The following is a 110,974-nucleotide window of genomic DNA, read 5'->3' as shown; positions in this document are numbered from 1 at the left end:
CCCCCTGCACCCCCCACGCTACGCCACTGGAAGACAGGAGTGCCTGGCGTGCTCTGGTCCATTGGGTCACAAAGAGTCGGACACGACTAAACGACTAAACAACAACATTCCCTTCCCAGAGCTACAATTCTCAGTGGGTTTAACAATCGATACCTCTTCCCAGGGATCTCTGGGAAATGTAGTTCTGGGAGGGGAACAGGGGCCTCTCTCCTAACAACTCTCGGCAAACCCAGACTCTCAGCTCCCCAGATTCTTTGGAGGAATCCCAGTACATCCTGGTGCTTTAAATGTTTGGTGCCGATACAGCTTAATACATTCAACATGGGAAAATTCAGTAAACTAACGAGCCTGCTTTATCAGATGCATTAAGTCTCTCGGGCGGCATAGCCTAGTGGTTAGAGCACACGCATGCAAAACACCCCAGGCTCGACCCCCAATATCTCCAAGCAGGGCTGGGATACAAGCCTGTCTGAAACCTTGGAGAGCCACTGCAAGTCAATATTAATCAGGGATAGTCAAGGCGGTGGAGTCATCAAGCTGCTCTAACTCCCATCATTAGGACATCAGGCAGCTCACCTAAAATCAGAATCACAGGAAATGCCTGCATTCACCTTTCAGAGTTGCAATTATTATTATTTCAGGTGCCAGCCGGCATGAGTTATCTGGGCTTCAATCCCACTAGTTGTGTTTTTTTTTAGCAAGATAAAAGCCCCACATAACCACGCTGAATGGCAGCCTTGATTCATCCGCATCTTGCAAAGAATAGCTAATTGTACGAGTTTATTTTCATGTGGTAATTAAACTCCCACAGCAGATGCTCCCGTTCAGGCTTCAGGTTATTTCTCCAGTGTGTTTGTGCCACCTTAAAATATGCATGATTTGATGAATCTGGGCATTAAACAATTTCGTCTAATTAATGAGAGAATCAGACGCGCAGCTGTTTCCAAGGCCCTCCTGTGCAAAAGGAACCAGGTGCAAACTGCGAAGGGAAAGGTCGCTGGGTTGCAATGTGGACTCAGCTTTTTCCTGCCTCTGCCTGCGCCTCTCTCCCTTCTGCTAAAACTGCAGAATTCTAGTGGGAAGTTCTGGTGATTTGGTACAGATGATTAAACACACCCACCCATACATATGTCACAGAGGTGGAGTTTGAAACCTAAGAGCCTTCTGGAACAGGCCAATGGCCTATCTATTCGAGCATCCTGTTCTCACAAGGACCAACCGGCTGCTTGTAGGAAACCCACCACGAATGCACTATTATTGTATCAACGAGTTGTTGCAGAATCCATACACCAAAAAGTCTCTGAAAGGGCCCTATTTGTCAAATGCCATGCAGACATTGCCACCAGGGTTTTTTTCTACCTGCCTGGGCCTGTAACCACAGCAAGCACCCAGAGATTTGGGCAGGCTACGCTACTGCAGATCCTGATGTCGTGCAGCCCCGAGATGAGTTCACCAATTCAGTGAGGACTAGAGACCTGGATCTTCTTGCTAAAACCCAGTCCTATGATCTCGGGCAGAGATGTTATGTATTCCCAAGTGCCCACATTTACTAAGGACCCTGGATTAGAAGACATACAGGTATATAAACACACACACAGTGTGAGAGCCAGTGTGGTGCAGTGGTTAGTGTGTTGGACTAGGACGTAGGAGACTAGGGTTCAAATCCCCCACTCAGCTACAAAGCTCACTGGGTGACCTTGGACCAGTCACTGCATCTCAGCCGAACCTGCCTTCCAGGGTTGTTGTGAGGATAAAATGGGGAGGAGAACCTTATCGCATTTATAAATTTTAAATTTATTGTTGTACTTTGTTTTAACTGTTTGTTTTCCTTCTGGGACTGTACCCCCAAGTGTGTTTTATAAGCTGGTCTACGACCATAATAAATTATCTATCTATCTATTATCTATCTATCTATCTATCTATCTATCTATCATCTATCTATCTATCTATCATCTATCATCTATCTATCTATCATCTATCTATCTATCTATCTATCTATCTATCTATCTATCTATCTATCTATCTCTATCATCTATCATCTATCTATTTATCTATTTACATCCCTGATACAGTGGTACCTTGGGTTAAGTACTTAATTTGTTCCGGAGGTCCGTTCTTAACCTGAAACTGTTCTTAACCAGAAGCACCATTTAGCTAATGGGGCCTCCTGCTGCTGCTGTGCTGCCAGAGCATGATTTCTGTTCTCACCCTGAAGCAAAGTTCTTAACCCGAGGTACTATTTCTGGGTTAGCGGAGTCTGTAACCTGAAGCGTATGTAAGGTAAAAAGGTAAAGGTAAATGTACCCCTGCCCGAAGGCCAGTCGTGACCGACTCTAGGGTTGTGCGCTCATCTCACTCTAGAGGCCGGGAGCCGGCGCCGTCCGAGGACACTTCCGGGTCACGTGGCCAGCGTGACGAAGCTGCTCTGGCGAGCCAGCACACAGAAACACCGTTTACCTTCCCGCTATAAAGCGGTACCTATTTATCTACTTGCACTTAAAAGGGGGCTTTCGAACTGCTAGGTGGGCAGGAGCTGGGACCGAAGGACGGGAGCTCACCCCGCTGCAGGGATTCGAACCGCCGACCATACGATTGGCAAGTCCTAGGCACTGAGGTTTTACCCACAGCGCCACCCGCGAGGTACCACTGTGTATATATTTGTGGCAGCACAAATGAGGCAAGATGCATTTTGGAGGTGCTCCTCCCCATCCCTCTGTGTGTGTGTGGCGTATGTTATTCTGCAAAAGACCCCATATGCCGACAGAGCTTTGAAGAAGCCCTTCTTTTCCCTGCCACCGAAGCCACCGCTTTTTCTGGCATGCCATCTTCTGCTTCCTAAACTGGCTTGACAGCTCAGATTGTGCTGATGTTAACGGGGCCCTCTGTCAACTTCATGCTTCCCTGCTCGGGGCTCTCTGTATTTTATTGAGACAGAAAACATCCCTCTCCTTTAGGCCTTCTCAAAATAGCAGCAGCAGCAGTCTAGGGAGGCAACGATTTGTGAAGCAAAGTGCTCTTGTTTTCTTTCTTTATTTAGGGGCGGGGGGGGAAGGTTTATGTTGTTTTTGTTCTCTCCTAGTTGAGTTGAAAACCACCCTTCCTCCAGTCTAGTCCTCCAAGGTATGGCCCACGGATCTCCTGCGCCTTTAAGATCAGCTTGATAAACATAAACCTTCTGCAGGTGGAGGGTAAACGAGGACCTGCTCCTGCTAACATCTGCAGACCAAGGGCGCCTCCAGAATGTCTGTGATCTGCAGGAGTGATTCAGCCGCAGACCTGAATGTCAGCTTTGCCTGCTTAAAGTCCATTAAGGCCTAGGGTGCCCTTAGACAACCACCTTGGCACCCTCCAAGGCCTACTAGCTTTTTATTTTAAATTTTCACACAAGCAGAGAATTGTACAGTTGGAAGGAATCACCAGGGTCATCTATTCTAACCCCCTGTAATGCAGGAATATTTTGTCCAACCCAGGTTTCAAACCCATGACCCTGCGATTAAGAGTCCCACGCTTTGCCAACTGAGCTATCCCAACAATATCTGAGCTTCGCCAGTTTTCCTCTTGTGCGATGGGCATTTTGTGTGGTGCCAACAATACTTCCTTAATTTCCCAAATGTGCCCCTGGGCCCAAGGCGGTTGGAATTCCCTGATCTAATCCAATGTTTTGCTCAATGTAGGATCACAGGATAGAAAGTAACTACAGACTCCCTGATCGGTGGCTGTCCAGCTTCTAGGAACATTGGAAGCTGCCTTAAACTGAGTCACACCATTGGTCCATCTAGTTCAGTATTCTCTACACTGAGTGGCAGCAGCAGCAGGGTTTCATGCAGGGTTCTCTCCCAGCGGCCGGGGATTAAACCTGGGACCTTCTGCATGCAAAGCAGGTGTTCTACTGTGGAGTTATGGCTGTTCCTCTAAGAATAAAACAAGATTCCAGTCCTCATGGTTTGGATTTAAACAAGAACAGAAGATGCACCTTCTTCTTTCGTTCGAACAGATCTGCAGACTGCCCAGTCCTGACCTAAAGGAGATCTGTTAGGGGCAGGGATGGTTCGTGGGGAGAGGTCCCACTGCGCACCTGAGGATCTCCCTTCAGCTATGGGACTGTGCTTACCTTTGTGCTTTACAGACACAAAAAAGTGGGGGGTGGGGCGGGGCGCGCCTCTCTCACCCTGACCTTGCCACTGTGATCCACGCGATGGTCACCTCCAGACTTTGTAACTCACTCTACGTGGGGCTGCCTTTGAGACTGACCCAGAAACTCCAGCAGGTGCAGAATGCCGCGGCGAGACTTCTTACAGGGTCCTCGCCATGGGATCACATTCACCCGGTGCTATACCAGCTGCACTGGCTCCCGGTGGAGTACAGGATCAGGTTTAAGGTGCTGGTTGTAACCTTTAAAGCCCTTCATGGCCTAGGACCCTCATACCTACGGGACCGCCTCTCCTGGAATGTCCCACAGAGGACCTTACGGTCTTCAAACAAAAACACCTTGGAGGTCCCGGGCCACAGGGAGGTTAGGCTGGCCTCAACCAGAGCCAGGGCTTTTTCGGCTGTGGCCCCGATGTGGTGGAACGCTCTGTCACAAGAGACTAGGGCCCTGCGGGACTTGACATCTTTCCGCAGGGCCTGCAAGACAGAGCTGTTCCACCAGGCCTTTGGTGGCACAGTCTGACCCCCTCCTTCTGTGATCCTCATAGAACTCTAGCCCAATGGTTGCCATTAATTTGATTCTGAATTGATTTTAGAATGTATTTTAATTAATTGATTGTGATTTTCTGTAAATTGTGTTACTTTTATTGTTGTTAGCCGCTCTGAGCCCGGCTCTGGCTGGGGAGGGCGGAATATAAATAAAAAATTATTATTATTATTATTATTATTAAACTACGGAACTCATCCCCACAGGAGGCAATGATGGCTACTAAGTTAGCAGGCTTTAAAAGAGGATTAGACAAATTCGTGGAGTTGCTGGGAATTGCAACTGGGGAGAGTGCTGTTTTGGGCTTCCCATCGTGGCACCTGGTGGGCTATTGCGAGAAGAGGACCCTGTGCTAATTGGGTCACAGGCCTGATCCAGCTGCAGGTCTCTTGTGATGCTCTGTCCTGTTACCTCACCCCCCCTCTGTGTTTCGTATTGTTAGTCTGCCACCTTCGGGTAATCCCTGGAATCGCTGCACAGCAATAACTGCATGGCAATCTCCTACCTGCAGATGCTGGGATTCATCCCAGGACCTTCTGCATACAAAAGGCTGCACACTTCCTCTCCCTTAGAAATAAAAGAGGGTTCCAGTCTTCATAGGATTATAGTATTGGAGGGGCCACAAAGGTCGTCTAACCCCTTCAATGCAGGAATATTTTGCCCAACGGTGGGCCTCAAAATCAGGACCCTGAAATTCAGAGTCTCGTGCTCTACCGACTGAGCGGTTCTGCATTAAAAGCTGGTTTAAACAGGAACACAGGAAGCTACTTTAAACAGAGTTACATTATCATGACATCCGTCTAGCTCAATACTGTCTACACTATCTGGCAGCACCTCTCTCCAGGCAGCCCGGGATTAAGGCAGTTTGGAGACCTTGGGAGGACCCAATTTAATAGCATCATAGTAAGACTTCGTCCTCATGTTATGTTTACCCATTCAACAGAAGTAGAACCTCGCTGAAATTTTAGCATTGATGAAAATATCATTGATAAATTTATATCTTTCAGTAAGTTTACAAAAGTAAACAGAGCATTTAGAGGGGAATAATAGCTTTGTAAAATAGTCTAGCTAGTATAGTATACTCTAGAATAGTATAGTTAAAGTTATGGTTTTCCCAGTAGTGATGTATGGAAGTGAGAGCTGGACCATCAAGAAGGCTGATCGCCAAAGAATTGATGCTTTTGAATTCTGGTGCTGGAGGAGACTCTTGAGAGTCCCATGGACTGCAAGAAGATCCAACCTCTCCATTCTGAAGGAAATCAGCCCTGAGTGCTCACTGGAAGGACAGATCCTGAAGCTGAGGCTCCAATACTTTGGCCACCTCATGAGAAGAGAAGACTCCCTGGAAAAGACCCTGATGTTAGGAAAGATGGAGGGCACAAGGAGAAGGGGACGACAGAGGACGAGATGGTTGGATAGTGTTCTCGAAGCCACCAGCAGGAGTTTGACCAAACTGCGGGATGCAGTGGAAGACAGGAGTGCCTGGCGTGCTCTGGTCCAGGGGGTCACGAAGAGTCGGACACGACTAAACAACAACAATAAAAAATAATAATTTGGCAAGAGATTATAACGAGTCCCTGGGATACAGCCCACTCGGCCCGTATGTAAATCCCGCAGAGTCTCCAGACTGGGGGCATCCCACCCCCAGCCTGATGATGCCGGTGGGGTTGAACCGGGCATCTTCTGCGTGCAAAGCAGATCCTAGTAAGGGCAGAGGATATTCAAAAGCCCAACAGGATATTATGGGTTGCCTGGCCATTCTTGCAAAGCAAGTGCAATTGCCGAGCACGCAAGAGCCGCTGCATCCCTAACGTCCCAGCAGCAAGATGCATGAAAATGAAGCGGTGGGCGTGGCACGGTGGGCGTGGCTTGTGCGGGGAGGACGGCAACGTCATAGGCGCGCGCCGCTTCCCTGCTGCTTTTGAGTTGGGAGAGGAAAAACAAGGGGGGAAGAGTCGCCTCCAGCCGGGCCACGTGGTTTTCTACCTGCAGAAGGTGTGTGTGCTCAGGGAGGGAGAAGGGGGGGGCTCCTGTTTCTCCCCCCCCTTCAATGGTATGGGAAGGGGGGCTTTTGCTGAATATAGAACACTGGAGATGTTCTATATTTAGGAGCCACCTTTTGTGATTTAAAACTGTTGTCAATATTGTGTAATCCGCCCTGGGACCTTATGGTGAAGGGCGGGTTATTGCAATTATTAAAAGTCTCAGGTTCAATATCTGACTTTTTAAAAAAAAACACGGATCAGGTCGGACGTGGCTGGGACAGACTTTCTCGAGCTGAGACTCTTAAGGCAACCGCTGCCAGTCAGAGCAGGCGTGAGGAAGCTGCGGTGCTCCAGATGTTGCTGGACTCCAGCTCCCATCAGCCTCAGCCAGCATGGTCAGTGGCCGAGGGGGAAAGGAATTGTAGCTCAGTAAGATCTGGGGGGGCGCGGGTGGTGCTGTGGGTTAAACCACAGAGCCTAGGACTTGCCGATCAGAGGGTCGGCGGTTTGAATCCCTGCGATGGGGTGAGCTCCCGTTGCTCGGTCCCTGCTCCTGCCAACCTAGCAGTTCGAAAGCACGTGAAAGTGCAAGTAGATAAATAGGTACTGCTCCGGCGGGAAGTTAAACGGCGTTTCCGTGCGCCGCTCTGGTTCGCCAGAAGCGGCTTAGTCATGCTGGCCACATGACCCGGAAGCTGTATGCCGGCTCCTTCGGCCAATAAAGCGAGATGAGTGTCGCCTAATGGTCAGGGGTCCCTTTACCTTTTAAGATCTGGAGGGTTGTGAGTTCCTCATTGCTTCTGGTGAACTATTTGTATCAGGCCACTTCCTGCTAGAGGTTGTGTGTAGGGCTGCCTCCCTTTTTTCTTTTTTACTGAGCTGATTCTGAGCTTGTTGACAAACACATCTAGCAGGTGCCACTTCCCCACTCAGCATGCTTGAGCTCTGTGGAGGAAAGGTGGGATATAAATGTAATAAACAACAAACAAACAAACAAACAAACAAACAAACAAACAAACAGCTCTCAGTACTCCTGTGCTCAGTGGGACTTACTCCCAAATAAGTCTGTTTAGAATTGTGGCCTTCAGGTGACATCTGGAGTTGCATCGTTGATCATGGCGTGTTTATATCTCTCTCTTTAGCCCTGCTGTGTTGTACAGATGAAACGAAAATCCAAATTGCACCAAGGAGAAAGGAGAGATGATCTGGGCTTTGCCTCTCTGCCAATCTGCAGATACCGGAAGAAATTAGTTGAGGCCGTTCGAGATAACTCATTTATTGTAGTGACGGGCGAAACAGGCAGTGGTAAAACCACCCAGCTTCCAAAATACTTATATGAAGAAGGTAACCATATATTTTTCTATGTGGTAAAAGCAGTGACTATATTTCTTTTCCTTTATTGCATTTTGGAATACAGTGGTGCTCCGCAAGACGAATGCCTCACAAGACGAAAAACTCGCTAAGCCGCTAATAGCCGCTAAACCGCTAAGCTGCTAATAGCCGTGCTTCGCAAGACGAAAAAACCGCAAGACGAAGAGACTCGCGGAACGGATTAATTTCGTCTTGCAAGGCACCACTGTACGAATTCCATTAGCCCCAGGCAGCATGGCTGTGCCTCCTGGAACCAATGGGAGTTATAGAGCAAAATATGGATTACACATGTCTCTCTGTCAAGAGGGTTCTGTGTCCTTTATCCCAAATAAAATCATGAACTTCTGGTTTTTTTTTAAAAAGGGGTTGTTAATCAGTCTCTTTCCTCTTCCTGTGCAACTTCATAAGTCCTTCTGCTCCCTTTTGTAGGTTTTGCCAAGCACGGGGCGATTGGCGTGACACAACCGCGGCGAGTGGCTGCCACGTCCGTGGCTCAGAGGGTGGCGGAGGAGATGGACTGCCCTTTAGGGAGCATTGTGGGGTATCAGGTTCGCTTTGATGAATGTGTCTCGGAGGTACGAGTCAGAATCAGTCTTATCAAACTTTTATCTTGTATCCCCCGCCACCTCTGAGTCAAAGGGGGAGGGGAGCTCAAGGCAGAGGGATCAGGAAGCTGTTGTGAAGCTGTCGTAGTGTCTGTCCACTTCTTCAGATTCTGAGCTGCAAGTGTGTCCCTCTGCACCCAGTCATGTCCTTGGAGGCCTCCCTGCCTCAGGCTCTTCTTCAAGCCTTCTGTGTCTTCCACCCTCTAGTTTTCTCCCTCTTCTGATCTTTCTTCTGTGTCCCACCACCAATCTTCTGGGTCCAAGCCTTCTTCCTCTGTGGCTTCGCTAGGGGATCCCTATGCTTCGGCATCCAGCCAGGCCCTGACAACTGTGTACATTTGTTGCTCCGCCCACTTTTGCCTCTGGCCCCGCCTTCTACTGGCATGCGGTGCCCCCAGAAGCGATGCGGCCCTCGAGTTGAGAAAGGTTCTCCACATGTGCTCTAACCAAATGCCTGATCTTGAAACCGCACAGGATACTTCCATCCGATACATGACGGACGGCTGCTTCTTGCGGCAGATACTGGCAGATCCACATCTCACCAAATACAGCATCGTCATTCTTGACGAAGCTCACGAGCGGAGTCTGAGCACGGTGGGTAACTAAGCCAGAATGGGCTTATAAAGAGATGCTCGCTTGGTTGCCTAGAAATCGCCTTCAGGAGACTAGGCAGGGGAAGCAAGTGTACAGTTTGGGACACTGTGTACAGTTCTGGATGCTGCACCTCCAAAAAAGGACATTGTAGAGTTGGGAAAGGGCCTGAAAATGGCACCCAAAATGATCCAAGGGAGGGAGCAACCCCCCTAGGGAGAAAGGTGAAAGCATTTGGGGTTTTTTAGATTGGGGAAAAGGCAAGCATGATAGGCGTTTGTAAAATTATGCATGGAGAGTGTGGCTAGAGAAAAGTTTTTCTCCCTAACAGTAGCAGTAGTAGTAGTAGTAGTAGTAGTCGTAATAATAATAATAATAATAATAATTTATTATTTATACTCCGCCCATCTGGCTGGGCTTCCCCAGCCACTCTGGGTGGCTTCCAACAAAATATTAAAATACAGTAATGCATCAAACATTAAACGCTTCCCTAAAGAGGGCTGCCTTCAGATGTCTTCTAAAAGTCTGGTAGTTGTTGTTCTCTTTGACATCTGGTGGGAGGATTTCCACAGGGCAGGCGCCACCACCGAGAAGGCCCTCAGCCTGGTTCCCTGTAGAACTCGTGGACATCCAATGCAGATGAAAGATTCAGGATAGAGGAAAATAAATTGCTTCTTCATGTAGTGCTGTTAAACTGTGGAACTCGCTTCCCCAGGAGACAGTGATGTCCACCAACTTGGATGGTTTTAAAAGCCGACTGGACAAATTCACGGAGGCAAAAGCTATCGGTGGCTACTAGCCACAATAGCTATGTTCTGCCTTTACGGCTGGAGGCAGCAGTGCTTCCAAATGCCACTTACTGGAGCCCACATGAGGGTAGAGAGTGCTGTTGTGCTCGATTCCTGCTTGAGGGTTCCCTGTGAACAAATGGTTGGCCACTGTGAGAACAGGATGCTGGACTAGATGGGGCCATTGGCCTGATGCAGCAGGCTGTGGGTTTTTTGTGTGTCTGGGTGGAAGAAGGCTTGGAAGACCCTCTTATTTCATCCCTGGGAATTTAATGATGACTAGATGCTTGGCTCCCCTCCCGCTTCCAGGATATCCTGTTTGGCCTGCTGAAGCAAATGTTTCAAGGGAAGAAGCCGCAGGAGAGAAAAAGGCCCTTGAAAGTGGTGGTGATGTCGGCCACACTGGACACGGACAAGTTCTCTGAATTCTTCAATCACTGCCCGGTGGTGGACATTCCTGGAAGGAACTATCCGGTGGAGGAGAGGTTCTGTGGTCTGGTGGGCCCGAGGGATGCTGACGGCTCTGCGTATGTTACAGAGGTAACGTATTTTTCGCTTTATAGGACACACCTGACCATAGGACGCACCTTGTTTTAGAGGGGGAGAACAAGAAAAAAAAGTTCTCCCCCTCTCTGCTCAGCGCTCCTTCAGCGAAGTGGCAGGAGAAACGGAGCCCCTTCCATTTCTCCTCCCGCTTTGCTGACGGGGCGCTGCGCAGCTCTCCCTCTCTGCTGAAGCCAGGAGAGTCTTGCTCTCCCGGCTTCAGCAAAAGGAACCCGAAGCCTTTGGAGCGCAGCGCGAGGTCCTGCTGCGCTCCAAAGGCTTCAGGCAGCTATCCCTGAAGCCTGGAGGGAGCGCTCCCTCTGCGCTTTGGAGGCTTCGCGTTGCTATCGCTGAAGCCAAGGAGCCTGCATTCATTCGCTCCATAGGACACACACACATTTCCCCTTAATTTTTGGAGGGGGAAAAGTGCGTCCTATAGAGCGAAAAATACGGTGCTTGCTGGTAGTATTGGGAAGGTTTGTGGCTCAGCAGTAAGCAGCGCCGGCCTCGCTTGCGGAAAGGTCCCAAGTTCAACCCCAGCCTCTCCAGGTAGGGGCTGGGGACATCCTGCTTTCTGAAAGCCTGGAGGGCCACTGGCAGGCAGTGTAGACAACCTTGGGCAAAATGGAGCTGTTTTCTGACCTGGTATGGCTGTTTCCTGTGTTCAGTTCTGGTGAGGAAAGCACCTTTCCAATGCCTTAACAACCTCTGGCTGCTCCCACCTTGCCTGTTAATCTTTTCTGGAAGTGGATTAAAATCACATCTAATCATCATTTTCTTCATTATGGGCCTCTGGACTGCCAGCCAAGGTGGCGTCGAGAAAGGTCGTTCTTGGCTGAGCTCTGCAGGCTCTTTTAATGGTTTAACTGGGGTTTGTTTGTTTTTCTTTCTGTGTGATAGTGGTGGTATTGGTTCAGCCGCTATCTAATTTATCAGGGGGCAAGGCCCTTTTTAGTGTTGTTTTATTTTCTGGGGACTCAAGAATTGTAAATCAGTTTCAAAGGGAACTCAACAGCCATTCTCAGTGTTTACCTATACAAGTTTTAATCTTTATTCTAAGGATTTTTAAAACCTTCTTTTTAACCTTTTAAACTTTTCAGTGTTTTACCACTGCATTATGGTCCTCCACGGGGTCACCAAGGAAAATGGCTAGACCTACAAAGGCATATCGCCATCTCCTGCACTGGCTTGGTATATCTAAAACACTCTGATACCACTTTTAAAAGTTATGGTTTCTCCTAAAGGATTCTGGGAGCTGTAGTTTGCTAAGGGTGCTGGGAGTTGTTAGGAGGCTCTTTATGCCCCTCACAGAGCTACAATTCCCAGAGTTCTCTGTGAAGAGGGATTGGTTGTTAAACCACTATGGGAACTTAATAAATAATGATAATAAATAAAATTGTAGCACTATGCGGGGAATAGGGGTTTCCTAACAACTTTCAACTTTCCAATACTTTGGCCACATCATGAGAAGAGAAGACTCCCTGGAAAAGACCCTGATGTTGGGAAAGATGGAGGGCACAAGGAGAAGGGGACGACAGAGGACGAGATGGTTGGACAGTGTTCTCGAATCTACCAGCATGAGTTTGACCAAACTGCGGGAGGCAGTGGAAGACAGGAGTGCCTGGCGTGCTCTGGTCCAGGGGGTCACGAAGAGTCGGACACGACTAAACAACTAAACAACAACAACAACAACAACAACTTTCAGCACCCTTAACAAATTACAGCTCCCAAAATTATTTGGGGAAAGCTATGACTCTTGGGACGCAGGTGGCGCTGCGAGTTAAACCACTGAGCCTTGGGCTTGCCGATCAGAAGGTCGGCGGTTCAAATCCCCGCTACGGGGTGAGCTCCCGTTGCTTGGTCCCTGCTCCTGCCAACCTAGCAGTTTGAAAGCACGTCAAAGTGCAAGTAGATAAATAGGTACCGCTCGGGCGGGAAAGTAAACGGCGCTTCCGTGCGCTGCTCTGGTTCGCCAGAAGTGGCTTAGTCATGCTGGCCACATGACCCAGAAGCTGTATGCCAGCTCCCTTGGCCAGTAAAGCGAGATGAGCACCGCAACCCCAGCGTCGTCCGCGACTGGACCTGATGGTCAGGGATCCCTATACCTTTTTAAAGAGCTGTAGATGTGTGAATGTGCCCTTGGTGAATGCAAGATGCCTCCCAGGACTTCTGAAGTGTCAATGAATGGATTATTTCTCCTTCTCTTCTAAGTTATGATGGGGTGTGGCTGAAAAATAGAACTTGGGGGTGGGGCTATGCAGATCAAGGGGTGGAGCTTATACAGCTAGGAACACGTTTTGAATTCTCAGCAGCTCCTGTTGGGTCTGTGGGCTCCCCCAGGCTGCTGGAGAGCATTTCTGAGCCTGTGAAGGAAGCATGGGTTGCCCATAGCCTGAAGCCTCAGGTGGCAAAGTGTAGCTTTCCCCACATTGGTTTTTACAGCAGAGGAAGTCTGTGAGTACATGTGTGTGTGAAGGGAAACGCTTTGCATGAAAAGGGGGATCTATTTTCAGCCAGTCCTAATCTTATTAATGTTGCTTGTTTCAGACTGTAAAAGTCACCTTGGATATCCACTTGAGCGGCTCAGCCGGAGACATCCTGGTTTTTCTAACAGGTGAGCATTTCCCATGCAGAATAACCGCTTTTGATGGTGAAATCACGATATCAGGCTCTCGTCAGACGATGAGTGCATTGGGTTCTCTTGAGTGACCTGGGTTTTGCACTCTGCAGCAGAATATTATAATTTTATTATTTATATTATTGCGTTGTAGCTGACTTAAGTTTTTCTCGGAGTAGACTCATGGAAGCAGATTTTCCTCCATTAGTCAATCAATTTCAATGGGTCTCCTCTTGAGTTTGATTAGTGTGGAATACAGCCCATTATTGATTAGCATGCACAGCTTAATGCTGAAAAGGACTAAAAATAAGCAGCTTGCAACATGCAAAAAAACCCCCAAACAAACCCCATTACACAGGCATTCAGATATAAACATCCATATTTAAAATACACAATAAAATTATCCTGTAAAGAACAGCACAGGAATTAAAACAGGTGACTCCAGGTGAGGGGATCAAGGGGAGTGTCTGCTTAAACAAGTGCATCTTCAGAAGCCAGTGGGGTGTCAATGCATATGGAGCCCCTTGCTTTTCAGCAGTGAGTGTATATAATAATAATAATAATAATAATAATAATAATAATAATAATAATAATAATTTATTTATTCCCACCCATCTGGCTGGGTTTCCCCAGCCACTCTGGGCAGCTCCCAATCAAATATTAAAAACACAATACAGAATTAAACATTAAAAACTTCCCTAAACAGGGCTGCCTTCAGATGTCTTTTAAAAGTTGGATACAGTGGTACCTCGGGTTACAGACGCTTCAGGTTACAGACTCCGTTAACCCAGAAATAGTACCTCGGGTTAAGAACTTTGCTTCAGGATGAGAACAGAAATTGTGATCTGGTGGTGCGGCGGCAGCAGCGGGAGGCTCCATTAGCTAAAGTGGTTCTTCAGGTTAAGAACAGTTTCAGGTTAAGAACGGACCTCTGGAACGAATTAAGTACTTAACCCAAGGTACCACTGTAGTTGCTTATTTCCTTGACATCTGATAGGGCGTTCCACAGAGCGGGCACCACTACCGAGAAGGCCCTCTGCCTGGTTCCCTGTAGCTCCAAACGCAGAGCAGAACCTGGCTAAAGCTGGACAATTTTTTAGAAAACAGGCTTGCAATTTGGGAGCCTTCCCTCTGCCCCCTCCCATAAAAGACCTCCTTGTTTCTCTTTTTGTTTTTAGGCCAATCCGAGATTGAGAAAACCTGCGAGTTGCTTTTCCAAAAGGCAGAGTCCATCGATTACCAATTCGATGTAAGGGATCGCTCTGTTGAAGGCTTGCTGATATTGCCATTATATGGCTCCATGCCAACAGGTGAGTCTGAGTTCTGCTTTGTGAGAACCTCAACTTTCATTACAAACCAGCCAGCCAAAAAACCAAGTCGCTAGTCTTTAGGACTCAGAGCTGTCCAGGCAGTGCCTTGCTGAAACCCAGGTTGACTGGGCAAAAAGGCACAGCCTCATTTCTCCTCCCCATGACCCCATTTGAAGAACTAGGTCTATTTCAAGGTCTCTACAACTCTTCCCCCCCAGATCAACAAAGGAGAATATTCCTCCCTCCTCCTCCAGGAATCCGAAAGTGTGTGGTGGCCACAAATATTGCTGCAACTTCTCTGACAATTGATGGAATCAGGTTAGCTGTTCGGGGTATTTTTTGACCAGGAGAATGAGTCAGAGGCCTGAGAACAGAGGGATGGGTGACTTGGATATGTATGACAGGCCAAAACTAATTCCGCCCCCTTACGAGCTCACATGATTCTTCCTTCACCATTTTTTTCACATAACAACCCTGTGAGGTAGGTTATGCTGAGAGACCATGACTGGCCCAAGTTCTCTCAGTGAAGTTCATGCCTAAGTGGGGATTCAGACCCCTAGCCCAGGACTCTTAACCACACTGGCTGTCGCATTTTACGAAAGCATGGGTTATAAATTTAAAAGTAAAGGTAAAGGGATCCCTGACCATTAGGTCCAGTTGTGACCGACTCTGGGGTTGCGGCGCTCATCTCGCTTTATTGGCCGAGGGAGCCGGCGTACAGCTTCCGAGGTCATGTGGCCAGCATGACTAAGCCACTTCTGGCGAACCAGAACAGCGCACGGAAATGCCGTTTACCTTCCTGCCGGAGTGGTACCTATTTATCTACTTGCACTTTGATGTACTTTCGAACTGCTAGGTTGGCAGGAGCAGGGACTGAGCAACAGGAGCTCACGCCATCACGGGGATTCGAACCGCCGACCTTCTGATCGGCAAGTCCTAGGCTCTGTGGTTTAACCCACAGCGCCACCCGCGTCCCTGGTTATAAATTTGCAAGTAAATAAATACAGAGTTCCCAGGGAAGAGGGATTGATTGTTAAACCACCCTGGGATGGGGTCTCCTAACAACTCTTGACGCCCTCAACAAACTACAGCTCCCAGGATTCTTTGGGGGAAGAAGCCATGGCAGTTTAAAGTGGCAGGATAGCTCTTTAGATGTATATGGTACAGATAGGTCCCTACTGCACAGAATTAAGAGTCGCTTCTGTTTCTCGGATCGCCTCTGACTCCACCCACTAGTGACATGTGGCTCCACCCCAAAAAGCAGGCCAACGAGGGAATGTGGGCTTCAGGCCACAAAAGGTGCCCCACTGCTGGTTTAAGGGTCCGATGTGAAATTAGGCCTCCTGTGATGGTTGAATGTATGGATCACATTTGAGCTTCTCTTTAAGGTACGTGGTGGACAGCGGGTTTGTGAAGCAGTTAAACCACAACCCGAGAGTGGGCTTGGACACGTTGGAGGTTGTCCCCATTTCCAAGTAAGTTTGAGGTACTGGGGGGGTTTGTCCCCCCCCATTTTAGAGGAAACAGCATTTCTTATAAAACCTGTCATTTCTCCACAGGCTGCTACAGCTAATAATAATTTATTTGTTATAATTCTGCTCTTCAGCCAAAAGGAAGGCTCCCAGAGCCATCTTTTTAAAGATAGCCCCTGCAGGCTTACAATCTAAAAAGGCACGGCACGAAAGGAAAATGGGTGGGGAGGGCGGAGGAAATAAGCAAATTCAGGTTCAGGTTTTTAGTTGGTAGTAACTATTATTACCAACATATTATTATATATTTGTATGTGTTATATATTTTGGAAAGTTGTGGGTCTGCTAACTATGCATTTAGACACACCTCTTAAGGTACCATGATCAAAATTTTCGTGCGGCGGTAAAACTGCCAGCACGTTTGCAAAGCTAAGCAGGGGGCCCGGTGGATGGGAACCTTTCGAAACTGTGCTGATCTTAACCCCTGATTTTACAACTGCCTTGATTTTTTAAAATGAGTTTTTTAGACTTCTCAAGCAATGCTGGATATGTTGCTGCTAGTTACTAATTTAACATCACACATATAACTCTGTTCATTTGACTTGCATTCCATTTTATCCTGGCTTTGTAGAATTTCGGAAGGGATCTCTGAGGTCATGCAATCCAACCCTCTGGTCAGTGGCAGGAATCTTGCAACTGCTGAGCCCCTGCCAGACACCTGCTCATCCTTTGCTTAAAACCCTCGGCCAAGGAGGGGACCCTGTTTTACACCAGGGGTCAGCAAACTTTTTCAGCAGGGGGCCGGTCCACTGTCCCTTAGACCTTGTGGGGGGCTGGACTATATATTTGGGGGGGAATGAACGAATTCCTAAGCCCATAAATAACCCAGAGACGCATTCTAAATAAAAGCACACATTCTACTCATGTAAAAACATGCTAATTCCTGGACTGTCCGTGGGCCGGATTTAGAAGGCAATTGGACAGGATCTGGCCCCCGGGCCTTAGTTTGCCTACCCATGTTTTACACGGAAAGGGAACCCTCTTGTTTTCTCTCTTTCCAAATTCTGTTCTTTGAAGTAGTGTGGGGCTGTGCGTAAAAGGTAAAGGGACCCCTGATCATTAAGTCCAGTCGTAGCCGACTCTGGGGTTGCGGCGCTCATCTCGCTTTATTGGCCAAGGGAGCCAGCGTACAGCTTCCGGGTCATGTGGCTAGCATGACTAAGCCGCTTCTGGCAAACCAGAGCAGCGCATGGAAACGCCGTTTACCTTCCCACTGGAGAGGTACCTATTTATCTACTTGCACTTTGACGTGCTTTTGAACTGCTAGGTTGGCAGGAGCAGGGACTGAGCAACGGGAGCTCACCCCGTCGTGGTTATTCGAACCGCCAACCTTCTGATCGGCAAGTCCTAGGCTCAGTGGTTTAACCCACAGCGCCACCCGCGTCCCTCGGCTGTGCGTTAACTGCAGTCAAAACAATAATTTTCTGTTGCTGCCAAGAGGCCCCCTCTGCTGAGCTTAACACTTGTGGGGAAGGACGTGGTCTTTCACATATTTGAAGCCTATTTAGTTATTTAGTTAGCCGCCAATATGCTGATAATCGTTCGTTAATGATCCTCTTTTCAGGAGCGAAGCATTGCAGCGAGCTGGCCGAGCCGGACGGACATCTTCTGGGAAGTGCTACCGGGTGTACAGCAAGGAATTCTGGGAGCAGTGTATGCCTGACCACATGGTTCCAGAGATCAGGCGGACCAGCTTGACCTCTGTCATCCTGACCTTGAAGTGCCTTGCTATCCACGATGTCATCAGGTAGCCCATCCTGCCCAATGAGCTGAACGGGGAGTTGCGGGGTTGGGGAAGGGAAGAGGGTTGGCGATCTTGTTGCTTCACTTCTTTTTAAGGAATCCCGCAACCTTTGGTGACTCGATTCCCCCTATTTTCTGTTTAGGTTTCCTTATTTGGATCGCCCGGAAGAGAGACGTATTCTGGAAGCTCTCAAGGAGCTTTATCAATGCAGCGCTATTGACCGGTAAGTTTAAGCAACTGTACATTTACTTTCCCTGTCATTTTCTTAAATTATGTTTACCTCCCATGCACCTTACAAATCGGTAAAAACAAGAGATTGCCGGCTTTCACTCTCCATTGACACATAGAACTATTTACTGGAACATCTCATATTACAGCCATCAGCTGATATTTTCTTCTTCTTTTTGAAAAAACTACTAAGCTCTTATTCCCTGTGTGGCTTGAAATTAAGAATCAATAAAAATATTTATCTGTTGGGAGCCGCCCAGAGTGGCTGGGGAAACCCAGCCAGATGGGCGGGGTATAAATAATAAATTATTATTATTATTACAACAACAGCAGATTAAAGCAGAGCATATTTTATACAGGGGCCACCTGGATGGTGCAATAACACCTGTGAAGTCTGCCTCTGCCACCCAGGAAGCCTCTGGGCCCCCCCACCCTGCTCAGGTGTCCCTTTAGTTGTGGGGTGGTGAGTGTGGTTACTTTTCTCTTTTGAATAGTTCATAGAGGTGAAGGAGGAAGTTGGAAGAGTGGCTCTCTTTCCCACTTCCTCTTTCAGCTCCAATGCACTTTTCACAGCTCGGTTTCATTTTGCTGAATCTGATGACTGTTACCCAGATCTCTTGGTGAAGCGAATTGTGTGTGTGTTGGGATGCGGGTGGGTTGTGTGTGGGTTGGGATTGGGATCTGGAGGAGTGGGGGGGCGGGTGAGAAATGACCAGAGGGAGTGGTGCACTTGCTCAAAAATGTTGGGAATCATTCTGCATAGAAACAGTAAATATGTTTGTACCTTTAAGAACTGTTTATGGGAGCTTTGGGCAGATTGGTTGCAGCTGGTCATGACTACAGAAGGAGAAAAGCTGCAGTTTGAACTCTGCCTGCAGAAAAAAACACCCACAAGCTTTGCTGTTTGTTGTTTTGTAATAAACAACAATTATGGTGCTGGAGAAGACTCTTGAGAGTCCCATGGACTGCAAGAAGATCAAACCTATCCATTCTGAAGGAAATCAGCCCTGAGTGCTCACTGGAAGGACAGATCATGAAGCTGAGGCTCCAATACTTTGGCCACCTCATGAGAAGAGAAGACTCCCTGGAGAAGACCCTGATGCTGGGAAAGATGGAGGGCACAAGGAGAAGGGGGCGACAGAGGATGAGATGGTTGGATAGTGTTTTTGAGGTTACCAGCATGAGTTTGACCAAACTGCGGGAGGTAGTGGAGAACAGAGGTGCCTGGCGTGCTCTGGTCCATGAGGTCACGAAGAGTCGGACACGACTAAACGACTAAACAGCAACAACAACAATAAACCTTTATTTAATTTGGTTTTACACCAGTCTCATGGTGTCACAGTCTCTGTCATCTGCCACCAGTGGAAAATCCCCCTCTTAACAAAAAATACAAATGTGCTCTCAGGTGTAAAAAGATAGGAGGCCCTGATAGACAGTATGTGTCTGCTAGGTTGTGTCTGCTAGAAGTGGGCGGAGCTTTGACTTCTCTGATGTCATTTTGCTACTTTATGCAGTGGGTCACGTGACGGCTCTGATGTCACTTTGTGAAATGGGATCACACGCCTTGGGCTTAATGTTTGGCTAACGGAAGGATAACCAGATTTGCAGATTAACCCTCATTCCTTTTTCCCCTGCCACCCCTCTTCTCTCTCTTCCCAAAATTTAGGAGAGGCTACGTGACCAAACTGGGGGAGTTCATGGTGCGGTTCCCCCTGCCTCCGAACCTGACTTGTGCTGTCATAAAGGCTGCCTCTCTAGGCTGCGAAGACTTGATGCTTCCAATCGCAGCCATGCTGTCAGTGGAAAAAGTGTTCATTCGACCAGGTAGGACGGGAGAAGGGGTGGCCGCTGTTGGCAGCTGTGGAGCCAGAGAACACACATTTCCTCCCCTGAAGACTGTCCTTTTAGGGTAGGATCATTCCTTGCGGAGGCCTTAGCCGAGGTTGTTATACTCTGGATCATGATGATAATGATAAGTTTGTGCATCTAGGTAGCCCACATTTTTGTGCATCAAGAAAACGTGACTTCTATCTAGCCTTGCAAATTAAAAAATTTAAAAAGGCACCCTCCTAATAGCGAACTTCTGTGTTGAGTGCCAACAGCAGTTGAGAGCAAGAGGGTTTCTCAAGAGAACATATAGCACCGGTCCTGAAAGACCTACATTGGATCCCAATATGTTTCTGAACACAAGTGTTGGTGCTGGCCTCTGAAGCCCTAAACGACCTCGGCTCAGTATACCTGAAGGAGCGTCTCCTCCCCCCCATCGTCCAGCCCGGACACTGAGGTCCAGCTCCGAGGGCCTTCTGGCGGTTCCCTCACTGCGAGAAGTGAAACCACAGTGAACCAAGCAGAGGGCCTTCTCAGTGGTGGCGCCTGCCCTGTGGAATGCCCTCCCATCAGATGTCAAGGAAATAAACAACTATCTGACTTTTAGAAGACACCTGAAGGCAGCCCCGCTTAGGGAAGTTTTTAATGTTTGATGTTTGATTGCTTTAGTATTATTATTATTATTAATTATCATCATCATCATCATTAATATTCTGTTGGGAGCCACTCAGATGGCTGGGGTATAAATAAATTATTATTTAACTAATAATAGTGTGCTCAGGGAAATTCTTGGGATTATGGAAGTCCAAAAGGCTTTTATTAAAACAAAAGACAAGGAGCCCACACCCCACCCCAAAATCCTAGCCCAATCTGAGCATGTTTAGTAGGCATGGAATGTTAAGTATCAGATGGAGAAAGAAAACAGAAAAGGGCTGTGTCTGTGAGAGTGGAAGGTCCTACTTGAGTCAACAACACCTGATAGCTCAAGGTGGCACCCGTGTTTCCCTCCTTATTTAGTCCCCACAACAACCCTGCGAGGTAGGTTAGACTGAGAAGCCCTGAGGGAAATATCTGTTTTCTGTGCTATGGCAGAGGCCTGTAACGGCTGTGGAAACGGAAAAAAAAAAAATAGGCAAAGGGCTGGGCTGGGGAGTGATGCTTGAATAGGAATGATTGTTCTTAGAGGACAAAGGTCCTTTGATGGACCTCCCCACATTCGCTGGTGGTGCCGGGTAATCTCTGTAACACATTAACTTTGGGTTTCTTTGGCTCAGCAGTCAAAAGCAGTGCATGCTAGCGGTGCCTTTGAAAGGGATCTGCTGCGGGTGGGGGGCTGCTTAATCATTTATCTGTGCCCGCTTTAAAAAACCAAACTTGAAAACCTGCCCTGTGCCTTCACAGCTAGCCCCTTTCCCTAGCCACAAGCTGGGCTGTAGCAACTGAACAGTGACTGGGAAAACAGTCTGCCTATGCCCAGAGGCACAGTTTTCCCCACTGCTAATTCTCGTGACAGGTTCTGCTAAGCTTTTGTCTCGGACCTTTTTCAGATGTCTAGTGATAATAATAATAATTAAAAAGTCTTCCTGGGTTACTCAACCATTGTTTCCTGTTGCACCTGATCCAGGAAATGATGATAGAAGCCCGCAAGTACCCAAAAAGCATTAGATTGCACTGGAAAATTTGGAATAAAAGGAATTGATGCCCAACTTCATCCAACTTCTCAAATTCTCAAAGCTTTATTGGCCTATAAACAAGATTACAATAAGGTTCTGTACAATGAAATCACTCAGCAAAATCTGCATCTAACACTCGTGTAACACTCAGGAATCCTCACTGCGTGCTGCAGAAACCTGGCTACTATCTCCATCTTATTCCCATCCTGGATAAACATAAGAAAGACTACCTTACATTTGTCACCGTATTTCCTTAGGTGATCCTGAGGCTCAGAAAGAAGCTGAGCTCCGACACCAAGAGCTGTCTTTGCAAGCGGGAGGATGCAACGACTTTGCGACTCTCCTGAATGTCTTCGAACAGTGCAAAGCAAGGTACCCAGTGCTGTAAACAAAAAATTGCCCTTTCCCCTATTGGTATGAGAAAATAACAGAGGCCAACCAGAAAATATTGAGAAGCAAAGCAGCTAGTAAGCCTGATCTTTATTGATCTGTTGCAACAGGGCACTCCCCTCACCCGCAGGAGCGGAGGAGGAACCCAGAAAAATGGTGTGCAAGGCCTTATAAAGACTTTTGAAATTTCCACCCTGTAGATCAAGACCACCCCCAGAAACATCATACATACATCACAGAAGGGGTGTAACCTAAGACCACCCCTCAGATACATCACACCTACATCACAGAAAAGGCAGTCTAAAACAGAAATTTGAACGTTGTTTTTCTCCTGTCGTTGTTCATCTCCTGTCTGGCAGGTTACTTGACTGGATTGCCTGGGGAGCCTGGCCAGTCTTTTGTAGTGATAAATACTTAGTTTCTGGGCCAGGTCACAGGCTCACACCCTATTCAAACACAGACATACCCTTAAAACAGGATTTGTGAGGAAAGAGACAATGGGGAGGTTTCCCACTTTGACCTTGCAGAGAAAACATTTGTTCAATTTAGGAATCAAAATGGTTCCAGGTCGGTCTTCCTGTGCTGATCTATGTACGTGCGGTTATGAACATTACCATATATCTAAGACCTCAAAATTCCTATCACACCTTCCAGGTGTTGTCAGACTACAACTCCCATCAGCCCCTGTTGGTGCGACTATTGGGTCCAGGACGATGGGTGTTGTAGTCCAGCAATATCCGGAAGAATTTTCCTCTTGTGCCAGAATAGCAGATGGCCAGAGGGTTGTAAGTAGGGTTGAGTTCAAGGTTTCGAGGGGTACATATTAGGGGTGTGGGGCCTTTGCCCAACCTGGGGGCCACATTCCCTTCTGGGCAACATTGCAGGGGCCAGATGTCAACAGTGAGCAGGGCCAGAAGGAAAAGAGGGTGAAGGAACACATGTTAATTTCCTCGCACACGTTACTACATCTTCTGTCCAGGAAAACATCCTGGCACCTGGTAGGGAAGAGACTGCTAGTCAGTGTAGACAGTACTGAGCTAGATAAACTTTGTATAAGGCGGCTTCCTTTCTTATTAAACCAGCCTTTAATTCGGAACCTTGAGGACTGGAATCTTGCTTTGCAGAAAGCAGCTCCCCACGTTCCATTTAAAACAACAGCTTTTGCTGATCTCGCTTATTTCCCTCTGGCTTAGCAAGTCCCCTTCGGCTTGGTGCCGGGATAACTGGGTCCACTGGAGAGCACTGAAGATGGCGTTCAGTGTGGAAGGGCAGCTCTGGGAGATCACCAGCAAGCTGAAGCAGGTGGGTCTACATTGGGGGGTGGGGGTCTTGGGACGTGGCGGGGGGGGGGGCAGTGTTCCGCAGGGGACCTTGGGAGGTTTTCCCAAGGAGCTGTGCACAGTTAGCACTGTGGAAGTCGCTCCCACAGTAGGCAGCGATGGCCCCCAACTTGAATGGCTTTAAGAGGGTTAGACAAATTCATGGAGGCTCTCAGCGGCTGCTGTCAAGATTCCTGCTTGCAGATTTCCCCTTGGCACAGTGAGAAGAGTGTGTTGGACCAGATGGGCGTTTGGCCTGATCCTGCACGACTGTTACGCTTCTTAAAGCATTAATAAATGAAAATCTGCCCTTATTCCCTTATGGGGGACACAAGAGCCCATATAGAGTCCTTACATAGGTTCCCTATTGGTAGGAGAAGATAACAGAGGCCAACCAGAGAATATTGAGAAGCAAAGCAGCTAGTAAGCTTGATCTTTATTGATCTGTTGCAACAGGGTACTCCCTCACACGCAGGAGAGGAGAAGGACCCAGAACCCAGGTGTACCTACCCTTATATAGACATTTTAAATTGCCCGCCCTGGAGTCCAAGACCACCCCCAGAAACATCATACCTACATCACAGAAAGGGTGGTCTGCAACAGAAATCTGAGTGTGTTCTTTACCTCCTGTCTGGCAGGGTACTTGTTAATGCTTACTTGATTGGATACCCTGGGGAGCCTGGCCAGTCTTTGGTAATGATAAATACCGTATTTTTCGCTCTATTACACGCACCAGACCATAACACGCATGTAGTTTTTAGAGGAGGAAAACAAGAAAAAAAATTATAAACGAAACAGTGGATGTATGATTTTTGTGCTTCATGCTGTGGCCACAGACATGTGATCTGATGGTGAGTTTGGGGTAGCCCAATTCAAAAATCCTGAGGATCCATGTGGATCCGTGCTTTGTAACCACGTTTTAAGTGGGGAGGGAAGGAAAAGCACTCAAGGGACAAGGAGCACGCGTGGGGTGTGTGAAGAAGGATGCTTCTAATAATGCAGGCGAGGGGTTTAAGGGGAGAAAGAGCTCGCGTGGGGTGTGTGGAGAAGGAGCTGCTCATGGAGAAGGAGCTTTTCCGCGAGCTGAGCGGGGAGGAGGGACGGAAAGAGCACTGTTGCTTTAAAGGAGCCAACCGGACAGCAGCCGCTTACAGCAGTGTAAGCAGCTCCTCTCCTCTCCCGCTTTGCTCCTTCTCTTCTCTCCCTCTTTGCTGCTTTACACAGCTAATGGCGAATCCCCTGCAATCCAAGTCCTGCTCATGTGCTCAAACCTATCCAGTCTATTCTGCGTAATTTCCCCCTCTCCCTCATCCCGTGCCCTCCTGTCCCCAGCGCGCTCAAGCAGCCAGCGGATTAGGGGAGACGCTGGGAGACATGCATTTCCCCCTCTCCCTCATCCCGTGCCCTCCTGTCCCCAGCGCGCTCAAGCAGCCAGCGAATCAGGGGAGACGCTGGGAGACATGCATTTCCCCCTCTCCCTCATCCCGTGCCCTCCTGTCTCCAGCGCACTGAAGGAGCCAGCGGATCAGCTGAGACGCTGGGGACACGTAATTTCCCCCTCTCCCTCATCCCATGCCCTCCTGTCCCCGGCGCGCAGCCTCATTGCTCCGTTTAGAGAGCGCGCAGACCTTTGCTAGCTGAGGCTGCAGCAGCTGTTGCTGGCTACGCAACGCTTTTAAAAGCACCTGCTGGCTTTGAATTGCCTGCCTCCTTCCGGCTCGCTATGGCTCCCGTCTATCCCTCCTCCCGTGTAAGTGGCTGCTGCCTGCTTTGCTGCCATGCCTCTCCTTCCCTCCCTCCTCCCCGGCTCCTCCATAGGTCGCAAGCGGCTCCCGCTTCGCTTAACTGACGGCAGCCATGGCTCCGGTCCAGTGCATTCGCCCCATAACACGCACAGGCATTTTCCCTTACTTTCTAGGAGCAAAAAAGTGCGTGTTATGGAGCGAAAATTACGGTACTTAGTTCCTGAGCCAGGTCACAGACTCACCCTATTCATACACAGACATACCCTTAAGACAGGATTTGTGAATGAAAAGACAATGGGGAGGCTTTTCCATTTTCCTTGACCTTGCAGAGAAATCATTTGGTCAGTTTGGGAGTCAAAATGGTTTCAGGGCTGTTTTCCTGTGCTGCTTCAGACCTGTGGTTTATATATTTATGTACGTGTTTGCTTGGTATATTTATGAACGTTTATTATATATATATATATAAGACCTTAAATGTTTTTATTTCAAAGCTCATGTTTGGCACCCTTCCCTGACTTAATAAACTCCTGATTGTCTTCGGTTTTGCCTGCTAAAACAGTCATTCCAAAACACAAATTTAGTGTTTCATACACCAGAGATTTCACAGCTGTCGTTTAGGTTCCCCGCTCCTTACTTTCAAGAGCTGCTAATGCAAGCCTCATTGAACTTAGACCTTTTTATTTTATTTTACTATCTCTTGTTCTCTTTACTTACTGTCAAAATTGGCCCATGGAGGGTGGACTGAGGAATCTGGCTGGCACTAGCTTGCAGCTACCTGGTTTGGGTATACTAAGCCCTGCGCAGCTTGAGGTCAGGATACCTGCAAGATTGTCTCGTCCCCTTATATGCCCAGTCGATGACTGCGCCTCCTGAAAATACCATCCCATCAGGAGATTCACTCCGCACAAAATATGAAGCAGGCCTTTGGTGTTATTTTGGAGTTTCCTCCCCTTTAAATATTAGACAGACGCCATCTCTGTTGTCTTTTTGGTGCCAGCTGAAGACTTTCCTCTTCCAACACGGCTTTTAAGCAGAGATCTTTCCCAGTCTGCATGTGCCTTGGACTTGTTTCGGGGATGTTTTAAAGATGGCTTAGCTTTCTTGTGGGTTTGCCGCCTGGGATGCCTTTGGGTGGAAGGGGGAGGATATAAACTTCTTAAATGAATAAATAAAAATAAATAATTGAGGATTGACCTGGAACAAGCGTAGCAAACATGGCACCCTCCAGCTGCTGATGGACTACAGCTCCCATGAGCCCTGGTGGTTGACCAGGCTGGCTGGGGCTGATGGGAGTTGGAGGACTCCATGTTGGCTCACCATGGAGTAGAATGACCTTCCATTGGATTGAGTAAGGCAGTTTTTGGTTCTCTCTCTCTCTTTAGCTGCCAGACTTTCCAAGAGAGCATTTTGACGGCTCCAGGAATGAGATCCTGAGAAGATGTCTCTGTGCAGGTTATTTTGCCAATATCGCCAGGAGGTAAGGAGTTCAACAATCAATCTCCTTATTACGGTCAATTACCAATATCCAGAAATAAATTATGTACAATTGCAGAAAATAATGGCAAGCAGAACTATAGCCATAAAATTACTAATAACTGTGTAGTACTATAGGACGCCAGGCATGGAAAACGAGATTTTAAGTTTGCTGAAATTAGTTGAATTTTGCACGCAGCTGCACAATGTTTCACTCCCCCTGGGTACATTCTTATCCGAAAGGAGCAAAAATGTAGAAAATGCTCATGATGATCCTGGGAATTTCCGTAAAAGGATTTTCAGTAAAAATCTTACCTGTGTCATGATAAAAAGAATGACACACAAGGACATGAGTTACCATTTCTACTTCTCTAGATTCACAAGGACATTTACATTAATGGGGAAAAGGAGTGGTGCTGTGGTTTAAACCACTGAGCCTCTTGGGCTTGCCGATCAGAAGGTCGGCATTTTGAATCCGTGCAATGGGGTGAATTCCTGTTGCTTTGTCCCAGCTCCTGAAGTTCGAAAGCATACCAGCGTAGGTAGATAAATAGGTGTCGCTGCGGCAGGAAGGTAAACGGCCTTTCTGTGTGCTCTGGCACTTGTCACGGTGTTCCATGCACCAGAAGTGGTTTCGTCATGCTGGCCACACGACTCATAAAAGCTGTCTGTCAGCGGAGATGAGCGCTGCACCCCATAGTCGAACTCGACTGGACTTTAACCGTCTAGGGGTCCTTTACTTTTACCTTACGTTGACGACAGGGAAGTTCTTTTGGAACCTCCCCTCCAGAACTGCTGATGGAAGGACATTTAAACATACCAGAGTAAAGGCTCTGTGATGTTTTTGAGTGGAGACTGTGTAAAGGGAGTTCACTGGCTTATAGGGCTGCGGTGCTCTGTCAATAAGCATGTTATTGGAGGTTAAGACTACAAGCTCATAGAGTCGTAGAATTGTAGATTTGGAAGAGACGATTCTATGGTTATAGAATATGCCGCTGTCCCATACGGGGATCAAACCGGCAACCTTGGCATTATCAGCACCACGCTCTAACCTAGCTGAGCATTGCAGGGGGTTGGACTAGATGATCCTCAGGGTCCCTTCCAACTCTGTGATTCATTTTGTAGTGTAAATAAAACAGATAGGACAATTATAACAGCAGATGGAAAAATAAAAGAGGGGGAAACAAAGCTACATAAAACTTGTAGAATGAGTACAGTTGCACAGAGGTTAAAATGACAAAAGTCCCAAGTCAAAGACTATCGGGCTGGTTTTTGGAAAGTCTGCGTTAACCTCTTCTTGCGTTTTTTGCCCTTAGATCCATAGGCAAGTCGTTCTGTACCATGGACGGCCACGGGAGCACCGTCTACATTCACCCTTCGTCCGCCGTAAGATCCCCCCCTCTGTTAATAATTGCTGGGGAGGGGGGGGGAATGGAATGGTTGAACCTTTCTTTAGATAAAGAAGAAAGCCCAGCCAAGCAGATTCTCTGCATTCCTGGCTTTATTTGATGGTATAGGTAAATAGTCTTTTCAAGAGAAAGGTCCCAGGTTCAGTCCCCAATTGCATCCCTGGGCAGGGCTGGGAATGTTTTCCTGCCTGACACCCCCAGAGAGCCATTGCCAGTCAAGGGAGACAATACTGACCCGGGTGGACCAGTGGTCTGATGTGGCACGAGGCAACTTACACCTTATAACCTGTATTTTAAATTGGTTTTTTCCTTTTTCTTTTCCCCTATTATGTTTTGACTGTAATTTTACTGTTGTTAGCTGCCCTGAGCCTGGCTCTGGCCGGTGAGGCCGCGGTATAAATAAAATTTATTATTATTATTATTTAGCTTTTCACTGAGTCAGACCTGACCGACAGCAAACTCTCCAGGGTTTCAGACAAGGGGTCTCTTGCCCACCTACCTTGGGGCACCAGGGATTGAACCTGGGACCTTCTGCAGGCAAAGCAGGTGTTCTTCCACTGAGCTATGGCAGTGTCGTTCATCATGCAGGCAGGGGTCCTGTGGCCAGACGCACAGGGGTTCCTTGATAGCTAGGTGGATATAACAAGGATTTCCCTTAAGACAGGAAGTCGGGAAACTGCCAGTGCAGTACATGCTTAACTCTGCAGTTTTTACCGGGGTGTACCTTTCTTTAAAGAGCGACGCGGGTGGCGCTCTGATCGGACTTGCCGATCAGAAGGTCGGCGGTTCGAATCCCCGCGACTGGGTGAGCTCCTGTTGCTCAGTCCCTACTCCTGCCAACCTAGCAGTTCGAAAGCACGTCAAAGTGCAAGTAGATAAATAGGTACCGCTCCGGCGGGAAGGTAAACGGCATTTCCGAATGCTGCTCTGGTTTCGCCAGAAGTGGCTTAGTCATGCTGGCCACATGACCTGAGCTGTACGCCGGCTCCCTCGGCCAGTAAAGCGAGATGAGTGCCGCAATCCCAGAGTCGTCTGCGACTGGACCTAATGGTCAGGGGTCCCTTTACCTTTACATTTCTTTAAGAACATGAGATGAGCCTGCAGGATCAGGCCAGTGGCCCATCTGTGCTAGCATCCTGTTCTCACAGTGGTCAACCAGATGCCTTTGGGAAGGCCACAGGCAGGATCTGAGCAAAAGAGCAACTCTCCCCTCCTGTGCTTTCCAGCAGCTGGCATTCAGAAACATTACCAACTCCAGCCATGGCAGCAGAGCAGAGCCATTGTGGTTAGTAGCCATTGATAGCCTTGTCCTCGGTGAATTTGTACAATCCTCTTCTAAAGCCATCCAAATCGGTGTGCTATCCCTGCCCTCCTGCAGGAGTCAATTCCACTGTTTTAGTTTATAACAACAACAACAACAACAATAATAACAACTATTATTATTATTATTATTATTATTATTATTATTATTATTATTATTATTATTATTTTATTACTATTTATATCCTGCCCATCTGGCTGGGTTTCCCCAGCCACTCCGGGAGACTCCCAACAAAATATTAAAATACAGTAGTCCATCAAACATTAAAAGCTTCCCTAAACAGGGCTCCCTTCAGATGTCGTCGAAAAGTCTGCCACTACTGAGAAGGCCCTCTGCCTGGTTCCCTGTAACTTGGCTTCTCCCCAGAAGGCCCTTGGCGCTGGACCTCAGTGTCCAGGTAGAACGATGGGGGTGGAGATGCTCCATCAGGTATGCGAAGAACTGCTTCCTTTTGCCTTCCTGAAACTTTGGGCGTTCAGATGGCCCTGTTTGGGTTCTGTTATTTTGAGAGGGGGAGAAAGACTTCCCCCAGAACTTGCTGCATTCCAGCTCCCATCAGCCCCAGCCAGCTGTGTCAGGGATCAGGAATGATGGGCGATGTAGCTCAGGAAGAACTTGGGGCAGAGCATAGCCATCATAGCTAGTGGCCATCGATGACCATCTCCTTCCTGAAAGGAAGCTCCTCTTGTACGAAGTATTTCTGATAACTTGGAAAGCACACATGTCTCCCACAGCTCCGTGATCAGGAAGCCCAGCTGGAATGGATCCTCTTCCATGATGTCCTCGTGACCTCCAAGGTTTACGTCAGGATGGTGTGTCCGGTCCGCTACGAGTGGGTTCAGGACCTGCTGCCCCGGCTGCACAAGATTGACGCTTACGAGCTGAGCAGCATGGCCCGGGAGGAGGTGACGGAGGAGGAGATGGCCAAATGGAGGAACAAGGAGGACCTCGAGAAGCGGAATGGTAAGCTCAAACAAGGCCTCCTCTGTGGTGGCCCCAGGCGGTGGAGTGGAATGGCATCCTCTCCAAAGTTGCATCTTGTGCAATCGGTATCAGAGTATCTGGCTTGCAAGCAAAAGGCATGAGGTGGGGCCAGGGTGAGGCCTCTGTTTGAAACTGCAGAGAGCAACTGCTAGTCAGTGTAGACGTTACTGAGCTGGATGGACCAGGGTCTGACTCAGGATAGGACCCACGTACCTACGGGACCGCCTCTCCTGGTATGCCCCGTGGAGGACCTTAAGGTCCACAAATGACAACATTTTGGAGGTCCCAAGTCGCAAGGTGCTTAGATTGGTCTCAACTAGGACCAGGGCCTTTTCAGTACTGGCCCCGACTTGGTGGAACGCTCTGTCACAAGAGACTAGGGCCCTGCGGGACTTGGCATCTTTCCGCAGGGCCTGCAAGACAGAGCTGTTCCGCCTGGCCTTTGGTTTGGACTCAGTCTGACCCTTCTGTTTCCCTCCCCTTATGGTTTTGATCTATGGGCTACTTTTGAAATGAGGCTGCATTTTAAATTGCATTTTAACCTGTATTTTAAATTGGTCCCCCCCCCCCTATTATGTTTTTACTGTAATTTTACTGGTTTTAGCCGCCCTGAGCCTGACTCTGGACAGGGAAGGCAGGGTATAAATAAATTTATTAGTATTATTATTATTAGTTTGCTTCTTGTTTTCCTGTGCCTTTCGATGATTGGTTACAATGCACCCCTTTGGCCAGACGCTTGGCTGAGTGGCTCTTCTCCCTCCCCTTGCAATGATGTTCTGTGCTGCTCTTTTGTTTAAATCTTATTGGCTACTTCATGTATTTATTAGATAGATATCCCTTCCTTCCAAAGGAGCCCAGGGCTGGCATTTTGGATTTTGAAACCGGACTGGATAGACAATCTTTCATCTGTTGTGCCTGTAGTTTGTTGCATGGTTCACGGTAACCAAAGCTGGAGAGAAAGTTGTCCCCAGGCAGAAATAACCAATCACCCCTTTTCGTTGGTAGTTTTATTTTATGTTTTTAATTTGGGAAAGGCTGAAGTGCATGGACAGAGCATCTCCCAAAAGGGAATGTGACTCTTGGGCTGAGAAATGTTCTCTAACCCTGTTAGTTCTGCCTTGGCCTTATGATTATCAGCTTGTAGTAACAGAGAGGCGTTTTTTCCCCACCGGAGTTGTGAGATGCCCTCCCTGCTGGTATATGAGTGGCCCTATCATTATTGGCATTCCGCCGGATCCTCAAAACACACCTGTTTAAGTGAGCTGGTGATCTTGTTGTTTTAATTTTTACTTTTTTTTTTAACATATACAGTGAAAAGAATCATTTTTTAATTTAGGATGTTTTAATGCTATTGTGCAGTTTAATTATGGATTGATTTTATAGTGGTAAACAGCACAGAAGCCGTATTGGCACATAATCAGTATATAAATTTATAAATGATAGTAGTAGTAGTAGAAATCCTTCATTTTGCAATATTAATTTCCAGTGTGTGGTTTCCCCCCTTCCCTTTTAGAAAAAGCGACAGACAAGTCTGCAAAGAACATGGAGAAGAGGAACGATAACCAATCCATAAGTGATGCTCGGGCACGGTTCTTAGAAAGGAAGCAGCAGAGAATGCAGGAATTAAATACCTCTTCCAAGGAAACGAGCTAACCTAGAAACGGCGGCTTACTTGAACCGGCAGCACTCCTCCGTCCCTGCCACCCACAATGTACACTTGTTTTACCTGAATTTACACAGCTGGGGGAATGGAGACGGTGGGAAAGTAGGACCCAGGGGAGCCCAAGCTGTCACCTGATACCTCAGGTGGGTGGAGCTACATCACTGTGTATATAAGGACCAGCCACAAAGGGACAGCTCTAGTTAGAGAGTCCCAGCGGGCTGCCGTGGAGGCCGAGAGGATGCCATGTCTGCTCCTAGGTCAGAAACGCTTGCAAACGCCTGCAAGCGTGCTGTGGTGGTTGCCGTGTCATGGGCGAGACCCCTCTGAAGGTGTTGAGGGCAAATCAGTTATCTTTTAAGGAGGCAACTACACTTCAGCCCCCGACTTCTGTTGTCTCTCCTACACCACACACAAACCTTCCTCTCTCATACAGGGACTTCCACACTTCCCTCTCTCATGTGCCCTCCTCCTCTTTGTCTTTTTTGCAAGGATCCCCCCCCCCCCCGCCGCAAAAGCCACTTGACAGTTTTCCATGTCAAAATTGATCAAACTGTTGGCGTTGTTCTGCGATCAGAAGAGAAGGCCACTTGACAAAACCCTGGCGGGGAGCCACCTTTTAAAAACGAGTGCATTAAAAATATTTATGGTTCTTACCTGTGCTGCTTCCAAGCACTCTTCATCTATTGGTATTGGGCTTGGAAAGTGGCCTATGACATTGCAACCTTTTCCTAAAAACGCACACTCACATTGGGTGAACTGTTCAAGCAAGAAGTTATAAAGCTTCAGCCTTTGAAAGAATATATTCATTGTGATATTGTATATACGTGTGTGTGTGTGTGTGTGTGTGTGTGTGTGTGTTTGTGTATTCTTGGTTGTAAAATAACCACCCCTTTTGTTGAGTAAGAAATGTTTTTTGTACCTTTGTTATAAAGATCTGACAGCTAAAATTGAGTTTTTTGAGTGTATGTGTGTGTGCAATGAATCTTCAGGGTTGATATCAATCTTGGATGGATCTGCTATTCCTCCTTTTGGACCTTCAAGTTGAGTTAAAGATACTGGTCCCCATTGTCTTCCATTTTTCTGCAGGGTTACCTATAGCAAGGGCGTGTGTTTGTGCAGCCCACCATCATGGTTAGTCTGTGCCATTCCTTTGTGTGGCCTTTTTAAGAACATAAGGAGAGGCTCTGCTGGATTTCCTTGGGGAAATGACGGGCTATATTCCTTGCTGCACCATCTTCCGAGGGCCAGATGCCAGGGTTCTGCAGGGCCAGAAGCAAAAGTGGGTGGAGCAACAAATGCAAACTTTTGTACAACAGCAGGCCAGTTTCTTCAATCCTCCAAGCAAGGAAGAGCCATTGTCACAGTTCAGACACATTCTAGCCGGGCAAGAATACTCAAGGAGGATGAAAAGCAGGGACTGGTCAGGAGTATGGCTTGGGGAGAGTCCCAAGGGCCAGAAAGAGATGTGGAGGACCACATTTGGCCCCCAGCCCCAAGGTTCTTCTCTATACTATATACTATGCACTAGGATGTGGGTGGCGCTGTGGGTTAAACCAGAGCCTAGGACTTGCCGATCAGAAGGTCGGCGGTTCGAATCCCCACGACGGGGTGAGCTCCCGTTGCTCGGTCCCTGCTCCTGCCCACCTAGCAGTTCGAAAGCACATCAAAGTGCAAGTAGATAAATAGGTACCGCTCCGGCGGGAAGGTAAACGGCGTTTCCGTGCGCTGCTCTGGTTCGCCAGAAGTGTCTTAGTCATGCTGGCCACATGACCTGGAAGCTGTACGCCGGCTCCCTCGGCCTATAAAGTGAGATGAGCGCGGCAACCCCAGAGTTGGCCACGACTGGACCTAATGGTCAGGGGTCCCTTTACCTTTATGCACTAGGCTCCTGCAGGGGGCGGGATGTATGCACGTTGCATTGGATAGGAGGGATTTGCAGAAATCAACACTGACCTCCTTTGCACCTGCAGAGCAGCTTCCATTAGCCCAAAGCTACCATTGGACCCAATCCTAACAAACATACCTGGAGGAGACTGGTTCATAAAGCTTCTGCCCGAATAAATTTATTTTTAAAAAATCCAGGCTGTAATGTTATTTATTTACTGAATTTGTGCCTGCTGCCCAGCTCTGGCATGTTCTCATTGGGTGGGAAACATTAGATGGGGGGAGCCTTGAACCAAAGCGCCCCACACTGCAACCGTTTGTTACAGCACAGGTCCACACTTGTAATGCTTAAACATTTGCAGCGTAATAGTCGTGGTTCAATATATCTATTTAATTACAACCCCTCCCCCCAAAAAAAATCCCTGGTAAGTTCTTTGAAGGGGTTCATACATTTCAGGAGATCTATGCTGGCTTTGGGAGGGGGGCGGGAACAGAGCAATTCCACCTCCCGGTTAATCTATTTTCATCCACAGTTTTCTATTTTTACAATGGCATGCCATTGGATTAAAGTAGATAAGGCTGTCATGGAAGTCTTTTGAGAAATGGCTCTCCTCTCACACTGCTTGTTTAGGAGCAATGTATTGGAAGGTAACAGTAAGCCTCAAAAACATCCCAGGCCCAACCATGGGTGGGCAAAACCTTGGGGATTGCAATAGTCATTTCCTGATTGCCTGGAGTCAAGGAGTATCTCTCTTGGCTAATTGGGTGGCTGACATTTACAAAATGGGACAAATCCTAGGGAGGGGAGAAATTTGTTTGCTTCATATTGGAACACCTACCCACCTGATTTCCATTCCCTGAACCAAATACGTGAACAGGAATGTGTGTTTCCTTCTAGATCCCCTCTTCTTTGAAGTTTGCAATTCATTCCCCCCCCCCCCAAATCATACATATACTAGGGGGAAAGTGCACTATTAAATGCTTCATGTTAGTGAAAAAACTCCCCAAAATGCATTATATCAGGGAAAATTCATTGCAAAGTAATCTATGTAATAGGGTTTCCCCCCGCAAGTTTAAGAAGAATACAGCCCAAAGTTGGGATAGCAATGGGGTGAACTGAAAAATTTGAAAAGCAGAAAGTAAAATTGGTAGAACTTTGAGGTGCAGGTAGGTCAGAGCTTGTATAGGATATATTTACAAAAAGGTCAATTTGCATTTGTTGCTCCACCCATTAGTGCCATATGGCCCCCCGCAAGAAAATGTGGCCCTCGGGCTGAATATTCTCACTTTGTTTCATATTTACTAACATTGTTCATTTTTAAAGATTTTTATTTAATTTTTACAATGTAACCTGCCCAGAGACCTATTCTGATATAGCTGACAGCTGATTTTATTAAGTATTTGCACAGCCTCCCTCAAGTCTCATTCTCCTTTCTCTATGCATTATTAACCTGTGGAACAAGGTTACCAGTCCAAGGTCATCTCACTCTGCGTGCCAAGGCCGGGATTCGAACCCGCGGAAAACCGTAAGCAGCTCTTTTCCGCGCAGGCGCCGTAACCACCTACTCCATGGAGCGTTCTGAGCATCCCCTCTCACCAGGGACTATTTTAATACCCGAGAAAGAGAACGCGGAGGGGAACAAGGTGAACTTCCTCCTCCTCCTCTGCCTAGAAAGTCTACCGAGAGAGAGAAGCACCTTCTTCCTCCCCCCAATCATGTGATCACGGGGCAAGAATCCCAGGTGGTAATGACTGTGGGGCGCGAAAGCGGAAGTGACGTCACCCCTCCGCCCAGGTCGCATGATGTGGCAAAAAAAGGGGGGGGAGAGACGTAGCGCCGAAGTAGGCGGGGCTCAGGAGAGAGCGAGAGGGGAGGGGGGGCGAAAGCTTGGCTAGCTAGAGAAAGACACATCGAGAGAGAGGGAGAAAAAAGTCCCTTCCGGTTTCGCGTATCCTTCCGCGCTTCTCATTGATTCCTTTGCGTGGGCGGCGTTCTGATCCTTCCGCCGCTGCGCTAATTGGCGGCAGGTGAGGAGGAGGATAAGGCGGAGGGAGCCGCCGCCGCCGCCGTGACTGTTCCTGCGCCGCCCGGCCGTTGCTCTCCCTTCCCTTGAGGAGGAAAGTGGTGTGTCCTTCCGCCGAGCGAGCGGCGGCTGTTTCCGGATCGCTCGCGGCGGCCTCCCACCGTCTTCTCCCTCTCTGCTTTCCCCGCCATTGAGAGCCGCCCTTGCCCCCTTCCCGGGTCCTTGGCTCGCCTCTCCGTCGGCTTCTTTTCTCTCACCCCCCCTCCTCCTCCTCCCGTGTTTCTTTTTTCCTGTGGAGAGACTAGGTCCCCCGCCCAAACGCCGGGCTGGAGCCCCAAAACCCCAACAACGCCTCGGGCGCCATGGCTCAAATCCTGCCCATCCGCTTCCAGGAGCACCTGCAGGTGAGTCTCAAGGAAAAAAACCCCGTGGGGGGGGTGCGGAAGGGGGTCGTGTCTGTGGGGAATGGCTGACGCGGGAGGGTTAGGAAGGTCTGGGGTTGGAAGCGGGGCCGAGAGAAAGAGAGAGGAGGGGGCTCTCCGTATGTGACAGTTTTAGGCCTTGGGGGACAGGAGGAGGGGGGGTCGGGGAATGGGGGCGAAGGGAGGTGGGTCCTGGGTTAGGAGCTGGGGCAGGTGGGAAAGGGGTCAGATGGAGGACTTGGGGAAAGGGAGGGAGCTCCTGGGCTTGAGGAGAAGGGGGGGGGGAGAAGAGAGATTTGTGCGTTGGATTATTTAATTTCTATACAGGTTAACATATTAAAAACGCCTCTTAAGTGGTTCGCAGAAACTGGAAGCATCAGCAGGCAACTTGAACAAAATATTACAAAAATGCACAGTTGCATATTTTTAAAAAACGTTACGTTAATGCGGAGTTAACTGATATGTGTAAATCAACATGCTTCCAAATACCAGTTGAGAGAGATAGGGCTGCTGGGAGGTGAGTGTGGGGGAAGTTAAGATTAAAGGACGTTTCTGGAAGGGCTGGCAAGCTAGTTTGTATTATATATGTAATTCAGTGCATTCTGTAATTCTGTGTGATAGTGGAAGGGGGTGGAAGTCGGGGCGAAGCTAGAGTTAAAGGGGGTTCATTGGAGCCATTGGGAGGGGAGGCAAGTGTCTTGTGTGTGTGTGTGATATGAATGAAGTTTGGTCTTTGATATAAGGGTAGGGAGAGGTAGCTGAGGAAATAGGACTAAAGGAAGTTCATTTAAGGTATTTGGGGTGGGTGTAAAGCAGGAGTTGTACTGGCAAGGTGTATTTATGTATGAAGGAGGGAGGGGACATCTATGTGATAGCTGAGAGGGAGGACTGGTAGGAGGAGGCAGGAGAAGCTATGGTTAAACTGGGTTTCCTGAATAATGGCTGGGTGGAGGGGCAGAGGCCAGAGCTGCCTGATTGTCTGAGATAAATATGAAGGGGGGAGTCGTCTGTGATGGTTGAGAGAGGGCTGGTAGAAGTAGGCAGGGGAAACTATGGTTAAAGGGGTTCCTTGGGGGAGGGGAGGCATGTGTGTACATAATACATGTATGAAGGAAGGTTTTAACTCTTCCCTCTCTAGAGTACCCATCTGTGTGATAGCTGAGATGAGTGGAAGGGAGGCCCTAACTCAGATTAAAAAGGGGTATTTGAAGAATTTAAGGGAAAGCAAGTGAGGTGGGTGGGTGTTACACTGAAGGTCAGGATCATCAATGGGGGAAATAATGTGTTTGTGAAAGGACTGCTGGAAGTGGGGAGGAGCTGAGATTAAAGGGGGTATTTGGAAGAGTGGAGGAAATGCGTGTGAGTTTGTGCAATGTATGCACACATGTGTGTTGTAGGGTCTTAGGTCTTGGGGACTCTGATGCTAGGAAGCCACCTGGCAGGCTGCTGGGAGTGGGGAGCTGAGAAGGCAGGTGACTGAGCATTAGAGGAGGGGTGGGAGCAAGAGGGGTGTGTGCCTAACTTTGCACAGGGAAGGAAGGTCATGGGGTTATCTGGAAGTGTGTGTAGGAAGCAATTTGTGTGGTAGTTTCGTCCTGTAAAGAGGGGGTGCTGAGAGTGAGGCAGTGGTAAAATGGCTCGGTTTAAAAGGATAGGGGTGCTCCAGAGAAGGTTAGGGGGAAACAAGTGTCAATATGTAGAGAGTAAGGAAAAGAGGAGGCGGTTTCTGTGATCTTCCAGGAGGAGGAGGGAGTGATGCCATCTGTATGACAGTGTGGGGTAGGAAGTGTTGGGAGTGATTCCTTTGGGAGAGGAGGAAAGCCAGTTCTGCTAAATGAATGGAGTGAGTGAGTGAGTGAGTGAGTGAGTGAGGAGTTGAGGTGGTGAATGAGACCGAGATGGGGGCAGGGGCTTTAGAGGAGCTGGGAGGCAGGATGGGGGCCTGAGGCATTTAGGTGGAGAACTGAAAGTGACTGGGAGTTTAGAGGCTTGCAGGAAGGGAGGAGAGAAGGCGGTCCTCAGATAGTGAAGTAGGAGAGAGGGAACTGAGTGAAGGTGGCTGCGGCTGTTTGTGCAGCATTTGGAGGAATTGTGGGGTGGGACAAAACCTTTTGGAGTAACAGGTGTTTCTCTATGGCATGGCAGGAAGGAAGATGATCCTGGAGTAACTTTGAAAGGGAGGGGAGGCCTGACTGTGAGTGGGATTATAAAGGCATTCTAGGTAATGTGGAGGAGATGGGGCTCCAGAGTAGCAACAGTAAGGTTTAAATAATGGAGAAGTAAAGACGATTGGGATTAAAGTGTTTGTGTGTGGAGAGGGGCAGTCCTGTTTGGAGACTAAGAGGGTGGGGCGGGTGAAACTTAGGGAGGTTCTTCAAAGTGGTTGGCATTAATGTTTGGGCATATAGTGTGGGTGGAAGTAGCCCTGGACTAATTTGAAGGGGTAGATGCACCTGTGTGAGAGGGAGGTGGCTGTTTCTCCATGTGATGGATTTGGCAGGGTTAGAGAAAAGAAAAAGCCAAGAGGAATTATTCTGATGCTTAATTGGGTGTGGTATACTTGCCTTAATGTAGATTAACTTGCTAGGCTAATGCAGGGGCTTGATGAGAGCAAGAACCTGACCTGTAGCGATAGGTCAGGGGGTCGATTGGTTTCTGGTTAATGATTTGTGTGACTGCTGACTGCAGAGTTGTTCTGGAAGAATTATGTGACTAGAACCAGACAGGAGATGATGTGAGTGATTGATGATGTAGACTTCAGGGGGAGAGAGATCTGTATAGTGGGTCAAGATTCGGTAATGTTGCAAATAACTCTGCAGGGGAAGCCCAAAAGGAATGTTGGGTATGCATGGACAGTTGAAGTGAGTGAGCCGATTATTCAACTGGCACATGTTTCTTATGTTTTTCAAGCTCTATCCCGTGTTTCCCTTAGGGATCATGTCACAGCTGATGGTGAGAAACTGTAAGGAGTTTAAAACAGGAGGGAGCGGGAAGAAATGATGTGATGTTGTTCCAGGGAGGTCAATTAGCATCGGTGCTAGCTAGGGCAGTTGGGTTTGGTTGACTTCCGCGGGTGGGTGTTAAGTTAGGCTGAACTTAATGGCAAAGTATTTGGAACTAAAGGAAATTTGTGGTATAATGTGATGGGTAATCCAAGGTCAGAGGTCATAGTGGGACCAGGTGTGCAATATCCAGTCACTTTGAGGTGTGCATAAAAGGTAGAGACCAATGTTGGTGCTCTGCGGCTTGTGGCAGGTAAATAGAAGTGCAGGAGTGGAATCCAGGCGATTGGAGCTGGATCAGGGTCAGATTCATTTGAGGATTCCTTCTCTTTGTCACGAAGGTTGAGAAAGGCAGTACTCATCTTTCTGTGGGTGGAGCTGTAGTAGTGACTGTGCAGGTATCTGCCTACAAAGTGCACCCCAATCACTCCAGGAAATGGCCCTTTGAGTTCCTGAAGCGGAAGGAACAAACACACTGCTACTCTTGAATCACAGCTTTCCTAACTGTTGAAATAGCATTGCCTGTTATGGGAAAGGTTATCCACTTCTACAGCAACATTTCACAGCTTTACTCAAGGAATCTGCTGCCTTCAGTGTCTGTAGTTGGGTGTGTGTGAGCAAGTAAGGGTTGCATTCCCCTGATGTGTAGATACTGTCATCCGACACATTCTTAGGTGTGCAAAGATGGCTCAGTGATGGTGAATTTTCCCCTGTACCTTGGTCGTTCACTTCCCTCCAAGCAGGCACTTCAAATTGCTTGTGCTCAATGCTCAATTATCTTAAAATCAGAACTTCCTGTATTCACACTATTGCTTTATTGGGTTGGTTTCCCTCTGCCTTCTTGCCCGCCATTCAGATGTCAGCCTGACCTAAGATCTGACACATGCAAACTTTGCATTGTGAAGGGGGAGCTTAGCTAAGTGGTTTCTGCTGCAATTCCTACTGTTGCCACTTCACAAGAATAATATAATCCTTATTGTGTGGGCGGCACTGGATCTCTGTCTCCAGTAGTGCCTACTGGGAAGTAGGAGGGGGGTGAGAGGGAGGAAGGTGTTTCTTCCATGCTTTGTTCCTTGTTTGCCTGCAAATACTTTGGTTGAGCAAAATGGGCTGGGGGGGGGGATCACCTTGAAAAAGAAAGAAAATAAGAAAATAAAATTGACAAGTGTCAACCATAGTACAGTGGTACCTTGATTCTCAAACTTAATCCGTTCCGGAAGTCTGTTCCTAAACCAAGGCACACTTTCCCATAGAAAGTACTGTAATTAATGCAAAATGGATTAATCCGTTCCAGACTTTTAAAAACAACCTCTAAAACAGCAGTTTAACATGAATTTTACTATCTAACGAGACCATTGACCCATAAAATGAAAGCAATAATCAATGTACTGTAGTATAAAATAAATAGTATTGTAGATGATAAAAATTAAAATTATTTTTTTCCCTTACCTGCACTGACGATAGTCATTGTTTGAATGGGGGGCTTTTATCCATTTCCGCAGTCACACAATCAGTCAGTAGCTGAACTGGGATCCACAAAGTCACAAAAACAAATTAACTGAAAAAGCCTCAAAACAAAAAACCGCAAAATAAATAGCAAAAACAAAAGCACCAAATATAAGCTCCAAATATTACCTTAGGACACTGCAATTGGAAATGGAAGGCTTGAATTACAATGGGGGGAACCACATTAGCTGTGCAACAGGAAACACAGGGGGACTCAAAACGGAGTACGTTCGGTTTCTGAAAAAAAGTTCGAAAACCAGAACGCCTACTTCCGGTTTTGCGCTGTTCAGGTTCCAAGTTATTTGTGAACTAAGGTGTTCGAAAACCGAGGTACCACTGTACTTGCAACTGGTTTTCAGATGTTGCATGTCTATTGTGAACATGTCTCTGAACTTAGTGGCAGCAAGAACAGATCTCTGATGTGAGTAGCTGTACTGTAAAAAGAAAAAATCCTAATCTTGCTTCCTGTTGAGCATTGGCTTCTAGCCTCTTGTGTCAGGAAGAACCAGGCAAAGAAGCGATCACAAGTCACGCTCCTGCGGGCTTCCTTGCTGCGCAGACTTTTGGCAGCACAACCTGGGCGAGAGCCTTTGCACTGTTCCTCTTTGGAATTTTTGCCAAAAATGCACACCCTGCAGATTTCTGTGACTCTTGCTTATATTGTACTGATAGATTGCTTGATTTGCAATTTGGCATCTTTAGAAAATCAGCGCTTGCAGCATAGGGCAGAATAGACTCTTGGGCATTCTCCCAAGAATATTGATCCTGCTTCTATGCAAGTTTCCCAGTATTTTCTGTCCCGCTGTGATGGGATCCTGAAACATGAGCTGCTGTGCAGCAGAGGAGAGTAATTCTTAATGGGTGGCACAACACCAGAGGCAACCTTCGTCTCACCTCTTTACTGTTCTCCTGTACATAAATGGTTACCATCCACTACTTTGGGGAAAAGATAGAAGCACGACACTTACGGAGAATGTTGCAGCAAGGGCACAACCTGCCTTCCTGCATCATTTTTTATCATGCTAGTCCTTTCTGATGGGGATCCTGCCAGGTTCCTTGCCATTTACTTTGCAGGCATTCCTTCTGTCATAATGAGGGGCTGTTGGTAGTCTTGGGGGCTAGACCACCCTGGTCCCTGGTGAATTTTGGAGCCCTGGTTGAAAACTCCCTTGGTTTGACCTGGAGTTTGTACATAAAAGTTTTGCCTGGAATTTGCCTTAAATGTCACTTGGTTGATGGGCTTTAAGCTGCAGTGCTTTGATGTCATCATGGCTGTGGGAGAAAGCCGCTGGGTATTTCTCTCTTCAGGGCTGCCTCCTTTTAAACCTGGCCGGTCCTGGTTAATGTATGCAAGCAACTGTTTCTGGAAAATGCTTTCTGTGTGGTGCCAAAGTTCTTGCCAAGGAGACTGCATAGGATGATAAGGCAAAATGTAGATGAAGTTGGTGAGAGGCAGTGCTCTTGCTCTGCTCAAAGTTATCGCAGCTGTTTTCTTTTGTTTGGAGGCCCTTCAGAAACCTGAGGTGGGGTTCCCCTTCAGGGGGATTTCCCTGAAATAGGGTGTAACTTTGCTTGAATCCTTTGAATGCTAAAAAGATGATAGAGAAGAAAACTTGGTATATGCACTCATTTTTCCCCAAGACAGCTGACTTCAGCTTGTAATAATTTAATTTGGCGTTGACAAAAAAGTGGAGGGGGGCAATTTTTGCAACCATTTCTTTATGAGCGGTCAAAAGGGTGCAAAATGTTATTGGGGCACCACATACTGTGGAGGCTCCTTTGCTTATACTGCATGCCTCTTGTTATGCTGAGGTTGATGCAGCACAACAAAGTGGTGTGGTTTTATGACTCCATTTACACCCCACTTTTCTTCCAAGGAACTCCTAGATGGGGTGCATGGTGTTTTAGGGTGCATGGTCTTCCCATCCAGGCATTGCATTGCCTAGACTGGACTTGGTTGGCTGAAACAATGCTGCCTTGTCTTCCATCAACCATGCAATGGGGGAAGTGTTCTTCTCCCTCACCTGTTCAGAGTGGGGAGGGGGGCAAAGTGGTTGGTTATGCATGCTGTGATGTCACATTGACTATGTGATCTCTGATAGGCTGGGAGCTAAAACAGAACGTGACATTGAAACAGCAGCAAAGAAGGGGAAACATGGATATTCAGAAACTTCTGAACATCCATGAAAAAGAGATGAGATTCAAGGGCTTTGTGTTGCTTTGCACATTTGGAAGGCATTTCTGATGAAATTAAACTTTATGGCACAGAATGTAGGCTTAGTTCCTAGTAGGTGGAAATGCTAACTTGGAAGGATAATGGGGTTCGAGGAAAAGGAATAGAACCGTCAAGTAACATTTAGTGTCCTCAGGTGGGTGGAAATTTGTGTTAATGATTTTTTAAAAAAATACATGACATGACAACTCAGTGCAAGTTCATTAGTTGAACCTCAAGAAAAACAATGATGGCTCTGAATTCTTAACATGCTAAGACTTCAGTTCTGTTCACACTTACCTGGAAGTAGATCTCAAGTAAGTTGAGCTTCATTTTGAATAGATTTCCATAGAAGTGCACTATAATTTTAGCATGTCCAAAGCTCTGTGCATTAAATACATAGGCATTGCCTAAGTTTAATAATATTGTGTGGGGGGGGATTGCACACCACAGCTTCTAAAACTACCCAGTTTTATAGGGTGTTCATTGTTGTTAATGTGGAATGATTCATTTTTGGAAATAAAACATTTCTACTGAAAAACATAGGTTGGAAATCTTTCTGCCCCACGTCACTGAACAGCACTGGTATCTGGCAGTAACACAGTTTAGCTCAGCTTGGTGTATGATCTCGAACTTATTAGCTTAGTGGAAGCCTTTGAGCACCAGTTTGTTTGCTGAGATTGTACAGCATGTCTTCTGCGGAACACCCATAGGCTGCAGAGGATTCTGGGCCATATTCTAGCTATGCACTTGGTTTGTATTGGCCAGTTTTGTTGAGCCTCACTGTTGCTCTGTATGGCTTGGGTGGGAAAAACTGTGGCCCTCCAGATATGTTGTACTAAAATTCCCATCTGACCTGACCATTGGCCAGTCTGCTCCAGCAAAGGCTGCCGGTTCCCCAACTCTCTTGTACAGGCTGCAAGCACTCCAAACACTTATTTGTTGTTACGCATTGCAGAAGAAAGCTACAGTGGTGCCTCGGGTTACAAACACCTTGGGTTATGATCTTTGCCCCAGGATGAGAATGGAAATCACGCACCTGCGGCTTGGCGGGAGGCCCCATTAGCGAAAGCACGCCTCAGGTTAAGAATGGTTTCGGGTTAAGAACGGACCTCCGGAACAAATTAAGTTTGTAACCTGAGGTACCACTGTAGCTTGTTGTGAATCTTGTCCACCATCATTAATCTTTTCCCAGAAGAATCCTGGGAATATTGGAGTTCTCTGGAAACATAAATGCTGCTTCATGTGGGAGAGCAGAGTTGAGCAGTCCATAAAACCCCCCTGTATTTAAATTCTCCCCTCTATTATTTTGAATTAATTGTTTTTGGATTCCCACAGACAGAGATGCCAGCATTGGTATCTGGGTTATTTCAAGCAAGGTATTGTCAGGTACTGCAGGTAGGGTCTCCTCCATTTGCTGGATATCTCTGCCTCTGTTCGCTGACTGGTGATGCATTATTCAAGATGCAGGCTATGCGTGTCTGTCTCCTTTGAGCCTCAAAGTGACAAATGAAACCTCCATCCCTGCTCACTTTCAGCATGGGCAGTTGGCTTTGGTAACCGTCTGTTTCTCTGGCAATGAAACGGTCTGTGTAAAAGAAAACAGTCTACCTGCTGTGGAAAAACTTCTCCATCTGTATGTATACTTGGTACCTTCCTGTACATCTGCCTCCTTGTGTGGAGGAATAGGTTGTTCATGTTCTGCAGAGTCTGTCCAGAACGGTTGTAGAAGTGGTTTGGAGATTATCATGTCAAACTTTAAGCTGTTTTCACTTTGCAACTAGAAATCTGAGAAGACAAGCCATTTATCTGGTTGCCTCTGACAAATTACCCCCAAAAAACCCACCTACAGATTGATCAGGCAGGAAGCTTTTAATTTGTCTCCAGGGGATACAATAAAATATTATAATGTTCCATCCAAGTCTCAGTCCAGTAGCCTCTTTTTAGCCACATTCATTACATAATTTCTCACACGTCAAGTTATGAGGCAGAAAATTGTCTCTAAATGGGAAGAGGGTTTTGCGCTCACAGACTTCCTGTGTGCCGCAAATGACTGACACTGACATGTGCAAGCAGGTAAACTAGATAAAAATTTAGTAGTTCAGTAGGTGACTGAATACTGTAACCTTAACGGAGTTGGTTTATACAGCAGGGAGCTTTAGGCTTATGATAATACACTGGAGAGTTAATAATGACTCTTGAAACATAAGCAGTTATGGATTAAAGATATAAAAAAACTAGGCTTCTAGAACGTATTTTTGTTTTCAGCATATGCAAACAACTCTGCACATCAGCAGAACAAAACATAACATATCAAGGAAAACAATATCCAGGGTTAATATTTGAGTTAATGATGAGTTAATATTTGAACTTCTATTCTTTGACAGTCTTGCAAGGCTGTTATGAGTAAATAGAAAAATCATGACAATGTCTAAATGTCCAGTCTAATATAAAACACATTACCGCTCTTGATCCATTTCCCACGTCTTGAAGTCCTTTTCTTTGGTGTGAGTCTTTAAGAACACTGTCTACCTTTGCCCTCTCTCAAAGCCTTTGAAAGGCGGCTGCAAGTACCATGTCCCAGCATTGTTGCTTGTTGAAAATCTAGGCTCTTTGAAGCCATGGGAGGGGAAAGCTAAAATACCTGCAGTACTTCATTAAACTGTGTTGTTTTAAATTGTTTAAATATTTAATATTGTCCTTTGGTAATTACTCTGAGGGGACCTTATATGTATTTCATGCTTCAAGAACATGAAATACAACTTACTGTTTATTATTTTTATGCAAACCATATGTCAAATCAAATACACCCAGCACTGGAAGGAAAACTACTAGTTCCTGCCCCCTTTAGATTCCAAATTATAGCCACTTAGAATTTTGTTTACTATCTTGTTACTATTTTTATATTTATATACTGGCATTAAGCAGTATATAAATAACTAATAATGGCTTTGCAGTAGTGTGAATTTATTGTAGCAATATTTTTAAAACAATACTTCTGAAACATAACTGCGATTGTTCTAAAACTTCATGAGTTTTTCTCTGTTTTACAAGCCCTCACCCTTTCCCCATTCATCCCTCAGTAAAAACCAGGTTTCGAAATTAGCGGGCGCCAGTCCCATTTTGCGACTGGCAACCAGCCTTTTGCAACTGGATGGAGATGTCCAGTCACCACTTGCCTGGCTGAGTCATTCAGGGGGTCTTCAGGGTAGTGCAACATCAAAATACCCAGGTCCCAGGAATCACATGGCTCCTGGCATTCCTATCCCAGTTTCTGACCCTGGTAAAAACCTCCCACCCCATGGACTTTTCCAGTTTTCCTCCCCATATTTCTTAAAATATGGGCTTATGTGCAGCAGATTGCAACCTAGCTGTTCCAGAACAGCTTTCTTTAAAATGTGGGTGAAGTCTTGTATGTAGAACTATTTGGGGTCAAAGGCTTTATGGGTCGTAGCCTTTATATTGCAGAGGAGGGCTGTGGGTTGATCTTACCTTAGCTGGCCAAGGCCATTCTTGACAATAATAGAGACAAATCTCTATTCTGTCACTTGGCACAGAAAAGTTCACATTTTATTCACTTGATCTTGTTGTTCATCCCCCGAGTAATTCACAATGACATATGTCTTATTTTATGAGATCCTTTTATCCAAAAAGACGCTCGCAAGAAGAGCTATGGAAAGTGAAAGGTACTAGCAGCAGGATCATCTGCCATCTAAGATTGCTGGCTGTGGTCTTCATGCCACCCACTTGTTGTGTGGTGGAACACATACAGGCATGTTCAGCGCCTTTCTTACCTCTGGAGATCATCTAAACTCTTCCTGACTATTCTCTTACCTTCATATTATGACTCCCTATATTAATGACAGTCTTGTGGCACCTTAAATGACCAACAGATACTGTAGTATAAGCCTCCCTGGTCCACTTCATCAGATGCATCACTTAACATCCTCTGTTGGTGGGAATGAAAATATACACGTATGGGCATAAAGTGCAGAGATGTTATTCATCTGAAGTGTGTTTCAGTACAGGAAAGCTTATTTTACATAAAGTGTGTCCTCTAGAGCCACATTTCCTAACCTGGGATGGCCTTTAGATGCTGTTGGACTACAACAGCCTTTTCCAACTTGCTGCCATCCAGATATTTTGGACTCTGACCCCCTTCAGCCTAGCCAGCATGCTGTGCTGGCTGAGGCGGATGGGAGTACAAAATATCTGGAGGGTAGCAGGTGGACAGAGGCTGGACTTTCAGCTCCCACTTGCCCTGATCATTGGAGGTGGTGGGAGTCCACCAACATCTGGAGATTTCTAGGTTGGGGAAGGGCGGCTTGGAGAATTTGGGCTATGAAGTGAATTAAGTAAACCTTGTTAGCTTCCAAAATGCTGCAGCACTCTTTATATCTGCTCTTCCAATAGCTATCTCTGCAGAAGTTATCGACTACAGTGGACGTTTGGGTTGCGAACGTGATCCGTGCAGGAGGCATGTTTGCAACCCACAGTGTTCGCAACCCACAGCGGCGTGTCAGCGTTGCAACCCCCACCGGCGCGTCTGCATCTGCGCGGGTTGCGATTTGGCGCTTCTGTGCATGCGCAAAGTGCGATTTAGTGCTTCTGCGCATGTGCGGGCGCCAAAACCTGAAAGTAACCCGTTCCGGTACTTCCGGGTTTCAGTGCGTCTGTAACCCGAAAACGCGCAACCTGAAGCGTCTGTAAGGTAAAGGTAAAGGTACCCCTGCCCGTACGGGCCAGTCTTGCCAGACTCTAGGGTTGTGCGCTCATCTCACTCTATAGGCCGGGAGCCAGCGCTGTCCGCAGACACTTCCGGGTCATGTGGCCAGCGTGACAAGCTGCATCTGGCGAGCCAGCGCAGCACACGGAAACGCCGTTTACCTTCCCGCTGGTAAGCGGTCCCTATTTATCTACTTGCACCCGGGGGTGCTTTCGAACTGCTAGGTTGGCAGGCGCTGGGACCAAATGACGGGAGCGCACCCCGCCGCGGGGATTCGAACCGCCGACCATGCAATCGGCAAGTCCTAGGCGCTGAGGTTTTACCCACAGCGCCACCCGCGTCCCTACCCGAAAACGCGCAACCTGAAGCGTCTGTATATGACTGTATATTAATGGTGCAAGTTGTTCACTGGGTCCAGTAATGCTTCTGAAGGCAAATTGCTAGAAGCTACAGGAGAGGAATGTGCTCTTGCGCTTGGGTCCTGTTTGCTGGTTGCAAGCTGGTGGCCCCTGTGAGAACAGGATCCTGGACTGGATGGGCCATTGGCCTGATCCAGCAAGCCATTCTGGTGTTCCTATGGAAGCCACAGAAGTTAACAGGTACACGAAGCCAAAATGCATGTTGAGCCTTCCTAACGAAACAGAAGGTGAAGAGGAAGTGTGAAGTCAGGTGAGACCTGAACGCCGGCCAAAGTGGGGGCAGGCAGAACAGCAGGTGTGCAGAAAGGAGCAGAGGCAGGAGTGAGAATGGGCACAGAGAGGTTCAGAAAGAGACTCTTTGCAAAAGCAAGGAATGTAGGAGCCCTTGTATGGTTCGGAAATCTATACCTTTGCCTGCAGAAGGTGAATTAAGTATTAAAAGAACTACGTTGTCAAAAAAAAGATAGGCAGTGCCATCCTGGGTTAAAATGCATTTGTTGCAGCTTACAGACAGAAGGCAATACAGGAATGCTTACACAATGTACCTTATATGGCGCAGTGTCAAACAAAAAAAATCCCTGCTCCACCTCTCTGACAGAGGCCAAGAGGAGGAGGGTGGGGCATTGACGGGGCCCGTCCTGCAGTTAGGAGGTTCCTGCTTGTTCTGAGAATGGAGTTAAAAAATCTGGATTTTAACTGCTTTGTTCTCATCCAGGAAGAAAGTGCCCCAGGTTCCAAAAGCATGGAACGTAGTAGGTTAGGGGAAACTTTCAGCGTGCAAAAAAAATGTGTCTACTGTGCAGTCTTTGGAAGATAAACATGTTGCAGGAGGACGGGGCCCAGTTTTCTCTCCAGTAACAGAACAATGGCCTGCATCCGGTTGTGTGCTATGAAATCTGGCGAAAAATGCTGAGAATGCAGCATTGCCACTTCCTCCTGGAAGGTGACAGCTCAGAGGCTTTTCTAGCAAAATATGCCAACTTTTCTCCTGGAAGAAACCCAGTGGCTTGCTCTTGTCAGCATCTTTTGTTCCTTAATTGTCATCTGCGGGGGTTAATTGATAGAAATGCCTTCCTTACACATTGGTCTTCATAATTCACTCTTGCCACAGCACTTCTAATGGTGTTTGAGGGAAATGGTCCTGGGCTCTTCATCTTACATTATAGCAGGTATAAAGCTTGGTGCTCCTAGGCTGGTTACATAGTGTTAAGCAAGGTGTTGCTCAAGAGTAAAGGTAAATGGAATGTAATTATCCAAATAGCAGAGTAGGTACAAAATGGCCTCCTGGGAGGTTAGGGAAACCTTTCTTTGGCTTTTAATGCATACTTACAGCAAAACAAGTGTGTGTGTGTGTGTGTGTGTGTGTGTGTGTGTGTGTGTATCACACACATTTGTACAGAACTTGTATCCTTCACCTATAAAATATATATCCACAAGCATTAAGAACAAAAACCTTGATGCATCACTAGAATGAAAAAACATAAAATCTCTTTTGTTACATAGTGAACACTAAACACATTTTGGCCATGCTTCCTGGCATAATAGAACTATGGGATGGATCTACACCATAAATTTAGACCACAGGGTTTCCCCCTAAATAATCCTGGGAACTGTAGTTTGTTCAGGGTGCTGGGAATTATAGCTTTGTAAGGAGAAAATGTAATTTCCGGGATTCTTCGGGAGGGGGAGGAATGTGGTTTAAATGTACATGTATGGTATAGACCATGGTATGGAAGTGATGTCACCACTTGAAAGCCTGACACCCTCGAGTGGTAGTGGAATGCTGTCTTTGTTGTCATCATCTAGCACGGGACTGTCGTCATACAAATACTTCTATTTTTGCCCTCTATATGGATACGGGTAATACCAGGCTTAAGTGGTGACAGCCACTGATTCACCAGGTGGAGTAGGCTTATTCTTATTCTACTTCTGTGGGAAATAGTAATTGTGATAAAGGTAAAGGTAAATGACCCATGACAGTTAAGTCCAGTCGCAGACTCGGGGGTTGCAGTGCTCATCTCGCTTTACAGGCCGAGGGAGCTGGTGTTTGTCCGCAGTTTTTCCAGGTCATGTGGCCAGCATGACTAAGCTGCTTCTGGTGCAACAAAACACCAAAACCAGAGCAGAGTACTGAAACGCCGTTTACCTTCCCGCTAGAGTGATACCTATTTATCTACTTGCACTTTGATGTGCTTTTGAACTGCTAGGTTGGCAGGAGCTGGGACCGAGCAATGGGAGCTCACCCCGTCATGGGGATTCGAACTGCCGACCTTCTGATCAGCAAGCCCAAGAGGCTCAGTGGTTTAGACCAGGCTTCTTCAATCTTGGCCTTCCAGATGTTTTGGGCCTACGATTCGCATCATCCCTGACCACTGGTCCTGCTAGCTAGGCATCATGGGAGTTGTAGGCCAAAAACATCTGGAGGGCCGAGGTTGAGGAAGCCTGGTTTAGACCATAGCTAAAGACAAATTCATGGTCACAACCTGTTTGGTGCATGTTAATGTGCAAAATACCACGTTTTTTAAAAAAAAGTATATTAAGGAACAAGGTAGCCAGATTGGTATTAGCCTTCAGTTTGTAATTATGTGTGCAGTTGATAGCATTTTTCAAAAACCCTTTATGGTTAAAAGCAATAAATGGTTTGAAATTTTCAGGGAGCTGAAGATACAGATGAGGAAAATGTTTGGGTGCTGTAATAATAGCAGCTGCCCTTCAGTTCCCCTTTGTTATGGGATGTGTGGATCATATAAAATAGGTCTGGAGAAATTTTGGTGGCCCTCCAGATACTGTTGGACTCGTACTGGCCAGCAAGGCTAATGGTAAGGGATGGATTGATAGGAATTGGAGTATATCAGCATCCGGAAGGCCACAGATTCCTCATCCCGTGTGTGTGTGTGTGTGTGTGTGTGAGTGAGTGAGACAGTGCAGTACAGTGGTACCTTGGTTCCCGAACAGCTTGGCTCCTGAACAAATGGGCTCCCAAACGTTGCAAACCCAGAAGTGAGTGTTCCGGTTTGCAAACGTTTTTTCGGAAGCCGTATGTCTGACATGGCTTCCTCGGTTTCTGATTGAGAGCAGGAAGCTTCTGCAGCCAACCGGAAGCTGCACTTTGGTTTCCGAACCATTTCGGGAGTCGAATGCATTAAGTTCAAGAACCAAGGTACCACTGTACTGAGCTAGATGGACCAGCGTGATTTGGTATAAAGCAGTATCCTATGTTCCTAAAAGGGAAAAAAAGAGAACCAGGGAGCATTTGGGACATAGTCTCTTAAGATGGTGAGATCAGCAGCTGCTCTTGATAGACATACTGCTGTGAGCAAATGAGAAAGCCATGAGGCATATAGTCAGTTATCTTGATCACCAAGGATATTGTTTCCCTGCCTTGGGACCCATGATTCTTAAGATATGCTTGTGCAGAGCTTGCGGGCATTTGATAGAATCCTGAGCGTTCTTTGTTTCTCATCCTTAATTTGGAGGGGAAAAGTGTTTTTATTGATGGAACTTCAGCTTGCTCACCTGTGTGATGGATTGCAGTCACTGCCTGCAGCTGTTTCTCCCAACACCATTGACCAAGGGTGTCTCCTGACATTGGTTCTGCAAAAAAATTGACAGGATTGCTTATTCTAGCAGATGGCTATAATTAAGGTAAATCTGCCTTGCTTTGTTGCTTAAGTGCTGTGGCTAAGCTAGGTCTTTGCTCAGATAACTGTTACCATCTGCCACACTTTGGCCTGTTATAAGTAGCCAATGAGATTAATAAAACATGGATTTCCATAAATTTGTGTAGCCAGTTCAGCCTTTAAAAGGGAGCGAGCTGGAAAAGAGAACAGAAGAGATGGGAGACAGGTGCAGATGAGATCTCTTTAATAATGTGATTTGTATTCCACACTTGCAACAAACCCCAGATAAAGTGACTTGTGTGAAGCTAACAAAGTGTATACACCAAACTTAAATTTAAAAAAAGTTGGTGCAGGAACCATACTATTTTCCTTCAGAACAAGTGCAGGGAACATTTATCTTTCTAGACGTTGCTGAACTACAACTCCCATCATTCCTGTCCATTGATTGTGCCCTGCTAGGGCTGATAAGAGTTAAAGTTCAGCAACCTCTGGGAAGACCAAATGCTCCCCACACACCTGTTTCAGCCTAAAGAACCATTGTGTGTGTCTATAGAAAAAAGTACTCCTGGCAGATATTGTACCCCGCCCTGTGAGCCAAAACGGCTCTTAGAGCAGCTTATAAAAAAGAAGAAAAAAGCACTTCTGAGATGGTCCCTGTCCTAAGGTCTCAGGCACACAAGGAAAAAGGAACAGGAGGGAGAAGGGAAAAGCAAGTTCAGGCAACAGTTCAAGTTACATTCACAGCCTGTGTGAGTGGCGGTTCTGACTGCTTTGCCCTTGCTAAAGAGCAGTCCTGCCCCAGAAGCACTTCTGCCACCAGACCAGATTCAGCAGATCTGATGAATCCCAGGACAGGGCAGTTTCTGCAACACAGTACTTTCCTCAGACAAGTCCTTGGCCAAGTGGAGTCAGTCAGTCAATGAAGCACGTTGAAAGTATGAGCGAGAATATAAAGTGAAAGACAGTTAAGGCAGTATTGCATTTCAAGGCAGCATATTTCATTTGAGCCTGGATAGCAATGCTGGTTTGGCACGGTAGATTTAGTGAAGGGAGTGGTGCATTACTAATAGCTTGTGAATGGTTACTCGCAGAGGTGTGGCTTTACAACAGAACTTGACGGCGCAGTTGTAGACAAGACGCTTGTGCGGAGCTGAAATGGAAGATAAGGCGTAGCAGTGCATGAATTAGTTTCCCTTCTCTCTGTGTTATATCAAAGTGGGCAGCCTACCCTACTGCTCCTGAGGCATGATCTTTGAGGCTGCTCTCAGATTCTTAAGAAGCCTTGCTTTAAGAAATAAATAAATCAACATGCTTCTAGTTCAGGGGTAGGCAACCTAAGGCCCATGGGCCACAAGCGGCCCACGGGGGTCGTTTAACCAGCCCACGAGCCGCCCCCAAACCGAGCCGCCCGCTTGGCGAGTCCCCACATGCGCTAAACCGGCGCAGTGCAGCGCTGGGACTCGCTTCCGTGGCGCCAAAAATCGCGTCTGCGCATGTGCCGACGCCAGAAATTGCATCAACGCAGATGCCGGAAATCACGGGCGTGCACACGTACACACTCACACTCCAGCCCACGGAGGGAATCTCCGCTGGAGTGAACCGGCCCAGGCGAGGTAAACCTTGCGGACCCCTGTTCTAGTTGATGTGGTGACTCGTATTGGCTCTGCTTAGGTCTGGTTGACCCATGTTTGAGCTGGTGCAAGACTACGTATGAAGCTCATTGGTGTGGCCTCTTAGAGGGACTTGCCCACCTCCCTGGCCGGCAAGGATAAAACTAATTCTCAAAGTATAATTGTTTACCCTTTCAGCTGCTGTAGTGTCTGACAGTGTGGTGGTGTTTTATTAAACACTTAATCTTCCAATTGGTTTTATTATTGTTGTTTTGCAGTCAGCTTTTGTTTGTGAACCCACCTTAGTATATATATTCTTCAAGTGAAAGGCGGTGTATAAATTGCTGTAATAAGAGAACAATCTAAACCTCTAAAGCGGTTTACATCAAGACGTGAAATGAGCAATCTGAATGAAACTCGGTGTTTAAAATGTTGCAGCAGTCTTAATTTGGGGGCTGACCAGAATTGCTGCGTGAACTGAAGAAAAGGTGGTGTAGAGTTAGGCTGGGAAGGAGTCTTCTGGTTGGGCGTTGAACTGGGGGCACGGAAAACCTGGGAGGCTCACTGGATGGCTTGGTGTCTTCTGTCCGTCAGCCTCGCCTACCTTACAGGTTGTGAGACTTGGCTGGAGGGAGGTACGCCATGTGTGCTGCCTTGACCATGGGAGACGGACACTATATCAGTGCAGTAAATCTGCCCTTCATCTTTCAACCTGGCAGATCCAAAACCACAGCAAATGTGGCATGTAAGTCACATTCACTTTGACCTTCCCTCTCACTCGGATGTGTTTTCTGATGCAGCTTTTAGCGACTGCCCCTGTTATAGGTGACCTGCTTCAGAGATATGGTTCTCCTGCACCGGAAACACCCCGACTGTAAAAAAGCTGATAATGGGCTTGATATCTTTGAAGCACAGCAGATGATTATCCCTGTGATGCAGATCTGAGATGGGTTTGTCTTGTCGTTGCCATATATTCGCCCCCCCTCCCCCGACGATAGTCCTTGTTCTATATAAAAACCATACTTCCACGCCAGAGGCAATGAATGTTCTTGAATTTCTCCCCCAGATAGCAGAACAAATACAGCTCTTGTTTTGTTAAACAGCTATTTGTACTGCAGTATAAACCCATCAGAGTTTTATGTGGTGTAGCTTTGAATAGAACAGTCACCATTGGACAGAATTGAGCTATTGCCATTTCTGTGCTAGGGTCTGTCTACCCACTTACATCTAGGGAGAAATTTCAACCCGGTAAGCCTTAGAAATGTGTGCATTGTGGTAGAGCAGAGGTTGGGGGACCTTTTACAGTTTGGGGGCCCCAATTCTCCTTAGAAAATCTAAAGGGTAGAAGTGGCACTGGAGACAAAATGGATGGGGCTAAAAGTAATTGAGGCTCTTACCTTTGCACAGTGGGTAACATTCCAGCTAGGCAAAAGCCAGAGATGTTGACACCCTCTGCACACAGGTGCACACCGCTCCCTGTCCTCTCTATACAGGCAAGCAGGAAGCATTGCTACCGTTCAAGGACACATTCCAGCCAGAGAACTGTAGCCATCCTAGAGGATGCAGATGCAGAGTACGACTGGGGTGGTGTTGGCCTGATAAGGGGATGTGACATAGGGAGAGTCCTTGAGGGCCACATAGAGAAGCGTAGAGAGCCAAATTCGGCCCCCTGACCCTGAGGTTCCCTGTATCTGTTGTAAGGAGGAAAGTAACAGGACGGCTTTGTGGGGCATGGGGGTCTTTGGTGTGTAGCCCCGCGTGGGACTCCAACGGCTCCACAACGTAACTCTCCACCCATTACAGAAGAGAAGCACAGGAGTGGCACACCCTGTCTTTATCGGAGGCTACAAGGAAGGACACAGCTGAATTGGGAAGGTGGAGCCTTTATTGTGGCGGATGAAATGCCACTGATAATAAGGCAGGGCGGCACAGAAGGAATTCACACCCTCTTGATGTTCCATGAGGTTTTCACAGGAACGATTGTGAAAAGCATCTGCTCTCCCCCCCCCCCGCGCCCCCAAGAGCTAACCTTAAGGAGCAGAATAGAGAACTTTTATACTTCTGAAGGTGTCTGTGAAAATGGCTGGCTCTTGCAAAACTCTTGCTTCCAGTCTTTGCTCCCCCTTATCTGGCTGTTGTGAATGAATCATTCTTTCTTGGTAGTTTACTACACTGTTGCACAAGTGAGGAACTGAAAGTGCACAGAGTCCTTGGGAAGAGCTCTGCAGAAGAGCTGTCCTTTCAAAAATAAAAGAGAGGCGCTAACCGTTCTAGGCTCTCCTGTTGGCTAAACATGGCTGTCTCTCATTTCCTCCCAAGGAGCTCAGAATGGTGTTCATTCACTTTCCCCGTACCCAGCTGCACTCCAGCTGCTATAGGGCTCCTCCAGCTCCCATCACCCCTGATCATTGGCCATTCTGGCTAGAGCTTGTGAGAGTTGAAGTCCAACAGCACCTAGAGGACATCAGGCTGGGGCAGTCTGATCCACTGCTCAGAGCTGGCCTGCTGTAGTGACTAAGACTGAAGTACAAATCTGGTTTGAATTACCGCCTCTACCATAGGGTAGGTACCTAGGCAGAAACTGAGATATGAATGCTAGGAGCTAAGTGGCACCTTAAACCTAGGTTATGGGTGCAACAAGAATACATAGCTAAAAATGAACGAACTGCAGCTAAAATATTATGTTCATTTTTCACATGGTCTAGTCCTAGCCCTAATATTCTTAAGAGGGTCTCATCTCTTCAGTCTTCAGAGAGTAGCTGGAAGTGAGGAGGCAGAAAAAGATCCTCCTTTCCTTCCACTCTGCAGTTTTAATCTGAAATCTTAGGTGCAGTACTGCGCCCAGTGCTCAGAAACTGTTCACGCTAATGAAATTCCCTGTTGCAAAATGCGCCTAGACCAATGGGAGTTTCAAATGCTGTACCTAGGTGGCCTTAGCGCAGGTGTGTGGAACCTTTGGCCCATCAGAAGTTGCTGGGCTGCAGCTCCCATCATTCCTGGCCACTGGCCATGCTTGTGAGGGCTGATGGGAGTAGAAGTTCAGCAGCATCTGGAGGACCAAGAGCTCCCCATTCCTGCCTTCAGGGGACTGAGGCCAAGATTATGGCTTCTCATCTAGGAACATAAGAGCCTGCTGGATCAAGCCAAAAGCACATCTCACCCCGGTCGCACAGTGGTCAGATAGGTGCCCTAATGAGAAGTGCACAAGCTTGTGTTTCCCAGCAGCTGGCATTCAGAGTGGTACCACATCTGTATTATGGGGATAATACTAATTTACTTTCCAGGGCTCTTGAAGCATTTTTAATTCTTTGGATCCTTGTGTGTACTATACAAACGTTAAGTATATATGCATCCTCTCTAGAACTCCTGAGGTAGAGAGGGCAGAGAGTGACGTGCTCTGGGTTACCCATGAGCTTCCCAGCTGGTTAAACAGGGATTTGACTCAGTCGCTCCGTTATAAGACATAACAGTGCGACTCAAACATGTTGCTTTTGAAAACGAAGCGTAGTTGTGTGTGACACACACACAGCCTCCTTAAATTTCCCTGTAACACTCTGCAGAAGTGAAAATCAAGTCGAAACAGGAAAATGCGGTTTGCTTAGTAATTGCTGCTTAAATTGCTTTGCTTGAGCTCTGCCCATCCCTTGTGCAATGCTGTTAGTGTTAACTTGGTCTCTTCAGCTTGGAGTAGTGGTTAGAGTGCTGGACCAGGACTTGGGAAACCAGGGTTCAAATCCCCACTCAGCCATAGAACTGAGTGAATGGCCATGGGCCAGTCACTCCCTCTCAACTAACGTACCTCAAAGAATTGTTGTGAGGATTAAATGAGGAGGAGAACCATGTATGCCACTTTGAGCTCCTTGGAGAAAAAGTTGGGGTATAAATGCATTCCTACTTTCAGGGGACCATTTCTACATGGACTTACCTGTTGGAGAAGCAGTCCATGTTAGAGGGTGTGTTACACATTCATTATATGCAGTGGGAAAACTTGTTCTTATTGTCTGGGAGTGGCCGCCAAGACCATATAACACTGCTCCTGAAAGATCTTCATTGGCTCCCAGTACGTTTCCGAGCACAATTCAAAGTCTTGGTGCTGACCTTTAAAGCCCTAAACGGCCTCGGTCCTGTATACCTGAAGGAGCGTCTCCACCCCCATCGTCCAGCCTGGACACTGAGGTCCAGCACCCAGAGCCTTCTGGCAGTTCCCTCGCTGTGAGAAGTGAGGTTACAGGGAACCAAGCAGAGGGCCTTCTCGGTAGTGGCGCCTGCCCTGTGGAACGCCCTCCCACCAGATGTCAAGGCAATAAGCAACTATTTTACTTTTAAAAGACAACTGAAGGCAGCCCTGTTTAGCGAAGTTTTTAATGTTTGATGCTGTATTGTTTTTAACATTTGGTTGGAAGCTGCCCAGAGTGGCTGGGGTATAAAAATTATTATTATTATTATTATTATTATTATTATTATTATTATCCAGAGTTTAAGGGTGGCATTCAACTAAGTTTTGCCCATTGAAATTAATGCATGCGACCAAGAGTCAGTGTGGCATAGTGGATAGTGTTGGATTAGGACCTGGGAGCCCGGGGTTCAAATCACTGCTCCGCTATAAAATTCACCGGGTGACCTAGGGCCAGTCACAGCCTCTCAGCCTAACCCATATCTCAGAGTTGTGAGAAGATAATGGGGAGGAAGAGAACGATGTATGCCCTCTTAAGCTCCTCGAAGGAAAGGTGAGATAAATACAATAAGTAATATGCAAGTTAGTTCCATTGATTTTAGTTGGTATGCTCCCAAGTACAACTTAACACCACCCAAAGCCTTTGAGCTTAGTTCCAGTTGTTGCAGAGGCGATTTAATTACGTTTGAATAACATTGTGTCAGTACTGCCACTTTTTACACCCTGGAGCAGAAGGCCTTTTGGGACTCGCCATTAACTTTCCTAGGTACCTTGGGCTCTCAACACTCTGCAAGCAGGACCAGCAATTATGTTTCCTATCCTGGTTTTGTTCCACAGCAACCATGCTTCACTGAATGATTGTGCCCCACCCCCCAGTTCCAAAACCATGCAGGAGAAACATTTACCCGCAGGAATGAAAAACTAGGAAGGAAGCTTCTGTAGAACTTTCTTTTGCAGTCTTGCTGGCCTTGAACTACATCACATTTATTGGGTTTCAAGACATTTTTTTAAAAAAAGATTCCTACAGTTCAGTGCTGACCTTGAAACTCGTTCACGTGCATAATGCTCTGTTTATCTATTTGGAGACCCTGCGTTCTTTGTAGATGGGACCTGGGCAAATGAAAAGCAGCAAACTAATTGGCCAGGGTGGTTGCCCAGCTTGCATTAGGCACATGAGGCTTCTGTTGAGCAATCCTTTTTAGCTCTCCCTGCAAATCCCACTTGCCATAGGGCCAATTGCTGGTGCAACACACTAGTGCAAACATCATGGCCAAACGCATCCCTCAAAGAATCGGTTATAGCCGCTGAAGAAGAGGCCTCAGTGTCATAACCCCCGCAGCATTTCCTCTGGCTGTTCAAGTATTGCTGCAATGCCCACTTCTGCACCCAGCCTTCCCTTAAAACCCTTCCATGTTGGCCTAGCTTTCTAGGCACTAATTTGCATGCTTTGTTCATGCCTTTGAAGAAAAACTGGCTTGCTGTCATCTTAAGACCTTGGGACCTGGCAGCTGTTTTCATGAGCTGAATAGAAATGGCTGTTTGGTCGTATTCTGGTGTGTGGAAGTGGAGCACTATGGTCTAGACCAGGCATAGGCAGATGTTTTGGACTACAGTTCCCATCATCCCTCACCACTGGTCCTGTTAGCTAAGGATCATGGGAGTTGTAGGCCAAAACATCTGGAGGTTGCCTATGCCTGGTCTAGACCAGCCTTCTCCCAACCTGGTGCCTTCCTAATGTTGTTGCTTTCCAATAACTCCCAATAAGCCCCATCCAGCAATGGCCCATAGTCGGGGAGGATGAGAGTTTGAAGTTCAAAACATCTGGGCAGCGCTAGGGCTGGGAGGAAACTGTTTTAGATGCCATTTCACTATAAAACCCTCTTCATCTTTGTGTTCATTGGAGGTTGCTCCTGACCAGGTGTGCACTGGATTACAGCTTTACCTGCACAGTACATAAGGGATGCAATTTGAACTGGGGAGTGTGCCCTGGAGCACAGCAAAGCCTCTTTTGTGGCTGGGTATTTAGAAGGGGAGATAGGATTATTTTATTTTTAGTGTTGCTTATTAAATTTGTATCCAGCCCTACCTCCAAAGGGGCCATAGGCAGATTAGATTTATATTCTGCCCAGTGATGTGGGCTTTCTGGGAATCCCCCCCCCTTCCATCCCCAGTGTCCTAGATATGGGGTGTGTTTGACATTCAGTACAACAAACATCAAAGTTCTTTGGGTATTGGTTAAATGCTATATTCAGTACTTTACCTGGAAATTGTTTTTATTGGAATACTTGTTAGGAGATTACAGTAGCATATAGCCTTACATTGTACAGATCTTAAATAGATGAAGAAATGGTTAATTGATGGTTTTTAGCATGTCTGAAGAGCTGTGTGCATTAATGTGCTTCCTAGGGAAAGTTTATGGTGCAACTTGGGTTTTAGATCTGACTAATATTATGTCTTTTCCCATTGCTCAACTTTCTAACAGTGCATTTTCTAAAAAACAAACTGAGGAATTTTGTTACTTGCCAGTTTTATAACCCACTTTTCACCAAAAGGTGCCAGGGCAAGGTACATACATTTCAAAATAACAAATTTAAAAGTAAGAGGTTTTATCTCCAGGTTCCCTAGGCCTGTTCAGATATTCTTTACAAGGTTGGGTTAGCCAACATGGTGCCCTCCAGATGCTTCCGCTTATAACTCCCACCAGCCCCTATCAGTGGGGGTCACTGGTCAGGGGGAATTATTACTATTATCACTGATTAATTGATTGCCTTCTATGTAACCGCCTTAGGGTGATGCACATTAAAAACACAAATAAGCAGCAGATACATTAAAACTAAAACAAAACAAAATAGACTCTCATGGCAAAGACCCTTTTATCCAGCTGGGAAAGCCTGCTGGAACATCTGTTTCCGGAAAGTGCAACACTAGGCACCTTGGACCTTGAAAGGAATGCTATTCTGCATAACAGGAGCAGACAGTCTAAGAGTTACTACATAGTGGGCTTCTGAGATTTTTGGAACTTACAGGAGACTACAGGTAACTTGCATCTTCCATGGGGATTAGGTACTTGGCTGTCAGATGCTATAAGCAAATTTGTGAAAAACCCAGGAACTCCCTGGAAGTGCCCCCTCCAAAAATGGAGAGCTGCTTGTCCAGCTTCAGAACAAGTTCTCCTTCCTCCTTTACAAAGCCAGGCAAGCACATGGTGCTGGTGGAAAATAAATGGAGAGTGGGTTTCCTGTGCTATTTATTTATTTATTTATTTATTTATTTATTTATTCATTCATTCATTCATTCATTCATTCATTCATTCATTCATTCATTCATTTCCACCTGCACAAAGCTGTAATCACAGAAGTTAAAAGTGCTTAAGTTTCAAGTTACCTGTACAGAAATATACTGGGTGCATAAACAATAAGGTGGTCTCTTAAGTAACTTGGTCTTCAGCTGTAAAATAGGGACGTAATATGTTTGTATCCCTGAGCTGTAATAGGGACTTATATGTTAGTATCAACACAGCTGAATTTGCAGATGGCAGCCAGTGAAATCCTGCAAGCAGGGTGTTATATGCTGGTGGTAGTCAGCCTCTGGAAGCGACCTGGTATCTTCAGTCTTTGGGTGATGCAAATTGTGGTCCAGCATCTTGCAGGTACCGTACTGGCTACCGCTGCAGTAGCTTGTTCTTGTTTTGACCAAAGCTCCTTTTCATAGAATCATAGAGTTGGAAGAGACCACAAGGGCCATCGAGTCCAACCCCCTGCCAAGCAGGAAACACCATCAGAGCACTCCTGACATATGGTTGTCAAGCCTTTTGATATAAACAGGTGTACAGTGTAGTAAGCAAAAGAGTTAGGGAGTGGTACCCATGACTTTAACTTAAATTGTGAGTTCCATTGATGGCTTTAGACTGGGACGGGTGGCAATTGCATTAACAATGGAAGGCTGTCTGAAAGAGCACTACATATTGCTATGGACTATTCATTGCCATAGGTGGCTTTGTGGTACATTCCATAAACGTCTGAAGTTCTCGCCAACATCTGAAGGGAATACAAGATGGAGATCTTAGTGGCTCCCTGTAATGGGCCAAATGGAAGTGCTTGGAATCTAATCCCAGAGCATTATAAACCCTATTGAGTTTTTATGAGAGGTTGGCTATGGTAATTGAATAATGAATAATTGAATGACATTGAACTCTCTTGTGTGTTTGTCTTCCAGCTCCAGAACCTGGGCATTAACCCGGCCAACATTGGGTTCAGCACTCTGACCATGGAGTCTGACAAGTTCATTTGCATACGAGAGAAAGTTGGAGAGCAGGCCCAGGTGGTCATCATTGACATGAATGACCCCAGCAATCCCATTCGCCGGCCGATTTCAGCTGACAGTGCAATCATGAACCCCGCCAGCAAGGTCATTGCCCTGAAAGGTACAGGAAATCTTTCTCAACGTATTTCTGGATTGGAGTTGAGCTTTTTAGAAACGTGTTTTAAGTTTCAAAATGTGTACTGATTTTTGTTGCCCTTACTATTTTGTCATTACTACATTTTCTATTCTTACAACTATGAGAAGCTGTGGGTTACCAAACATGTACAGTATTTATTGAAAACCAGCAGGGTTGATGAGCTAGTGAAATCCTTGATGGCTTTTTCCAATATAAGGCTGGTTTGTGGTATGGCTTCCATCAAAAGCTCTGTTTAAACTAAACGAGCCTTGTTACTAAGCCCCCAAAGTTTCCAGCCAGTAAAAAAGGGGAAAAAAATAGTTGCATGCTTCTTCATTTACTTACAGGGCTTTTTTGCTTTTTAACAAAAAAAGGGCTCCCAGAACAACTTAGAGAAATAATAGAACAACCCTGGAACTCATTTATGATTTAAACAAGAGTTTCTAACCCACGGGCTGTACCCAGCTCCCTGAAAGTTTTTTGTTTGATTCATGAGCCCCGCCCCCAGTTTGTCATTAAAAATAAGAGGGTTAAAATTATTGCCACTTCTGCGGGTCCCCTGCTAAGCTGCCATTATTCCAAAAGGGTTTCAAGCCCCCCTTAAACTTTTTTTTTTTTAATTCTGAGTTGAATAATGAACTTATAAGATTTAAAATTGTGTGGAATAGCTAGTGGGTAGTCTTTTGGAAGGCTGCCTTGAGAGCTGCATTTCTCACCACACCTTTGATTGTACCTAATTGGAGGTATGGCTTCCAGAAGGTTGACCATGGGTCAGTGTTGGGGAAAGGGGCTTCACTTACTCCACAGCCAGAATAGACACTGGGAAGGTTAACAAAGGGAGGAGCAGACTGCCATTTGCTCCAGTCTGCTCATTCTCCTGGAAAGGAATTTCATGGGCTCGCCTGTCTGGAATTCCTGATCTCCCATGGTGCCTATGCTAGTGGTTATGTGGAAAACTGGCGTGATCGGTGCTTGTGTTCATTTCCAGAGCACTGGAAGACCAAAGTTTTGAAGAGAGCTTACAATAATTAGCAACTGGGAAATAAGAGAGAAGAGAATAGCATAGTTAAACTGCATCCCACCTCATTATTGGTGGTGATTACCCCTGTGATTTCATCCTGGATCCAGTTGTTACCATCAGTGACCTGGCTTGCATGACATGGTAAGCCTGTCTGGAATTCCTGATCTCCCATGGTGCCTATGCTAGTGGTTATGTGGAAAACTGGCGTGATCGGTGCTTGTGTTCATTTCCAGAGCACTGGAAGACCAAAGTTTTGAAGAGAGCTTACAATAATTAGCAACTGGGAAATAAGAGAGAAGAGAATAGCATAGTTAAACTGCATCCCACCTCATTATTGGTGGTGATTACCCCTGTGATTTCATCCTGGATCCAGTTGTTACCATCAGTGACCTGGCTTGCATGACATGGTAAGCCAGACTACCGCTCACCAGGAATGTGCAAATGTGAGCTCCTGGAGAGGAGCTCGCAGCTGATTTGCGCTTCCTTGGCCCATCTGCTCTTGTGATACACAGATCTAAGCCAAAGTTTGGCTTAGTGTGTCTTTCAAACCAGAAGTCACTATCACTTTTTATTTTTAAAAGAAAACCTTGCTATCATTTAAAAAAAAAAAATCAGAGTAAGAATATTAGCAATATCATAATTGGCAAAGGGACCCCATTTGTTCTCTTAAGCAAGTTACTAAGGAACATAGGAAGCTACCTTCTGTCAAGTCAGACCATTGGTCTGTCTAGGTCAGTGTTCTCAGTGCTGACTTACTGCCAGATTTCCAAGGTTTCAGGCAGGGAGCCTTTTCCAGCCTAGCTGTAGATGCTGGGGATAAAGCCTGGGACCTTCTGCAGGCAAAGCTGATGATCTGCCACTCAGCTGTGGCCCTTCACCTCCTCCTTCTAACGGGGTGCACCAATTTCCTTGCCCTTTTCCCACGTTCCATCTCTCCTGAGGCATAGTTTTCAAAGACAGGGCAAAACAATGTTATAGTATCCCCCTTGTTGCACAAGAAATTGGTAAATAAAACTTACCTAGGTTTACAAGTCCCAACTTGAACAAGCCTTTGTGCCGGATGCGAACTGCCTAGTCACCTCTGCTCAAAACGGTCAAAGTTTTTTTGTTTTTTTTAAAGCACTGCTCATCTGCCCTCCCCAAAAGACAGCATATTGCCTCATTTCTTTTATTTGCTGGAGAAACGTAAGCTCTCAACTGTCTCATTACAATAGCTTCCTCTTTTTTCTTCCGATGGCTTTAATGTTGTATCACTATTTTTGTCACACTTTCTAATGCTTTCTTGTGTGTGCAGATGGTGAGTTACCTCCGTTTCAGATTGTATTTGTGTTTGTCCTGTTTTATGAAAAGAGAATGCAAAAGGCTTACCAGCTTAAAGGCTTAACGGGGGCACATCTCTGAATAATTAAGGTGGAGGAGTAGACAAGGACCTATATATTCTGTCTGCTGTGGAGTCTTGTTCTCAAAGCTCCTCTTTCTTTCTTTGAAAAAACCAAAAAACAAAACCCTATTCCCGAAATGCTTGTACCTGCAGCATCTTTACTTGGAGCTGTAGAGATGCACTCGCTTGGAAGCAGTAAACTTGGATATGCATAAAGCTTTTTATAAACAGGACTGAGACTCTTACAATTCCATATCTGGCTGTATTACTTTTTGCTTTTCATGTGCTCCATGTGGGGCGAAACTGAAGCCGTAGCCTGGCTGTCCAATAGATGTTATCTTGGATTACCAACCCCAACCTCTAAATCCAAGTTTGCATAGTGAAAGGAATACTGACTGAACTAGTCCTGGTTCTGTCCCCTCACCCATCCTTGCCACTTTTTTTTCCTACCCCGAGGAAACAAGCCTAACCTGTTGTCTTGAAGACTAACCATCAACCCAAGCCCAGCTCAGAGCAGATGGGTGACCCTTGGTGGATGGTTGACTCATATCCTTCAGCCCCGAAACGTAGTTCTTTAATGGCTTTGAAAGTCTGGCCTGCATAGCTTCTGTGCTTTTGTGTTCCTCTGGATTGTGTAAAAAACAGCAACAACCCACGCACAACCTTAGGAGGGAAATACACACAGCTTTCTCCCCTAGCTGTTTAAATGGAATAACACCCCCCCCCCAATGTCTTTGCTTCTAATGACACCCATGAATCTTTTCTGCCTGGCGCAATTCTAGTTCTCAGAGCGGGAGGTGTGAAACAATTGCAGAGTTGTCATGGTTGGGCTGGGAGATAATGCTACACTAGCTTCTCCTCTCTACTTCCCAACCTTGGTCAACGTCTTGATAGTAAGCTGTACTCCTGGCAGTGGTTAGTACCCAAAGGACAGTTGTATTGGCTTCCTTCCACAGTGTCCCACAGGCTTCTTTCCTTGGCCCTCTCTAGAGCTTGCTCTGTGGCTCTTTGCCTGCTCTCCTCCCCTTTCCTGACACATTAGGGACGTAGGAAGCTGCCTCCTACCAAGGCAGCCCATTGGTCACTTTTTTGTCTAACACTAACTGGCAGTGGCTCTGCAGGGTTTCAGGCAGGAGTCTCTCCCAGCCCTACCTAGAGATGCCGAGGATTGAACCTGGGACCTTCGGCATGCAATGTTGGTGTTCTATCCCTAAGCTGTTGGACATTTACAACAGCACTAGTCTGAGAGCCACACGTATGGAACCTATTCCATGGTATACTGCTTGTTTTATTTATATGCACAGTACAAAAGTATTTATATGCCACCTGTTTCAAGCCATCTCAAAACTTGGTCCAGGTCCATATGATACAACCAGAGTGGCTGGGGAAGCCCAGCCACTTGGGCAGAGTATAAATAATAAAATTATTAATATTATTATTAACCAGTAAAACCACTTGCTGTAAATAACTGCAACCGATAACCCAAAGGGCACAGTTAAGAATTAACATTAAAACACCAGAAAGGCCCAGGTATGTCAAGTGTGCCAAAAGCATCATGGGCACTGGGCGCTTTCCAGAGCTCTTAGGGGAGGCAATTCCATAGGAAAGGTGCCACCACAGAGAAGGCCCTTCCCCCTTGGTTTCCACTACCTGAGGTTGCAGCTAAGCGTGTTGCTGGGAACTGAAGGCATTGCTGCTTCATTTCCACCTGCCCCAAGGAGCTCAGGGCAGTGTCCATGTGGTAGTTCCCAGTGTTGCCCTCCCAACAGCCCTGCAAGGAGGGTGTGGGGAAGACCACGCAGAGAGCTTAGTGGCCAAGCAGGGGTCAAAACTTAAGCCTCCCTGCTCCAGCTTCCCAGCACTTAGTCAGCTGTGCCGCACTGATTCCTTACTCGTGGTAAGAATGCCGGAGGTGGTGGCATGATCCAGCGTTGACATGTGAACATTCACCCCCCTTTTCCACTCCTCCTGAGACCTGAAGCACCCCCTCTGCCAAAGCCTGCCTGGTTGTCATTGTGTGAGCTCATCTTCTCCCACCCACCCCTGTGTGTAGTGCACGTATCTTCCCCCATACCCAAATAATCTGCAGTACACAACAGTAAAGAAACTTTGTTAAGGGTTTTGGTTCGGTCAAAACCAAACTTGCAGCTGACCTAACAAAGTGTCCGCTTTGTGACTGCCTATTCACGTGGAAAACCTGTCTTGTGTTCCTCCTGTACTTGTCCTCGATGCGGACATAAATGTGTGTGTAGCACTGCCCGTTGTATGCCGTGGTGTACTTTTATCTCTCAAGTGAGAAGTCTTTTTTTAAAATCCGCCTCTTGGGTTAAGGATGAGTTTAACCTAGCATGAGAATCAAAACATCTCGACTTCGGTATGAACGAGACTCATGTTTGCAATACCCGGCTGTGAAGCCATAACCAATTCATTCAACAATTGGTTCTATAATAATAACTTGTGTGTGAGAGTAGTAGATGTGGCTTTAGAAATGTTGGTGTCTGTTTTTTATTTTAAAAAGCAGCAGCCCACTGAGAATTATTATTTTTCACAACTAAATGCAGTGCATGAAACTTCCTGAGGAGTCAGGTGGTGTGTGCGGACGTTTTAAGCCCTCACCTTGGCCCTCCAGCTCTGCTTCTGCTTCAGCTAATTTCCCTGTAAATTGTGTCCCTAGCTGGGAAGACCCTCCAGATCTTTAATATTGAAATGAAAAGCAAAATGAAAGCTCACACCATGACGGACGACGTCACCTTTTGGAAGTGGATTTCTCTGAACACGGTTGCGCTGGTCACCGACAGCGCTGTGTACCACTGGAGCATGGAAGGGGAGTCTCAGCCGGTCAAGATGTTCGATCGCCATTCTAGCCTCGCCGGCTGCCAGATCATCAACTACCGTACGGATGCGAAGCAGAAATGGTTGCTTTTGACTGGTATATCTGCACAGGTAATGCATCGGTATAAGTGGACGTATGCGTATCCAAGTATGTGGAAATTGTGGCTTTAACTAGAATCTGTGCTAAACTGCATGGGTTCCCGCACTCTAGGGAACATCAGAAGAGTCCTGTTGTATCAGGACAAATGCCCATCTAGTCCTGTGCTCTGTTCTCACAGTGGCCATCCAGATGTTCATGGGAAGCCCACAGGTACAACCTGAGCGCAACAGCAGCACTCTCCCTACCTGCGATACCCAACAGCTGGTATTCAGAGGCATATTGCCTCAACCACAGGTTGCTACCCTCTCCATTTTACTAATGGGCAAGCACACGACCTTTGAATTTTTTTGTGGCTAAATGGGGAATCTGTGTGTCTGCATTCTGTGGAGAGCTGGCACCCTCTCCCCCCACCCCCAATGCATACCACGTTGATATTCTGGTCATTGTCCCAGCATAAAGTCACAGTATTTAATCTACCCTGATGAAATAGTGTGACTAGATGCCACTCTGCAAAGGCGTCTTGATAAAATGTGACAAAATCCAGACCACAAGCCTGAACCCTGACCAGGGCCAATGAGATGGGGGAGTATTCCTAATGGCCGTAGCATACTGCATTCTCATTAAAAATAACCTTGGTGTTTCTGGGTTTTGTTTTTTTGTAAGCTATTGTCCCTTTCAGTGGTGCCTGTAGAGTTTGTTAAATAGAAACTTGTTATAATGCAGTTCAGCTGAAGTCTGTTATCCTGTGGCTAAAACAGTACTTCAGCTTTTCCTGGGCAAATTCTTGCCTCCATAGCCTGGTGAAAAGGAGGCTGTGGATGACAGTGACTTGTAGGAGTGTAATGAAGGGGGGGGGGGAGATTCATCACTGCTGCTCAAGTATTGGGCCTGCCAGGCCTCCCCTTTTGGCCTGCTGTTTTGACCAGGCCCACCTGCTCTGCGTCTGACTTTATATGTCAGGTGTAAGGCAGGTAAAGATGCCACAGGGCTAAAAGGGGGCGTGTAGGCACTGTTGAACTGATAGATGACACCTACCAAATCTCTTGCACAGTGCTCTGCAAACCCCAGCGATCAGCAAAGGGCAGTCTTTTTATCTTCAAATTGTGTGTGCAGAAATAGGTCACCTGGTGTCAGGTAATTGACAGGTTGGCACTCCACCCACCTGCCAAATATTGCCAGTGGGAGGTGGAGGAAATCAGGGTCCAGCCCTCCAGCCAGATCCAGTTCCTCATCCCCACGCTACAGGAGGAAACTAGAGGAGCCAAATGCAAGTTTCCATTTTGTTTAAATACATGTTCCTTTTCTACCAAAGCAACCTGGGCAATTTGCAGTTTAGAATAATGCCTTGGATGGAAAGCATTTTACAAAAAGAGTAAAGGGGGGGGGAGCACATCTAGGTCCTGGATACCAGCTCTTCTCATACCAGCTCTTCTCACTGCAGGAAACAGTTCTTCAGAGAAAAGGGTTTAACTGCAGTTCATTCCATTCAGACCAACGACCTCACTTTCTCCTCTCAAGCTGGTCAGGTGGAGTGAGAGTTCTGTGAAGTCACCAGTGGGCAACCTGTAGCCCTCCTGATGTTGCTGGCCTGCAACTCTGTCATCCCTGACATTTGGCCTGGATGTTGCAAGTGTAACAGAATCCAAGGGACTACCACTACTCCTGCTGTAGATTATGCCGTTAACCAAACTTTTAAAACCAGACTTTCTGCCCCTCTACAAATGCACAAGTCAAAAAACTTCCTGTGTCTATATAGACTATGCCTAGGCTTGCATAAATATGCGTAGCTGGCGTGTTAAGCCAGTTAATTAGGGTTTATGGTTATCATAATGTTACAGAGTTGAATGTTCATGTGTGTTCTCTTCTCTTTTCTTTTTTTAATAAAGCAAAACCGTGTAGTAGGAGCCATGCAGCTTTATTCCGTAGATAGGAAAGTGTCACAGCCCATTGAGGGTCACGCGGCTAGCTTTGCGCAGTTCAAGATGGAAGGCAATGCGGAAGAATCCACCCTTTTCTGTTTTGCAGTGAGAGGACAAGCAGGAGGCAAGGTAAAAGGGAAGGGACACTAATACAGGATTCTGGGTATGGCATGTAATGAGCCTAATTGGCAGATATGAGGAAAAGGGAAGCAATAGTGGAACAGTGGGGAGCCTCAGGCCTTGAGGCTGTGGCCCTCCAGACTTCCCTATCTGGCCCTCAGGTCTCTTCCTAGGGCACATGCTCAGTCCAGCCCTAAACCCATCTTGATTGTATTTCCCTGGCTGAAATGTGTCTTTCAACTGTGATGATGCCTCTTGCTTCCTTGGGGGGAGGGGGTAGTGTAGAAACCTCTTGACATTTGCACAATGGGGGTGTAGCTACCGTGCATAGTTAAGAGTTGCGTTTCTTTCCATTCCTACTTTTGCCTCTGGACCTGGTACGCGGCCCCTGCAAGATTACTCACAAGAGAAAATGTGGCCTGCAAAATGTTCCTGTTCCCTGCCATAGACATTTTCAGAAGGACACTTCCAGAGAACATGGGGTGTACTCTGGAGCAAGGAGACTTCCAGCAAAAGACACACACCACATTGGCCTTGCAGTAACAAGCATCTCTTGGCTGATCTTTCGCACAGTTCAGTGGCCTCCGTCTAGTGTCAACGGGGCTATAGCCTGGACCCTCTTAAATCAGAGTGTTCTCCCTTTATTTGAGAAAGGAACAGAGTATTGAAAAGTATTTGCCCCCGCCGTGGCTGCTGCCGTGTAAGATAGCAGGCCTGAATGATGAAAATGCTTGAGGAACTTTCCAAGGAAGCTTGGAGATGCAATTCAATCCTCTTTCTCTCCCGTGCAGTTGCATATCATTGAAGTTGGCACCCCTCCCACAGGAAACCAGCCTTTCCCCAAGAAAGCTGTGGATGTCTTCTTCCCACCTGAAGCACAGAATGACTTCCCAGTAGCAATGCAGGTATTACCAAGGGGCAATTTTTGCTTTCTAACTCCCCATACTTTTTTTGGGGGGGTGGTGGCGGTGGGGAGTCATCTGTAAATAAGTCATTTCAAAATGCTGATGAATGGCGAAGCTTAATACCGCCAACTTCCAAGCCTTGGATTTAACTGTGTAAGCTGCCTTTAATTGCTGCTTAGCCTTCCCTTTTATAGAACGAAAGTTCAGGTATTTTTGGCTTTTGTAAGTGCTTGTCAGGCAGCTCGTTACTTAGCGAAGCTCGCTCTGATCTTTGGCACTTGGACAGTTCATACTTGATGTATTCAACTTATTTCGTAGCCAGTACTAAACTACAGCCAGGTCTGTGTTTTGTGTACCATGGATATGTGGGAGAACAATATGGGTGAATATGGCTGCAGAGTTCAGTATCCCGAGAATCTCAGCTTTCAGGAAAAAGTATGGACCAGGAGTAGACCCATTGAAATTAATTGACATGACTAACTTAGACTTAACCTTGACATACAACTTAGTTGAATACAAGCCTAATCTTATAGTCTATATTGCTGCAAAGAAGCACTTAAACCCCTCTAGGCAATTCCTGCTAAAATCTGGGAAACCAGAGGGTGGGTGAATATATCTCGTTGTAGGGCTAGAGGACATTGTGTATCTGCTCTCATCACGACTTGTGGAAGGCTTTGAATTCTATGCAAAAGGGGTCAGCTTGCTAACTTGCTCAATTTGCATTATGTATATCTTCAGATTCCCTTGGCACGCAGCTTTAATTTCGCTTCCTACTGAAGTTCTGTGCCTTGGTGGAGAGTGTATACAATTGATCACAGCACATGGTGGAGCGCCTTAAAAGGACTGTCTCTGTTCATTTTTGCCCCCCACCTTTCTCCCTGTAGATAAGCGAAAAGCACGACGTGGTTTTCTTGATCACAAAATACGGCTACATCCATCTGTATGACCTCGAAACGGGCACCTGCATCTACATGAACAGAATCAGTGGGGAGACCATCTTTGTCACCGCGCCCCATGAAGCTACCGCTGGAATCATTGGCGTCAACAGAAAAGGACAGGTAATGAAATCTTATTTATTTATTTATTTGTTTGTTTGTTTGTTTGTTTGTTTGTTTGTTTGTATTGTGTTCACATCCTGCCTTTCCTCTAAAAAGGAGCTCAGGTCAGACTCAGGTTGCCAGACAGTAGGGATGGGGAGACCCTGCAGCCCTTCAGATGCTGTTGGATTTCAACTCCCACCAACCAGGGATGATGGGCGTTGTAGTCTGTGAACATCTGGATGACCATGGTTTTCATTAAGCCCATTGCACAGACTTTGAAGCTGGCTTTACTACGAGGTTAAGGCCAAGTGGGTAAATGTAATGTGGATGCTGTGCTTGCCCCCCCCCCCTCTCTCTCTCTCTCTCACCAACCATCATATGCTCTTCAACGTCTGAGTCTTGGTGCAGTATTCTGTGCAGGCATTCGAAACTCCCACCTGCCATCCCTTCCATAAAGCAGGTCAAAGTGTTGCATTTGAGCTTTAGTAGGTGAAAGTTCAGAGTTTGCCGCCTGAGCAGTCTCTTGGAAATGTTTAACGCTGCTGACCTTAAAGATCTTTGGCATACCGCTGGTATTTGCTTTGAGTTCCCTACGTGCTGTCTGCAGCGGGATGTCACTTTTCAGCCAGCAACCGGGACTTCCCAGTCAGTCCTATATCAGGTGCTTGAGGATCTAGTGCAGGGAGAATTGACCCCCCCCCCCGCCCAGGTCAAGCATGGGGGAACCAGCGGCCCTCCAGATGTTATTGGACCACATCTCCCATCATCCCTGACTATTGACCATGCTGACTGGGACTGATGGGAGTCTGGAGGTCCACAGATTTCCCACCTCTGGCCCTGGACTTAAAGGGTCTTATCCCACTAAAGACCTGCTGAAATGAATGGGGACCAAGTCAGTTGCGCCCATTATTTTGAATGGCTCTTCTCTGAGTAGGACTAGCATTTGCTACAAACCAAAGAAGTGTCGCCTGGGAATCCACACCCCTCTGATCCAGAAGCCACACCTTTTCCTCTGGTTGTCCTTCTGGAAGCGTGCGCACACACAGACACACCGGCATTCTCTTTGTTGTGTTAATCTGTTGCCACTCTGTGATTGTGATGGCCGAGGCAGGCTACCCTACCCTAGCATTCCTCGGCTACATTTCAATGGCAAACCTTGTGATAAGGGTACAGACCTCATTTTTAAGCAGCCAGGAGTTAATAAAAGCACGGGGAAGCAAGAGATCTGGGCGTCCTTTGGGAACTCCATGATTGTACTGCAAGGGATCTGGGAGGACTTCAAAATGCTAAAATGTGAAAGGTACTATCTTACGTGTTGTTGTTCCTCTTCTCCTCCCGTTCCCGTGCTTCTCTGCCTTTTAATTCTGCTTCTTAACCCAATAGAGGGTTGCAGTCTTTAATTGCCCTAGACGGATTAGCTTACCCAAGTTTTAATTGGGCTTTGAACAAATGGGGCACTGTAGGAGCCGCATGACTTCTGGGGTGTTCATGTAGTAGTCATCCATCTCCACTTTCATTCCCTTACAATGAGTGGTAGACCTTCTTTGCTGAAATGCCGTGGTTTCTCTGAAGATAATCCTACACGCAGCTTTTTGGCACCGCACAAATTCTAAATGGATTGGAAAGCCACATTGCAATCCTCTACCTAATTGGACAGCTCTGTCGAAAGCTCTAAAGTGTGGCCACCCTGCTAGCTCTTGGCCCACCAACACAGTTCTGGTTTGAAAGTATGGAGAGCAAAAGGAACGTAGGAAGCTGCCTTGTGCTGAGTCAGACCATTGGTCCACCCGGCTCAGTGTTGTCTACACTGACTGGCAGTGGCTCTCCAGGATTTCAGGCAGGGGAACATTCCCAGCCCTACTTGGAGATGCCAGTGATTATTGAACCGGGGACCTTCCGCATGCAAGGCAGGTGCTCTACTACTGCCCTTTATTTAAAACTTAATTCCTTTTATCTCTAGAGCCTCTGCTGGATCTTTGGTTTCTCTCTCCCTGTCTTCCTCTCCTCCCCTCTCTCTTCTCCTCCCCCCTCTTCCGAAATTAAACTGCTTGCCTTTTGGCCTAGGTAGCAGTGAGCTGTCCTTCAGTCTTCCCCCCTCTTTTTTCTTTAATGGTCAAGTCTATCTGGCTTGAATCATTTCTTGCAATTGGGGAAGGTTGCAGCTAGCGGGGAGCCAGGGTGTGGGATAGTAGCAATTAATAAATGCAAGTAGGTGGCAGTTAACACAAGGATTTGTTCATGCATTTAACGCTTTCTTGGGGGGGGGGGAACCACCCACCCTCCATATCTGTACCAAATGACAGTGTTAAGGTGAAACTCGTCTTAAGTTCCTTCTTGGGTATGGTTCCAATGGCAAAGGCTACTTGGACTGGTTTGCTGTCGGGGTTGCTTTAATCTTAGAATTCCAGCAGCTTTCTCAAAGAGCTAGCATCCCCCTTCTCCTCGGATTGCGTTAATCTGCCACTAAGCTGCTATGGCCCTGAAAAAGCCTTTCCCTGGCAGCTGGGAAGCAGCAGCTTTGCCATTTCCTCTGTGTATTAGAGCCCGAGTTGCATCGGAATCTGCCTTACACTGGGCTACGTGCCCATCCCCCTCAGTATTCCCCCACTGACGGGCAGCGGCTCTCTAGGGCAGAATCCTACCTGTCACCAGCCACTGATGGTCCTGGTGCCAGGAATTCAAACTGGGGCCACCTGCCTGCAGCGCAGGTCTTCTGTTGTTGGACTATGGGCCCTGTTAAGTTGATTCAGGTAAGTTTCCCAGCTTCTTAACTGCGCAGTCTCTCTCTGTCTCTGTCTCTGTCTCTCTCACACACATAACCTAGACCAGGATGCAAAGGACCACCCAGCTAGTTCAGCACATGTAACGAAAACAGCTGTTTGCCATGCCAAAATGCCGCTTTGAAGTGGAAGATACTTGTCCAAAGCAGCCTGATGGGGTTCTGCTGTCTAGCCACCCCACCTGGGTGTTCTTGGGCTGTTGTATTAAGTATTAAGGGTCCTCACAAATTGTGCCTTGGCGGTTAAAAACTTGTGAACTAAGTCTAGGGGCCCTTCTCTCGCTTGGGGGATGTTGGTTCCAGCCCTTCTGTGGGGAGGAGAGTAAGTAGATGGTGAGGAACTGTGGCTCCCACCAACTTCTCCTTTTCTCCCAGTTGGGCTGGGCCCTTTCTGGGAATTTTTGGGAATTTTTCGAATCCAGCTGCCCTGTGAGGAAGAGGAACTGGACAACTTGCTCTGGTGCTGATGGTTTTGGCTTGGCTCCTGTGAGCCTCCCTGCCAGCAAGGACAGGTTCCAGCAAGGCCCTACCTTGTAAGGTCAACAGATTCTGGTTGCATTGCTACCACTTTAGGAAGGTTGGGTTGCCAGGCTATCACTAAGGGGCCACCGCTTCCTGTTTTTCTAACTGAACAGCCTTTTTTCATCCAAATGGGTTGTTGTAAGAACTTAGTAACATAGAGATTTTAGTTCCTAGTTTAGTTCTAGTTTGCTCCCTAACCCCACTTCCTCCCCATCCCCCTTTCCTTTTGTGTTGCTTCTTTGTAAGCCATAGGGCAGGGACTGTCTTTATTAAAAAAATAAAACTGTAAGCTGCTCCGGGAGTCTTTTTGACTGAAAAGTGAAGTATAAATGTTTCAGGCAAATAACGAAATCTAGTCTAGGGACGTGCCTGGTACACTGTCCCTTGGAAGCAAGTTCTGAAAGATCAGTGTTTTTTCAGTGGTGGCACTTTTCTATCTTAACTTCAGTGAGTTAGCCTGCATCCCCATACCTTTTCTTTTTTTAAAAAAAGAATATTGCAGGGAGATGCCAGACCTAGGCTCTGGGGGCTATGCATTCCTGAGTCTTTCATCTTGTTTTTCTCCGTGAGGGTTGGGGGGCGGAGGGAAAACGACCCTTGGGAAGCTTGTTGGAATTCAAATCTTAAAATACAAGGTTTCCCAAGTTGGTTGAAATTAAAGGTTGATTCAACCCAGCGCTCAGTCTCCCACAGCAAAGGGGATATACCTGCAGGAACATCATGAAATCTTCCTGTATCGTCTCTTTGGTGGGATACTAAATGCAATCTCCATATTTGGCTGTTGTGGCTAAGTAGCTATTGATGGAGAAATTTGGAAACAATCAGTATTTTTTAAATGGCAATCCCCATACCAGCTTGCATAACATTAGCAAACTGTGCTGCCTGTGCGCTGGCTCTGGGGGCAGCCGGGAGTGCTGAGTTACAGCCCTGACCAGCTGTCACGTTGTGAATGCTCTAGTCTGCAGAGTGCGTTTTTTGCATGCTTACTGAGGTTTGGAATGCTATGCAAATCTGATCTGACCCGGATGTCAGGCCTCCATCTGGGATCCCAATGCCCCTTGGTAAACCATGTAAATAAATGCATGTATATATAAATAATGGCGTCCAGATTTGTGGCATTATGTCCTTCTGAGCTGACTGGGAGTATATGATTCATTGCTGTTGGCAGAAGAGTCTTTGCTCTTCTCTTCTTCCCTTTGGGCCTCGAAAGCCTAAAAGGCCGGTGACTCATTCCCTTCACACAGGGGAAGAAGGAGCCCTTCCTCAACTCAGAGCAGCTCTATATATACACACAGAAGAAGCAGTGCAATTCTGAACTGCACCATTTCAGGCAGCAAGTGAAGAAGGCATTGGTTTGAATGCTTAGCCTGTATGAAGTGAAATACCTATCGGGGAAAGGGATTCTTCTCCCCACCCATGCCTCTCCTTTCTGCTAGCTTTCTGGGCTTTTGCCGATCAGAAAGTCGGCAGTTCGAATCCGCGTGACGGGGTGAGCTCCCGTTGCTCTGTCCTAGCTTCTGTCAACCTAGCAGTTTGAAAGCATAGCAGTGCAAGTAGATAAATAGGTACCCCTGTGACAGGAAGGTAAATAGTGTTTCCATGTGCTCTGGCTTCCTTCACGGTGTTGCGTTGGTTTAGTCATGTTGGCCACGTGACCTGGAAAGCTGTCTGCGGACAAACACCAGCTCCCTTGGCTTGAAGCGAGATGAGCTCCGTACCCCATAGTCACCTTTGACTGGACTTAACTGCACAGGGATCCTTTACCTTTACCTTTTACCATGTTAAAGTGTCTAGAAATCAAGTAGTTGAGGGAGCTGGGAATGTTCAACCTAGAGAAGAGGGAACTCAGAGGGGATAAGAGAGCCATCTTCAAATACCTTAAATGCTGTCACATGGAAGATTGAGCAAGGGTGTTATCTCCTGCTCCGGAGGGTAGGACCTGAAGCAATGACCTCAAGTTCCAAGAAAGGAGATGGTGGAATAACTTCCAGGCGGCAGTTCGATAGTGGAACAGACTTCTTTATTGGAGGTTTTTAAACATGTGTTGGATGGCCACCTGTCAGGGGCTCTTGAGCTGCAATTCCTGCTTTGCTTGTCAATATCCTACTTAAAATTGGTGCCCAGAACTGGACACAGTACCCCAGGTATGCTCTGACCAAGGCAGAATGGAGTGGTTCTATTACTTTCCTTGATCCGGACACTACTGTTGAATAGAATAGCCTAGAAATAGCATTAGCTTTTTTTGCTGCTGCATCACACTGTTGACTCGTGCTAAGCTTGTGGTCTGTTAAGACCCTCATATACCTTTTCACATGTAGCTGTCAATCCTGGTGTCCCATATCTTATATTTGTGCAGCTGGTTATTCTTGCCTATGTGTAGGACCTTGACATTTGTCCATATTGAAATTAATTTCGTTAGTTTGGGCCCAGTTCTCCAAAAGGTGGTCTTGAATCCTGATTCTGTCTTCTGAAGTATTAGCTACCCTTTCCAGTTTGGTGCCATCTGCAAATTTAATGAGCATCCCCTCAATTCCTTCATCAAAGTCATTTTTAAAGATGCTTAACAACAATGGGTCCAGGACAGAACCCTGTGGCAACCCCACTTGCCACATTTCCCCCCCAGGAGTGGGTTTGATCAGTCAACCAGCTACAAACTCACCTAGCAGTAACATCATCCAGCCCATATTTTACCAGCTTCTGTGCGAAATTGTCATGGGGGACTTTGTCGAAAGCCTTACTGAAATCTCTCTGTCTTATATTTCCAACGCAGGTTCTGTCTGTGTGCGTGGAAGAAGAGAACATCATCCCATACATCACCAATGTGCTGCAGAACCCTGACCTGGCTCTCCGAATGGCCGTTCGTAACAACCTTGCTGGTGCCGAAGAGCTCTTTGCCCGGAAATTCAATGCGCTTTTTGCCCAGGGGAGCTACTCGGAAGCAGCGAAGGTGGCGGCAAACGCCCCAAAGGTATAGAGAAACGGCTTTTAAGCCACCCAGGCTTTGGTGCCCCCTGAGCACAGAAACACACACACACAGGGTGTGATGCTGCGGTCACTGCTGGCTGCATGCTTGCTTCACATTGGCTTGTCTCCCAACCCCTGGAGGTGCTCTATTAGATATCGGCTTGAGTTATTCCGGGCTGCTGCTTGGGGATTTAGGATGACAGACTACACCCTTTCTATTATACACCAGCAGGTAGGAGTCACACTCCTCTAGCAATTGGGGCTAAATCTGTTCAGCTGAATGAAGTTGCAGAGGAACATGGGTAGCCCATCTTAAACAGAATCACAATAGTCCAGATGTTTTTGGTTTACAACTCCCATCATGCATCTCTGTTGGCAGATGCAGGGGCTGATGGGAGTTGAGGTCCAGGAAAATGCAAAGAAAAACTGTCTACAACCCTGGGCTACTGAGTCCACCTGCATGAATGCCACCTCTGTGAATCCTTTGGCAAAACTCTCCCATTCACTTGCTGTACTGTAACCTGAAGCAACCACACAGAGCGTTCCTGTCCCCACTGTCTCCACACCCTTCCCCATCCTCTTGTTTCCCTAGTGGATGCTCTTTGGGGCAGAGATCTGCCCTCTTGTTCTTTTAAAAGTGCTGTGAAAATAGTAACTTTTTTAAAAAACAAAAACCTTATGTACTCTGCCTATTTTTCAGAAGAAATTAAAGGTAGAGAACAATCAAAAGCAGTAAACAATATTTTTTGTAAAAACAAAACCCCAACCACAATTCATCTGAACCATAAATGGAAAGTAACTATAAACAGACGCGTGTTTTTTTCTTTTTGTTCTAACTGGAGAAAGTTATAAGCGTGGGGTCTGCTCAATCTGTAAAGAGCTAGCTATATAACTACCTTTGTGTTCATAATCTAAATGCCCAGTTGGGGGAACTGGGACTGTGAGGTAGTATGAATCTATGTGGCAATAACTGACCATTTTGGGGATTTTATGAACAGCACGTTTCCTGGCAACGATTCCCATTTACCATTGCAAAAACCCAAAATGAAAAGTCAGCTGGAATAGCAAGTTCCACTAACTGGATTGTGCCTGGTTCACTAGAGCAGTTCTGTGTCTGCTGATAGGTTGGAAAATGAGGGCACATGTCCATAACTTTAATCTTAAGGTCGGGTAAAATATTGAAGAATTACGCCCCCTAAAGGACAAGTGATGCATTTTATTTACCCCTCTCTCTTCCAAAGGGGATCTTGCGTACCCCAGACACCATCCGCCGCTTCCAGAGTGTCCCAGCACAGGCAGGTCAGACCTCTCCGCTGCTCCAGTATTTTGGTATCCTGCTAGACCAAGGTCAGCTGAACAAGTACGAGTCGCTCGAACTCTGCCGGCCGGTGCTCCAGCAAGGACGCAAGCAGCTCCTGGAGAAATGGCTGAAGGAAGACAAGGTAAATCACGTCTTTTTGAAGGGCTTTGGGGGGCGGTGTGACTTAGGAGGTTACCAGTCACCAAATCTATCATTTCTGCAGACTGAATTCAGTGGCTCTGTTGTGCATTGAGCCCAAATAGCAGCTGTCTGTGAATGAGGGCGTTGAGGTTGCTCTTAAAGGGCTGGTGAGCTACAGATCTGTGCTGTGGCAAATACCAAAGTTAAAAGTGCCACCTTGCATATAAAGCAACCTTGTCTTCAGATTGCTGGTTACAGAAAACTGTGTTCCTTTGCCAGGACCTTCCCAGATAAACTCAGGGCACTGGATTCTCTGCCCTTCATTTTCCCAATGCCTTCTGGATCTGTGCCCTATAGAACTGTTTGACCTCTATCGGCTCTTTTGTCTCCAGTTATAATCTGTGCATTTTGGTTTTGCCTCCTTTAGAAGGAGGTGTGGAGCCTGCTTCACTCGTTATTTTAAATACTTATAAACTGCTTACTTAAAAAAAATTAATCCTGTTAATATCTAGTTGTTTTGATTTATTACCTGCCCTTCACCCTAAGTTCCCCAGGCAGGCCACAACAGTTTAAAATGTGACATCCTTTTCTCACAATTGTAATTTGTTGTAACCCGTTTGGAGTCAGGAACTCCAATTGGTCCCACTCTGCCCTTTACCCACCCCTGTTTCGTATGACACACAGGACCCAAGGTGGCTGGCAGGCAGTGGTGTGTGTGTGTGTGTGTGTGTGTGTGTGTGTATGTGGTTATAGGTGTGCAAGAGACCCTCTGAGTTTCTTCTCCGGCCATTCCATCTTGCACATTTCGCAGCTCTGCCCTTGTCATTTTGCTTCTCTTTTGTAATCTGTTTAAATGTTTGTTTTTGTTTCTGTGGGGGAAACAGCTGGAATGCTCCGAAGAACTGGGGGACCTGGTGAAATCTGTGGACCCGACATTGGCTCTGAGTGTCTACCTAAGGGCTAACGTTCCCAGCAAAGTGATCCAGTGTTTTGCCGAAACGGGACAAGTTCAGAAGATTGTGCTGTATGCAAAGAAGGTGATTTGCTGTTGGGCTGGAACAGGGGGGCACTGGAGTTCATGTTGGGGCGCTCGCTTTGCCAACCCTGACTGGGCTCTGCTGACTGGCAGCAGTGACCGAAGGGGTGAGGTTCCCTGGTGATGCCCTTCCCAGCACCCTCAGAGCTTAGGTGGATTTGCACCTTGGATAGGACTACTTCAGTGTCGCCCCAGTGATAGGATGCTGTCCTCAGGGTGGCCTATCTAGCAGAGAGATTATTTATCCTTGCCCCAGACAGTTTAGTCTTGTGAGCCTTTTATTTCAACACCTCTTCATTTTATGGCATGGTGCTGCTGGTTAATTTTGTATTTCAACTGCCGTAAACTGTTTTGCCGTGTCTGTGTCCATTTTTTTATAGCTAAAGACTGAGTAACTTTTATTGCCTTGGAAAGAGAGAAGGGGTGGGTTCTGATACAGTGGGGGTGCCCAACCATTTTTCGAACAGGGCCAGATTTGATGAAGTGAACATTCATAAGAGCCCACCAAAGTTGTTGAGGTTTTTTTTAGGGTTTAACCCTAAAGTTGAACTTTTTACCCCAGGACATATTCTTCTGACTTTGGACATGCCTGTGATACAGCATGCACGAGAGATCAGAAGCTAGCTATGGAAGTCAGAAGCACAGGATGAACCGGCAACACCAGCAGAGCTTGCCTGTTTGGGTGGCTGTAGTGATTTAATAGAGGAAGCTACCTTATACCAATCAGATTACTGGTCCAGCTAATTCAGTATTGTCTATGCTGACTTGGCAGTGGCTCTCCAGGGTTTCAGGCAGAGTACCAGGAGAGGCCACTGGGGTTTGAGCCAGGGACCTACTGCATGCAGAGCACCCCTGAGCTACGGACCTTCTCCGTGGAAGCTCTTTCCAGGAGGTGCGCCAGAGGAGACGAGCCCTTCTGATGTAGAAGCTTAGGCTTGAGTGGCTTGCTTTCACGCTTATGTATCAAATATATTAGGTCGTTTCCTTTCTTTTGGAAAAAAGCGCAAAGCACATCTTGCAAAATAGGCAAAAGCAAAAAGCAAAACAGTAATGAACAAAGTAGCATTCAGAATTACCATATTTTTTGCACCATAACACTCACTTTTTTCCTCCTGGAAAGCAAGGGGAAATGCCTGTGCGTGTTATGGAGCGAATGCCTACGGATGGCGGGGGGATCTGCTGCAGTCGTGAGCAGAGGATCCATGGTTCCCCTTCCTTCCCTCCTTTGAAACAGCAAAGCGGGAGAAGAGCCGCTGAGTGGGGAGGAGAGAGGGACAGAGAGCCTGCTTGCTTTAAAGGAGCAAAGCGGGAGAGGAGAGGAGCTCCTGTCCGGTTGGCTCCTTTAAAGCAACCATGTCCCTCTCTCCTCCCCACTCAGCTCGCTAAAAGCAGCAAAGTTTTTCAGCGAGCGGGGAGGAGGGAGAGAAGCAGAGCCTGCTTGCTTCTCCTCTTATACCCCTCTTCTGCATTATTAGCAGCATCCTTCTCCACCCACCCCACGCGTGTTCCTTGTCCCTTGAGTGCTTTTCCTTCCCTCCCCACTTAAAACGTGCTTACAAAGCACGGATCCACATGGATCCTCAGGATTTTTGCACTGGGTCACCCCAAATTCACCATCAGATCACATAGCATGTCCATGGCTACAGCTTTCACCAAAAAAATCACGCACCCACTGTTGCCTACGGCCGCAGTGGTGCAAAAACGTGGTTACAAAGCATGGATCCTCAGGATTTTTGCATTGGGCTACCCCAAACTCACAGTCAGATCACATGTCTGTGGCCACAGCATGAACCACAAAAATCATACATCCACTGTTTCATTTAGAATATTTTTTTTCTTGTTTTCCTCCTCTAAAAACTATGTGCGTGTTATAGAGCGAAAAATGCGGTAATAAACAAGACCTTTAAAGCCTAAAATGGAATTGGTGAGATTCCTATAAAAGACCAACTTTGCCGGAAATAGTCCTTGGCAAATCAGAAAATAGCAGTAGGAGGCTGGTCTAGAGAGTCTTTCCTGCACCTGTGAGGCTTAGTTTTGGGATAGCATTTCAGGGGAATGTAATAGAACTTGAGCTTTTCAGCAATAGATCTGTAGATCTTAAGAACTGGTTGGAAGTTGCCAGGATAGCTGGCTCTTTAAAAAGTTCACGAAATACCTCTCTGTACATGTGTGTAGGTTGGCTACACTCCTGACTGGATCTTCCTCCTGAGGAATGTGATGCGCATCAGCCCAGACCAAGGACAGCAGTTTGCCCAAATGCTGGTTCAGGATGAGGAACCTCTTGCAGATATCACCCAAGTAAGTAAAACTTGAACACGAAGAAAAAAGGAAATGCCTTTTTTTTTTTGCTTCTGGAGACCTGAAAATACCCATTGCCCCTCCGGAAAGGTGTTTGTGTCAATTTTTAGATGAAAGGCATTGGAGTAAGCAATTCAATGAATAACTTGGTTTGTCATTTTAAGAAGTGATTCTATGGCCAAAGCTTGTTTTCCACAAGCAATAATTCTAGTTAAATCAAGGCTGTTGCAAAGATACCAAAGGCTGCATCTACAAATGAACACTGGAAACTGGGTGGTTCTCCAGGACTGATTGCAGCAATAGTTTATATACTTGGTGGAATAGTGTATATTAGCTCTTGTGGGAAAGTAGTCTTTAAACATGCGAAAGGTTAAAAAAAATGGAATAAGTTCCTCAGTCCCTCCGGAACATTTTTTTGCAATGCACGGGGTCTTTGAGAGGCGGTATTTGTGGTTTCTGGGATCAGGTAAGAGACCCTGCCACAACCTATGTGGCTTTCCCAATGCTGCTGGCCTTCAAACCCCATCATGCCCAGCCAGCATGGCTAATGGTCAGGGATGATGGGAATTGTAGTCCCAACAGCTGGAGAACCACTCATTCCAGCCCATCCTTTGCAAGACCCTTTAGTGAGTAAGAGCAGATTTGTTCTACGTCAGTGTTAATGACTGGAAGCAGCTCCTTGAGAGCCTTGGGATATGGACGGCTTCTTCTGATTGAGATAACTCCTATAGTTAGCTAGGATTTTGGGGGGAACAAATTGTACGGTGCTTTATTCCCTACCTCAGGGCAGTTTTAAGTAGTGTGAGCTCTACACCTTCTCTTCCCCCTCCAGATAGTGGATGTCTTCATGGAGTACAACCTGATTCAGCAATGCACAGCCTTTTTATTGGATGCCCTGAAAAACAACCGCCCATCCGAGGGACCTTTGCAAACCCGCTTGCTTGAAATGAACCTCATGCATGCCCCTCAGGTAGGTACTTTTTTGGGGGGGTGGAAACTTTGCAACTTTGGGTGCTCTAGACTAAAACTCAGTAGCTCTGGGGCCGGCACCCTTGTTTCTGTGATTATATTCCCCATGCTGCGATTCTGAAATGCAGCAGGAACAACCCAAACGGGGATTGAACTTGCGCTTTATCCAGTAGTTGGTGCGGTTGCTTCAAAGCAACCGCACCATCTAGATCAGGTGGGGGAAACCGTTGGGCCTCTGGGTGTTCCTGAACTACAACTCCCATCAGCCACAGCAAGCGTGGTCAGTGGCAAGGGATGAAGAGAGTTAAGGCTCCAGAAACCTTGTCTAAATACTCATCCCTTTCTTGATTCGTGGAATGAATATTTCTGCACCATGTATACCACTCTTGAGCCTCAACATGTGCTAACAGTAGAAACTCAAAACAGTTCTTCAGTCCGGCGCTCTGATTTGTAAACAAAACATTAAGAAATATCAGAGGTGGCTGCATCAGTCTGGTAAGACACAAAACAAAGAGTCCTCTGAAAATGGGGACTGTGGTTGTGGTGGTGTTCTAAAGCTGTGAATGGGCAGCCCTGGTGAGCCTCCTTAAGTAAGAAATTCAGAGCAGGCGCCACATAGAAATGCCTGGGATATCCCTACTTCTCCAAGCAGGCTGCTTTTACGCCTGGCGACGGATGCTCTGAGCACATGGGAGGAAATATACTTGAGGCTTGCTGTACCACTTCACTGGCTTTCCGTATAGCCTCTTAAAAGTTTATACCTGGTGGCAAAGCCGTGGGCGTAGAATGAAGCCTCCCTTTTGACTGCCAAATCTCCCTTTCCTTCCAGGTTGCTGATGCCATCCTAGGAAATCAGATGTTCACCCACTACGACCGAGCCCACATTGCCCAGCTGTGCGAGAAAGCTGGCCTCCTCCAGAGGGCCCTGGAACACTTCACCGACTTGTATGACATCAAGCGGGCCGTCGTCCACACTCACCTTCTCAACCCCGAGGTACGGTGTCCCAAACCAGCTGTATTTTGAAATGAGTCTTTCCACCACTGATTCCTGATTCCTCCAGTTCAAGTCCTCTGCTTTGGGTGCTTGCTGTGTGCAAATGGGACTTAGAACATCACCATGGGTTAGATAATTACTTTTTTGACTGCCTGCTTTTAACCTGCAGTGGTTGGTGAACTACTTTGGCTCCCTCTCGGTGGAAGACTCCCTCGAATGCCTCCGGGCGATGCTCTCGGCCAACATCCGCCAGAACTTGCAGATATGCGTCCAGGTTGCTTCAAAGTACCACGAGCAGCTTTCGACCCAGTCCCTCATTGAACTCTTCGAATCTTTCAAGAGTTTTGAAGGTAAGGCAGCGGGGCCACCTCTGGCTCTTTGCCACAGGGATGAGGAACCTATTTCAACCTGGGGGGCTGTATCCCCTCCGGGGGGGGCACTTGCTTAGTGGTGTCCAGGGCCAGAGGCAAAAGTGCATGGAGCAATGAATGTAAAGGTTTCCGTTTGTACAGCAAGGTGAGCCAATGTGGTGCTGTGATTGGGGTGTCTGATTAGGACCTGAGAGACCAGGCTTCGTGTCCCTGCTCAGCCATGAAACTCACCAGGCAATGGGCCAGCCACTCCATCTCAGCCTAACTAACTTCCCTCACAGAGTTGTTATGAGGATAGAATTGGGAGGAAAAGAATCAGGTGCACCACCTTGGAGGAAAAGTTGGGATATGAATGTAATAAATAAAACAAAACAACACATACACACACCTCTATCCTCCAACTGACTGAGCAGTAATAATAATAAAAATTATTTATACCCCGCCCTCCCCAGCCAAGACCAGGCTCAGGGCGGCTAACACCAGGTATAAAAACAATTGATTGAAATACAACTTAAAAACAAGATTGAAATACAACATTAAATTGAAGCCTCATTTCAGTAGGAAATCAAAAACTCTTTTGGGGATGAAAACGTCTTCACCAAGGCCAACTATCCAGACTGGTCCTATGTGGGCCAGGAAAAAAAGCCAGGGAAGTCCCCAAATAGGAGTTCCATCACAGAAGGAGAAAGGAAAAAGGAAAGGGGGGTAGGGGATCAAGTTGATTCCAAAGGCCAGGCAGAACAACTCTGTCTTACAGGCCCTGCGGAAAGAAATCAGATCCTGCAGGGCCCTGGTCTCATGAGGCAGAGCGTTCCACCAGGCCAGTGTTGAAAAGGCCCTGGCTCTGGTTGAGGCTAACCTGACTTCCTTAAGGCCCGGGAACTCTAGGGTGTTGCTATTTATGGACCTTAAGGTCCTCCGTGGGGCATACTGGGAGAGGCGGTCTCGTAGGTACGAGGGTCCTAGGCCGCGAAGGGCTTTAAAAGTCAAAACCAGCACCAGTAAGAGGCACTATCAGAGTTCAAGGGCAGGCTACGTTCACTTGAGGAGGGTGCAAAGCAGAGCTGGTGAAGAATGTGAGGGGGTGTGGCTGGAGTGAGATGGGGCTTGGACCCCAAGGACAGATGGGGCGCGTGGGTCTGCAGAAATGAGCCTAGTGCACAAAGGTAAAACTTGGGATGGTTGCTCTGCCCACCCCTGGCATGTGGCCCAGATGAGGATGTGGTGCTCAGTCTGAAAGGTTCCTCCTCCCTTGCCCTACAGGGAAGTCTTCAAGAACTTTCCTTGTACACAGAGACTAGTCTTCCCGCAGCCCTGCAAGAACTTGTATTACACAAACTGGTCGTACAGTTGCTCCACTTGATTCCCAAGGCATTGACATTTAATTTTAAAGTCTCTTCTTCACTCCCCCCACTTAGGTCTCTTCTATTTCCTGGGCTCCATCGTCAACTTCAGCCAGGACCCAGACGTGCACTTCAAATACATCCAGGCTGCTTGCAAGACAGGCCAGATTAAAGAGGTGGAAAGAATTTGCAGGGAAAGCAACTGCTACGACCCAGAGCGGGTGAAGAACTTCCTCAAGGTGAAAAAAGGATAGGAGAATCCTCCGCGCTCCCACCTCAGCTCCCCATAGCGAGGCCAGCTTATCATCGGCTTGTGGTTTTTAATTCTTATTTTGGTGGTGGAGGCCACTGGAAATAACAGCACAGCTCAGGCCATTGATAAATCCGTTGGAGTATAAGAGGTCTTTGATTCCTAAAAGAACATGTGCATTTTGTTAAAAAACATTCCTGCATTGCAGGGGGTTGGACTGGGTAACCCTCGGGGGTCCCTTCCAGCCACACTTCTGTGATTCTACGAAAATACCACCACCTGAAGGTACAGCTAAGTATTGATTTTGGCAATTTGGCCTAAATCACAGGCGGAGGAGCTGTTCGACAGTGGAACGGTCTTGGGAGGTTGTGGACTCTTTCCTTGGAGGTTTTTAAGCAGAGCTTGGCTGGCCGTCTGTCACGGATAGAGTTCATTGCAGGGGGCTGGACTAGATGACACATAGGCTCTGCAATTCTGTGGTTCCATGACCTGTGGCCCTCCAGTTGTTGGTGGTGCAGAGCTCCCATCAGCCCCTGATCCAGGAGGATGGGAGTTGGGAGTCCGATAACACCTGGAGGGCCAGAGGTTCCCCGCTCCTGGCCCTGAACCAAAGTTGCTCAACGCTTGTGGCAGCTCTGGTTAGCCATATCCATCCACTTCAATAGGTCTACTCTGAATGGGGCTAATATGGGGAACAACCCTTAGGGAGGAATAGATCTTGTTAGTGGGGGTGGTGTGGGGAGCTAGAGCAAAGGAAGAAGCTTTGGGACCCTTGTAAAGTAATCTAGCAGTTGTCTTTAGAGTTAGCTTATAAGCAGCGGTTTTGAGTTGCGTGTGTGTGTTTGTGAGTCAACCATTTCCTGACCAGTCTGTTGTCTTTTGTGCTGATCCTTGTGTCTGTGGGATGTTCAGGACATGTACCAGGTAAACCTTCCAGTATAGAAATCTCCCCGATCTGTTAACTCCTTCAGTGTCCACTTTTAGTGTAGAGGCTTGTATCCTGGGATTAGCAGCCTTGGAAAAACTGTGTGTGTGGTGGCTTAATTTTCCTTGTAGAACACAATCCTTTCTCGTGCGTGCGTGTGTGACCTTGACACCTTGCTTTCAAATGTCATTGACAGAGAAGAACGCTACCTATCATTTCATTACTAGGAGTCATAGAGCTGGATTCAACGAAATCCTGCACAGGGTGGACCCATTGAAATTAACGAACCAAGCTAGTCATTCCTATTAACATCATTGGGTCTACTCCCATAGTTTCCAACGTGGGGCATACGACCCACAGGGGGGCAATTTAATTTGGAAGCTTGTTTAGACCAAGTTAATTGCCTTTTAGGCTTCCTCCACGTAAATAGGAGTTCACTTTTTTAATAATAAGAATTATATGTCACCGGGTGGTGGGTGGGTGGCAATCTGGATTTTAGAGATGCTTAGGTGGGGCATGGCCAAAAAAAAAAGGTTGGGAACCACTGGTCTACTCTGAGGAGGGGTAGCATTTCATACCCACACCTAACAAATTGCAACAGCTGCATAGGGTTTCTTGAGCTGGGGCGATAGCGACCCTTGTAAGTTGGCCACTTTTTCCAAGTTGCTTCTGCTGTGTATTTGGGTTGCATCTTGTCCTTGGATTGCTTCCCTCATCCTCAGCTGGGGAAGAGTTGCTAAGGTCCCCACAACGGGTCTAGTTCAAGAGGGTTGCTGCCCTTGTAAAACTTGGCAAGGAAGAGGATGGGGACAAAACTAGAAAGAGGTGGCTGTTGTTGGCTCTGGCGCCACCTGCTGTTAGTCCTCCCACCAGTCCCAATGGGCACCAACCAGCTCTGTAAGCAGATCCTGTTTTAAGAGACTGGATTAGAAGACACTGCGTTCAGATCAAGGTGTTCTTGCAATACATGCTGATGGGCCCAAATAGGAGGATGGAGGCAAGCAAGAATCCACTCTCTCCAATTTGCAAGAGCTTCCTCCATTTGGCTACCTGGCAATTGTTCACTTTCCTCAGGGGATCAGGCAGGCATGACTAGGAAGCGCAAGGTGAAAGAGCTCAAGTACTCTAAGCACGCCACCCTTTGGTATTCACGCAAGCCTTAATCTGTATTAGCCGCCGCAATCTGAGTTCATCCTGCGCACTGTGTAACTTGTAGCAGTTGGCAAATGCTGAGGCCTAGTCTAGGCTTGTAATCCTTTTGGCGTCTTGTGCTTTTTGTAAAACTGCCTGCAAAGCGTGAAGCTGTGGCTGTAAACTTGATGACTGATTTTTTTAAAAAAACAACAACAAACCACAAAAATAATAAATCAGGAGCTTGGAGCAGGATAAGACCTTGGGACATGTATGGTTGTAAAGAAGAACCAAGTCTGTAAATAAGCTCATTAGATTAAATTTGGATAGAAACCTGTCTGTCCCTAGGGTGTATGACGCCTTCATTTCGCCAAACTTGCTTTTCACAGCACAGTTACAGCCCTCTTCAGGAAAGTAGTGGGGGAAGGAGTTCATTCAAACCTTGATTTCTCTCCCATCCACCCCCTTTTTTTTGCAGGAAGCAAAACTGACAGACCAGCTCCCACTGATCATCGTTTGCGACCGCTTTGACTTTGTGCACGATCTAGTGCTGTACTTGTACAGGAACAACCTCCAGAAATACATTGAGATCTATGTGCAGAAGGTAAGACACAGGTGGTTACAAGTCCTGAAAACCATCAGCCCTTCCTTGATTAGCCACCTTGGCTCACCGGCTGCATTTTGTCACAAACTGACGCAGTCAAGAAATGGTGGTGCTCACATAAACTTCAGCTCAGTCAATGAGATCATCTACCTCACCTGTCGCTCCCCGAGTTGATGAGGCTCATCTAATTAAAAACAAGAAGCGGAGCCTTTAGTGTCATCAGCCCAGTTCTACGGAATCCTGCGCCAATAGAAATTCAACAGGTGCATTCTCTGATTCTTTCAGCTTCTAAGCAGCTGCTGAAAACTTTCCCATCCCAACCACGCATATGCAGATAATTCAGAATATTATTTATTTCATTCATTACATTGATACCCCACTTTTCCTCCGAAGAGCTCAAGGTGGCATGCGTAGTTCTCCCCTGCCCCATTTTATCCCCCCGGCAACCAGGCCATAGTCCAGCATGATAACCATGCCAGTGCATGCATCTTTCCACAATAATTAACTGATGTCTTAATAAGGCTTTTATTGTATGTTTTTTAATGTATCATTGCCGTAGGCCGCTTTGATGCATATTTTTTAAACGAAATAACAGTATGTATTTCTTTAAATAAACAAACAGCGATCTGGCTTTAATCCTATTGGGCTGCCGTCTTGGGCTTCTAGTCTGTACAGAATCCAACCTTGAAAACTTGTAGTTAACTGGCTTCAAACCCCTCTTATATAGCGACCCGCATTATCAAAAGTGTGCCTAATGAAAGGCACTCAAAGGTTGGGGGTGGTCTCCCTGTTGGCTTCCTACACTGATAGTGCCAAATCACCCCAGAACAAGGGGGCACCTTCTGGCAGGGTCTGGGGGGATGGTTGCTTAACTGCCCTCCAGGGTTGCAGCCTTCGCTGTCCTGCTATGGGAGCTGAAGCTTGTTTTGGGCAGTAACGTGTGGGTGGCGTGTGAGGTTTGGACCCTGTTGCGTCTTACTGCGGTTTCGCTGCTTTAATGACATCTTGGTGGTGCTGCTGCTGCAGGTGAACCCGAGTCGCCTCCCTGTGGTCATCGGGGGCTTGCTTGACGTGGACTGCTCCGAAGACGTCATAAAGAGCCTGATCCTGGTTGTGAGAGGGCAGTTCTCCACGGATGAGCTTGTTGCCGAAGTAGAAAAAAGAAATAGGTAAACCTCACGCGGCTTGTGGGAATAGTGTTCTCTTTTGTGGGGGCATCAATATTCCCTGGTATTGCTAACCAGGAATGTTGAACCTGTTTTTTGAGTTGTGGCTCTGTTCTGTTGTTAGAGATTGACTCTCTTTTTCCCCCCTTCCTTTTTAAAGGTTGAAACTCCTCCTGCCCTGGCTGGAAGCCCGAATTCATGAGGGCTGCGAGGAACCAGCCACCCACAACGCACTGGCTAAAATCTACATTGACAGTAACAACAACCCCGAGAGGTTCCTTCGCGAGAACCCCTACTACGACAGCCGGGTGGTGGGGAAGTATTGCGAGAAGAGAGACCCGCATCTGGCCTGCGTCGCTTATGAGCGTGGGCAGTGCGACCAGGAGCTAATTAATGTGAGTATCCAACACACTGAGTCTCTCTTAGCTAGAAAGATGCTCTTGTAGTGTCTTTCAGAGTCAGGAAATGGTGCTTGATATGATGTTAATGAAAAAATAGGACACGTATCAAAGCAGTTCTCCAGATTGTATGTACTCAGAAGCAGCAGAACTTAAATTGGCTGGCTGGTTGGAAAAATGGAAGGCTCGATTTGAACAGACTGTTAAAACAGCAGGTTGTAAATTTCAGTGTATTCCTCAACTACTGTTGCTGCCTGTATTTGAAAATCAAAACGCCAGTTTTACTTAAAAGGACTGAGTTGTATTCTCTGTGGTGGCAGCTCATCAGCTGGTAAGGAAACACTGGAAAACTGTTCTAAGATTAACATTATGGAGGTGGTAGGCAAACATTTGGCAGATTGCTTTCGCTGAAAAGTTAAAAAAAGATGACTTCAGCACAGTTTGGCTTGGCTTTATTTCATACTAGTCTAGTTTTTTGCTGCTCCAGAGGGTAGGACCCAAACTAATGACTTCAAGTTACAAGAAACTAAACATCAGGAAGAACTGGTAGTAAGAACTGTTTGGCAGTGGAATGGACTCCCTCAGAAGGTGCTGGGCGCTCCTTCATTGGAGATTTTTAAGCAGAGGTTCAGTCAGAGGTGCTTTAGCTGTAATTCCTACGTCCCAGGGGGTTTGTCTCCATGACCCTTGGAGACCCTTTCAACTCTCTGATTGTGTTATTCCTCCATCCACCCATGGAGACCTACAGAGAGACTGCTTAAGTTAATCTACCAAACTTCACAGTGAACACTATTGCAGCTGATATGATGCTTGTTGTTTGTATGTTCAGAAATCCATTCAATAAAAACACATGAACAAAAAAAGAGAGCAAAGAGTGGTAGCCAGAAACCGACATCCCCAGGCAGGACTGGCCTGTTCCAACCCATGTTCTACTCCAGACCCTCCCAAATGACTAAATGCTGTGCACTGGCTGAGAACTTTTTACCTCTGTAAAATCCAGGCTCGGAACGCTCGACGCTTTCTCTTCCTCCTCCTCACAAAAGAACACCTCGGTTTCCCTGCCTGAATATATTATTCTCTCGCATTCCAGGTTTGCAACGAGAACTCCCTCTTCAAGAGCCTTTCGCGTTACTTGGTGCGCCGCAAGGACCCTGAGCTGTGGGCCAGTGTACTGCTGGAGAGTAACCCTTACCGGAGACCCCTGATTGACCAGGTACTTTGCGCTCCCCTCTGTTCCCCTTTGCTCGTGCTGTGTGTACACTTAAGAAAGTGAGCAGTAGGCAAGCAAGTTGCCAGCTGTGGGTACCCATTGCTCAGATCTCTCCCTCTCTCATCAGGTCGTGCAGACAGCTCTCTCTGAAACTCAGGACCCCGAAGAAGTATCTGTCACAGTCAAGGCTTTCATGACCGCCGACCTCCCCAATGAACTCATTGAGTTGCTGGAGAAAATTGTTCTTGACAATTCCGTGTTCAGCGAACACAGGTCAGTACTCTTGTGTTTGTCTGTCTTACATCTTACCCTCGCGCTTCAAATAAGATTTGGGGGAGATGCTTGGAAATTTGTGAGTAAAACCTCAAAAGCGCAGGCAGCTTGCTGGATAAGATTTTTAGCAGTGTAAGGGGTGTTTTTTTAGCAGGTGCCAAAATAGAGCACGTTGAAGACATCTGCCTAATCTCAATGGACAGGGAGCTCCAGAGTGGAAGACTTGATTCCTTATAATTGCTGAATGAATATTAAGTGGCACTTCATTATTATACCAAGTCACACTATTTGTCTATGTAGCCCAGGTTTGGAAGCCCTTGTGCTCCCAGATGATGCAGAACTGCAACTCCCACCAGCCCTAGCAAGCATGGCCAGAGATTATGGGAGTTGTAGTTCAGCAACATCTGGGAGCACAAAGGCTCCTCACACCTGATCGAGCCCCTTACTGTCAGCAACTGCCAAGGACACTTCTAAGGTCCTTAGCAGAGGGCCAGAAACCTTCCTCAGCTACAGAGATCTGGGACTGAACCTGTGAACTCACTCTAAACCTTTATTATGTCCTTTTGAATGATGGCTGCTGATGCCTTAATTCCTTGCTTTACTATTGCTTGCTTTTTCCTGTAAAGGAATCTGCAGAACCTCCTCATTCTGACGGCTATCAAGGCCGACCGGACCCGAGTCATGGAATACATCAACCGCCTGGACAACTATGATGCTCCCGATATTGCCAACATCGCGATCAGCAACGAACTCTTTGAAGAGGCCTTCTCCATCTTCAGGAAGTTTGATGTCAACACCTCTGCAGTGCAGGTAACGCTGGGTGTCCGCGTATCTGAATTCTGGGTATGGTTCTCTTTCACGGAGCCGAGTCTTGGTTTGTGTCCCCAAACTGCTCCATGTATTTGTGCTGAAGGCGGCGCCGCTTCCATGTCAAGGGAATCCAGCCCACGTTTCAAGTGTTCCAGTTCACCAGAGTCTGCAGGGGTTCTGACCCAGGTTTCACATACAGCTCAGGAGCCCTGGATACTAGATAGACGCTTGGAGGGAAGCTGCCAAGATTTATAGCGGGCTTTTCTGACGCCTCATGTTAAGAGTTCCTGATAAAGTGGCTTGGTCATCCTTTGGGTGAAGGCTTTCGGAGGCCTAACTAGGCACATGCTAGGCTTAATTCTGGCCAAACTACTCTTGCACTGGCAAATTCCTACCACAAGCACGCTATTAGTTTCCGTCTCCCCACTTTCTAGGTTCTGATCGAACACATTGGCAACTTGGACCGTGCCTACGAGTTTGCGGAGCGCTGCAATGAGCCAGCCGTGTGGAGCCAGCTTGCCAAAGCTCAGCTTCAGAAAGGGATGGTTAAGGAAGCGATAGACTCCTACATCAAAGCGGACGATCCTTCTTCATACATGGAAGTGGTTCAGGCTGCGAACGCCAGCGGTAAGGCTTGGGAACCCCCATATAAAATTTTGTTTCCAGTAGCCTGGGAGCTTTCAGAACAGGCAGCACCCAGGTGCGATTGCAGTAACCTAAGCACTTCTGTGAATGTAAAAAGCTTGACGCATCCCAGAATTCGTAATTTAAATGCATTGGGTGACCTTCCTTTCTTTCAAGAATTAATTAATTCCTTCTGCTTTTCATCTCACATTCTCAGTCCAGCATTGCTCCTAATGTGGCTTGCAGTAAACACAGTTACAGTGGTACCTCGGGTTAAGTAATTAATTCGTTCCAGAGGTCCTAAAACTGTTGTTAACCTGAAGCACCACTTCAGCTAATGGGGCTTCCTGCTGCCACCGCACCGTCGGAGCACGATTTCTGTTCTCATCCTGAAGCAAAGTTCTTAACCCGAGGTACTGTTTCTGGGTTAGTGGAGTCTGTAACCTGAAGCGTATGTAATCCGAAGTACCACTGTATAATTATGGCAGCTGGAAGAACACGGACAAGGATGGCAGTGCCGTGATGGGGAAACTGTGGCTCCCATCACCGCTTTGGCCTGCTTGCTGGGACTAGTGAGAACTGGAATCCCACACCTAGAGGGCTGCCGGTTCCTCATCCTTATTGCAAAATGTTGCCAAGGTTTGATTCCCCCTTCCCTTTCCAATCAACTCTCCACTTCTCCTGCTCCAACACAGGGTGGGGAGCCTCTGACCTGTGGGCCTAATTAAGTCTGCCACACCATTTTGGCCTAGTCAAGCCCTTTTGCCCTATAGCCAGTACTATTTGTTCTAGAAAAAGAGGTGCCAGAACTCACCATGAACACCTTCCTTGTTCTCTCATAATGAGAATGGCGCCCGCCTGAGAGGTGCCGGAACTGAGTTCCAGCTGGAGAAGAAAGCCCTGCCCATGCCTCACCTCACGATGTCAGATGAGGGGCAGGTAAGGCTGCAGCTGGGCCCAGAAGGGGACTGCAGGCACATCCAGTCAGCTGACAGTTGGTGGCTGCAAGATGCTTTGAAGTCCCATCAGCTGAATGTTGGGGCTTCAAAGTGCAGGGCAGGTCTCTGCAGGCACAGTCCTTAGAGAGCCCTGCATTGCCAAAGTCCCGCCACTCGGCTGGTATTGACTGCCTTAGGGGGTTCCACTTTGGGAACTCCCTAGTTCAGCTCAGTGGGCTGGAGGAAGCCACTTGGGTTCAATGCACTTTGAATACAAACTGCTTGCTCGGTGCAAGGGGAGCACTTCCTTAATTGAAGCATTTCCCCCCTCTTTCCAGAGGAAGCAGCTTATCTCTAACAAAGTTTTACTCAAGAGTTGAAATAAATGGAACCAAGTTAGTCATGTCCATTATTTTCATTGGTTCTCTTCTGAGCAGCATTGGCTACAACACTTTGCATTCAAAGCACTGAAAGAAGCGCTTTAAATGCAATTGGTTTTCTGGGTTTCTTTTTTTAAAAGGAGTGCTTCTCCCTCCAGACTTGAAAGGGGCTCCCCGTGACCAATTTTCAGCTGGTTGTCCCAGGGGGGTGCCTCTTTGAAGGGACACCCCCAGCCTTCAGAGGAGGCTGCTGTAACCACTGACCCTCTGGTGGTTACCAAAACCTCCTTGGGACTTTGACAGGTTTCAGTCACCTGCCACTATTATGATGTTGGGTGAGTGGTCCTTCCCACATGCGGAGACACCCTGCTATATCTGGTTCCACACCCCGTGCTCCACCATGACAACCCAGAAACACAAGAGAGTGATTAAAGAGCTGGCTATTGCACATGGGAATCTGATCTGACTATTGCACTTTGTTCCACGGCACAGGGCCCTTGAGAGAGGGGTCTGTTTTTGCTTTCCTTCAAGTTTCTCTAGAATGGCAGGATCAGGCAGGGTTTGCATTGCAGCCAGTCGTACGTGAAACTTTCCCTCTCAGCCATCCTCTTCGTTTCTGAAAATTATTTTAAGCAGAACTTTATTGGATGAGGAATTCCTAGTTATGAGACAGTGGCCTGGCTCATACGTCACGTTACACCAGTTTCTTTGCCTTTTTTATTTTTTTGAGTTTCAAAGATTTTTGACAATTTAACTTCAAATTTAAAATAATTATAAGGTGCCTTCCTCCTGGGTATTCCCATTCCCGCCCCCTCTGGCTGCATTAAGCCTCCCTCTTCCTTGTTGCAGGAAGCAGCTATTCGAAGCATAGTTATCCTGCAACATTGACTGTCTTTCTGTTAAAGGAGCCTCTTTGCTTTCTTCTCTCTGTTCCCCAGTTTTTGTCACCTTCCTTCAGGGTGACCAGGCCGAGAAGAGCCCCTCTCCAGGATTCTAGCAATCACACGAAGACTTCTTTGTACCAACATAACAATTGGCTGTCCCCCATTTAACTCCCCTCCCATAACTGCAAGAGGGGTCTATTCCCCCCACCTTTCCAGGTCCCCCTTTTTGAAACCCATAGCAGAGGAAAAGATGAGGACCTGCCCCCCTCCCTAATGGCAAGATACCCAAGTGGTTGGCAAAGTACATTTATCCTCTACCAGATGCGTTGAACAGACTTGCTCAGTATAAGGGGCGGATGACAAAGAAGTGGATTGTTTGGCTGACCCGATTTTTTTTTTCCTCCCCTCTTCCCTAGTTTTGGGAAGCTTGTGTTCTGTCCAGCAAGAATGAGCGACTGTGTTTTGCTCTAATAGCTCAGCACGCAGCTCAAGTCTAAGTACGAATTAATCAGTGTTCTGGGGGGGCTCATCCTGTTTTTGCTTTTTGCCAGTGTCGCACATGCCGTGATGTTGTCCACCCCTCCCTTTCCCAAAAAGTGACGTTCCTCGTCGAGTGAGACTGTGCGGTCGAGTAATAAGTACGAAGTGAAAGATCTCTGTCTTTCAGCCTAACTGGGCAACGCTGCTGATTGTCAGCATGATGTGACCTTGAACTTTTTTCTTTCCTTCTTTCTTTCTCTCTCTCCTCTCCTCTCCGCCCCCCAACCTAGGAAACTGGGAGGAGCTGGTGAAATACTTGCAGATGGCCCGCAGGAAGGCCCGGGAATCCTATGTGGAGACGGAACTCATTTTCGCACTTGCTAAAACAAACCGTTTGGCCGAGCTGGAAGAATTCATCAACGGGCCAAACAATGCCCACATTCAACAAGTGAGTCCTTCCGTCAGCCTTTTAAATGTGAATTTCAAGTGTGGGGTGTTTTGTTTTGTTTTTAGTCTGGTTAGTTCAGCTCCTCCTGTCTCTTTGCAAGGTTTGGGTTTACACCCTTAGATACAATGATCTTTGGGGGGAGGGGACCTCAAGTATCAAAAAGATTTCTATATGGGATCTCAGAAGTTTTCTTTGGAGTGGTTAGCATGTTGAAGGCTGGGAGGACCTGGTTAGAATCCCCACTCAGCCCTAAAACTGCCCTGGGGCGGCCTTAAGACATTCACCACCTCTCAGCCCGTCCTACTTCAAAGGGCTGTTGTGGGGATAAAGTGTGTAGGAGTCATGTAAACTGCTCTGAGCCCCTTTGGAGAAAGAATGGAACAAAAACAGAACGAATGGGCTTCTTAAATAACGGAACTAAACTTGTGCATGTGCTTTTGTAAAAAGAAAGCCAGGCTTTTTGGTTAAACTGGTCCAGTAGCGGGGGGTTTTTTTCTTTGTTATTGTACAGTTTTATTGGCGTTAAGTCACAAATGAACAAAAGTGTACAGTGACCTATGTGTGGAGCAGTGAAAGCTTATACAGGCAATCACGAGTTTCCAAATTTCCAGAACTCGTGAAATGTAATTCAAACTGTGATATGTGTGAGGGCATATCACTGCGATCAAGCCAGTGAGAATGTAGCTGTGCCATACCATTGTGTGGGTCAAATCTCTATTCCCATTCACAAAACTGGCACCGCACTTTGTCAAATTGATCAGTCCAGCACTCATATTTCATTGGAACTGTTCATTCCACTCAGAAAGCTTAGATAAATGCTTTCGTATGGTCAAATGATTCAGATAGTTTAGCCTTGTCTTGTCATTGCTTTGCGGGGTCAGGGGGGGGAGGACGGATGGTGCCTAAATAATGAGAAGTTGAAAATAAACAGAAAATTGAGTCATTTCATGGGGGGGGGGTTGTAACCAGAGAAAAGGTATTCAGATAATTGAGAACAAGTAGTAAGGGGAAATGTGACCTCAATTTTAAGAGAGGACGTTTGAGTACAGAATGAGCATGGTTGGATGGATGAAATCAAGCACTTTTTCTCTTCACCGTCTTCTTCTCTAGGTTGGCGACCGTTGCTATGATGAGAAGATGTATGACGCAGCCAAGCTTCTCTATAACAATGTCTCCAACTTTGGGCGCTTGGCTTCCACGTTGGTCCACCTCGGCGAATATCAGGCAGCCGTGGACGGAGCCCGGAAAGCAAACAGCACTCGGACTTGGAAGGAGGTGAGCCCTTTGCTTCATGCAGTATGCAGAGCTTGTTCCTGCTGGCTTTGATAGGTAGCTTTAAAAGGGGGGGGGGGGCGAGAAGAGAGATTCATGGGAGAGGCCTGATCAGACGTGATAGTGTCAGGGAAGAGACCCCAGCTCCAGTCCCTAGCATCTCCAGGTAGGGCTGGGAATGTCCTCTGAAACGCTGGAGAGCCGCTGCCAGTCAGTGTAGACAGTACTGAACTAGATGGACCAATGGTCAGGTTCTGTACAAAGCAGCTTCCTCTGTTCCTGTTTAAATCAGCCTTTGATTCAGAACCATGAGGACTGGAACCTTGCTTTGGTTTTAAAGGAAGAGATGTAGCTCAGTAGTAGAGCACCTGCTTTGCATACAGAAAGGTTCAAGCCTTGGCATCTCCAGGTAGGACTGGGAAGGCCTGAAAAAGGCCTAGAGAGCTGCTGCCAGACAATAGTCAATGCTGAGCTAGATGGGTCCATCATCCTTGGCCTCACCAGCCTGAGCTAATGGCAATTCAAGTCTAGCATCATCTGGAGAACGATGCTGGCTCAGTGCAACAGTGGAGAAAGGGGTTTCTAGAGGAGGACTTTGCTGCTCCCCCCAGTTCCTCTGAGAGAGAAAGTAACTGAAGCTCGGTCTTCGACGTTTCCCCCCTCCAGGTCTGCTTTGCGTGCGTGGATGGGAAAGAGTTCCGCCTGGCCCAGATGTGCGGCCTTCACATTGTTGTGCATGCGGATGAACTGGAGGAGCTCATCAACTATTACCAGGTAATGGGGAGGTGGGGAAGAAAAAGCGGTGCTGATGGTGCTGCAGAGCTTTGCCTCCGTAAAGGGGTGCTCAAGGAGGCGGCCGTTGCTGAGCATTAACTCGTTACTCTTTCACCCCCAGGACCGTGGCTACTTTGAGGAGCTGATCACCATGTTGGAATCGGCTCTGGGGCTGGAGCGGGCCCATATGGGAATGTTCACGGAGCTGGCCATCCTCTACTCCAAATTCAAGCCACAGAAAATGAGGGAACACCTGGAGCTCTTTTGGTCGCGAGTCAACATTCCTAAGGTAACTCCGTCCCCGAGATTGCAAACTGTATGAGGAATAGAAAACAGGTGGGGGTGGCCGTGTAAGAGGAAGATCAGTGCAGTAATAAGAACACCAGTTAAAAAGCAAAAATCCAGAACCTTGCAGAGTGATTGAGGCTGAGCATTTTGGGGAGTTAATAATAATAAAATATTTTTTTTATTTATACCCCGCCCTTCCCGGTTTAAAAACCGGGCTCAGGGCGGCTAACAGCAAATATAAAACATTGATTAAAATGCAACTTTAAAACAGCATAAAATACAACATAATATGCAGCATCAATACCAATAAAATTCAAAAATTCAGCGGTCGTTTTTGGGGGGAGGGTAAGCTATGTTAAGCTATGAAGACGGAGGCCCTGGCTCCAATTTGAGGAGGGCCCCCTCCTTGCTTAGAGCCCATGGGGAGCGGCTACAAATTGAGCAAAAGATCTTGTCTGAACTGGTGGTAGTGCAGCTTTGTAATATGTCCCCATTCAGCCATAAGGGTGGCCTTGGGCCAATTGCTGCCTGTTAGTCTAACCTGCCTCACAGGCGTCATCAAGGTGGAGGAGAATCCGCTCATACGCTCCCTCTTTCTCAAGGCAATTTGGGAGGCGCTGCAGCATGTGGTCAAGGAGCAAATGCTGCCCCCGTTCTGGCTCAGACAATGAAGTTCAGTAGCACCAGAGGCAACAGTGGCTCCAACAGTGCACACTTGTGGCAGGACTGCGCTCTCCATGGGCCTGTCAGGCAAACTGAATGGGCGGTAGACCTGTTGATGGCTATTAGACATGATAATGGCCAAGTAGCAATGGGCACTGGGAGACGGGGTTTGCTTCCCTGTGAATTCCCATTGGTCAGGACCAACTGAGGAACGCTGCCATTGGAGCTTCCCAGAGGCATCTGGTTGGTTATTGTTGAACACAGATGCTGTGCTAGTCTAAGCTAGGAAGGCTCTCAGCCTGTTCTAGACTGGTTGTAATACTCTAAACCAGTGGTCCACCCTCCATGGATCACCTGAAAGTTGTTCAGGGTCCTGGTGGACCACTTAATGATTTTTCTGCCTTTTGTAACAATTGTGATGCACTGCTCTAGATGCTGTGTGATTTCTATATTGTATTACAATTCAAATTCCATACAATTCAAGGCTCTAAAGTGTTCTTCACAGACGCTGTGGTTGACCTGACAGACTCCTGCAGACCATAGTTTGCGAGCACCTATTCTAAACCACTTTCATTTCTTGAAGGTGTTGAGGGCAGCTGAACAAGCCCATCTTTGGGCCGAGTTAGTCTTCCTGTACGACAAATACGAAGAATACGATAACGCCATCATTACCATGATGAACCACCCGACAGATGCTTGGAAGGAAGGGCAGTTCAAAGACATCATCACTAAGGTACTGTCCTGTTTCTCAGTGAATTCCCTTTGGTAGGTTTTATATCTGTGTGGGTATTTTGATTTGGCTGTTGGAACAGGAAGCGCCTGCATGATCTTGCGCCACTGATGTGGTGGATGAGCAAGTGGCTTTCTGTTGGGAAAGGTGCCAAAGCGAAGGAGGGGTTGTGCCGGGGATAGCCAGAAGTGTGCCTTCATTCCCTTAAGCTTTCCCTGCCACCCTTGCAAATGTTTTGGAGCCAGTTAACCCGCCTTTTCTTCCCTCAGGTGGCCAACGTGGAGCTGTATTACAAAGCGATCCAGTTTTACTTGGAGTTCAAACCTCTGCTGCTCAACGACTTGCTGATGGTTCTGTCTCCCCGACTGGACCACACGCGTGCGGTCAACTTCTTCAGCAAGGTAGGGTCATCCCTCTCTGGAGGAAACTTCCCTCTGCATCCCCTCTTTAATTTGGAACTGGCCTTGCCACAGATCAGAGCACAGCTGCTTGCGTATTGGCCAAGATTCCCCCCCCCCCAAAATAACTTTGAGGCAGTTTAAAAAATGATTAAATAGCCCCTGGCTGCTTGGTTGGGTCTTGCAGTAACCTCCTATCCCTGTTCACAGGTTAAACAGCTTCCACTGGTGAAGCCCTACTTGCGCTCCGTTCAGAACCACAATAACAAATCGGTGAACGAATCTCTGAACAACCTCTTCATTATAGAAGAAGACTATCAGGTAGGAACGGTTTCAGGGTGTCACATGTTCTCAGGATGCTAAAACTCACCTTCAATTCTGTCTCTGTGCATCAGAAACTTCCATCTTTGCTTGGAAACCACATCCTCTGTTTCTCTGAGATATTCTTTTATTATATTTATACCTATTCCCTGCCTTCATGGGCCCAAAATCTCCATTTTAAAACCTTCTCCCTCCCGTCCAGGCTCTCAGGACCTCGATAGATGCCTATGACAACTTTGACAACATCTCCCTTGCTCAGCGCCTGGAGAAGCACGAGCTGATTGAGTTCAGGAGAATCGCTGCGTATCTCTTCAAAGGCAACAACCGCTGGAAGCAGAGTGTGGAGCTGTGCAAGAAAGACAGGCTATACAAGGTGACAGGGCTGGTGGGGTGAGCGCTGCCTGTCTGTATCGGGAGGGTGCCCAGCATGGTACCCAGGTGGCAGCGATGAGGGCAAAGCAGTTTTGCTTGCAGAAGAGTTTCCGAGGCCCTTCGATCTGTGCTTGCAACCCTCCATGACATGGTGTTTGTCCTCCTCTTCTTGCCTTTGAGATTGTATGGTTTATTCAGATTCACGTAACTGGATCTGCTCACCCAGCTGTTGGAAAACAAGTGTTCTTAAAGAAGCAGACGACACATCCATGTGAAATCTGTTCAAGCGCTTTGTACACTACCCTTCACCAATAGGCTCCAGAGAAGCTTCACGTCACTAAACATCTAAATCGGACACAATAGAATAAAGATATGATAGATTCCACAACTGCAATACACGAAGAAAGGGGGCATCATCAAACAGCTCATCAGTCGCATATTCATGTAAAAGTAGCTCAAGTTTGGAATACATAAAGCTGATAGCCGTCTAAAACCGCATGTGACATGAAACAAACTTAGGCTTCTGAACCTCTCTGGGAAATCACAGCATTCTACTTTGGGGTATGAAAAAAAAGCGCTTCCTGTCCTTAACATTTAAAAAGGCATTTTTCATAAACGTGGATATATTTAAAAAGAGCCTGAGTAAAAGAAAAGTGTGAAGAACATTCTGAAGATCCCTAGTAACCTCATTCCTTTTGAAAACGTTGCCCTAGTAGCAGCTACTGCAGATGGAAAACACACAGTGGAGAGGCCAGCCTTTCCCCCACTCTGATATTTTGAATTACAGCTCCCATCAGATGTAGCCAACACAGCTGATGGGATTTGTAGTCCCAAACATTGCTGGGGCTGATGGGATTTGTAGTCCCAGACATGAAGTTGGGGTAGGTGGGCAACGGCTAGGCCGCTCTTGAGCAGTAGGGCAGTTACAAATCATTGCTTGACACATTCTTCTCTTTTCCTCTTTTTTGGCACATGTTCTGATTTTTTTCGCCTGCTTTCCCTCCCAGGACGCCATGCAGTACGCTTCGGAGTCCAAAGACACTGAGCTGGCGGAAGAGTTGTTGCAGTGGTTCCTGCAGGAGGGCAAGAGGGAGTGTTTCGGGGCCTGCCTCTTCACCTGCTATGACCTCCTCCGGCCAGATGTTGTCCTGGAGACGGCCTGGAGGCACAATATCATGGATTTTGCCATGCCTTACTTCATCCAGGTCATGAAGGAGTATTTGAGCAAGGTAAGGAGGGCCTCGGAGCCCACCCAGCCACCCCAATAAATAAGAGGCCTCCCTGCTGGTTGCTTGCCGTGCTGTTTCCCCATGAACAAAATCAGTTGTGTGTTATGTGTGCGACTAACCCCTGCGTTGTGCTTCTTGGAGCGTCAGTCTCTGTCCTCGTTGGCACTTGTTCTTCTTGAGACTTTTCCCCCTGATCAGTAAGACATGGCACAAGAGGAAAAGGGAATGGGAGGGAGGAGGGGAAAGCAAGCTTGAGCACAAGTTTTTCAAGTCACCGTTTTTATAACATAGTTAAATAGGTTCTGGCTGTGTTGATAAAGAGCAGTCCCTCCCAGGAAGCAGCCCCAGATCAGGTCCAGGACCAGAGCAGGTGACGCCGTGTAATCAGCCACAACTTCTACCATTGCTGAGCTTGGAGGTTGGGCCTGGAATTGGAGCCCCCTGATCAGTCTAGCATTGGTCTCGCAAGACCAATTCCTGCAGGTTGGAAGCCACTTTTGGGGGTACTCTTTCCGTAAGACTTAAATCCACGAAGGATTGAACGCCGTGTTTCCCGCATATGCTGGCATTTGCAATTACTGTGATGCAACCAGATCTTTGCAATTCCTCCTTACGTGAGCTGACATCCCGGTGCAGAAGTATGTACCAAGCCAGAAAGGGTCTGTTTCTATCATCCACTGTGGATCTTCTTCAGGGGTGGTCGGAAACTTTGCCCACTCAGGAACAATCTGTCCAGCAACGAGTGCTGCAGTCCCCGCTAGGTGATCTGCTCTTTGCCATATTGACCACCTCCCTTGTTGGTCAAGCTATGAAAATGGGTTTCTGGTCTTCTTGACTGAGCCCAAGTGATGCTTTCAAAGAGGTATCTCTTGAGCGGCTGGCTTTCCACTTGCTTGTTGCAGCACCAGCTGAAAACTTGAGTGTTTCAGGAGTTCCAAAAGGTTTTGGGCGATCTCAGCAATCCTTTCGCTGAAAGAATGGTGCCTTGATGACCCCAGCCAGCTCATGTTCCCAGCAGTTGCCCTTCCTAGATCTAGGCAGTCTGAATTCTCTCTCCATCCCCCAACTCCCAAGCAGCACTCCTGTGTTTATGGAAAGGTGCATTTGAGTGACCGCTCTGTGCAAAAGATTTATCCAGAAGCTTGTAGTGCTTGCCGCAATAGCTCTCGATTAAAAACAGGGAAAGTTGCTCAGTAGCCGTATAATCGTTTAAATGGGAGTATTTTATTTTAGTTATTGAATTTATATCCCACACTTTCCTCCAAAGGAGTCCAGGGCGGCAAATGTATCAATGCTAAAACAATAAACCTTTTTAAAAACGGTTTAGAATAACCTTCCGAAAACAGTTAAAACTCCTGGAAGCGTATTCCTGCTGCTCCTGAAAGTGTGAGAAAACTGGGTGACCAAGGCTGAGCTTAGGTGGTTCTGTGTATGCTAGGATGTGAACTATTTAGACTGGATCCCAGCCCTAGCCCACAAGGCTCTGTTCCTTTCAGAAACACAGGGTCACAGGTCAAAAAAGGACTTGAACCCAGCATGCATGACTTAAGGAAGAAATAATTTTGGTGGCGGCAGCAGTAACCTTGTTCCTTTAACCTGGGGGCAGTGATCTCAGCATAGCAACATCCTGCACTCATTTGCACTCTGTACATTGTGTATAACCTGGCCTGGCCTTGGAATCGGAAGCCCGACTTGGCTTTCAGCAGCAGATAACTTCCAATATGTTTTTGGTTTTTTTTTTAAGGTTTTAACTCCCCTCCCCCCCCCCTTCTTTGCTCTTTGCTTAATCTACCTTTAAAAGAAAAAGAAATGCTCTATGATGGAGTGAGTTTTTTTCCTCTAAGCTGCACCTTCTGAATTCCTTTGCAGGTTGATACAATAAAGGAAAAGGTGAAAGTTGATTCTTTTCCATCTTTAAGTCTGGAGGCCTAAGTCTAAGGATATATATCTGCATGAGTTTCCCCCCTCTTCCCCCCCTCGTTCCTCCCTTTACTACACTGCTGCTACTGCTTTCTGCCCGCCAGCCCCTTGAACAGAAATCTCACTAAAGCCTCTGCAAATTAAAACCATAGTCATTAGCTGTAGGAGCAACCAGTAGACACTAATTGGCTAATAGACTCTCCCAGGAAGGTTGGATGCAATCAGTTGGATCACAGTTTGAAGAGAGACCACAAGGCCCTGGGAACCTGCTCCCCAAGAAACATTTCAAAATAAATTGCCCTGCAGGTGGCGGCAAATCATTTTAGTGGTGCCACCCTCTCACCCCCCCCCCCCCCGGAGAGTATCAGGGTGGCAATCTGGGTTCCTCTCATTTAATGCAATATCTTTTTTGCCTCCTTGGAAAGGACTGTGATCCAACACCTGATCCCCGAGTCTTACTAATGTGTCTCGCTGAAAGTAGGCAAAACCAAAGAATGCTCCAGCTAGCTGCTTAAAGACTGGTGTTTTTTTTCTTACCTTCAACTCAGCGTCCAGTTTTCCCACTTCCAGCCGGCTCTCCTTCCAGCCCAAGGCTCGTTCCCTGAGCCAAAGCCCTCTTGGTTTAAACCCTTCTCACCTTTATAAAAAAAAAACAACTCCTCCCAGACGTTCTCAGCATTTCCTTTAAACCAGAATTGATGCTCAAAGAACTTCCTTTCCCAGAAGTTAAACCCCTTTCCGTTTGGCTGGTGGGTTTGAGGGGATGCTAAAAGGCCATTTCCAAAAAGTCTGCAAATCAGACACTGATTTAAAGCTGCCGCCTCTTCCTTTTTTGATCACACCCCCTGCGGCAGCTTCTGGAACCTGTTGCAGATCTGTGCCTTATAACGCTCTCCCTAAAAGTCCTTCAGCAGCTAGCAAGTCGAGTCGGTTGAAAAAAAAACACAAAAGTGTGGTGTGAAAAAAGGTTAATGAACTGCAGTGTTTTGCTTTCTTGAACTGAGCATGTTCAACAGTCATTGTGATGTTACATCTCACTTTCCCCTGAAGCTGCAAAGCGCATTGCTGTGGGTGATGGGGAGGGGTGGGGGGTGGGGTGCTGCGTGCCGTGAACTTTTTTGGGGAGGTGGGGGCGGGAAAGGGAGCCTTGTCTGGCCGCCATCTTTCCAACCTCACTCCCCTGCTTCAGTTCTTTTGCCTTTTTTCCATGATCACACACATGGCACCAAAAATATATAGATAAATATATATAAAACATTGACCGCATGTGATTTCTTTATTTTTTACTCTTTCTCCCCCCTCTGCAGCTTTATCGCAGTCTCCGTGGAAAAGCCTTTCTTTTTAAAAAAATGCAGTTCTGTGCACTTAACGAAATCTATCAGCAGGGAGTGTCCAATAGTTTGGTTTTTGTGTAAAGAGCAGCTTCTCTCCCCCCTCCCTCTTTTTTTAACAAGTTTGCAGAGTATATTCTAAACCCTTGTGTTTAGTAAGAGCCACTTGAGTAGAGTTTAAAATTTATTTTTAATGGACAGGGTTTTTTTTTGTGTTTTTGTTTTTTTTTTAACGGTCTGGTCCGGAAACTGACCTGGGCCTTGTGGAGACTCTGCCTCTTCTGCTTAGCTTGCATTTCTCTGTCTGGATCTTTGCTTCGGTAACCTCACACAATCCCAAGCTTATTCTGGTTCTTCCTCATTGCCGCAAGCTTCCCAGCAGGAGCAGTGTTGACTTTTGCAGGGGTAACACGATCTGCCCAGAGAGCAGGCTATGAACCTTGAGAAAGGTTGACTGGATGCTCTCGTTTGCCTCTTCCCCCCCCCCCTCCACATTTGTTCCCCCCGCCCCCTTGTGTGTTCTCCTAACCTCCCTTGTGTTTCGTCGGGAAGCCAACCAGGGGGTGTGGGGGAAACTGCATTCCTGACCCTATTACTCTAGAGGTGGATTCCAGCCCAGCGATAGTGGCTCTGCCCTTCCACCACGGCTGGAGGTAGCCATGCTTCTGAATATCACTTGCTGGGAACCGCAGGACAGTAGAGGGCTCTTGTGCTTGAATCCTGCTTGTGGCTTTCCCAATGGCATCTGGTCGGCCACAGTGAGAACAAGATGCTGGACTAGGTGGGCCATTAGCTTGACCCTGTAGGGCCTAAGTTCTTAGCAGTCTTAACAGTAAGGAGAGGGCCGTAGCTCAGTAGCAAATTGCTTGCTTGGCATGTAGAACCTGTTCCCAGCATTCCCCAGAAACCAGAAAGGATCAGGTAGCGACAGGTGAGGATAAGATCTCTCCGGCCTAAGGCCTTTGAAAGCGTCTGCCGGTCAGAGGAGGCAATGTGTGCTCAGATGGACATTCAGTTTGACCTGTTAGAAGGCATCTTCCTCAGGTCCAAGGGTAACTTCCAGATCATAGAAGTTAGTCTTGTAATTTGTGGCATTGGAGTTAGGATCCACCCATTATAATCCTTCTGCAACCCACCTACAACACGCTGATTTGTGGGAGGTTCTGCTGTGATCCTTTGGATGCTGAACAAAAAATGTCTCCATCCTGGGCACCTCATTCAGGTTGGGGTGAGGTGGGAGGGCGCTGAACCTTCCTCCAACCTGGCACAGTTCCAGTGCTCTGCTGTGTCTCCCCCCACACTTCATAAAGGTTGTTTTCTCCTGTATATGACCAGCCTCTGCCAACCTGAGTGCCCACCAGGTGTTTTGTACTCCCAACTCGCATCCTGCTGGCCGGGGCTGGTAGGAGTTGTAGTCCCTTAGAACCCAAGGAGCATCACGTTGTCAAAGGCAGCCATAGGTTATGGAGAAGCAAGAAGCTTGGGTGGCAGACAAACGTCCTCCAGTCTTGCTTTTTAACAAATGGTTGCAACCCTGTTCTTTTTAAAGAGACGCGCCTGTGCTTCTCGTGTCACTCAAACCTGTGCCACAGTAGTAAGAGTCCAGGTGGGGCCTGTAGAGGCTCAATAGACAGGTATCGCAGGTCATGTTGCAAGCTGCGGATGTGGCAAATCGGTTGGATGGCAGTGTGACAAATTGCCTAGAAACCTATTACTGGATGTGGTCATTTGATCCCCCTAGTGCAGCTTCTAGAGACAATGAGCCTGACAGGTCCAGCCTAGGCTTGGGGAATGAATAACTGGGAAAACCACTTGGCGGTAGGTGTCAGGCTTTCCCCTCCATTCTGAAGGTTTATCAGCAGAACCTCCTTGACGTCTTTTCTCCAAACTGCTGTCCAATGTAGTTGAGGCGGTCTTTGTAAGAGTCCCAACGTTAACTCCACGCCCCCCAGCCCCCGAAACCTCATTTTGGGAGCGACCTCGTTTCTCTGACTGCGTTCCATGCCCCTTGAAGGCTTTTCCACTTCTCTGCCAGAAAACAAAACGGGAGTTGAGATTCTGCAGCTCAGCCTTGCCTGATTTCTTTGGGGTTCTTCTGTCTTCCTAGGTGGACAAGCTGGACGCCTCAGAGTCTCTGAGGAAAGAGGAAGAGCAGGCAACGGAAACACAGCCCATTGTTTATGGTAACGACCTGCGGCTTAATGTGCAGTTGGGTGGATGAAATGGGCACGCTTTGCAGCAGCTAGTTCTAAAACGGGACTTAAGGAAGTTGGGCAGCTGGCAGCCAGAGGCCATATTCTTTTGGCCCCTGGGCCTGAAGTTCCCTGCCCTGGTACAGTGTGTTTCTGGAAGATACCTAGAGCTTCCATGTTGAGTTTATTCTAATCAAATAAACTTATTTGTAGGGTACTGAGCAGATTTAAATTTAAAACTTTGCTATTAATGAAGATTGCTATTAATGAAGATTGCAGATTACAAGATTGCAGGAAAGAGGGGCAATTTTCAGGAGGGGCATCCCCTCTCTGAAGGTGCTAGGGCTGGGCGATACTTGGTTTTCAACATTGTGATACACCAGCAGCTAAATACCGGTACAGTGGTACCTCGGTTTTTGAATGCAATCCGTTCCAGAAGATGGTTCGACTTCCAAAACATTCAAAAACCGAGGCACAAAGGGTGGTCTGCCAATTCAGTAGAGAACATCGTGAAAAACAACAGATACACACAGTGGAAGCCGTTCCAACTTCCGAGGTGTGTTTGAAAACGGAAGCATTTATTCCTGGGTTTCTGTCGTTCGAAAACCGAAGCGTTCAACAACGGAGACGTCCAAAAGCCAAGGTTTCACTGTATATGCTGATAATTCACGATGGCTGGAATTGATGGCAGTTTCCTTGAAGGGCTGCCTTGCCCCAACTATGCTCACTCAGCCCTTTCACAAGCGCCACTTTGAGCGCTTTCCACACTTGTGAGAGAAAAACCCCCTTTCAGTCTGGCAGCATCTATATTGTGGAACTCCTTGCCTGTCTACATAAGGCAAGGCACCCTCACTAGGCATAATACACAATACTGTATATAAAGCCTTCTATTTCAGCAAGTCTACAGACATATAATTTAGAAGCCAGGAATGCTGCAGCTTCAGAACAGTGCTTGCTTTTTGTAAACCGTTTTGAGTTGGCAGTTCTCATTAAACAAATGAAATAAAAATTAATTGTAGGGGATCTCATGCTGTGTCCCCTTTTATGAACATGGATTGAATGGAGCGCCGACTCTTTCACTAACCGTTCTTCCTCTTCCCACTTCATTTCCCCCCTAGGTCAGCCCCAGCTGATGTTGACGGCTGGGCCCAGCGTCGCAGTCCCCCCACAAGCACCTTTTGGCTACGGCTACACTGCCCCTCCCTATGGGCAGCCTCAGCCCGGTTTCGGATACACCATGTAAGAAAAGCAAGTCTGTTTGGAGCTAGCATCGATTTGCTGTTGAAACTCCACCGTCCCACTTCAGCTCGACAGGGAAAAAGCTTTGTGCCCCTTATAACCTTTACTTTATGAAGGACTGTATTTTTGTTTCTCTCCCCGTCCCCAGCGCAAACCTTTTCAGTCCCACTTAAGCATAATCCTCCTTTTTTCCACATTCCATGTCACTTAGAAAGGACTTTTTTTTTCCTTTCCAAATGGGAATATTTGAGTGGGCTTTTCCCCCCTTTTTGGTTTCTTTTTTTTTGCAAGACTTGCTTCTTGACATTAAACCCCGGTCTCTTTGTGACTCTTCCAATTTGCACTCTGTAAACGTTTAAACTCTACTATCGAATCTAAAGTTCAGTGTATGTGAGCAGCTTTACAAATATGTACCGTCTTATCTAAGGGGAAAAAATGCATTTAAAAGTCTCGTCGTATATTCTGAAGAGGGGGGGTGGCGGTGGCAGAAAAGCTTAAACCAAGAGAAGGATTTGTATTTGGGAGTTAGAACACTAAACCGGCATCTCCTACCCCGCTTGGATTGCTTAGCTCTTTAAAAATAAAAGACATGAGTACAGACAACCTTTCCTGAATTTAAAAAACAACAGCGGCAAACCTAGTAGAGTTCCCCCCCTTTTTAACCTATGCAGGTTTCCAGTTTAGTCTTAGAGAAAATGCTAGTGTGTGTTCACTCCATACGTAAACGGATGATGACCCTTCTGTCGTGCTACTGTATACCCTGTGCTTTTCTTGTGGGGACCATTTTTTTATTATTTTCCATTGAGGAACAAGGAGGGAGCACCATGAATCCAAGTGTGCGTGTACTTGACCTAACCCTGCCCTGCGGTTTGTGTATGTTGGATATTGTGGTGTTCAAGATCAATATTTTTTTCCTGAGTGTACAGAAGAGAGAAGGGGGGAAAAGAGAGAGAGAGAGAGAGAAAAAAAATTCAAACAGAAGAGCAGGAGGGGGGGAAAGAAAACCAATTGCTGTTCAATTTTTTTGTTTGTGCAATTTAAAAATGACTCGAATTGGAAAAATAATAATAAATTACTGGACTGTGGACATGCTCTATGGTAGTTTTTCAGTATGCATCTCTCTTCAAGCTCCTTTTTACGATGTATGTGCTCGGTTGAAAAGCGAAACACGGAAAAGTTGGTGCTTTTCAAGGTCAAACGGGAGAGGGGACCAGCAACTTAGCAAAAATACCAAATTGTTACTATGGAGACCAGACTATATTGGCAGGTGACTTTGCACTGAAGAGATTATGTGTGAGAGAGAGACAGAGATGTGTGTGAGGCAGATGTTTGGGGACTATATACTGGAATAAGGGGAGAGATGATAGCACTTTTCAACAGGTGGCTGCAGCTGGGCCAACGACAGCGTCTTTTAACCAGGTGATGAAAACCTCTTTAGGGTTGTAGTTTTTGAGTGTTTCCAGTTAAATCTGACAAAAAATTAAAAAAAATAAAAAGATCATGTTATAGGTATGTTAAGTTGCCTTAATATATTTAGCTTCAAAATAAAATTGACTTCAATGTTCAAACACTCTTCGAATTACTGTCATGTTTGCATGTACAAAATGATGAACCCAGCCGCTGGAGGAAGACCAGACTTGCTTGGCAAGGCTGGCTGGCTTGGAAGAGTCCAGTTTCTGCCTGCACATGGTGGGGTGGTGCATGTGACCAAACCACCTAGCAACTTGCTGGGCTGTCCTGGATTGGGTCTTCTCTAGGTCCTGGAGCAGACATTTAGGAGGAGTGGGTGCTGACGAGAATCAAAGCAACACGTGTCTGTTTTACTGCAATATAGGTAACAA

The 110,974-nt window shown here is 46.9% G+C and overlaps 2 protein-coding genes across 4 annotated transcripts; both read left to right on the top strand.

Annotated features, from left to right (window-relative positions):
* Positions 1 to 6,585: 6,585 nt before the first annotated feature.
* DHX40 (DEAH-box helicase 40) lies at positions 6,586 to 32,762 on the top strand. 2 transcript variants are annotated; one of them, XM_028708317.2, is made up of 18 exons: positions 6,586 to 6,691; positions 7,824 to 8,025; positions 8,482 to 8,627; positions 9,132 to 9,251; positions 10,346 to 10,576; positions 13,127 to 13,193; positions 14,375 to 14,506; positions 14,725 to 14,824; positions 15,895 to 15,981; positions 17,600 to 17,782; positions 17,922 to 18,002; positions 19,674 to 19,831; positions 21,765 to 21,879; positions 23,091 to 23,199; positions 26,344 to 26,438; positions 27,751 to 27,820; positions 29,899 to 30,127; positions 31,662 to 32,762. In XM_028708317.2, the coding sequence occupies exons 2-18, from the start codon at positions 7,842 to 7,844 to the stop codon at positions 31,799 to 31,801; spliced, it is 2,247 nt and encodes a 748-aa protein (XP_028564150.2). In that variant the 5' UTR covers positions 6,586 to 6,691; positions 7,824 to 7,841; the 3' UTR covers positions 31,802 to 32,762. The 2 variants fall into 2 exon arrangements, with proteins under 2 accessions (XP_028564150.2, XP_028564151.2); XM_028708318.2 differs by lacking the exon at positions 9,132 to 9,251.
* Positions 32,763 to 35,649: 2,887 nt separating this feature from the next.
* On the top strand, positions 35,650 to 110,704 carry CLTC (clathrin heavy chain). Of its 2 annotated transcripts, XM_028708314.2 has the most exons (33): positions 35,650 to 36,123; positions 61,626 to 61,833; positions 66,925 to 67,193; positions 69,069 to 69,230; positions 70,013 to 70,126; positions 71,011 to 71,184; positions 77,238 to 77,435; positions 78,673 to 78,873; positions 79,757 to 79,909; positions 82,084 to 82,206; positions 83,039 to 83,176; positions 84,005 to 84,169; positions 84,339 to 84,519; positions 85,959 to 86,122; positions 88,668 to 88,793; positions 89,820 to 89,962; positions 90,120 to 90,354; positions 91,448 to 91,570; positions 91,695 to 91,840; positions 92,467 to 92,650; positions 93,085 to 93,277; positions 96,247 to 96,404; positions 97,515 to 97,679; positions 98,343 to 98,450; positions 98,572 to 98,739; positions 99,985 to 100,134; positions 100,401 to 100,532; positions 100,740 to 100,850; positions 101,053 to 101,223; positions 102,230 to 102,451; positions 104,321 to 104,341; positions 107,810 to 107,885; positions 109,013 to 110,704. In XM_028708314.2, the coding sequence occupies exons 1-33, from the start codon at positions 36,082 to 36,084 to the stop codon at positions 109,135 to 109,137; spliced, it is 5,049 nt and encodes a 1,682-aa protein (XP_028564147.1). In that variant the 5' UTR covers positions 35,650 to 36,081; the 3' UTR covers positions 109,138 to 110,704. The 2 variants fall into 2 exon arrangements, with proteins under 2 accessions (XP_028564147.1, XP_028564149.1); XM_028708316.2 differs by lacking the exon at positions 104,321 to 104,341 and having other exon boundaries at positions 35,652 to 36,123.
* The last annotated feature ends 270 nt before the right edge of the window (positions 110,705 to 110,974 follow it).

The sequence above is a fragment of the Podarcis muralis genome, chromosome 15 (genome assembly GCF_964188315.1).
Source record: "Podarcis muralis chromosome 15, rPodMur119.hap1.1, whole genome shotgun sequence".
NCBI classification, from domain to species: Eukaryota; Metazoa; Chordata; class Lepidosauria; order Squamata; family Lacertidae; genus Podarcis; species Podarcis muralis.
Note: the sequence above shows the minus strand (reverse complement) of the source record. Positions and strands in the feature narration are given on the sequence as shown.

Excerpts from the sequence above, each read along its gene's own strand:
- DHX40 (XM_028708317.2), top strand. The coding sequence starts at position 7,842 with ATGAAACGAAAATCCAAATTGCACCAAGGAGAAAGGAGAGATGATCTG. Across the intron at positions 23,200-26,343 it reads TCACCAGCAAGCTGAAGCAG|CTGCCAGACTTTCCAAGAGA; the intron begins GTGGGTCTACAT and ends CTCTCTCTTTAG. Across the intron at positions 26,439-27,750 it reads TTTGCCAATATCGCCAGGAG|ATCCATAGGCAAGTCGTTCT; the intron begins GTAAGGAGTTCA and ends TTTTGCCCTTAG.
- CLTC (XM_028708314.2), top strand. The coding sequence starts at position 36,082 with ATGGCTCAAATCCTGCCCATCCGCTTCCAGGAGCACCTGCAG. Across the intron at positions 36,124-61,625 it reads GCTTCCAGGAGCACCTGCAG|CTCCAGAACCTGGGCATTAA; the intron begins GTGAGTCTCAAG and ends TTTGTCTTCCAG. Across the intron at positions 88,794-89,819 it reads TTGAGATCTATGTGCAGAAG|GTGAACCCGAGTCGCCTCCC; the intron begins GTAAGACACAGG and ends CTGCTGCTGCAG.